The 107228-nt window shown below is 39.1% G+C and overlaps 4 protein-coding genes across 8 annotated transcripts in view; 1 reads left to right on the top strand and 3 right to left on the bottom strand.

Annotated features, from left to right (window-relative positions):
- Positions 15447 to 41346, bottom strand: SLC17A8 (solute carrier family 17 member 8). Its single transcript, XM_021410809.1, has 12 exons — positions 41023 to 41346; positions 33479 to 33731; positions 32464 to 32582; positions 28211 to 28325; positions 27660 to 27747; positions 25826 to 25912; positions 24879 to 25018; positions 23156 to 23305; positions 21290 to 21422; positions 19661 to 19771; positions 18118 to 18245; positions 15447 to 17564 (listed from the first exon to the last, which is right to left on the bottom strand). Exons 1-12 carry the CDS (start codon positions 41121 to 41123, stop codon positions 17226 to 17228), a joined length of 1764 nt encoding a protein of 587 aa, XP_021266484.1. The 5' UTR covers positions 41124 to 41346; the 3' UTR covers positions 15447 to 17225.
- Positions 46449 to 83927, bottom strand: SCYL2 (SCY1 like pseudokinase 2). 2 transcript variants are annotated; one of them, XM_021410576.1, is made up of 18 exons: positions 83705 to 83927; positions 78983 to 79187; positions 73277 to 73434; positions 68767 to 68911; positions 68015 to 68164; positions 67177 to 67398; positions 66269 to 66385; positions 63948 to 64073; positions 62345 to 62521; positions 59392 to 59514; positions 58052 to 58165; positions 57455 to 57587; positions 55735 to 55853; positions 54938 to 55038; positions 54339 to 54405; positions 54121 to 54210; positions 52930 to 53049; positions 46449 to 52322 (listed from the first exon to the last, which is right to left on the bottom strand). In XM_021410576.1, exons 2-18 carry the CDS (start codon positions 79157 to 79159, stop codon positions 51672 to 51674), a joined length of 2790 nt encoding a protein of 929 aa, XP_021266251.1. In that variant the 5' UTR covers positions 79160 to 79187; positions 83705 to 83927; the 3' UTR covers positions 46449 to 51671. The 2 variants fall into 2 exon arrangements, with proteins under 2 accessions (XP_021266251.1, XP_021266175.1); XM_021410500.1 differs by lacking the exon at positions 83705 to 83927 and adding an exon at positions 80980 to 81050.
- On the bottom strand, positions 86930 to 94603 carry ACTR6 (ARP6 actin related protein 6 homolog). Its single transcript, XM_021410686.1, has 11 exons — positions 94335 to 94603; positions 93639 to 93756; positions 93108 to 93176; positions 91292 to 91415; positions 90618 to 90753; positions 90478 to 90534; positions 89969 to 90067; positions 89702 to 89780; positions 88404 to 88575; positions 88039 to 88177; positions 86930 to 87219 (listed from the first exon to the last, which is right to left on the bottom strand). The coding sequence occupies exons 1-11, from the start codon at positions 94400 to 94402 to the stop codon at positions 87090 to 87092; spliced, it is 1191 nt and encodes a 396-aa protein (XP_021266361.1). The 5' UTR covers positions 94403 to 94603; the 3' UTR covers positions 86930 to 87089.
- Positions 98753 to 107228, top strand: part of UHRF1BP1L (UHRF1 binding protein 1 like) — a 54933-nt gene continuing 46457 nt past the window's right edge. The window contains exons 1-2 of one of the 4 annotated variants that reach the window (XM_021409906.1): positions 98755 to 98989; positions 105505 to 105651. Coding sequence is in view for 2 of the 4 variants with exons in the window: in XM_021409986.1 (XP_021265661.1) it covers positions 98946 to 98989 (44 nt within the window). In the remaining 2 variants the exon portion in view is untranslated. Of the gene's footprint in view, positions 98990 to 105504; positions 105652 to 107228 lie in introns of all 4 variants that reach the window. The other 3 variants (XR_002442689.1, XM_021409986.1, XM_021409826.1) reach the window with 3 other exon arrangements.

Below are 107228 nucleotides of genomic sequence, written 5' to 3'. Positions count from 1 at the left end.
GTGCACACAGGCTGTGCCTCCTACTCGAGGGGAGAGGCACTGGGCAAAAAACACAACCCTTTCTGGGAGAAAGGTGACAGCTGCCAGCCCTGAATTTATCAACAGTAATATTCCCTTCTTCTCTCCAAGTTAAAATAAATAAATTAGAAATTCTCAACCTTACCTCAGGGAAAATGGAACTCTCTGTCTTTCTTTTTAAAATGTAATTAATAAGTGGTCTTTCTCATGTTCTTCCTCTAGTAGATTCACCTGGCAGCCAAACACACATGGCAGCCAAACACACATGGCCTGACAGGTTTCTGATGGTATCAGTGCCATAAGGCTGACGTAGGAGACCCCTGTTTTCAGGGTTATACCCACAATTCCTTCTAGCAGACACTGGCTACATGATAAATAGATCAGCTGTCTTTGCTGATTCTCTGAAAGCCGTCACCACTGTAAATGATGAGATTTCCACTGTACAAGTTCATTCTCAGCAACATCTTCAGTGCTTGTAAAGAAGATAATTCTTCCAAGGTGGTCTCACTCAAAACATGCCAGCATCCCATCTGACAGTTTCCAGTAAATATCCACTCTGGTGGTGTCTAGGAAACACATTCAAAAAAACTCTTCAGTCATCCTGAGGCCTGGGGTTTTGTCCGTTACCAGGTGAAGCAATAGAAGCTGCATGAAGATATCCCACAAATACCATATTATGTCTCACACTGCATTATGTCTCATCTATTGACTAATTCTGAAGACCTTAAATCAGGTCTTCCAGCTTTTAGCCCCTTGCAGGATCAGTCCTAGGTATTCAGTGGCACAGTTCAATTGCTATTTAGAAGTCCCTAGAAACCGACCTTCAGAAAAGGCTCTTCCTTTAAAAGCATTTTTCTCTGCATGGATGCTGTTCTTCAGATAGAAAAGAGTTCACAAAAGAAGGAAGCAGAATTTAATAGTTGCATTCACCAATGCATTTTTTACATTAAAATGTTTTTCCTTTTCCTACAGTAATAAAAATACAAAGTGGCAAAGTTGTGCTTTGTCTACTAATCAGTACTTCTGAAACATTATTGGAAAAAAACAAGAAAGAATCCACATGATCAAAAGAGGTGTTGCCTGTAGCAATGACATGTGGCATTACTAGTTCAAGCCAGCTGTTCATATTTCATTGTGGCTGACATGCAAATGAAAATAGAATGGAAAGGATTTAGAGCAAATCAAATGCCTTCTATAGCGCTGTAAACTATCTACAAGGGAGAAAAGGGGGAGTGAAATGTTTCAAATCCAGTTCCCCACAGATGGAAAGTCTTTTCTTAAGAGCCTACCCAAACCATACCACTGCACAAGCCATTGCTTAAAGCCTGTAAAGTGTTTCTGACTTGGTAATAAATAATGGCCTAGCCACTGAATACAGAATCACCTTTTCTTGCATCCTTGCAGCACCCTATATTTATTGCTGCTGCACGGACACAAATTGCTTACAGCACTTTGGGTCACCGTCTGTCTCATTGGATTGGCCATTACATACTCTTGGGCACTCTCAGAAGTACCATTGTTCACCAGTCTAATGAAAAGAAAGCATTTCATTTCTTGAAGGATGGCCAAAATCACCACCAGCTTACACTACATTTTATCATAGAAAGATAATAAAGTAATCTTAATTGATAAGGGTGCTTCTGTACTGGGAAAAAAATAGGAAAACAACGGGGTGCAAAGTTTCAATGAGTTAACTCCAGTAACTTCACATCGTTCCCTTCCCTCTTGTGTTTCAGAGGCAGAAGATTAACTCCAGTGTTAAGATTAGTTTCCTTTATAGAACAAGTCTTTCACTGACCTGAGCCACTTAGTTGTAAGTTACTCTCTGATTATTTAATTTCTGGACACAGCAGAATTTGTTCAACAATCTTATGTTTTGCACTGCAGTAATCCAACATTTTGCCTTTATCACTCACATATTTAGAGTGGAAAGTCATGAAACATAACAGCAAGGGGGGAATTCCTCCCTGATGGCAAACAGTTAATAGTTAGCTAGTGTGCTCTGGCAGGAGCACATATGTTATTAACATGATACCATCTCGCAGCTGACCTGGTGCAAGGGAAATGCTGAGCACATGTGGAATAAGAAACATTGTCAGACAATAGGCTTCAGTATGTGATACTTGGACTACCTCCCTCTAGCTGACTTCAGAATTTAGAATGTATTTTGCTATAAATAAGTTTTATGGTTTATTTGACAACATCAGATTCTCTCATTGGTTTTAAATTTTAATTAAGGCACTGATGCTATATGCTTTCCCCCAGTTCTCCTCCTTCCTGCTAGGGGGTACAAGTTTAAAAGTTACTAGAGGAATCACATCTTTAAGTCGAAAGTGTTAGTACAGTATTAACTGATAAGAAGTTCTGCTACAGGCCTTGGGGTAAATATACACTTTATTTTTTCATTTTTTTCCTCTTGATATTTTGATGTTATACAGTAAGATAGTAATTGAGTTCAATTAGGGTTAGTCTTCATTTATGTAAATATTTGGAGAGAGAAAAATATTATGAAACGTTGATCTGTTCCAGTAAATGAATGCACTACCCTTTCATTAATAAGTAGTTCTTCTAAACTGAATGTCAAAGGTGATGAGTGAAGTATCATTAATAAGTAAATATTAGAATATTTTAGTGATTTTTTTTTTAAATTGCTGCCTGAAATGCACTACGGAAATTCCTTCTGCAAACATTTAAACTCCTGCTTTCTTTTAATGATGTATTTTGCATCAAGGGAAAGGAAAGATGTTTAGGACTAGTTCAGTGACTGACAAGAAACTGATTCTTTCAGGATAGGAGAGGACATTGCACATTACATGAATGGACTGTAGAAGCCATAGATCTTTGGAGGTGTAGGAGGAGCCTCCACCAATATAATTTGGCAAATCAGAGTCACTATTGGCCTTTTAAGTAGTTCATTGCTCTGTTCTGTACCTTTTCTTCTAAAAGAGGCACTACCATGCTCTGAAGCTCACAAATGATTACTCTCATTGCTTGCTGACAGGGAGAGCTGCAGAGCAGGTGCTGCACCCCAGATGATACCCAGAGCCCAGGGGCACAGCCCATCCTGTTCCAAGAGCTCCATGACCACTCAGGGTACAGGTGGCCATTACACACTCAGTAGCTGATGGAAAGCTCATTGTCTACATGTGTCTACACATTCAGGGGTAGGGGGAGCATCAGATTTGGCTATGAGGAGTCAAGTAGCGTTCAGTTTGGAAGAGGCTGTGTTCTTCATTCTGAAGGAAGATCTTTATGTGTCAGGGAGGAGCAGGGCTACTTCAATAGGAAAAGAAGTCAGGAGCCAAAGATAGCCCCACTGACAATGCACAGTACCATGGCACCTGAGCAGGGCCCAGGTGCTGTAGCAACAGACCCAAAGAAAACTATGTGGCAAATCAAGCCCGCTCCCCATCCAGAGGTCAGTCAAGACCAACAGGAGGATAAGGCAAGGCTAGATAGAGGCCTAGAGATACGCTACCTGCAGAATCAGCCTGAGGTTCACCCAGGAGGCAGAGCAGAGGCAGGACAAAAGATGATGCAGGCTACATTTCATACCTACATTTCATACCTAGCCTGGATAGAAAACATCAAATGCAACTTTAACTAAGCTCAGGCCAGGACTGAAGGCCCAGGCTTGAGCCTGACCACTGACAAGGTCCAGCTGAGGAAAGTCAGGGCCATCAAGACCACTTAGTGCCCTCAGGCTCCTGACATATAGTTGCCCTCAAAGCTGTTGTTGGTTTTGAGAACTGCTTGTTCCTTGTTCCTTACCAGAAGTAGGACATGTTGTGAACAGTTTTAGGTACTTGCAGCAGTTAAGAGGAACAGCAGCAGGACTAGACCCAGTGTTCAAATTCTACTGTGAAGACTAAGATGAAAAGTCCATTGTCACAAGTTCAGCTGAAGAATACTCATGACTCCACCCACTTAAAAAAAAGGGGGCTGAAAATTAGATAATTTTGGATTTTGTACATAGCTGCAATACTGTCAAACTCAGAGAAGTGAGAAAATATATCACATTAGATTACCCCCATCTGAATTCTAACAGAGGCATCCATGATTGTGTTTGTAGAACCCTTCCCACCCCAGCAGATTTTGTTAGGATGACTGATGAAACTGGAGCACAGCTAATAGGTGCACTCCAGCAAAGAGTGGCCACAACTTTCCCAGAACGATGGTCTCCTTATCCTCAGAGGTGCACGGAAGTGCAAACAAAGCATGAGGTAAAGTTATAGAGCCCTACTCTGCCGCAAATGAAGTGCTCATTAACCTGGGGAAACACTGGCTGTGCATGGTTATGTGGGGTGCGCTAAAGAGCAAGTGAGTAGCCAAGTGAGTATGTGTTGGGTGTTAAGAAGCACAGGGTTGAAATGGAGGAGAGTAAGAGAAAACATAGACAGCTGGGCAGAGGGATCCTAACTCCATGCACCAGGGCCCAGGTCACCGACCATCCCATCAGCAACCACCTGAAAACAGCAGGTACTGAGGAGAGAAAGAGATCTGGAGGGCAAATAAAGGTGTGGAAGTTGAAGAAGGGGATGTTAAACAGTAGATCTTGGGAGAACTGAGGGATTCCGTTTGTTTTCCTTTCTTTCTTTATCTTCAGTTTACATCTTCCCATTCTGAAAACAAATTACTTCCCTTTACAGAAGAAAGAAATTAAAGGCAATAATAATTTTATTAAATTTAAACAATGCAGATAAGGAAATGCAGATGTTACTTATCTCTTAGCATTATTAACTTGGGCCTACTGTGCAGAAGATCTTTGTTTATCAAAACCTTGATCTGACCATTCTTTTTGTTCAAAATTGGGTTATATCCCAAAATATGAATATTTGCATTGGCAGTTCCCTCATTTATTTCAGATCTCACTTGGCAAATACATTTCATGTTCCCAACTCACCCTGCAATAGAAACTGTATAACAAAAACAGGTTATCTAGAGAACAGTTATAGAATAGGTTAGATGCCTGAGATATTTGTCTAATTCTCTTTCTGCCTTTGGGCTGAATAAACCTTCAGAAGGAAGAGAATCTTACAAATTTGTGACTTTTAGGGTTTTCCTTGTTTCTATAAATAGATGCGTAGGGCTGAGACAATATGCATGAAAAAGTGGAAAAATCAGTTCAAAGCATGGGTACAGTTCCTCCCTCTGCACGGGCTCTTCAAAAGTACAGAGCAAATTGGCAGTTTCTATCCTTTTCCTCAATGTTTCCACAAAATTGCCTCAAGCTAGGCAAGGAATATGGTCTCCCTCCCTCCACTGACAAACCTTTCCCCAGAACTAGTCCTTTCCCCAAGAAATGGAGTTCATTCAGGGGATGAACTCTGTTCATACAGACAGCAGCCCTTCCTCAGCAGCTAACCCATGCTGGTCTAAGTCCTTAGGTGCCTGTGGGACTGGTCCCAGTGTTCCAATCAGCCTATTTTAGATATGTTTGCATTTCTTGGGCATATATACCAGTTACTACAATGGCAGATAGGAAAAGGTAAGTTTTACTGTTACAGACATAGTGTCTATTCTTTAGAATAAAGGCTGGAATTAAAGTAATGAATTAAATTTCAGTGAAGAGTTAAAACATGACAGAACAAATGATCAATAACTGAGGAGCTGCTGTTTTTGTCATCATGAGGACTACAGTTGGGTCTTAGCTGTGACAAACTTGCATGTGAAAGATTTTTGGCTGAAGAATGTGCGAGTCCATATGTGCAGGTGTTGCTATGTCTACTCAAAGGAAACAGAATCTGCAACCATGATTGTCAAATAAATTAATGTCACTAACATCTGAAGGACAAATAATGTGCCCTATTCTTTTCCCAGTACTTTCCCCTGTAGTAGCTGCTGATGATAGGACAGAAGCAGAAGCTCTTGAGAGCATCAAAGGTACCAAATGCTAGAGCAACAATATGCTGCTTAGATACAAATAAAGCTGTTCTAAAGATGCTGTTCTAAAATTGTTAAACTGAGAACTTCCCACATGTCATGCTTGCTCACATAAATACAAGAGTTTATGTGAGTTTCCTTCCTGTGGACATGGAAAATTATTCTGCACAGATACTCACAGATGACTATATTTCAGATTGGATGTTTTATTAATGGGCAGCCAATCAATATACATCCTGCAAAATAAAAGATTGATTAAAAAAAATCTATGTAGCAAGATCATTTTTTAATAACAGAATTATTTTTCTCTTAAATATGCAATATTGACGTTGAAATACACATAAACCCTGGAACTGCATACTCTCTTCTGCATATCCAACTCATTCCAGAGAGGGCCAAGGAAGGGTATACCTAGCTCTTATCATTTTCAATTGTGTCTAAGAAGATAACTCAGAATTAGAAAACACGAGGGAACTTCTGTTTTCCAAGTGAGAGAACTGCTATTCAAGTCGGTAATGAGCACCTTGAACTATGCAAGACCTCAATGTCACTGCTATAGCCCAATACCCTCTATATTGAAGAATTTTGATTGGAAAAGCATCAATTCTTAAATATTTTGGCAAAATATAGGAAAGAACAAGCTTGTTGATACAAATATGAGATTTACCAGATGTATGGCTGTCCTCTGATATTAAAGATTATACAAAAATAAATTTCCCAAGAAATATAATTAATAAATATTGGTGACTTTATTAAGTGGTAGCACACACAAACACACACACAAAAAATCACTGATGCTGAAAATCAGCTCAACGTACAACTCAAAGAAGTGTATTTCACATACCTGTTACTTTCTAAAGCTCTTTTAAAACTATCAGTGTGGATACTTATTTTATCAGTTTAATCATTGACTTGTTGCTTAACCTGTCTTTTCACTCAGGTCTTTAAAAGTCAACAGATAATAATATGAAATAAATAAAACCTTTGTCACTCATTCCTACATCGTTTTACGTAACTCTCCTAAATATGAGTTGCAACAGAAACCTTTGAACAGCGTGCCAGTAAAAGGGGCTGTATTGCAAAGAAGCTGATAAAGTCTTATTTGGAATACTGTCAATTTATTCCAGGAATTTAAGTGTGTGTAACCAGACACTTTAAGCTTCTTGAATGTTATAAGACTTTATTCTGTAAATGATACTGTTCCTTATTTCTTCAAGTGGAAAAACTTGATCTATAATGGCCAAAATAACTGTCTTCTTTTTTGAGGCTGCCAGCAAAAGTGGGCAGACATAATGATTTCTGTAACAGGAATGTCAGCCAGCAGGTGTCAAAGTGAAATGTGACCTCGGCTGCCTTTATGCCTGACCTTGGATTACTTCAAAGCAATAGCTGAGGTGTGAAAAAACGCATTTCCTGTGCTCATCCTTGATCCCTCCACTTAATATCACCACGTAACAATATTTTAGCAATCACCTTCCTAGTTTTGGAAGTGAATTAATTGAATTAAGACTTTAGGATGGCTCCAATTTTTTTTCCCTTTAGGAGATGGATACTCACTCAGTTCCTGCTGAAAAAAAAATTAGCTGCTCCCTATTGCAGCTACAGGAAAAAAACAGCAGAAATTACATGTATGCATGCAACTGCAGGGCTCTGGTCTCACTGGGATCACGGAGACATGGTGGGATGGTTCACACTACTGGAACATTGCCTTGGATGGATACAGGCTCTTCAGGAAGGGCAGATCAGGACAGTGAGGAGATGGAGTTGCCCTCTATGTGACAGCAGCAGGAATGAGGAAGCCCTGCCTTGGGATGGAAGGTGAGCCAGTGTGGAGCTTGTAAAGTAAGGATCAGAAGCAGACCAATGTGGGCAACGTTGTGGTGGCTGTCTCCTCTAGATTGATGAGGAAGAAGTACATGAGACCTTCTCTGGTCAGCTAGAAGAAGCCTCTTGTGTTCAGCCCCTGGTTCTCATGAGGGATTTTAATGACACTGATGGGTTCTGCTGTCACTGGAGGGACAATACAACCAGGTACAAGAAATCCAGATGGTTTCTGGAGTGCATAGATGGTAACTGATTACATCTGATAACAGGTGATTAAGGAGCCTGAGAGAACATGCTTTGCTGGGCTTGATTCTTTAAAACAAGGAAGAAATGTTTAAGAGCGTGAGGGTCGTGGACAGCTTAGCTGTAAAGACAATGAGATAGTGAAGTCTAAGATTCAAAGAGGTAGAAGTAAAGCAAAAAAAAAAAAAAAGGAACACAGCTCTGCACCCGGGGAGCAACTTTTGGCCTATGTAGGACTTGCTTGGAAGAATCTCATGCAAATATGGCCCTGGAGAGAAGAGTGATCTGGAAGAGCTGGTTGATAATCAGAAGTCACCTCCTCCATGCTCAAGAGAAGTCCATTGTGAAAGGCAGGAAACCTAGCAAAGGCAGCAGGAGACCTACCTGGATGAACAAGGAGCTCCTGGCTAAAATAAAAAATGAAAAAGAAGTGTACAAGAGGCGGAGGCAGTGTAAGGTGAACCATAAGGAAAACAGAGCATGCAAAGACTGCAGAGAAAGGGTTAATCAAGCTAAAGCCCACCTGACATTACATCTGGTAAGAGATGTGAAAGGCAGTAAGAAAGGCTTCTACAGGTGTATCAGGAACAAAAGGAAGATTAGCAAAAATTTGGACTCAGTAACAAAGTACTTAGAAAAGGACAGCGTGCTTGATGCCATCTTTGCCTCAGTCTTCACTGGTAAGACCAGTTCCTTGATCTGGATTTTCACATTAATCTCAGGGATCTAGGATTCCTGGAGGCAAGGAAGACCTACTTTGTATAGAGGAGAACCAGTTTAGGAAACATCTAAACAGAATGAACATACAGATGCCCATGAGTCCTGATGGGATTTACTCAGAGTGCTGAAGGAGCTCCCTGCTGATACTGTGAAGGCCACTCGCAATTGTTTTTGAAAGGTTAAGAACAAAGTAATGATCCTAATAATCTTCTATGGTGAGAAGTCTCTCTTGCTGAACAGGGGGAGAGCATCACTTTAGCAAGCCTTTCAGCACTGTATCCCCAAACATCCATAGAGAAATGGATAGAAAACTGAAGAAAAAAAGGCTTTGAGATCAGCAGCATGAAGCCCAGCTGTAAGGTATTCATTAGTGGTTCAATATCTGGAATTAACTTCATTAAGGACATGGATGATGGGAGAGTATACCCTCAGCAGCTTTGCAGAAGATATAAAACTGGGAGCAGTGGTTGATACACAGAGTGATCACATTGCCATTCAGAGGTTTTATGGTAGGTCAGAGAAATGGCCTGAAAGAAATATCATGAAGTTGACCGTAGGGAATTCCATGTCCTGCATGTGGGGAGGAATAACTCTGTGCACCAGTACATAATGGGGTCTAAGAAACAGTTTAGCAGAGAAGGCCTTGGGTGTCCTGGGGGACAAGTTGAACGTGAGCCAGCAGCATACCCTCACAAAGAAAGCCAGCACGTTAAAGGAGGTGAATCCTTCTGTTTGCTTGGCCCTGGAGAGATCCATGTGGAGTGCTGGGTCCAGTTCTGATATCCCCAGTGCAAGTAGGGCACAGACTTAGTGGAGCAAGTCCAGTGAAGAGCCATGAAGATGTTTAAGGTGTTGAAGCATGATATGTGATGAAAGGCTGAGAAAGCCAGGACTGTTCAGTTTGGAGAAGATAAGACTTGGAGGGGGATCTCATCAGTGCGTATGAATACCTGAAGGAGGGAAGTAAAGAAAATGGAGCTAGACTCCTCTCAATAATATTCAGTTACAGGCTGCTATGATTTAATGTAGCAAGAAGTTAAGCATCACACAGCTGTTTGCTCATCACTTCCCTCACCGCATTGGATGGGAGAGAGAACTGAGAAAAAAAAACAAAACAAAACAGTGTTTTCAACACTGTTTTTGCCCTACATCCAAAACATAGCACCATACCAACCACTATGAAGAAAATTAACTATCCCAGCCAAAACTAGGACACAGGAAAAGAGGTAACAGGTATTGACCGAAGTTCAGGGAAAAATATTTAAATTTAAAAAAAAAAAAAAAAAAAGAAATTGTTTCATTGTTAGACTGGTCAAAAACTGGAACAGGCTGCCCAGAGAAAGTATAGTCTTTGGAGACACCCAAAACTCAACCAGACATGGCCTCGGGCAGTCTGTTTTACCTGACCCTGCTTTAGCAGAGGGTTTGGACTAGGTGATGTCTAGAGCTCCCTTCCAGCCTTAATTGTTCTATGATGCAGTAAGAAATTAGGTGTTTTAAAGCAACCAAACCAATCAGTTTTCAGTAAACTTAAATAAGTCACTAGCTACAGAAATCAAGCTTCCTGAAGAAAAATAACATAACAACAAAAAAAAGAAAACGTTATTCACACACTGGGGGCCACAGCATGTGCTGAAACTCCTACTCTGCCCAAATTTGACAGCTTTGCTGGTCTTTAGTTATTTTGTAATTTTTTCAGGGATAGACTAATGAAAAATATCAAGGAGGGAAAACTATGCTCTCTAAAATGATTTGTATCAAACAATCCTGCTGAGGAAATCTGCATGTGTAGTGTGTTGGACTGGAAGGGTTTGCTGAGCTTCTGCTGCTGCAATAGTATGATGGCTCAAGGAAAAAACCTGTCATTCTTGAACATAAAATTTGCCTGCACCCTGTAAGAGCAAAGCCAGCTGCTGACAGAAGCCAGAGAACAACCTGTTAGCAAACTTCTCCCACTTGCCTTTTTGAACAGTCAAATTCTTTTGTAAAACTGTGGGGAAGTCTTTTTCAATAATCGGTTTGAGCCAACACCATTCCTTCACTGAAAGACATATAAGGGCCCAAGACCAAGTGCTAGATAATCCTCCCTCCTGAGTCACGCATGTGAGAGCCAGCATGCCAGTGGGCTGTAACCTGCCCTTACTCCTGTCCTCTTCATCCTGCAATTCGTTGGAACCCCACAATGTGAAGAAAGAGCATATCCACCAGGGCTGGCTGAGGTCATCCATCCCGGTGGGAATACAAACACATCGTTCCCCTCCACATGCAGATAGGCTAGATATGGCTCAAGAACACTGGGCTGGACTGGATGCACTGGAGAAAATGGGAGCTTAGCTCTGTATACAGCTAAGGAGAGAGAATGAACTAGCTGTGGATAGGTCAATATAACAGCACCGGGCGTGGGACAGCTTTAAACTGGTCACAATTATTAATGAAGCTAGGACAGAGATTGGCACTAGTACAAATATTCATGAAGTAAGCAGAAAAGGACTTGGAAATACCAGCTGTTTCTCATGCTTGTATAGTTCCTGTAATCACTTTAGCCAGCAAGGGTAGGGGACAGAGATCCCGACTGCAGCCTCCCTCCCAGTTTTGTCAGCAACTTTGCCCTCTAGCTCTGTCCAAGGGTGACGTTTCCCTTAATACAGATCAGACGTGCAGGGCAGGCTGGCGCAGCCTTGGCCTTTGGCCACCCACGGTAACACTTCAGTGGCACAGCTGCACTGCCACTGGGAGTGGGAACTTCAACACAAAATGTCCCTCTTTCCAGTAAAACAGAAAAAAATAGAAAGAAAAAGGAAAAATAAATAAAAATAAAATTTACTGAAAACCAGACTCTTGTTATTATTGACTGTGTGTTGTCCTAGGGTCTTGTGTACCATTCCATGAGCTGGCAAGGGTTAGGAGAAACCAGTCATGAAAACAAGAATATAGACAAGTAAAGACGGGGTCCAGTGCAACCACAGCTATTCTATGTGCTGTGCCCAAAGCCATGTAAACGCGTATCTTGTAGTCAGCACAGAGTAACAAGAACCAGAGAGCAAACAGTGCAGGACAGAGGATATTGCATTCCCTTACTGAGGGAAAACCTACCTTCTGGGGCTCTCCAATTGGCTTCTGCCTGCCCCATACTGCTGTGTTCCTCAGGAGGAACAATAGGCACATTCGTGCTGACTGTGCTTCTCCTGTTTTTCTCCTTAACATTAATGTTCTTCTCTTCTAAATTCTGGTTACCCTTTAGTACTATGATTTTCCCCTGCCCATCATGAATCAGGAAGGACCCATAAACTACTTCTGAGCTCTGCAAATTTCTACCAGTACAAACTACTGATCATTGCCAAGAAATAGATAGACTGAATGTCTCAGGACATACAGACTACTTTTTTTATTACATACACAGGGAGGCAGCAGGGAACAAGCAGATAGGATCAAAGTCCTCTCCCTAAAGCAAGAGAAAGCCTCACTGCCCTTATCTTACTCACAGTATCAGCAAGTTTCTCTGACTAATTCCTTTGCCATTCATTACTCCAATGCCCAGCAGACAGAAAACACCTGGCACAGTGCTAATGATGACTGCCAGTTCCTGAGTGGACAACTATTTTTATTGGCTGCCTTAAATATTTACTCTTTTTATGAAAGTTGTTCTTTTCCTGAAGTTGGTGCTCCAAAGATTAATAAGAAAACTCTGAGCTAAGGGCGATGTATTTTTCATGAGTTCCTTTTTTTGCCTAGCACTTATTTAACAAAACAGCCATGACCTGCTCAAAGAGACTCTACATTTTTTGTGCAGGTAGAACTACTGAGCCTAAAAGAAGGAGAAAGGTAGATGCCAATTTCCTACAGCACAATTCTGAGCTCTGGCCTTATTGAGCAGATAAATCCAGTTATAGATGGACAAACATAGTCTGTTGACTGCTGCAGATACGCTTAATGAGAGGTTAAAGGAGTCAAGCTTTTATTATGATAAAGGCTTAAAATATCCAAATGGTATGCTCTCAGGAAAAATGTGTTGGCTCTCATTTTATTTCCAAGATATTTCAGCATGAAAGAAAACAAATCTTAGTGCATTACTTACATAAATTCCTTTCCTTCCTCATATAATTCTGCATATAAAAGAGCTCTAAGAATACTAAGCATTATAAGTACTAAAACCCAAAAAGTTTGGGTTGAAAAATAAGAAAGGACATTTTTTCTGTCACATCTAAACATTGTTGTCAACTGGATGTTAAGATATAACTGCTATTGGTATGTGAGTAATTAAAAGTATTTTTACAAAGAAGCCTACCAGACTTTCTTCTGCATATTCGTATGGATCTACATAGCGTAAGTAGTGTTATCTATACGACATAGGCATTCAGATGGCATACAAATATGGAGTTTTGAATCTCTCCATTTATTCATTCCTGATTTCACGAGAGTTAAACTTTGAAGGAGATTTCTGAACTTTGGGACTGTGCAGGATATCAGGTCTTGACCCATCTTATAGGCTTCAAACTCAAAAATCTGCAAAACATCGAGCTCTGTTTCCAGGATTTGGATGCTGAATTCTGGTCCTTCTTCACTTCTCTGTCTGCACTGGCTCTCAGCTACAACTTGCATTCATTTTTTCTCTTTTTCCCTTTCTGCTTTTTCACCACACAAAATGCTTACTCCTCTCTCTTAAAATGCAAATAGTTAAATAGAACTTTCTAATTATGGTCTTTACAGGAAAATGGGAAGTAATTCTTTTTAAAAAAAAAAATATTCAAAAAACTCCTCAACATTATAATTAAACTCAAACATCTCTGTAACTATCTGACATCAGGAGTCAATTGGAAGTACCTGCACGACACATTTTGCGTAACCTTGAATTAATTTTTGCCGTGCTCCTTTCAAATTAATTATCTTACACACATGAGACTCCTCCTGGCACTCTGTTAACATCTGGATGCCCTTGTTATGCATTTTACCCAGAAGTTTGGATGCTTTTTTTGGACCAAGTGATTATTTCCCCGGATAAGTTTCTACTCAGGTGAGTTTTCATTGTTTCTGTCATTATTATTTCCCTTCTTACTACAGGGAAAAAATTCATTTAAGTTTTACAGAAATAAAAGAGGAGCATTAAGTACCATTAAACTTCTGCTAGTTGTACCTGGAAAAACACAGGTGCCAAGGAATTATAACTGCAGCTTTGCTAAGAAAGACCAGTGGTGGGTTTGAAAAGCTGCACTTAGGACTTGCTGTCCTACTTTTTCTTCTCAGATTTAAATTCTTATTCTGTGGCCTATCTTTACCATTTCACATTGATGAGAGATGGATCTTCCTTTAGCTTGATAGATAGCTTGATGGAGATCTCTTTTCCAAGATAAATCAAATTTTCCTTCCTTCTACAGCCAGAAAACATTTTTCAAATAAACACTGTGTGTATGAGTGCTATCTTATGTTGGGAAACATGAAGTTATTTTTGACATGGGGACAGAAAAATATGCAAATAATGCGGTAACTGAAGTTTAATCAATATAATATCTCTCCTTTGGGTCATTTGCATCCATTAGCATTAGAGCTATGACGTTTTAGGAGTCAGCTTGGGATGTGCCAGCAGTTTTCTTTACTCTTTAAATGTTTCATATTCTAACGTATTTTAAGAATACGCTTTCAGAAGAAACAACTTTGGTGATTGTGCTCTCTCAGATCTCACAAGAGAAGACTGTTGAAACAAGTTGCTGATAAAGAGATTCAGGAAGCCCGGAATTCTGAAGCCTGTTTAATCCCAACACCCTGGTTTCATTCTCGGATATACAGTAGTGTGGAAGCCACTGGGTAGATCAAACACTTGCTTAACTAACAAAGATTTCCAGGAAAGAAAAGTAACTTCCAAGTAGTTTTGCTGTTTACATTTTATGAAATACATCTGAGCAATTTAAAACAGTTGAAAAGGAAAGGGAGAAAGGCCCAGTATCCTAATGTGTTTGCCTAGAAAAGCAGTGTGGTCTGTAAATAACTTCAGCTTCTCAGACATTATGTTATACCCCTGGAAGCAGTTACACTTAGAAATGAATGAAAATACTTAAGTACGAAAGCTTGTCCACAAGTTTTTGAACCATTTATTTCAAGGCATTAAATAATGCTCAACTGTCCACTGAAGTCAGACTACCACTGAAGTACATCAATGTAGTCTGTTTGCAGATACGAAATGAGCTCCTCACTGTATTGTCACTTGTGACAGTTGTGATGCATAACAGTAAGAAATAGCAGCTGCATTAACCACAGGGGCAACAGAACTCTTACATTTGGCCATTTCTGAAATTTTCAGGATGCTAGTAATTTTTCTCATAATAAAACATTCACTCACTTTGTGTTCTTCTTAGTAAAACACTTCATCAGTACTTGAAAAATTATTGTGTGGTCTTCTCTTTACTATGGCTGGCTAATTCTCTTCCTCTTTCCTCTCTGCCAGGTTACTCTTAGATTCTTACATTAATTCCTTTCGTAATACTATTTTCCATATGAAGAGTTCCTGTAGTAATTATGTGCATTCCACATGATTGAAGAAGGAGTTGTTTGGTTTGGGCATATGCAAAGAAGTGGCCCTCTCTCTTTCATAAGATGTGGCAGATGTTGCAAAATAATCTAACATCATCACATTCAGCTGTTTTGATATTCTGGTGGGAACATTTGACCACTTCCTGCCACTTAAGTCCCCAGATGTTGACTATAACCTGTAAGAAGTCCAAGCTGAAGTTTAAGGTTTTGAGAAAATATTATATTCTGCCCTAACAGATTAAAGTTAAAAGGATTAGGGTTTTTTGTTTGTTTGTTTGTTTGTTTGTTTGTTTTGTTTTTTGGGGTTTTTTTTGGAGTGGTTTGTTAATAAACTGCATAGTGTCAAGGTAGGATTGCTCTGCACCATAGCAATACCTGTATCATTAAATAATCAGTTAATACCAGTTTAAAAATCCTAATTGAAACCAAATTAGATGCACCTTTGCCTCACTTTCATCCATGTATACTCTTGTAGATTGGATTTTCTAGGTAGAAAAGGAACCAGAGATATATAAAGAGAATTAGCTAATTTCCTGGTTTCCCTGTTTAGTTACACTTGTAGGGAAGATATATCATCCATGGATTCAACTGATTGTACAAATGTAATTCCACTCATGGTATTCAATTGTGCTTCAACAAAACAGTAAAACGAGTATTAGAGATGTTCTCATCTTGTGTGCATCACAGTGGCTGTATATGAGAACAATCATACTGAAATATCACAAAGCACATTGTAGACTAGAGAGGGTAGCTTTCATTTGAATTTAATGAGGCAGTAATAATAATGTAAGACAAATTAAATAATATCTTACTGAAATACTCCATTCTGAAATGAATATTAATGCCACAATGAATCTGAGTTGCAGCTGTTTGAATAATATGGCATGTTCCACTGGCTGATTCTAAAAATTGTGGAAAAAAAGCTAAAGCCACATTATGCATAACATATATACCTATAGAAAAAGAAAATTACTTTTAGACATAGATATTCTGCTGTCTCTCAGATGCTATAGTACTACATTTTTTGCAACAGTGAGACTGGGGCATTGATGAAGAAGAAGTTGTAGATCCAGAACTAAAGACTTTACTCATCTAAATAAGCTTATTCATCTAAATAAAGGCTGTTGGGGTTGAGTCCAGGAACTGTAACAGTATAATGCTAGAAAAATATATTTAAATTACTTCACAATAATGAATTGAGTGATAAACCTAATCCCAGCAGGATAATGATTTCCTTTTATAAGGATTTATAATATTGCACCTCTAGTGATGATTTATATTCAAAATTATTTAATGCCGGCACAAAATCTTTGAAGGGGGACAAATCTTATAAGTATCCATTTTATTGCCTCATCCAGACCCTGTGGATTATGCCTATAAAGCAGACTGATAATCAATTTAAGGGAAATGTTGAAGCAATACTGTGCCATCTCTGCTACATGTTACCTTCCTGTTGTTGAGTGACCATTAGTGGTTACAGCCTCAGGTCATAAATCTGTTTTTTCCCTCCACTTTTGCAGTTTTCAGTTTGACATGCGTTAAGCATCTCAAATGTTAACCTACAGGAATCCTCAAAAGGCAAAGCAGTGCCACTCATGACAGACTGTTGTGCCACTGGAGCCCCACCAAGCACATACATGACCGTGTATCCGCCATCTGATATGACCTTGTCCTTTGTCTGTTCAGAAGAGAAGAAAAGGCTGCTGCTTGTTCCTACAGTCATAGGCTTGCACCAGGCAGGAACTTTGCCAGGGCCGATCGTTTAACAGGTACAGGAGCTCTGTCCAAGGGAATCCAGTGGCAAAGTGAAGATTTAGTGTCACTTCTCCCAGTCCCGTTGTTGTTAGATCTCTTCCACAATATTAGAAGGCAAGTATTACCCCTCGTGTCTAGCCACAAGGACAGACATTACACAATTGAATAAGAAAATAAATATGGATACCAGATGATTTAGGGCAGCTAGACAGAAGGGAAGATTGGAATAGCTGCTATACAAACCTTACAATTTCAAGTATTTATGACAAATCTTGAAAATTCCCATTTTCGTAATGGTAAGAAGTCTGTTCTTCCATGTCTTGAGTTATTTGCTTTTGCTTTCTCCATTCTCTTCTCTGTATTTCACTGTTTTGACTGGTAGCACCATATGTTTTCTTTGGACTTACAAAAGTTTCATTGTTCATCTCAGTTTCTTCTGCCAGTTCATCCTGATCAATTATACTACATTTCTCTTCATTCAGGTTTTCAGGGTCAGCCCATTCCTGCTTCTCCCCAGAAGCAAAGATAGCATAGAATATTACTCCACTGTAGTGCACCAGGGCTGCGATCAGAAAGACATTTTGCCACTCTTCGCGGGTCTGAAAGAATGGTCCAGGTCTCATTAAGTTTGCAGTAAAAAGGAATATTAATGTCTGAATTATACTACGAATTAACACATATTGAACATCAACTCTGATTGTTATTTGATTCTTGATGTTACAGATAAAACAATTTATGAGATGTGAGTACTTTAAATTTCATATTGAGGGCTAATACAATAGAAAAAGGGACAATAAATATTCATTGAAAAGCAGATCTCTCCCTAACAATTGAGTTAATTGGTGACTGCTCAGGAGCCCTACTATGGCTGCATTGCATAGGTGTTTCCTAAGTAAATATTCACTAGTAGCATGGGGATATTGAAGAGATTCAGCCTGAGGTGGTATAAAATAATATCTTGATGCAGATAATTAGTTTATAATTGCTGGGAATCTAGCCCCTACACTATTGTAAAAGTGAATTTTTAAACAACAATAACAGAAAACAGCTGAAGATATTAATGATGAAATTGAGTTCCCAGGAAAATTGGAAATGTCTTAACTTTCACTGCATAAACCAATCCTTTCCCTAGAAAGCATGGAGAAATGTTACCTTATGTTTTGTCATTGCACCAACGATGAGTGGGCACACCATGCCCGACAGTGTCCCCACACCATTGGAGATCCCCATCAGGATGCTGGCATAACGTGGGGCTATGTCCAAGTGATTCACATTGAATCCTACAACATACCAGAGACAGCAGTCAACTTTGTGCTATCAGGCCAATACGACTTTCTCTAGCTGTTCTGGCTAAAGAAGCCTGAAACAGGTAGGAAACTCTAATCCACATATTAAAAAGCAAGGGTAATATTTTCTCAGTGATAAAGCTGGAAGATACTATGTAACTCTTTATTCTTTCATAAAACCTCTATTTTAATTCCCTAACTCTGGGGACCATGTTGTACAGAAAATATGACTCCTTTTGGCTTCACAGTGAATGGTTTAGAGTATCCATACTTCCCATCTTCTCATACTGGAACAATGCATTCAGGAAGAAAATTTAAGTAGGAAGGGAAAGTATCATGTTTGTCAAATGTATTTTTCTTTTTAAAAATATACACTTTTATTTTTGTAGTAGTGTTTTTCAAACATGTATTCTAATTCTTTAAATTATATTTAAACAATATAGTAAAAAAAAAAAAAAAACAACAAATGAAACAAAACAAGAAAACTCCCACTGTATATAAACCAGTAAGAAAATTAATTACTCTGACTGTAGCATATCTTCTTGGTAAATATTTCACTGATAAATAAAAAGAGATAGTAAAAATCAGCTCAGATAATTATGCTCTAGGTGATGAAAATTAGTTGTAAGTGCTATGGATGATCACAAGAAAGGATGATGAATTCCAAATCCATAGGATTAAATACAGTAAAAAAGCTGAGTGCTGGAAATAGTCTGCAATAAAAATTGATTGATAGAAACGGCCTGCCATGCAAACACCTCATAGCTGAGTAGCACAACTACTTCCCATCCACGTAACCCAGAAAAGATGGAAGACCAGCAGTTATTTCATTTTGTTCAATAGATCCATCTTCTTGGCAGTCTTCCAGGAGGTGGGCTTCCATCTTCAGAAGAAGACATGTTACTTTTAATAGCAGAGGTACTGGTGGAACTACAAAGTCAGAGACTGGTAAGCCTCATGAAACAGGCAGAAACAGCAATTCAGATGAATGGGGTGATTATAGGACACAACAGAGATGGAACTGGCCTAGGGAGCACAAACTGGCAGATAGGGTTGGCAGTGGGATTGCAACCAATATCCCTTGAGTTCATTTCAGAGTAATTCTCTCTCCCTCTTTTAAGGGATGCTCTTAATGGAAGGTGGCCACAACTGTAAATGGGCGTTAGACAGCACAAGGCTGGTATAAACTAGAAACAAAACAGAGCAGGTTCTTTCAAAGCTTCACATCCTATATGCAACACCTTTCATAGATACTGAAAGAAATAATTTCTGATATAGGAAATAGTAGGGAATACCCCATAAGTATCCATGCTAAAAGCAAACAATAATAAAATAACGTCAGGAACAACATTGAGGGTAACATCCCTTTTATCAATAATAATGAAATCAATAATAAGATTAATTTTTACCTGAAATCGCAAAGCCACTGAAACCTACAGCTAACACCAGAAAAGAAATAGCCACGCCTTTTGTATGGGAATAACCAACCACCAAAAGCAAGGTTGCCTCCATCCCAAAACCTGCAAATTAAACACATGGAAATAAATTACATTCTAAGTACTACTAGTCACAGAGGTACCAGTAAGACAAAACAGCAACTTAAAATGACTCAGAGTTCTGTCCTATCTCAAAGCTATTCTTGAACACACTGGGCAACTTTGTGGATTTGCAGGAACACCTGAATATTTATTGCTGGGAATATACTTGCAGGAATATTTTAATATTTTTTATTCAGAATATACTTTTTACTCCTGTGTAAATGAGCCAAGTGATAGGATAAATTGACTCATCAAGCAGTATAGAGAAACAGTGAGAAAATGATTCTGTACAAAACACTGTAAAACTCACAAAACAAACAAACAAAAAACGGTAAAGGAGAGAAATATTTTTTTGTCTTCAATTTCTTATGGCTGTGGTGAAATGACAAGTTCTTGGCAGATGGAACAAAAGACTATCTTTCATACAAGTGTGTCATCAACAGAAGAGGGCATGCCTGGGTATCACAGGCTTTGCCTTCAGTGGAAATTAAAATTTCCTAATATTTAACTTTACAATCCTTCTGTTTGTTTGTTTTTTTAATAATGCTGAAAGTACACCTGGAAAATACAAATAATCTGAGAATCCTTTGTGAAGTGCTCAGTAAAAATGAGTCTGTCTATCCCCCATGTTTCTTGCAGCTGATCCCTGCAGCCCGAATTTGTCAGTGGATTCTGCTGGAAGTAGCACATAGGAACACAGCCAGTTAATACAAGGCTGGGAAAGGGTCTCCGCAGCACCACAGGATGTGGCTAGCTTTGTCAAATCAAATGTTCAGGATGAGGCCTATTTTATCATATTCTCTTCTGATCCAGTCCATATTGCCCTTCTGATTATTAACAATGTGTCTTGCTTTGTCTCTTTTTAAAAGCAAGTTGTATGAGTAAGGATTTACAGCATAAGAATGTCTAACATCAGCTCTCCATTAAATATTCCAGATTAACCAGCTGCACATGCAAACTAGAGTAATTTTCTCTTGTTGCAATAAAACATTGGCCAAACTATGAATCATAGAATCATAGAATTGCTCAGGTTGGGAAAGACCTTCAAGATCATCAAGTCCAACAACAACCTAACCATACTACCCTAACAACTCACCACTAAATCATGTCCCCGAGCACCACATCCAAACAGTTTTTAAACACATTCAGGGATGGTGACTCAACCACCTCCCTGGGGAGCCTATTTCAGTGCTTCACAACCCTTTCTGTAAAGAAGTTTTTCCTGATATCCAACCTGAACTTCCCTGGTGCAACTTGAGGCCATTTGCCCTTGTCCTGTCACCTGTCACCAGCGAGAAGAGACCAACCCCGCTCTCACTGCAATCGCCTTTCAGGTATTTGAAGGGAGCAATAAGGTCTCCCCTCAGCCCCCTCTTCCCCAGACTAAACAGCCCCAGTTCCTTTAGTCACTCCTAGTAGGGCATATTCTCCAAGCCCTATGATATCTGCATCAGGTGCAGCACACAACTGAAGTAATATGTTTTTGGAATCCAGTAGTACCTCCACAATTCATGACCTTCCTTACAGTGGTAGTAGTTAAAATCTTCCTGCTCCGTAAGAAGTCAGCTATCTGCCCTCCAATGGGTACGATGATTGTCATGACCATGTGGGGAACTGCAGACAAAAGGCCAACCTGAAATTACAAAAGTAAGTGCTCACTGCTGATATCCTTCCTTGGGATTTAGGGGGAAAAGAACAAGAATCATATATATAGGACACATTTTTAGCACATATCCTTCTGTGGATTGTAGACTTTTTCCTCAACAGAACCTTCTGCAAGGACCTGGCTGACCTTAAGCTACTCTTGTCCCAGCTGTAGGGATTTCTAGGAGCTTGAGGGACTCCAGAGTGCTCCCATCCAGGCAGTGGTAGCTTTTCTCCCATATCTGAGTATCTGTACGCAAGCTATAATGGAGCACAAGCTATAATAAGAAGGAAAAAATGAGAACTCTATATAAAAATTCTGGAGTTGGTTCTCTAGAGGAATTTTCTGTCTCCATTGACCAGCACTGGAGTGCAAGACTACTCCAGTTTAGCTCATTAGAGTAGATGCCCAAAGTGGGGTGGTGTGAATATCTCCTCATGGTCCTGGAGAAGAAGGCATAGCATAAGAATCTCACCTTAGAAATACCATGCAACATCTCTGCTTTTTGGTGGTTGCTCTGAAGAATGGCATAGAGGACTGCAAGTATTTTCCATTGTAGATACCAGAAAGCACGTACTTATGTGTTCTACAATAAAGTGTTCTGCCTCAGCTTTCAACTGCTTTTATGTACTTTTATTATTCTGTTCTTAAGGAGCTCCTTTCCACATAGGAAGTCTGTTTCCTGACACTATAATAATGAAGGCAGCACATGCACATTGCATAGGCAATACATGAATATACAGTACAAAACCTGAAATTATTGTATAATCTCATAAATAATTAAGCATACATTTCAAGTCATGCATATACTTCTGCTCTTGTGGTACTAGGATCTATATATTCATGCTCATTTTATCACATTTTCTGGCAAAGAGCTCTTACTTTTTCTGTCAACTCTGGTACTTATCCCAAATACAAGAAAAGACTCTGTTTTGCACAATTTTAGAGGCCAGCACATCATCTTATAGAGGCTTTTATTTGAAGAAGTAATTTAGTAGGAAGTTTGAGTTTCACTTTCCTTACACTGACACTAAATCAGATTTACATTTGCTTTTAATTAGTGAACATTCTAACATTTATGAAAAGCAACTCAGAATAAACAAATCTACTTTGTCTTAATAACCCTGTTCTTCATACCTTTGCTACACTAGGCCATTCAGAGTGTCATTGCCCTGAATAAATAATTTATTGCTATAATGAAACAATACATTACTATATGAAAATTACTGTATAGTAAGTAGGTTTTTTAAGGGAAAGCTGGAAAAACTTTCTGGTACAGTCATTCCACAGTCCTCATTCACACTCTAAAGGGAGACTGTAGCTATACTGGCTTTAATGGAGTGGCAGGAAATATCAGTCCATGGAGAATTTGACCTCTGATTGTCAATGAAATGTACTGAAAAAGAAAGAAAAGGAAGAAAAACTTCGTTTTTCAAAAACATGGCAAATACTGCTAAGCTACCAGCACTAAAAAAAAATGTGATTTTCTATTTACTTACCTGCTGGTTTCTATGATGTGTTTCTTTGTATGAAAGCAACTCTCCCTTTCTTCCCTTTTGCTAACAATTTGATGCTAGCATGTTTTCATTTCTATCAAGTTTGTAAATGTATGTCAGCCCAGTTACCTGGAATAATCTACTGAAATGACTCCAGTGACATCTGGGAATCCTCTGTCTCCTAGAGTGGGGTCTGAAGGTCATTGCTTCATCTCAGACATTTACCTTACTTATTGCAAATCCAAAGACTTCTTCAAAGTAAGCAGGCTGGCTTATAAGGAGCAAATAGAAGGTCCAGCTTCTACAAAAGTTAGCCACAATGATCGCATAAACTGGCATTGAAGTGAAAAATCTTTTCCAGGGAGTACTAAATTTCTAGGAAAAACAAACAAACAAACATTTTTTTAGTAGGCAGAAGCATGAAGAGATAAGATAGTATCCTTCAGTATCAGGACTATCCAGTATACTGCACAAAATTTACACTTCATTTCACACTTCAAATTGCTTACAATGTAAGTGGATGAGAAGATATTGCCTGAATTAATGGCAAAAGAACAGAGGCAGAGAAACTTTCTTGGGATGGTTAAGATTTTTAGGATGACTACTGTACCGCTCAGCTTACTGAAATTACAAAATTCTGTTCTGAAAATCTGCTGTTGTGATAGTAAGATCAATAACAGAGTCAAGGATAACTAGAGAAAATATAATTCTGTTCCCCACTTTTTGTCATAATGAGGTTTGATATGGTCCTGCAAAGGGATCATGAAAAAAACAATCTCCAAACTAAGAATCACCTAGTAATGCACCAGCAGGCTACTGCTTGCTTCAATCTAATTCATTTCATTCAGTAAAAAAGCTTGTGGTAGGGGATTTAATTCATATAATTTGCTTTTGGCATTTCTGATTTCTATTTATGCTTCAATACTCCACACAACAGTTTGGAGCTCTAGTCACTTGAAATAAATATCAAATCAGAAGCCTAAATAGGTAACCATTGCAATATTCATTCATATTCTCCTTTCTTGAAAATAGTAGCTATGTTCCACAGGCAAGTGTGTGCCTGCAGTAATGTGTGAACACATGATGATGGTACTAGTGTTCTCTGCAGTCAAACCTCCATGTAGTAAGGGCAAAATCATGACCTGGAACAAGTGTGTGTATCTCCAAACAAGACCCGAATGACTTCAGCCAAACTTCAGGAGCATGCCCAAAATGAGAGACTGATATTTTATACTTTCTCTTACACTGTTATCCAAAACATGTAGAGGAAAGCGTTTGGAGAGTTGGTGTTTTTGTTGTTGTTGTTGTTGTTTTGTTCTGTTTTGTTTTCCAGAATGTTAAAGAGCAAAAGCGAAGAAGGAACACCCTATTGAGAAACATCTTTGTTTTTTGCCTATAGCAAAAATGAGTTACTTAAAGGAATGGATAAAGTTCAATAGGAAAATAAGTTTTGCTTGTAAGTTCCCAGGATCCTCTTGAGGAGAGAAGTCTTAAAACAGAGCACTGAGCTGCTGTGAGAGAGAGCAGGGCAGAAACCCCAGTCTGAGCTCTCAGAATTTCAGTCATCCTTGGCAGGAGCCCATAAGGCAGCTAGATAATTTAACGTCTGGAGCCAGATCCTTATTATGGTATTTCCATTAGTTTGGGGGATTTATTTTAGAACAAGTCTGATAATTACTCAAGAGCATATCAGAATGTGTTGTTTCCTGCTCTCCCCACTCCATTCCCATCCCTAGACTAGGGATGTTCTGTAAATCAAGAGCTGAAACAGCCCTACAGGTTTTGCCTATTGCTGAACTAGTCCTGTCCACATGCATGAGCCTGATCCTGCCCCTAAACATCAACAGAAATAGTTCTGCCATTCTTATGAAGCTAACTGTATCCATTTCACTATATGCTGATATTGTGCAAAGAGCTCACTAGTCACTGAAAAGCCTTTTTTACTTACGTTTGCACTAGCTAGGCTGGCTCCTTCTCCAATACTTGTTTCTATATATACTCTTTCTTCTCTGGTTATTGTTGGGTGTGCAGCAGGACTCTCATAGGCATGAAGCAGCCAGAACACGTACCAAACAATCCCAAACATTCCTAGAGAGGCAGGAAAAGCAAAACTCATTTTTAAAAGCCAACTAAGCCGTACTTCTATATCTAAAGGCGTTGAGGTTATTTCAACAGCCAATTAAACCAACTCTCCACAAAAAAAATACATCCAGGGAAGGGAGAAAAAATGATTCCCAGCTCTGTATATACTGCATGCCTGTTTGCAAAGTGTTTGAGCATTCTGTTGCTCATACGACACAGCATGTGTGGGGCAGAGAAAAGGCAGAAGCAAAGTTTTATGTGGGATGGAGAGAGGAAAATAACATTCTGATCTTAACATGTTCACATCTGCATACAAAGGCTTCACAATCAGAGAAGACACAGAAAATCCATCTCAACTGCATGGGACATATTTTTCAGGGCAGAAGGTTTCTGAAGAATTAGACTCCCCATCCACAGCATATGCTAACCCATAATGCTGTGTAGGGTGCTCTGGGACATGAATCTTTGAGTGCTTGTGCTGAAGAGCAACCTGCACAACTGCAGCCAACTCTGTCATGGGATGACCATGTGTCACTTCCATCAAGCACACTACAGAAAGCCAGAAAGTGTTTCTCATTGGTACTGTACACCATAGGCTCTATTCTGGTCATTGCAATTTTAAAATTTAATGCTACAACAGATTACAAAATGAAAGTTTTCAGAAGCTGCCATAAGTAGAGAATAATTTGGAAGACCCACTTGCAACCACTTCATTCCTCAAAACAGCTTTGATCCATACCCGTCACACGGGCTTAACAAAACTGCACGCAATACCAGCTGAGGAGAGGAGATTCTTTATGTTAAGCAACTCACCATAAATATAAAAGACCGATGACCATCCTATATACTGTACTAGCACACCTGCCAATGGCATGGCAACCACTGCACCTGCATAGGACCCTGAGGAGAAAAAGGATTAAGAAAAATGTCAGCAATTATAAATGATTCCAGCCTTCACTACAGCCAATCCAGGCAGGTGTGAAAAGGGGAATGCTGGAGGGATGCTTTTGGCTGGCTGGCACCATTTTTTTTGGTGAACATTTGTGATGGGATGGCAGCTGTGATGTTTTGACTGGGATGGAGAGACAGGCCCTTGCTGGAGTGGGATCATCTGGCTCATTCTGTAGCCAGAAGGATTGTGCCCTCTAGGTAAATGGGATTCACAAAGCTGACACTGATGGCATACCACCACACAGGCATAACCTGAAGAGGGGATTCTCTCCTGACCCTGTGGCATACGAAGTAAAACTCAGAGAAGCCAACAGCTTGAGTTTCAGAAGCCCTCTTGGTGTCCAGAAATCCCAATGGATGCCAATAAACGGAGAAGCTTGTGTCATGGCTCTAGCCCCACCACCTGACAAGCACTGTGAGTAGAGGCTCACACCAACCCTGAATCTGTTTAACCATGTTTAGTTTATGTCAGCAGCATGAACAAACACACAGAATAAATAGCCTAATGTTGACACAGGACAAAAAAAAAAAGGAAAAGAGTGGGCTGTGCCAAGGTTTTCAGACTGGGAAACACACATTACTGGTGAAAAATGTTTCTGAATGCAGAAAGAGCTGAGAATTTAAGTACTTGAAAAGAATTTTAGTACCTTTATATTTTCTATTGAATATTCTCTCTCACAGACATTTGTCTTCATCTGGCTTTACCCCACCAACAACACTTACTTTCTTTGTTTTCTCTTCCTCCATTCTCAGCTGCTCACTCTTCAAAGCGTGACTATTTCTTATTTGTCTTCAGTATTATTAAAGACCCACTCACCATTCCAATTTCCCTTTTACAAGTGGGAAAGGACAAGGCAAATAGAGATGTGTGTCTTAGACGGTGAGAAACGACAGACTGAAGTAATGAGTAGGATTTTTCCTTCACTCTCAACACAGCCCATCTGAATTTACAGCAGAATCTTTTCTGCTCCTTACTCTGCATATCTGGACATTTTAAGGTATGAGAGTGGAGGGAGTGCATTTGGGTTATGCCTTATCTTCCTCCCATTTAGCCTTCTGTCCAAATTCACCATGGAGTCAATAAGGAGATACAAGCATTCACAGCTTTCCCTGAAATTATCAGCTAGGCTAGCTACCAAATTAAGATGAAGAAATGAAAGGGCCAGAAAGAGGCAAGAGGCACAGTAGTCTTCTCTGGAAAGAAAATGTGGTAGTACAGAGTGACCTGCAGCATCTCTTTTCGAAAACTGCTACCCAGAGGATTGAATTAAAAGAAGAAAAACCCTTTATTTTTCTTGATTTGGCTGTGAACGAAAAGAGAACAAGGTGTAAAACTCCCTGCTCCCTATTTCATAGAAAGATTTAAGGCTTTTGCCAGAGCCTAGAAATGGAATGAACCAATTTTATTTCTCCCATCTTTCCACTGGATTCCTTTCCCCAGAGCCTTCCGAAATTTCCCACAGGCCACCTTCCAGAAGGCTGTCTGCCAGCAGGAGGAAAGACCCAGTGAGCAGAGAAAAGTACAAGTCTGACCAAGCCCTCAAGTCCTTCAAAATAATTAAGTGCATACTTAATTAGAAGAGTCAGTTTAACGCATACAGCAAATAGAACACCTAAAGACTGAGCAAATGAAGAAAAAGTAAACCATGAAATGAATAATACATATGTCTATACACATTAAAGCCTATCAACTTACCACAGAATGATGTCGTTGCCAACCTGCTTCTCTCCAGTGGAGGAGCCCACTTACTCCACATCCCATGGCAGGCTGGGTAGGTGACGCCCTGGCAGACATTTCACACATCATATGATTTGCTTTCACTGCATTCCTACTTTAAGCAGTTGCTGAAAGAGTCAACCTGTCTAGCTGCTTGTCACTAAGTAGGAAGAGTTAAAATAAGCCTGTGAGAGTTTTCCTTTGGGGATATGACGATGGCAAACTAACTTGGATAATCACTTAAACGGTAAGGTGTCCTGGGTTGAAAATGCTCCTGAGCACATGCAGTGGATGGCTTAAGTACGCTAAACTAGATCTGTCCGCAGTACCATAAATCTATTATTTTAATTTCCTTTTAAGATAAATTTAAAAATATGGATCAACAGAAGAAAAAAATCATCACTGTAAAAATACCAATGGAAAAAAAATGAGTGACATGTAGAATTGTAGATGGAACAGAAAGCCTGACCAAAATATTTATAACTTTTTAAAACCAGATTTTCCCAAATGAAAGTGGTGAATGTTCTTACCTCCACCAGACCCTGCAGAATTCTTACAAACATCACACAGCCATAATGTACTCTTGCTGCAGAAGGGATGAACATGTTCAGTGTAGATGTTAGAAAAATAGCTGCTCCAAACACCCTTTGAAAAAAAGTAACATAAAAGAGAATGCAATTATTATCTACTTTTCAGAAGCAACACTGTTCTCAGATACTATCTCAAAGACAACCTCTCCACTGCCCACCAAATCACCAACACAGATAATTGTAAAGTTGCCTTACTGGCAAAAGGGGTAAATACCCATAAAGTCACTGCGTTTTCTTTCCTGATTGAAACAGGAGTTTTATGCACACTTAAACAAAGGTTTTGTTTTTTTCCTCAATATCAGAGGACAAGACTTGGGTGTAGTTGCTGGTGGCTATACTGTTCACGTGAGTCCTGAACTGAGAGAAGCATTCCTATTCTGGGAAGTACTTGAATTCTTTTGCATCAGTAGGGTTTATCTTAAATCAGGTAAAGTCTCGTTTGAGTGCTTTACTGAGATGTGGGAGTGTGCTGATTATTTCCACTTCCTGCTGCTAAAACTCATAATAGCTCAGTTTGAGATCAACTCCTTCCCAGCATCAGTTCTCTAAATAATAGCTAAAAGTGTTCCTTGCAACTGTGGCATAGAAGGGATGCTTCTACAAGAGAGCTTTTGTGAAAGACAAGATATGAAGATTTTGTAACCCTACTTGGGAAGAGCACTTCCAGCAGCTGGGTATGAGTCAGTCAAGGCTCTACATGCACCTGAGGCCTTTGGGAAATCTTTTGCAGCCTCCCAGAAGTTACCATCCATAAGAGAAATGGGCAGCAGAAACCTGTGTGGTAGTTTTAGATCCAAACAACATCTCCAAAACTCCAGGACCCTCAGAGGCCTTGGGGAAACACTCAAAGCTGGGTCTGTCTCATTCCCCACAGTCTGTGCAAGCTCTTCCCAGTAGAGACGCAGGCTTTTCTCAGTTTAACTGAAGAGTGGTGCAAACTTAATGGATTGTATTAATAATAAACAATAATGATGATAGACATGATGACAGCTGGGCCACAGTGCGGTCATTTCAGTATGGGACGGTTGCAGGCTTGCATACATTTTCACACCTGGCTGACTGAAGTCTCAGGTTTCCTTTCTGTACCACAGACAGGGTTCAATATCTGCCACACTCTGAATATCAAGAGTTCATGACTCCAACATCTTTGGAAGATGATATGCAGGAGGATCCCCTCTCAAAACCTGTTACAGCACGTAAAACTATTAGAACTGCCAGAAGAGTACTCCACAAATGCTGAGAACTATTCAAATTGAGTGGATTACTGTTAATCCTCCAAAGTTTACTGATATCTTTGTGTTGTCTGCAATTCAGACAACACAACTCCACAACTCCATCTCTGGCTCCCTGCAGCCTGCCTTTGTGTGGGAGATTGTTCATTCTGCAGATAGAAAGCTGCACTGGCTGATAGCCCTAGGGACCACAGCACCTTAGGGAATGGGAGGTCAGGTCAGAACAGCCTTGCCTTATCCCAAGTCTCAGGGTCACACCCTGAGAGTCGTCCCTCCCTTGTGGCAGAGATCCTCGACTCCTGGCTACACTGATGCTAGCTGGCAGCATGCTGCTCTTTGAGGACCACAGTTCACGTTCCTTTTTCAAACTGCTCAAGTTCAGTGGTGTTGAACAAGATCTGAACTGGCTTATTATGCCTGTGGCATTTAAAAAATGACAAATGACACATTAAGCTTCATTCTGATGTAGGAACGGTATGAGACAGATATTTAAATTAAAATAATGACAGTAGAAACATTTTCTCCTTTTTGATTTTTCTGCCAAAGACATATGCACATCTTGCTATGTAAAGCTATTTATAATCTTCCACTGCAAAATAATTGTAAACTTTTAAAACCTTCTGTTGTCAGGTGCATTTTTTTTTCCTTCTGTTTGTGAAAACATTCATGGGAAATATACATCACGTCATATTTTTCATCTAAGTTTATTATCTATGGTGGTATTAACAGTAGCAATATAGTGCAAAGAATCTACAGTCAGAGATCAACATTGTTTTATCTCATCCTGTACACCGCTTGACAAAAGCAACAGCTCATGCCTGGACAGCTCATAACCTGAATGACAAGAAAGCGATCATCACATGAACACAAAAGCAAAGAAACTGAGCACGCTGACAGAGGAAACTGAGAAAGGAATGAATTTGTATAGAAAGTGAACTGAAAATCTGAAGCAGCATACAAAGACTATGATTGCATCTTGACATTTAGGAGGCTGCTTTCAAAGCCAAGTAAGCATTTAGCTGAGAAATAAGCGTTACTGAGAGCTCTGTTATGATCAGTGAAGAGAAGAGTTTTGCACCTTGCCTCTTCCTTGCCACTAGTAGAGATATTGGGTTTGTTATCGTAGTGCTACTGGCCATCTCAGGGAACTACAGTAAATTATGTAGAAAAGTAAGTTATAGAGCAAGTGGAAGAATAAGCCATGAGAAAGGGAACATGTTTTATTACCCAAATAGCTAGCTCTGGGGATTGAGTTTCCAATCTTTGCTACTTCACTTAATGCCAACTCTTAACACACCCAGGTTGTAAATGCATCATTTACACTGTGTTAGAAATAGCCACTCTTTTGTTGCTAAGAGGCCAAGTAGTGTTTCCACAAATAGCCAGCATCTTTCCAGCAGTTTCCCGCCTTCAGTCCCAAAGAAGCTGGTCTCCACCATGGCCAAGAATACACCAGTTCTTTTCAATTCATTGATTTATTCTTTCCTCCTCACCACCGTGATCTGAAGCCAGCTGTCACTAGGATCAAAACAGCCTTCTCCATCAATAGCCTCCTCAGCCCAGCAGGGTGCTGTTACCAAAAGCTGATACCATGGGGTCCTTTATGTTTCATGCCTCCTTGTCACCACCAAACAATCAAGAAATTTTGTTAGGACACATGTTTGCAGATAAGCAGCAAATTAAAAGGACATAGTCAATAAATGGTCCATGAACTTTTTGGTGGAATGCAGATCTACACGAATTTGGACATGGATAAAGCAACTTACGTGGTGTAAGGTGGTTTTAATGCAAAAGCATAACGCACTTAGTATTTTCCTCTGTTCTGAGATCTGTTTGAATGTCACATATTATAGACAACTATTTGCATTAATGCTGGGGGGGGGGGGGGTCTGTGTGTGTTCAAGGTTCCACAGTGCTGAGCAAGATTTAAACGGGTAACAAAAGAGTCTATACCTAAATCTGTAACATCAGTAATAGGGCAGAATGATACATCTCATTACTGAGCACCATTGTGAAACAGAAAACATTTCTTTTTCTAGGGGAGGTGGCTTCGCAGATTGGCCCCTGCTCTGCCTGTTTCCTGCCCTGTGGTCTTAGCAAGCAGATGTCACCTCTCTGAAAGGGAAATGCTGCTGAATCTACCCAAGCAGAAACGGATCGGGAGAACAAAGAATAAAGGACAAATGTGGACTTAGCCAGAACTGTGTCTCCTATTACTACAAACAGGAATTCTCCTTTAGATCAGCCTTTAGGGTGTTGTTGTTCCTCAAGAGGATTCTACTCCCAAACCCAGATATAATTAAATCTATTATGTAGTGTCATACTGTAGTATCAGAATGAGTCTGAAAGTATAATGGGGACAGACATATAGCTTTCTGTGCATATGCATGATACATACCTAAGGAGGTAGTCCACTGATAGTATACATTGAGCTATAGGGTAAACTTGGTTGATTTTACTGTTCGTAAAAAAAAATAATAATAATAAAGGTAAAAAAAAGCCAAATTAATAATACACTGAATTATTCAGCCAACAGTGTGCACATCTGTGTTTTGGGCCCTTTGGCAGCAAAATCTGGTAGCAAGACTGGGAAGAGTGGGAAAATTATTAAATCGAGCTAATTTGTTTGGTTTATCCAACAGAATGAAAGGTACCCTGCTCTGGCACTTCATGTGGAAGAGAAATGAAGAACTGAGGCTGCTAATAGAGTTGAATAAGAAGTGGAAACTGAACTCAGAATAATTTTTTGTTAGAGCGGAACTGGGGCTGAACTTCTGGAGCATTCTATGGGATGACTTCATTTATTTGGAAAAATTTAACTTGGTAAGTTAGCTAAAAAGCACTGAGGGAACTTCTGAAAGACAAATCCTACAAGTATTTGTTAGTAAAACACAGCATATAGTGTAAAACAGTCATTTGTAAGGCTGTAAAGCTTAACTCTTTTGCTTATTGTTTTCTAACCTGTTAGCAGCCAATTTATTTGCGATGAACCCTCCTGGAATTTGTGTCACAATGTAACCCCAGAAAAAAGAGCCATGTATGAGTCCCACTGTCTCTGGATCCCAGTTGAACTGGGCTTTCTGTAAAAGAAATGGAAAAACTGTTGTAAAATGAAGCATACTGATTATGAGTAAATGCTATTTGGAAGTCTCGCAGAAGTCAGTTCATCCTACAAATCAAGACAATCTCTTTGCACTGGTGTTACTGAGGTTGAATCTTCTCCCATTCACAACAAAATGCCGTCAAATTGCTAGGTGAGATTACTGCTTCTGCTCTGTCAGGGTGACTAAGAGAAAAGAGTTTCAACCAAAAGGCAGCTGGTGCTGGCCTTTCATCTTTGGCTCTTGCCACTGCTTCCCTTTGGCCTGCTTAGTCTTGAAGACTTTCTTTTCAGGCCTGCTTGGTGTTATAAGAAGGACCTGCTGCCTTTCAGTGGGCACATCCATTTACACAGCAAGATTGCTCAAGCTGGAGTTTGTCTCATCAAGGTAAAACTCTGACCATCCAGCATCTACCTTAAGTAGTAGCATGGGAGCAGAAAACATTTATGGAAGAAGGAGGAGACAGGGTATCATTTGAAGAGGTAATCTAAAATTAAAGCTAGGTTAATGCTAGCTGACTAGTGTATCTTTTATAAAAAAGTGACGCCAATTATAGCATTGGATTTAGATACAGAATACCACCCCCAGGCAGGTCCCAGATGGTTCCTAGCCAATAATGTCTAGAGCTAAGAGAAATACCACACAATACATGTCATCCTTGAATACCAAATAGTTTCAGTCTTCACAAACCTTCCTGATTAAATGCATTTCTCTGATGAGTCTGTTTTAACATACTCTGTTTAGAAGAAGGATAGTCGAAACCCAGAAAAAAACATAGGACACTGAAGAAAAGGTGACCCAAGGTGCCCTTCCTGCTCATCTTTCTGGGACATCAAAGTAGGGCTTGACTCAGGAGAAGGAGGATGGTTTCTCACCTGCAGCTCTGGTTTGCCATTAATATAAACAGTACTATTGTTCACCATTTCCACGATGGCAACACCCAGGTTGCACCGAATTCCAAAGGAAATGCAAAAGCCCAGGCCGCTCATGATGGCGATGATGTAGCGCTTGGGCAGTCCACAGCAGTAGCAGTCACATGCTTGTGGCTTGCGGGTGCTGGCCTGCACAGGCCTCCCCTCTTCTGTCAGCTCAATGTGATCCTCCTCGATGTTGGTGCCATCGATTTTCCTAAACAGAAGAAGCAAGAGAAAATATAAATGCCTTACTGTGAAATATAGATGGACAATTAGGTGCTGCAGTCAGCTGTTAAAGCACCTCTGCATGAGGGGTTTGCCTCTTGGTGCTGTGATGAGTTCATGCCGGGCAGGCACAGCCTGTATTTTTGTCATGAACAACTCCTGAAGTTCCTAAATCCCAGACATTTGGCTGGACAGCTTGTACAGAAGTGCTTGCAGGCTTTTCAAGAGCATGGTTATGAAAGGTCTGATGAGCTCTGCTGTGATAAATCCCGCTGGTTGTTAAGAATATATACACATGAAGAAATCCATCATAACTTCTAATTAGACCCACTGAACAGACTGGCAGCAGGTTTCAAGGAAAGGGCAAATACAGCATGAAGCATTTTTTCTCTGATTTAGATAGATGTTGGGGGAAATTTTTCCCCGAGGAGAAAGTGAATCCCTGGCACAGGCTGCCCAGAGAAGTTGTGGGTGCCCCATCCTTGGAGGAGTTCAAGCCCAGGTTGGATAGGGTCCTGGGCAGCCTGAGCTGGTAGTCTTATATAGTGCTTGGCAACCCTGCCTGTGGTAGGGTGGTTGGAACTAGTTGATCTTTCAAGTTCCTTCCAACCCAAGCCATTCTATGATTCTAAGAGCCAGGCCCAGGCTCTCTCTGCCCAGAGGGATTTGATGACAAGTAACCCCTCTGCTCTGAAACATCGCTCACCACAAGGAGTTAGCTCATTCCAAAGATCAACTCCTGTTGCTGAGCATTTTATCCTTTTCTTTAAAATAGTTAATATTCAATGAGATCTGAAAATTAAGCAACTTTCTGCTCACTTCCCCTCAGCAGCAGAGGCTGAAGGGGCTACACCTGGGAGCAAATTTTGTGTGAGCACTGCAGTGCAATGGGAGGGAATACAGAGGGAAGGTCCAGAGACATGGACTTTTCTGTTTACTTGGGAACAGGAACAAATGGTACCCATGCATGTCAGCCTGCTCTCCCTAGAGCCCTGTACCACCAGCAGTGAAAGGGTGGGCCAATGGAGGGCAAACAGCTGCTGCCATCAGCCCAAGCTGCACTCTGGGACAGCATCTTACAATGCAAATGGTCTCATCAGTACAACAGTTGACCATTGCTATTTCCTGCACTTATTGAAATATTTTCCCATGGTAAGGCAATTCAAAATTGATTTGGTCTCCCAGTTTGATTGGAGATACTGACACCTTGTGCTATAGGAACGGGGAATGTCTCTGGTAGGAAAGATGAGATCAGAAGGAACTGAAGACACACCGAAACACTTCCTTTCATAACATCAATTTCTTACGCTTTTGTTTTAAATGCAATATACAGGCTTTCCAATGTGCTGAAACACTTAAGCACACGGTTAGCTCTGAATGCATGACTGCCCTCTGAACACCACCTCAAGATTAGGGTTAAGTGTTCACTAAAGGAAGGCCTCAGTCAGCAGTTGTGTTAGGAAGCCTGTTAGTTTTGGCACTGTTGTGAATCAGTGCGTGCAGGATCCAGCTTCTGTTGTGTCCGCCATGGAGGTGCACTCACCTCTAGTAAAATATGAGCATATACTTAATATAAAATAAGACCAGCTTGGTGTAAAAGATGATGAAATGATTTAATTCACTCTTTTCTAATTAAAAAAAACTTATTTTCTGCTTTCACACATCCGGTCTGAAATGTATCTGAAATCTAATGCACTTCAGTCTTCCATATAATAATCGGCTATTAAGAAATGTTTCCAGAGCATATATGGATGGGCTAAACCTGGCAATCTACACAGTGGCTGGTTGGTTCTTTCAAGAGAAGAGATTTTTGTTTAATCATAGCTTTCTCCAATTGCTGAATGTCTAATGTACTGCCCATAACCTAATGGATGGTATTCCGTACTAAAGGTTTTGCAAATACAGATAGTATCTGTGGCTTTGTGGGCTGCTTCCTATGGATTTAAATAGGAAATTTCACTTTAAATTGCTAGCATTCCTAGCTTCAGATCTACATGCTATGCCATGCGTGCTTCACTTGCTATATTACTCCTTTTCACATCATATAATAAAACTGTTAATCCAGCTTTACTCTCAGCAACAAGAAAAAAAGCTCGTTAGAATACATCAGTTCCCATTTCCAAGAAATACTGGAATTGAGATGGTTATTTGATTTAAGCCCTTGCTCAAAGCAATGCTAACTGTGAAGTTAAGTTGGTTTGGTTTAGGCTGGAGTGAGGGCTTTGCATTAAAGCAAGGTAACACAAGAAACATGATATGACTGTGGTGTTTTTGAAGGTGATTGAGATCTTGCAATCCATTGGCAAGGAGACAGCATTGTTGGTGAAATGAGAGTACAGACAGAAACGTAGCCAGGCACATTAAAAGGAAGACCCTATGTATTCCTTGCTCTGTGTGCTCATGTCAGTAGGTGTAAACTGTATAAAATATCAAAAATGAAGAAGGCAGGAAAAGACAAATAATTATTTCTAAAGATATTGTTAACTCAAAAGATCTATTAACAAACAAAAAAGTAATGTTATTGTCTTACTCCAGCATAATCTAAGATGCTGAATGAATTAAAGCATAATTCCTCATTTTTTGGTACTTTTATCACTCTATTTTTACCAGAGAGATTACACTTTAATTGGTGCATCATTTTTGGGCAGCTGGCAAAGATCAGACACATCATCCAAAGCCAAAACATCTGTTCCTTTCTGGATGCTTTCAGCAGGCTGTCAATTCACATAGGTGTGAAAACATCCTTTGACTCCAAATTCACTGTTGGGAGTGTTGACGCAGACGGATGAACACTGTGGTCCAACATCGCTTCTGCAACTACTCGTTAATAAAAGCAGATTGAAAACTGATTCAGATTATCACAGAATATTTGGTATCTTGAGAGCTTAACATTAACACTTCTACTATAGCAGATTTGTCTCAGAGAAAACAGTTTTGCAATAGCAATCCAAAAATGAAGCTGGAGCCAAGTGTAAGCAGTGCAAGCATTCACAGAGTCTGTTTGACCTTGCATTTTGGCCTTATGTCACTGAACACTGTGGGCATAGAATGAAGGTATGACAAACCCATAAAGGATGAGAAATATATCTTCCAATTGATCTTTTGTCAGTGCCACTAAAAATTTTCCTTGTTGTACACTAATAATTTAGAAGAAAGCTGCTTTAGAACCAATCTTCTCTTTAATTATTTGAATAATGCTGGAGAGCACTTTGCTGCATGGGAATATGTTTATTTGGTATTCATATCCTTCTCCTGTTTTCAACAAACACGCAACTCTCAGCACATAAGAATATAGAATCATAGAATCATAGAATTGCTCAGGTTGGAAATGATCTTCAAGATCCTCATGTCCAACCGCAACCTAACCATATTGCCCTAACTCTAACGTCTTGGCTATTCGAAGGTATCTACATCTATATTCCATACCCAAATATTATAACTACTGCATGTAAAATATCTGCATCTGACATTCCTCCTCTTCTTTTTTGACTGGCTTTAACTCTGGCTTACGCAAAGTTTTGGAAGAATGGAAGAAGTTTTTAAAACTAGATCAGTCATAAATAAAATTCACAGTATACATACATGTTCACAAATACGAGATTTAGAATAGGAATTAATTGTTCTTCTAATTATATAATTAAGTGGGATAGAACTATGGAGATTGCTCTGAAAGTAATGCCTCCTATTTATTTCTGTGGAAACTATAACAGATACAAAGAACATAATAACACATACTTTGATAGAGCAAATTCTCAGCTATAAAACACTGTTTTTCAACATAGTCACCATCATTAGCAACACACTTTCATCATCCATGAACAAAAGCCTGAATGCTGTACTTGTGAAAATCTGCACCAACGAAGGTACCTTCACAGCTGCTATCATGACGTCGTTGCTAGGAAAACATTGCCCATGCAGTCCAACTTTTACTGTGCCCAGATCCACTGTTTGATCTCCATAAGCATTCAGCAAATGTCAATGAATATCAACTAGTGCAATGTTTTCCGCACTGAAGAATTCGCTTACACACCTTTGCTTCATCCACTCTTCCACATCAGATCCCATTCTGTCAGACTGTCCCTCTACTGCCATCTATTTCGTGGCAACAAAACATAAAGGAATATTGGTGGGAAGGTTCAGCCTCTACTGCCATACCACCAACATTCACCTCTGACATCGTGGGCCAATAGAACAAAACAGGAGGCATTACTTTTGGAGCAGCCCTCATCTATTAGTTCATTTAATTTGATTAAGACCACATGGATTCTACAATAACAGGAAAACATTAATGCTTGCCAGGTATTAAAATGCTTTCTCAAATTAATTCTACCAGACTACAGATTTTCGTAGCCAGCAGCAGCCGTAGGTACTCAAACTTCACACTCACATTTACATCAGCAATCACGGCACACAATAATTATTGATGATCCTGATGTAATTTCAGAAACCTACACACTGCCTATTGAAAAATATTATTTATCCAAAGGCAGATACAATCGTCTGAGATCTCATCTACTCTCTGCAGATTTGTCTGTGTGATAACTGTCTATAGCAAATCCTGCAATTGTTGCAGTAGTACCATGTTCCAGGCAAAGGATCCCCACCCTGCACAAGGGTAGATCAACCAGCTTCAAGCTGCAGTTTGTAGCGGGCTGGGATGTCTAATTCATTAAGGGCGCTCTGCAGGAGCTACACCTAGCAGGGCCCAGACTACAGACAGCAGCTGTGTCACACAGCCCATATTACTTCTCACATCAACAATGCTGTTATTGGCTGGTGAACCTGCTCCTTCCTGCTCTGTGGTAAGCCCACTGCTGCCATTGACTGACTAAGGACTCCTGAAATCCTCAAGAAAGAAAGTGCCCGAGATTTTACTTGAATTCACATCTTTTTCTTTGCATACACTGAGCACACAGACGGCCAAAAGCGTTTGTACCTGTCAAGAACCTCTGCAGAAAAAGTTTTCTCTTCTGGGAAACTTAAAGGGTTTTCAGAGGTCCAGCTCTGACATTACTCACCAAGGCCTGGAATCCTCTAAATCAATTTTATTTGCTGCCCTGCTGTATTTAACTAATTAAGAACAAGTCCCGTTTTGCTTCTGGTGAATTTATTCTAGCTGGTGGTACTCTAATATCAAATGGATATTTCTCTGAGATGTTGCAAATGAAACTGCCCAGAGATGGACACCTCCTGGGTCTCTCCTGTTCCAACCCCCTTTGCCTCCCCACCAGCACATCAGCTACTCCGAGGTAACTTCCTGGGGACAGAGTCCTGTTTTGCAGCACCCACAAAATATTTTGAGGTTGCTACCCACTCGTGAGGAGGCAGTGTGTCGCTTTGAGTCACGTGCTTTAGCACCAGAACCTATCTCTGGGCAATTGCTATGGGCACAGGACCTGACAGCTGGTCTTGCCAGACACCAGTTGCTGGATCTGCTCTCTTGTTTGATGAAATGTAGGAGGAGGATTTGGCTCATCATATATACCAAAGCTAAAAGTACTTTTTCTAGCCGTTTGGTTGGTTACTACAGCCATTAACATCCTCAGAGACCTGACCTATGCTAATACAACTAACCATCTATAAATGTGAGAAGCAAAGTCAAATTCTTTGATGGTTTATAACATATTAGAGTCTATTAGCAAAGCTGAGGTCACAGCTGGTAAATACACACGTGCCACCACTCAGTAAATAACTGTATGCTCTTATTTCTAGGCTAAGTTGTGTAGAATTAACTTCAAGTTAAAAACATGCATGTTTCCTTGCAGAAAGCTTTGGATGCGACTGCACATTTCCTAAGAGGCTGCTAAACTTGCAGCAGTTCTTGCTTGGATCTGACTGCAGACACAGTAAGAAAACTTCCGTCATCTGGAGTATTCCCTCCGTTAACTAGTACATCTAGGAAAGACACAGACATACCAGTGTTTGACACAGAAAATAAGGAAGTTTGGCAAACTTTCTTGTACATCAGCTGAGATCTGGTCTGCTCTGATTCAGCAATAATGCTGATCAAGTTAGGTATCAGTGCTATCAGCAGGGCATCCCTGATGCACTGCTACAAGAGGAGAGTGATCCAGATCATCTGAAGCCTGCGTGCCACGGGCACATGGCAAACACTCCGTACTGGAACAGAACGTACTCACTAGATACAAACCCTGAAGGTATTGGGGCAAGTTAGCAAAGGAATGCCATAGCACTGAGAATGTGTGACTGAATGAACAACTCCTGGGACCTGTGCTGAAGGAGATACTCTGTTCAGGTGGTATAGGAACAGTGCAACTGGCAATGTAATAGTGAATATTAGTAACTTCCACAAAAGTATACGTGAGTGTTTTCCCATACATACACAATGTAGTACAATACATGTGAATTATTTACACTTTCTTGCATGTTCGGATGTGCCAAGAACTGTAGCTTGACTCAAAATAACTTTCCCAAGAGAAAGTAAGAGGATACACACAAAAGGAAATCAAAACACTAATAAGATGTAGGATTCAAATAGTGCCCTGACCTTTGCAAAGATGAAAAACACGTAACGTGAAGCCAGCAACACCACTGAGCTCCCTGGCTCTCAGCTACCCATTGCACAGCTCAATGCTGCCAGCAGCCACTCCAATGGAAATAAGCTTCCATTTAAACCAACAGTCTTGTTGATCAAACTAGTCATTTGTTACACTGTACATTCATTCATCCAAAACCAAACATCTTGGTTTACTGTCTCGTAAACTGACAGATTAAGTTAAAAATCTTTAATCCTCCTTTTGCAAACAAACAGCAGCTTCTCCTGTCAATAAGCACACACATGCACGCACACGCACAGCTGAACTTGGTATTTTTTTTGGAGAAAAAAAGATTCTCCATTAATTCTGTAATTTAGGAACACTAAATCTGATTTCAAGAGTGACATCATTTGGGACGGTTAATTCCCATTAAATCATCAGTTTTTCTCATACAAGTCAAAACAGAATAATTCACATTTAATCACATCAAAGTTTTCTTAATTAAAACCCTTTTTCATGCACTTTGTAACATCAGAACATTATTTTGTAAATTATTTCCACCCTTTTTTTCTTGATATAAACATTCTCTTATCTGTAGTCACATGCGGTTCCACACCGCTCCTCTGGCACAGCTTGCTTTGCACAGCAGGGCATCGCTCACTGTGGGGACACAGTAATTTTGCAACTGTAAATTGTTTAATATTTAGATATTTTTCAATACTTCATTTCTCTTTAAACAATGTAACCAATGGATCTCGCTAGGAATTTGCTATCAGATTTTACCTTCGCAGATTCCCCAGTGAGTCGCTAACGGTGTTCTTCACTTCTTCCTTTCCTGGGTTAAAAAATCTTTCCTTCAGCGAATCGAACCCTTTGAAAGGCATTTTGTCCTTTTTCCTCAGGAAATCCCTGACGTTAACAAGCGCTCACTTCTGCTGTCATATTTCCCACTGCCAGACTCAGGAGCCTGCGCCGGTCCCCTTGGTGACCCCTAAAATAACAACCAGTTGCTTAAGAAAGGAACACGGAATAAAAATTTCAGAGCAGATCTTCCCAAGCCAGCAGGCCAGTTCGAGAGAGCCGAGGCATGGAACCCCTGGCAGTGTTCAGCGGCTCCACCGTGCATCTGTGCACCTCGCGCTGCCTGGTCCTCCCCGCCTGCCTCCCTCCCTCCCTCCCTCCTTCCACACCGAGAGCTGTGAGAGGTGGTGCTATAGTAACAGGCACAATACCTGTCCTCAGGCCATGCCAGATCAGTAGCAGGACCTCATCTACGGCAAAGGCAAGAAGTTTATTAAACATTTATGAGCCCTTTCTGCAGGAAGGGGAAGGCAGGCTGCAGGTCCCATTCTCTATTTACCCCCACCCAGATGGGCCCCTGCCCCCTCCACCTTCTGAAGGGCCCACGGCCTCCATCCCAGCCCTGGCATTAATTACAGATGCCCAGGCCCTTGGGCCAACAGGTGCAGAGATGCACTGCCATGGTGCTGTTTGACTCGTAAGAATCATTAAGGTTGGAAAAGTCTGCTGAGATCATCTGGTCCAAACAAGGAGTGAAAGAGTGGCTGTGAATTAAACAGTGCATTTTCAAAACACAGTGTGGCCGAAAAAGGTGAACCATTTCAACTCAGCATGAATTTGTGATGACAGCATGCCTTTCCTTGCGAGGAGAAGAAGCATTTCATGCAAACTCCTGTGGAAATGCTGCCTCATCAAGCCTCTGTGTTGGCTGGAGTCAAACAAAGCATCAGGGAGAGGAGAGGCGAGGAGAGAAGAGTTTAGGAGCTGGGAAGGCTTTACTTGGCTGGAATCTCTTTTGCTGCAGAACTGGTTACTGTTTCTTTCTGCCTCTTGAATAATTGAGGTCCTGTACAGCAGCCTTGGAAACCTCTAGCTTCAGCACAGGTAACCTGCACATTGAGTCTAGAAGACAGCCCTCCCACAGCGAACAAAGGGGCTGTGAGGCTGCAAGGTCATCTCCCAGCACTGCCACCCATGCACCTCTGACAGAGCAGCCAGGCTGTTGCTTTGGAAAGGAATGCGGGCCCAGTACAATCACCCGTTCTCAGCAAAGCTGGGCCTCCAGTTTTCCAAGGGGACCCAGAAAACAAGGTATGAATTTTTGTATAGATATACACATGTAGAAGCATATAATGAAATTATCTTGCATTTCAGTAAATATATATTTGCCTTGAAAGAGAGCTTGCTCATTGTGATAAGTGGCATTCAGTCCATCTCTCCCAGCAGCTGTAGAGTAGAAGCTTTTAATTTGCCCCTGTGTCTGGTCTTCTGGTCCTGCTTCAGTGAAAGGGAGCACACACCAGAAAGGAGATGTGCTCTAAATTTAATGCTTTTTTCACCTATCCACACACACATCGGTTGCATTCAGTGTGAAGTCTGTCTTTTATGCAGCTTCCCCAGAGCTGTGTATCAAGTGGCTGGCTATGTTCCCCTCACAGCCACCATATCTCTCATCAGTGATCTCTCCCCATCCTTGGAAGCACTCAAGGCCAGGTCGGATGGGGCCCTGTGGAGCTTGATCTGGTGGGTGGCAGCCTTGCCCATGACAGGGGCATGGAACTGGGTGGGCTTTAAGATCCGTTTCAACCCAAACCATTCTCTGATTCTGCATTGCCCACCTCACCTCTAGCACAACTGTCCATTTCCCACAGTGGTTGTCACCTCTCCCTGCCCTTTACAGTTTTCAATTTTTCTGCTGCCTGCAGTTCTGCTGTGCCACAGTAGTGGCCCGTTTGCAATTTCCTAACCTTTTCCCCAAGGCTTAAGGCAACGGTGTTGCTAACTTACTTCTCTGCAGGGAGGCTGCTTGACAGGAGCAGCGCTGCTTCTTGCTTCCTCCTCTCCAGTTTCACAGGGTCACAAAACACCCTGACTCCAAGCAGCTGCTCTGATGCAGGTCCAAGGAGCTCTGCAGGGCCCTGCTTCTGATGGACACGTTCCATGGAGCATCACACAGCTCCCAGCAAGGATGCGCTGGATGAGGCAATTGCAACCTCTGTGCAACCAATCCCTCTATGTATTTCAGAGTGCCACCTGAGGACATCACTTGTCTTCCTCAACAATGGAACATGGTAGCCCTGCTGGTTCCAGCTGTCATTAGTCCTCCTCCTTTTTCTCCGGGCTCTCCTGAGCCAATTCTCATCTGTACGTGTGTAAGTAAATGTACACCTGGAGACCAGCTACTTTGAGCTGTTTCTTTTGTTGAAAAGCCTAGAAAAATCATCTTAATACTGCTCCTGCTTTTGATTGCTCAAAATAATAGTTAGGGTAAAATCTGCCACATTTAAGGGGAGAATTTTGCTACTGCTTTCAGTGTGGGCTGGATAGCATAGAGTTTGCACGCACAGGTGTCACTGAAACGGCACGCCTGAGTTAACTGTGGTCCCTGACATAACCTTGCAGGCAGATATTTCTACTAATGCTTGTAAACCAGAAAAAACGCTAAGGAGACCCTAGGAAAGTCAGTTTAACTTTTTGGTGTCTGCAGAACTAGCATACAACTCTTTCACTTCGGGTCAACCTTACCCAGTGGCTGCTGGGGTCCTCCAGTGGAACTGCACACAGGTGTGCAAGGCATCCTACAGGCTGGCCAGTCCTGGGCACACCAGGAAAACACTGTTAATTTGTAATCTGTTTCTTCTCTGTTTCAAACCATATGATCACATCCCCAGTGCTTGCAAGCCGCTTATTGGATCACTCTTGTTATTCCTTTGGAGGAACATCATTTCAGTAAACCTGGTTAAATCTAAAGCTAAGCGAGTTTGACAATGCTCTTCTCACAGACAAGACCTTTGTTAAAAGTTGTCTCAGAGGTTTGTTGGTATCTTATCAAGTGTGTGCTACCCTGCTGCCTCTTGCTTGAAATAATGCAGCAACTTAAGATCCTGGAAATCTACACCCCACTAAGAAGAGTTGAAATTGGCTCAAAAATTATAGGAAACATAGAATAACAGGCAGGATTATCATGAGTGATGTGTACTGCTAGGACACAAAGCTAAGAACCACATTAGGTGCTCCAAGAAATCATAAGATCATAGATTAGGAAGCATGAGAGTCCTTATCTAAATGGGTATATTTTGCTTTCCTCTATTCTAATGTTTCGGACAGAATTAAAGTCATTCAAAGTTAAAATTATCAATTCACCTCAGGAGGCAGAGCATTAAGTAACGCAAATAAAACTCTCACAGCGAGAGGCAGGAGTTGTAACGTTGCACTTCTCCAGAGCACGGGGCTCCGAGCTCTAGGAACAAAAATACTCCGATGACTCCTGCTGATGGTCAGCTCCTTCAGTGGAGGGCACCACAGGGGCCTGAAACCAGTTGCTTCCTAAGAAAAAATGTCAACTGTAAATTTTATATCAGTCTCTTTCAGCCATTATATTTCCAGCAGAAATCATAACTATAGGTACAGTAAATAAAACCAAGAAAAAGAACACATGTGAATATCTGGAGATACTCAAAGCCTGCCTGGACGCTCTCCTGTGCAACCTCCTGTAGGGACCTGCTGTAGCAGTAGGGTTGAATGTGATGACCTCCAGAGGTCCCTTCCAGACCCTGTGATTCTGTGAAGAAATACAGACTCAGGATGTTAACAGCAAATCAATACTGAAAAAAATACATAGCTTTCTTTATTGGAAACTGCTAACAGAATGGTAATTTCTTGCACCTTATACAGCGGGTATATTTCTATAACATTTGCAATGTATTTGAAAGTTGCTTGGGTTACAGTGACACCTTATGGTAGTTTTATTGTATTTTACAGGTCGTTTTGATAGTTAAGATCTCTTAAAACCTTTAAAGCCTATAGCTGCCAGTGAGGAATTGCTGTGATATTTTTGGAAAGCTTTTTCCTTTAAGTTACTCAGATGCATGTTTAAAGTATACTGTAAACTACTTAAAAATCACTGAATAACTAATATTTATTTAGCTGCTCATGAGTTTGTGCACAGGTAGGAAAATGCTTTCTCACACTAGGAGCCAGCTTCCAATCTACCGAGCAACTGCAGTGGACTCCAGATAGTGACGTGAGTGCAGGGAGCTTCAGAGATCCAGGAGAAAAGTACATTTATATCTAGCAGCAGCAGAAGAATATCAAATGAACTGCTTCTTTTTGCATAACTCCCCACAAATAGCTCATTTCTTACACCTTGCATTCTCCACAGCTGCAAACCTGATAGGGTAACACAGCTCTATAAACAGACATAAAAAGGATTAACCTAAAGCTTTGGTGCACCATATACTCAAAAGGAGACTAAGTAAAGGGATGAAGTGGAGACACACTCAGGTGCCAGCATCAAAGCGTCCCAGGCAACGAAAAATAAAGAGCAAAGATCTTCAACTTTTCCTGTTTGACATGGGACATTATCTGCATTCATGAAAGAATTTATGAAATTGTGATTTCTAAGCCAGTGCAAACCAACCCAGAAAATCTGGATTACAGCACTTTTCTGCTCAAGAAACAGATGACAGTTATGGATCCTACCAATGCCTAGAAACAGAGGGGATGCAGAGAACGTTAGGACAGTAAAGGACACTAAAGTCAGAGATCATGACTGTGACTTTCATTGTGAGGTGCCATCAAGTTTATCTTCACTGAAACTTCACTCTCTCCTCTCCTACAACCACTGACTGAAAGCTGGCATACAAGAAGGATGATGTCTTCCCTGCTTTACTTTCCTCTGTTACCAACCCCAGCCAAGGATGATCCTTCTAAGCAGATGAGATCTCTGACATCTTGTACTTGATCAATTTTATGTTATTGAAAAAGTTGAATGCTACCTTCCTTCAAAGTGTTGGCAAACTCAAGAGCCTGATAATGCAGCATATCCTGAAACCCAGGTTCAAAGCAAGTGATGGTTTTTGAGAAATGAAAAGTGAAAGTGAAAATTTAGATCACTATAGGCCATCAGAACACCAACTTCAATCATGGGCTTAGTGTGCTTTCAGAAAAAGTGTTAATGTCAGTGACATCCAGTCTGTCAGTTTTTTCCCCACAACTTTCATTCTTTCCATGAGGGAAATATATGATCAAATTTCACAGCAACCACTTGTGGACAGTAACCACTTTAAGAAATAAACTCAAAATTATGTTGCATAAACTATAATTCAAACAAAATGTGAAGTGATAAAGTTCTCCACAGAAGTTAGTATTTTATGGAAATTTAAAATAAAATTATCTTCCAACACAAATATATGAAAAGTTCATTTATTTCCATAGGCAACCTCATTCACAGTACAAAGTGATAAGAATTTCTCAAAACGGTCACTGTACCTTTTACATATTTTAAGTAACTGATCTAAAAGTTGATACAAGAATAGATTTGTTTTTGAAGAGCTGTCCATTAAATTGGAGATACACCAATGCCATGCTATGACAGTTCTAATAATGAATCACAGCTGACACTACAGTAACACTACTTTATAAATGAGGATTTTCATGTTTTACAATCAAAACGTAAAATTGCCACTAGTACAGAGACTGTACGATTAGACAAATAAACAAATATTAAATATTTTGCACAAGGCCTGAGTTCACTATAACATATTTTGATTTACAACTTCATCTCAGAAATCTGTACAGCAGTTAGAATTGTTTCAAAGAACTCAAAGACGATACAACTTCACAGGCTTGTATGTTCAGTCGATAGAGGTGTGAGGCCTGGAAGGCAAGAGGATTTGGTGTATGAATCCATGGTTTTACTGCCCTGCATGATTTCTTTGTAAAGCAGTCAAAACCTACTGGAAAGATAGATACAAAGCAGGACCTCACATGAAAATCAGCTAAATCAACTGAAATTCTCCAGACAGGCTTCCTCACAGCTATTTCAGAATAAAAGTTCATAATTGAGTATATAAAATGCAGCATATCTCTTCACAAAGAACATAAAAGGGTTACAGGTACAAGATATTTCTGTATTCCCCTTCCTTCCATTTCTTTAATTAGAAGTGGCACAAATTAGTGATATTTCCCTCCTCGATAAAAAAAAAATAATCAAAGAACAAAAATCACTGTAAAGTCCAAAAATTTCATCTGTAATGAGAGACACAGTCTTCATAAACTTGCCTTATAAAAACTGTTCTTTTCCGCTAAAATTATGTAGATATGGGCAGACTAACCATATGAATTTACAATACATAACAAAGCAGCATATAATTCTTTGCCCATATGGAAGCATTGTAGAATTTGATTTAAATCTAAGTTCTCATTTAATATTTGCACTCCTGGTGTATTTGAACTGAAAAATCGATACTCTTTTAGTCTAAATACACGCTTACCTATCTGTAGACATAGACACAAAAGAGGTTACAATACTAAAGCTACCACATTTTCCTTACTCTAAGGTGCTACTGGGATATTTATGGAAATATATGTGAAATAGATGTTGCTACAAAACAAAACTTAACAGAAAATTTTTAAATCAGAAGCCTTAGGCGCGCAATATTTCAAGCATTCGAAAACTCAGCCTTTTACTTGGAGTACTCAGCACCTGGGCAGACCTGTAAGGCCTCAACTTTCCCAAGCAATTTCTAATTCACATCACCATTGAGAGAGGAAGACATACAGTATTCAATAAAACAAACTAGGAAACACCCTACCTCTGTTCTCAGTAAAAGTTCTGACTTTATCTCCCATATAGTCGGCGGATTCATTAACTTTCAAAAGACTGGTACTGCCCTTTACATGAGAAGGTTTCACAGGCCGTACTATGCCTTATCCACAAGATGTGTGGGAACAAGAAACAGAAAATCTGCTCCTTCTCCATCCTTGAAATGACACTTGTGCCATTTCATTTCCATTTCTCTCCTCTTGAAAGAAGCAGGCGTATGGGCTACTAAGCAAGCAACTAGTTTCAAGGTTCCTCTCAATCGGTCCCAGTAGAGTAGGTTTCTCAGGCCTCTTTAATACCATCCTTCCATCTACAGAATTAATTTTCTAAGACTGGATTTTCAGAGAATAATTCAGAGGCTTTCATACTTCAAGATTTTTGAACCAACAGTTCTAATATGGAAAAGCTGCTGTCTTGGTACAAGAGCATTCATTTAACATACACCAGAGCAGCCAAAGGACAACTGATGCTTATACTTAAGATATGCAGCAATTTCCACTTCTGTTCTTTGCATTTCGCCTTTCGTTGTAAACATTTCATAGACAAATCAATTAAAAAACATAAAATTCCTCCCTTCTCCTCTTTGCTAGTCTTTTACAAATGAATGGAAAGTAAGCAGAAGGGCTAGGCAAGCAAAACAGGTGTGCAGGGCACAGGTCGTAGGGTGATGATTCAACCAGCTAGCTTCCACATTTTTTCCTTTAAATTAGCTTGAATACAAAGGGTAGAAATTTTGTGTAACTTACAGTATTGTTCAGATAACAAAGCCATATTTCATATCAGGTTACTTTTTTCAATAAAAAATTTGCAATTTCTTAATCAGATACCAATTTCAAACCTGTGTTATCCATTTTGTTTTGCATTAGGGCTACAGTCTTCTCCACTTCAGGCCAGTCTAGATGTAACACTGTTTTCCACCCGAGTCCAGAAATAGGCGGCCTCTGGAATGCCCACATTTTGCAATATTGTTCCTTCCTCCTACTCTTTTTCACTGACTGAACTGGATCTGAAGTACAACCATTGCTTTCAAACACTGGTGTTCACTCTGGCCATAATATAAGTCTTTCATCCTCTTGCAGGGCCTCAGAATGATGATGTGCAAGTGAATAGATCAACTGGATAATGCTTTCTAAAGAAAGGCTATTTATTGCAGCTGGAGCCAAATAGCACACGGCCTTGGTGACTTACCTCTTGCAACTCCTCTTCCCTTTAAGTTAAGCAGAAACAATTGAGATGTTCAGACATACAGTTTTCTGACACACAAAATAGGAAGTATGTGCAAAAAAGAGGGATGTGATCCTCTGATTTTAACTGAAATTACTTCTCCGATTTTATTTTTTAATAATTGGAAAGAAATGCTACAATTTTCATGAGCTCCCTGCTTTCTTTGTTTCTATTCTTCTACTCTGGTCATTCTGAAAACTGAGGCAAACAGAGAAATGAAAACTATGTGCGGAAATGTGAAATAGAAAACATTCTGTATTACTTGAGCCACATGAAAATATTATTCCAACACCTCAGCATAGCACGAAAGAAACTCTTAGTTTTATCTTGTAGGTTATTTTTTGTTCTTACAAAATATGTTATATTCTTCAACAGTAGATGCCAAAAGTATATGCCTCAAACCCAAGAGCGCAGGAATCTTATACATAAAATTTCATCACAATGTAATTAAAATTTTTCAGTCAACTTTCTCTCCATGAATTAAATCTAAATGAAGTTCTGAACGCTCCTCAGGCCAGGAGGATCAGCGACTGAAAAGCCAAATCAGGACACTGATACTTAAGACTGCCTTTACCATAGATATATTAATTGAATACATTGTAGAGTGCCAAGAGATGCTATTTTGACTATAACCTTATTTTCCAAATAATTTAGAGGAATACAGATTCAAGTAATTTTTCAAAGTCTTGCCTCAAGTTATCCTAACAAAATGTAGCTTTCAAAAAGTTGATGTAAAAGAAGACATTAGTGTGATTGAGAGTATAGAGTACTAGTAACTTTAAATGAATTTAATTTAACAGTTCTGGTATTGTACTTAGGTTTACACAGATACCTTAACATAACCTATGATGTTTACCATGAATATTAACAGCACATAAGCATCACAATGTGTTAGGCATTGTTTTCTAAACCATCATTTCACTGGTCCCAGGTATTTTAAAATAATAGGGCTAAGGCAGCAGCTACAATACATGAACAATTAATGCTATTACTGCTTAGAACTGTGGAAGTATAACAAAATACAAGTCACATTTACAGCATAAGGCCCTTTGGTTTCTTAAGCAGCAAATGAAAGAACAATTTCTTCAGTGAAAGGCTTTGAAAAATAAAGCATGTAGGCTTTCCATAAAAAAGGTAACTAGTTCTTTCCTTCTTAAAATAGCCAGCTAGTCTCCAAAATAATACATATGAAAGTTCCTGAAATTTCTAGGAAAGAAGAAGTTAAAACCCAACAGTAGTATCTGACAAAGCAGAGATTCTATCATGGGCAAGCTGAACATCTACCTTCTGCAAACTAGAAGAAACTACTGCTTCTTTTTCTGGAGAGCTTTATTAAATTTGGAGTAATACAATAAAAGCATCTGAAATATCTGTGTATTTACCATATATTCTAGAGCTTACAAATCTGTATTGGAGAACTTACTTCATATTCATTTACCCTTCATAAGGAGTTGAGTTAAAACAAAACTAAAATGAAATAGTTTATTCTAGTCAAGGCAATTTATAGCAGTCTGCCTTTTCACAAAACCATGTGAAACTTCTAGACAGGCAACCCTTTCCCATCAGAGCCCAAACCAAGTAATTCAAGACATTTCCGTTACCAAACCAACTGCAAGAAATTGGGGCAGTCAACAACTGACTTTTACAGACTTTTTTCCTGGGAAGTGCTGTAACTACTCATATTCTTTTCAAACCCCACCCCCCTCCCCCCCCACCAGTCAAAAGCAGTATCAAGCAAACCAAAACTGTTCTGAAATGAACAGTAAATGTGACTGAGTCACAACGTGTATTTTTAAATCCTGCTTAAGTGGTATGTGGCTTTTGCCATGGGGCTGGTAACAAGGATCTGATATTATAAAACAGGTTGTCAACTGCAGCAGAATTTTCCCTCTGTCCAAAATTTTGCACAAAATTTTAAAACCACTTAATCTTGTAGTTCACCACCACATTAATTCTAATTACCTTGTAAGTGAAGGAAAGGCAAAATATTTTTTCATAGTGTCTTATACAGTTATCAGGTAGAGATATTCCTATGTAACATGGCTACCAAAACATTCTGCATCAGCATAAGTATTCACTTCCTGCAAACTGCCATGGGACATAACAGTTTGTAACAAATTCAGGTGACTTAAATCATTAACAATAGTTGAACTCAGGAGGCACCAAAAAGACTGATCCACAAGATAGGACAGCACTAAGTCGCATTTCTTAGTGTTATTATCCCCTAAACATTTCTGTGTAAGAAATGCAGGTTTGTTTAAACCCAAGAGTTGTGAATATACTTCTGAATAATTTTGAAACTTTTAGCTCCTTCTTTTTCAACTGAATTTATGCATCCTGCCTTCAGTGCTTTGAAGTTGAGTAAAAAGATGGGAAATCTTTAGCGCATAAGATGACTTTGCACTTACACAATTCCACCGCAGTTCCAGGTGAATGCAAAAATCAGTCTTTTTTCCAGTGCAAATATCTTTACACTGTTGGGTGAAGTTCCCCCAAACCATGCTGTTATTATTATAAAAAGATGTTAATCAGCTTACCCACAATTCAAATCATATCAATCTCTGAAAGAAGAAAAGACGTATTACCCAAAAAGATCTTTTAAGTCATTACTAGCTGAGCTGCTGTTTGTCATTGTGTTTGCTGGTTGTGCAAAGTTCTGAGGAGCAAAGAAAGGATTACCCTGTATACCAAAGCCAGTCTGTCCTATCATGTTCATCTGAGGTCCCATGACTGAACTGCTCACACCTGGGGACCCTTGTGGGGGCACAAACTGATTAACCCACTGGTTTGATTTCTGTTGAGCCAACTGCTTCATACTAACTTTGGGTTTTTGCGGACCAAAAAGATTATCTAAAGCAGACATATCTGGGGGTCTGTTTTGTTGTGTCAGTGGAGAGATCGCAGATGCAGCACTCATAGGACTGTAATTTGGCATACTGGCAGTTGGTACGATGTTCATCTTGGTTGCTCCTGTTGTGCTTGGACCACTGAAGAAATTCTGAACAGTGGGGCCACTTCCCATACTGAATCCAGCAGTCTGAAAACCCATATTAGTATTTAGTCCATTTGTCATATTTCTCTTTGTGCTGTCAACAGGTGATGAAAATCCCATTCCAACACCCATAGAAGAGACAGAAGTGAAGCTGTTTGAAGATGCCACTTTAGCTTTGTTGATAGAATGGCTAGTCAAAGATGACATATTATCTATTAAGGTATCTGTCAAGTCTTTTGTCTGCAAAATACATAAAACTTGGTTAAATGTTTTTCCTGTACATACATGCTAGCAACAGTTTTTAATCACTGCTCCCTCAGAAATGACATTTGTTTTTTCAGAAATTCTAATTTATTGCATGTAATTGGGTCTGAAATGTAAACTAATTCAACCCATGTATAATTACTTTCGCTCTTTGCTACTCTGAACTAACTGTTTTGCAGCTTCAGCTTGACAACTATGACTACACAGCAAATACTGTTTGGTGTATACTCAGTATACCATTAGCTTGCATGCCCCATTCTCAACTCCAAGCCCTCTACATTATTTATATAAACTGTTTACAGCAAAATCTTTTTCTATGTGCTGTTCTCATATCTAGAACAATGGCCATCCAGTAAAAATGATGCCTTTGGAAACTACTGCATTTTAAAAAGTGGGAAATACCACTAATGATACAAATACAGGGCAAATTGCAATTTAGTTTTTCCACAACTCTACCATTGTACTACAGATAAAAACAATGAGATGACTCATAGCAGAAAAAAATACTAAATGCATACAGCAGGTGAAAATAAAAAGCATCACAGCTCCACTAGAAACAGTATAATACTCTGCTATATCTCACCTGCTTCACTGGAGGTGTTACTGAAGTTGCCAGCGGCTTAAGAGGTTGTTGGCTTTTCAGTTTCTGTGCCTGTTCTTGTTCTTTAGCTAACTTTTGCTTCTCTTCAAGTGTAAGTGATGCCTTTAAAAGAGAAAGTACTAAGTTGAACAGTATAACTACTTACTACTTTTTTTTTTTTTAATAAATAGAATTATCATTTCAGAGCAATAAACACTACTTATACAGAACAAAAAGTGGATAAGCACGCATTGATAAAAAGTATTTAAAGCAAATAAAAACAATATTGAAAGCAGCATGATGAGAAGTTCTGGGCAGATCTCAAAGTAGTATTACAAGAATATCATTTTAGCTTTGACTTCTTAATATTGGGTATAAGAAAAAGTCTCTTCAGTTTTTGTTTTCATATGGTTACCCACTGGCACTTGATACAGAATTTCAACTGACAGAGTTGTTCATTTTAAGATTGCTTAGATATTTCAGGATTTTTACTCTACTTTCTTTAACAAATAATAAAATCATAAAATTATTGTCCCTTAGACTAAAAGTAGGAAGAGAATTCAGATGACAGAAATGATTTAGAAACAGAAATGATAAACTGCATATAATCTGGGGGAGCCACTTGTTAATAGCTATGGCTAACAGCCATGAAAATAATTTTATCATTGAATACTACCTATAATCATAGGCTGTGTGACGCCATGCTTTTTCTTCATTTCTTGTACTGATCCTCATATTGACTGTTTTAACTTAACTTTTAATTTTTACACTAGATATTAGCGTCGGCCTCTATGTGAAATTCTGTTTTTGATCTTAACCTCCATTTGTGATTTTATAATACAGCTGCCTGACCACTTTGATTTGGCAAACTAAATCCACTGCTGAAGCTTCAGTTTCATTTGTATCTGTAATTAAGGAGGAAGAAAATGACCAAAAATGATTTATCCTAATCACTGCCCTCTTTCTGAAGAGCAATTTTCAAGAAAAGGCTTTCACAGAAATTCAAAGATGCTGTGTGAACATTTTTCAGTGGATCTTCACATGTGATTGGGTTACATAGTACTGTACTATACAGAAACAAATTTAGTAAAGCTTTCAATACAGTAAATATGTATACATATTCTTTTCATGTAGTCAAACCAAACTTCTATTAGACAGAAAAATGTAAGAATTCCAGAACAAAGAAAAGCATACCTTTTTCTGTACTGATGACAACTCATTTTCTTTACTATCAGGCCCACTGGTCAGAAGGTCAGTTCCAGTATTATTGAATACCTTGTCAATCTGTTTAAGGTCAAAGAATCAAAATTAAGTTATTTGAATAACTGTAATTTTAGGTAATGTAAATACTACGTTATTTTTAAATGTCAAATTTATATGTTTAAGTAATACAATAAAATATTGACACTTACCTGATTATTTGTACTACTAGATCTTGCCTCTTCAGACACACTCATTTGATTAGCTATATCCAAAGATCTATATAGTGCAGAGTACACATATTACAAAAAGAAAACTTTACAGTTACATCCACTACATTAATTTAGCAGCGCAGATTTAAAAATAAACAAAATACTATGAGAGCACTGTTATATTCAGAATGCATATTGTTTGTGTTCTCAACAACTACACAACAGCAACTACTCTTGGTGTACAGATGCAAGGTATAACCGTACCGGTGAAACTCAGTATGGACTTCTATATTTAATGAATTCCTTAATTAATAAAACAATAAACTGTGACTGAACAGTGTAAAGGAAAGGATTTTACACTATAAACAACTGACATCAAAATAACACTATCACTCCATGACTAATAAATAGGTGTTGACGACTGCACTTATTTGAGGTAATTCTCAACCACTGAACTAAGAATTACCAACATTTTTATTGCTATGGCTAAAAAGTTTTCTCACATTTTCGTAAAAAAAAAAAAACAACAACAACAAAAACCACCCTGAAGTTTATCTCTGCCCACTTGGTCCATCTCTAACACACCGGCAAACACTTACTTCTGTTGCTCTTGCATGACATGAAGTTGTTCAAGTTTTGTTTTATGCTCTGCCTCCAATTTATTAAGCATATCTCTTATAACACAAATAAAAGAATTGAACTGTAAAAGAAATGTACAAGTTCGGATTTTGCAGGGACAGAATTCAGACATATAACCTAAAAGGTAGTCTCTCATGAAACTTACAATATACAATGTGAGATAAACTACAGGCTTTTAAATAATTTATAATCTGGCTTCACTATCTTGTTTTAGATGCTTGGCTACAACAGAATGTATATTGAAACAGTGAAAATAATGTATCACCAAAAAAAGAATAACATCACAACAGAAGTGAGACAACTCAGACAAAAAAAACCACTCAGATGAATATTACCAGATTCATTGTCCAAAAAAAAAAATAATCCTATTAGGTATCTTATTTCCTAATTATTTCATACCAACACTACTACATTCTTACATTATCTACAACATTTACAAGCAAAACTAAGGGAAGAAATACTAAGGTTGTATTTTAGCTTTTAATTTGAATTGTAATTATGCTAATCATTTACTTCTTTTGCAGGCTGTTTGGAAGGTGACAGTATTCACTTTGAAATTTTATACTTGATTAGTTAAATTGACTGCAAAACAACAACCTTTAAACATGCAAACAGTAATATTGGAAGCGGTTTTATTTCATTTTAGTTTTACAGTAGAGAGACCTATAGCAATGTATGAGTTTTTCAGTGACAACAGTTTAAATCTATTCTCTGACAATTTATCAAATAAAAGCATGCAAAATATTTACGTTCCTACCTGATTGAGATTAAGATTGTTCTCAATACTAAGAGGAATTAGATGGGGCAATACTCTTCCTGCAAGCTGTTCTTTGGTAATTCCCAACTTCTTATGAGTAAATGTACATTTGTAAATACCTGACACACAACATCAAAATAGAAAAAACTGTTAAATTTTGCAAATAATGTAAAAAAAAAATTCCAAGTGGTACTCTCTACATGTATAAACCATCTAAATATATACTGGTTCTTTCTCTAAGTTACAAGAAACTGATAAATTGCAACCAAGAAACTAACCTGCATTAACTAAGCCTGTGTTCTCACCTGGCACTTTAAGCTACTACGAGTAATTGTCATGCTACTGTAACTAATACTCTGCATTTTACAAAGACTCCTACCTAAAGGTTTGAGGATGTGTTATACATAGAATCAGAATCATGGGACATATTTTCTCTACTCTAAAAATCACTAAGAATAGTGACCTGCACAAGGGATGCAGCATCAAGCATACCAGTTCTATAGCGTTTCTGGCAGGAGAATTCCTCTGTGTTTAAACAGTTCCGTCTAGTGGCAAACATTGAACACAATGGCACAGTAGAGGAAGCTTTCCTCACTTTCTATGCTTAGTATTAGAACAGAGCAGTCAGATGGCCAAAGAAGGTATCACACACAAGATGGAAAGCATGATTCCAAAAAAAGGGGAACTTTAGTATATTAAATTGCTTTCAGCCCATCATTTCCATCAACTGTACCCAACTAGAATTCAGGAATAATACAACTAAGGTAAAAGATACACTGCCTCTCATTCTCAGACAGCAAATGCAAGAGTTGGAAATTAAGGGAGAGAGAGTAGCTCTAAATTATTACAGATAAATGCTCTCTTGATAACTTTGAGCAAATTAAAATAGCTCTCCCAACATTTTGTCACTCTGATGTCGCAGCTTAATGAGAGTTGCTGTCCATACAGTTCAACTATTACAAATGGTCATCTGTTTACCTCTTTGCTGCCACTAAGCAAAATGGTCACTATACTCCATACTTGGCCACTCAGTCACACCTCTTTCTTGATTGTTGATCAGCTGATCTCCCTTAATACTCAAGCTGTTAAAATTGTGCATCCTAAATTGGCCAAGCACCAGAGCGGTACTAGGAAAGCTCAGCTCAGCACTGGAGGCCTCCCACTCCAGAAGTAATGAGCCATCAGGTTTTGTTAGCTGTTTTGTGAAACCCCACCCAGACTACACTCCATTTTAGTGCCAAGGCAGCAATGTTTGTTTAGAAGTCCAATAAAATGAGTCTAACAAAACCTGCAGTGAAAAGCAATAGATTTGTACAGCAATGATTTATATCAACTGACATGCAAGAGAGGGTAATAACAACACCTTAAAAAACCTCCAGCAAGGTGCTCAGCATTTAAAAGAGGACAGACTGCATGCTTGTCTGAGGAAAGGAGCCTCTGATGCACTGCGGGCCATATAATCCATGAAACTGTCACAGCCCAAGGACAGTAGAGTACTCTGAAGTGCACTGGGCCGTGAAGACTACAAATATATGTACCAGAGATCAGAAGTACCAATGATACACAAAGTAATTGAACAGGGACATACTTACGAAGCAGAAACAATTCATTTTTAGTAATCATATTAGCAATATGCTATGGAAATATTATCAGTGATTGAACAGACTGAGATTTACAACGTGAAAGAATAAGACAGAGGAAAGTTTAAAGTATTAATTACCTAAAATTCCCATTAGCACTGCAGGTTCCTTGGATGGAATTTGTTGTAGAAAAGGTAGAATATCATCAAGCACGAACCACTTATCTAAGTACTCCAAAATCTTTCCTAAGCAGACTAGTGAGTTTACCCGGACCTGGGAAGTATAGTAAGAATTAAACAAAATCTTAACTATGTTTTTGTCTTATAAGCTACAAAATTCATAAGTAGAGGAGTGTTTGTGAAACTACAACCATCACGTCGGAAAGTTCAATACCGTTTAAAACAAACTTTTTTTGTCATGAAAGGAAAATATACAGTTATAGAGTGCTCACAAAATCTTGGCTTTTCTGCAGGGGAAGCATTACTAGCATATAGAACTCAGAAACATACTTTAGAAATCAGTACATTATTAACTTACTGTTGTTAACAATACTTTAAAAATTCTTAAGTTTAGAAATAAATTGTGTTTTGAATTTGGAAAAAGAAAAAAAATCTAAAAAACATCCTGGCACGCTGTTGGTCTTTCCTTTGAAAACACCACAGCCAAAAAAACAAAGTAATGAAAGGTAACAACATTTTCTGAGGACCAAGAAAGAGATAAGATTTTAGGATACTTACAGCAAGAGAAGAAGTTTGCAAACATGCAGTTTTAATTCTTGGAATTAATGAATTTTTCATTGATGGGTAATCTATTAAATTGGCGAACGTGGGAATTATGTTTAGGCAAAGCTCCTATAAAAAAAATTCCACATAAGTTAAAGAATAAACATGAGTTTTTATAATAAAATTAGTACTAATATTACTCAACATCAAAATTAGCTTGAAATGTCTCCCTAAGCTTTCAACTTAAGGAAATGCTCAACTAGACAGACTCATTTAAAAATATCTAAAATGATAAAACATAATGCTATGAAGACAGAATTTGGAAATTGTATTTGAAAGTGTATTCATACATTTGTAATAAAATACTTGGATAACAAGAATATCTTGCATTTTGACAAAGCACCTTTCTGTATATATATATATATATAAAATATTTATTACATCAAAATGCAATATCTTTCTACAAAAGTCAAGCAAATTTGAGTAAGCACTATTAGTAATACTATGCACCAGTAAAACAACACATTGAAAGATAAAAGAGCATATTTAGCATATTTAACCAACAGAGAAAAAAAATTACTCAATTTCAGCCCAATCTAAAGAAATGAGTGATATTAATTATAGATTGCAAGTAAATATCTGAGTAAGCAAATTGCTACTGCAGAGAGATCTCAAGTCACATCTGTTTATCCAAATTCTTCTTTAATTGATATTTTGCTTATCTCCCTCCTCCCACTCCTGAATGTCTTTGGCTAAATGGGCGTTAATTCCAATGGAAGTTAATTCCACTCCCAGTGCAAGCTAATTCCAGTGGAAAATTTGCAAAAAACAAAATACACACACAAAAACCAGCCAAGTTAGAAATATATAAAAAGCATCAAGTGAAAAATTAAAATAAGGATATATAAAAGTGCCACCAGAAATTGTACTAGCATGATTTTATAGCAAATCGTGTCTTCTAAGGTAACTATCAATACATATGTTCTTACCAGTGGAATCCCAGAACAAGCCACCTATCACTAAGTGCTAAGTTAGTGCATCTACATTTTCTGCAGCACAGGTAATACATGATAAAGGTACATTCAACTGTTTCCTGTGGTACCTAGCAAGAATTTAGGACACGAGCGTTGGAGCAACAGCCAAGTGGTTACTCTGGAAAATCAGGAAACTAAAGTTTATTTTAATAAGCCAAACTGTTCTTAAGTAAAACACTCTTTCAACATTCAAAAATATTACACAGCTATATTCGTTGGGGCTTTTTTCTCCTTCAAGTAAACAGACAAAAAGTTAGTATACGTGAAAGAAAGAGGAAAAAACTGTTCAGCAATATTAAATAAAGGCTGCAATTACTATACCTGGATCTGAATTGAAGGTGCTTCCAGGGCTCTATAAACCATTGGTAGAACACTATTCTTTATATCATCTGGTGGAGTTTTGGTTAGAAGCAAGTCCATCTTTTGCAGGAAGATCAGTAAAATCTATTAAAAGAAGGACCGTTAAGAAGTCAAAAGGTTAAGTTGTAAGTATAGCTCTCTGGAGTTAAAAGTGCATTGCACTGTAACGTTAGAACTTCAGAAGTTTTCTGGTAACTCAGTAAATGTGATCACTTACCATGTTGCTTGCCTGAAGGCATGGAAAACAAAAAACACTTTGACATATTATTGTATTTTAAAAGCAGTAAATACAGATCAAACAAAATATATGTCTTCTAGACTAGTACTTCTGAAATACGAAATCATAACAGCTGAGGAGGCATTCATATTTCTATTTATAACATGTTTTTTTAAATTAAAACTAACCATATAATTCTTTATATACATCACTATTGAAAAAGATAGGCCCCCCTCCAAAAAAAAAAAAAACTATGGATCAAATGTCTTCAAAGCATTTGATCACAACTCCACTTAGGAAAGCTGCGTTCCATCTGAATTTAAAATCAAAACTGGGACCTGATGAAATTAATATTACAGCTACTATACAGACATAAAATAGCTTTACTATATTTCACTTTGGAAATTTCTATCGTAAAAAGAAAAAATCCCAAGCACCAAAAACAAACAAACAAACAAAAACCTAAAAAACATCACAAACTCACAGCACGTTTAGCTAAAAAGTAACACTCAAATGGCACATTTGCAAAGTGAGATTAATCTTGGTTAGGCTAGCCATCTAAAAGCTAGCTGGTAATGTGAATTACTTATCCAAGTTAATTCTCCAGCACAGAGAACTTTGCAACTAACATCGAAGGGAACCATTCGAGTTAAGTAAGACAACATTTTACAGGGACTGACTCTCCATCAATACCCAACTCTTCTTTTAGAAAACAGGTTGGAGTAGGTGGAAAAATTGTGATAAATGGTGTCACACTCATTATAGAAAGCCAAGTATTTCACAGAAGGAAGTGATTTTAATGTTCAAATCTTAAAATACGTAGCAATCAGCCTTGGTGTTGGTCAGATAAATAGAAGCATCAGAATGTAGAAGTGTAAGTGTATCAAACTAAAATACAAGTTTTCTGCTTTCATTTTCTTTCTGCTACAGGATTAATTTGTAGCACTCCAGGTACCCCACAGCAACTTCAAGACTGTCACATGAACCGGCAATTTAACTAATAATTCCATTTTAAGATTATAAATTCCCTCATACAAAATTATTTTAAAGACTGGATAATAATTTCTTCCTTCTGAAATACAGTAGCCTCCCAAGACACATTTTCTTCGTAACTCAGGTGTCTCACAGAAGCCAAGCAACATGCCATATACACATCCAAAACATCTTGAGAGAGCCTGTGGAAGAAACATTGACATTCTCTCCAAGAGTTACAAACACACAGGAACTGTAGGTTCGCCCCTTGCACAAAGACATGATGTTGCCAATCAGACCTGAAATTGTGTCCTCTAGCACTCCTTAATTTTCCCCTGAATTCCTAGTATATAAACTTTTAAAACAAGACTAGTGAGACAAGCCTTTCCATACTGAAAATTCCACAGAAATAAAAGTGGAACAAGTCATTTAGTACTTAGTGCACATCAAAAACGTTAACATAAGAATTGAATATATAGTATCTAGAAAGCTACAGAAATGCTGCAAGTCTTTATTTCATTTTCCCCTTATTTTCTAAGAAATAAAACAGCTCTAAATATAATATATGTTTTAAATATATATGAGTTTTAAATACAAAACCCATTATGCTTCAGATAAAAACTTGAAATAAAGTTTTTGCAGGAAGGATTGTCTCACAAATCTGATATTAAAGGTAGAAAAACTGAGTATTATCTTTTACGATGAAACAGCAGAAATGAGATGTTTATGGGCTGTGAACTACATGCTTAACTTTTTCAAGACAAAAAGTAAGATAACATAAACTCACAATGTACCAAAGGAAAAGAACATTAAGTACTTCCAATTTTATGAGCTATTTTGAGGTAACACAGTTGTCCTCTTTCCCTCCTCCCCAGTATAAAGGGAGTTCTCAGCCCTGATTCTCTGATACTCAGAGCTACAGCATCTACTTGCACATTCCTACATTTACCTTGGCCCTTAAGTGCTTTGCAGAGAAAGAGCCGCAGAAGGAATTAAAATGAGGTGAGCTAGAAGGAATGCAAGATGCCTATCTCAGTGACAGAATTTTCAAACATCATCACACACAGTGTTGACAAGAAGGATGCAAATCTTGTGCTCCTTTGCTACTTCTATGCAAGCAAACAGCGACATAAAACATATTTTACTTAATCTATCATAGTAATATTTGTCAAATAAAATGAAATTTTTCAAACTTGTGTTACTATTTGTATTATATACTATTGTGTTACACTATTTTATTACCATAAGCAAGCAGCACTTTAAAAAGAGTGTCAAAGTTATGATTTTCCCACCCCAAGATCCCAGTGTTACCAATCTGGACACAAGAAAAAAGTCATAGTCTCAGTTACTGGTAGAATATATGTAAATATTGTACCGTACAACCCTGCTTAGATCAGCCATAATATTGACAAAAAGATTAAAAAAAATACATTCAACAACCAACTGAAGATGAGAGTTGAGTAAAAACTGTTTTCTTTTTGCTAATACAAATCTCATCTATAAGTGCAAATATAACCTCAGAAGACCCAAGTAAATAGCAGGAATAAAGAATTGATGAACTTCCTAGAAAAATCTGTTTTGTATGAATCAAGGGTGACTGCTTGGACAACTACAGAGAAAGCTGGACAAGCTGTGTGAAGTTGGAAAAGGGAACTAGAAGAAACAGTCATTTTTCAGGGAAGAAATACTGAAGAGAAAAACTGAATCTGAACAACTTTAACATACCTGGATTGGTTCTTGTTGCTTAAAAACAGGACCAAGATCTGGCAGAATGAGCCTGATGTATTCTTCTTTGGTGCATTCCTCAGCAATTAGTAGAACATTGGGCAAGACAAAGGGTACCATATCAGGATTCACAAACTCGGAGGTCAAGCAAGGCAAAATTCGCTGAATTATAACACGCTAAGAGAGAAAAACAAGCATACATCACGTTACACCATGCTGCTAATGTGCCAGCTCAACAGCTTTTACATCAATCTGATATTAACCAAAAATACCAAAAAAGATGAAAGTTTCAATTTTGAACTTACTTTCACCATATAGTTAAGCTAATTTACACTGTTCTACTTTTCTTATTTGTCTCTGCTTGCACTCAAGACATAATTGGAGACTACAACAACTGTGAAGGCCAGTAAAAACCTACTGACTGTACAGAAAATTGGACTTTAAGTCACTTATATGAATAATGAAATCCTCATTCTACATATTTCCCTTAGAAAAAAACTAAGAAGTTTTATCACCCAAAACCTCAGTCTTTCACTACCTCAGAACCCAGTGAACAAACTCATAAACTAATATATCTCCTTGTAAACTCCAAGTACATTCCCTAAGTGGGATTCAGCTGACAAAATATAGATAATTACACTGTGGACGCCTAATGTAGAGATACACAAGCTTAAATGCTTTAAAAATCATTAAAAATCAAAGGCACAGTCTAACTCCACAATAATATTTTTAAAACAGAAAAAAGTGAATGCCCTAAAGGCAATTTGTGGCTATCTGAAGTTAGGTGAAATACATCCCACCTACACCAAATTCAAAGTGTCAAGAATTTCTGATCAAAGGAAATAGTTACTCAATTAAAAAGATGAGAATGTTAAATCTGAATTTTGCACTGTGTAGTTCAAAATTGAATTCAATTCAAAAGAAAGAAGTTTAATGTGATGGTCGAAAAGCTCAGCCATTCTACTATGTATTAATCTAATACACCATCTACACCACTTATGCATTATGTCTTACATAAATTTGAGAATACCACAAGAAGAAGAGTCAGTCTAGACACAGTGTCTAGCACTACACAGGAGAAATGTGGAATGACAGGCATTAGCTACTCAGGTTTCTGGTTGCTGCTAGCATAAGAAAGCATTTAGTCTTTTGAAGGAAGGATACTTTGCATCCTTCAACATTAAAGTACTACCTTGCTATAAAGAAGTTGAAGCAATCCTGTAAACAAATTGGGAGAAAATATGGCAAGATGACTTCAAAGAACTAATGATAGCGTCTGGAAATAAAGGGAAAGCCTTGTAAATACAGAGCAGATAATTCCCTTTCAAAGTAGGATGAACTACATAGAGGATATCCAATCAGTGATTACATACATATACTAATAGCACAATTTACCATTTCATGTTTCCAGATTTATCAACAGCTGAGGAGAATCTACACAAATTGTCTTCCAATCTCCCTTTCTTTCCTACTACTTTATTCTGACAGTCTCGTGGCAGTCTACTATGGTACAAAGCTACCTGAAGTCCAGAATTCTGAGATTAAGAATGTTAATAGATGTGTATGTATTTTTAAACTATTTTAAGAAATCATACTTACGTACCTTAGGCAGCTTTGGCAGAACCTTTGGTAGTCCTTTAAAAAACTGTGATTTCTGAAGGTTATCCCTTTGAAATAATGTATCAAAATACTGAAGCGTCATTGCTCCTACATCATCAAAGAATGGTATCTAAAAATAAGATCAACATTATTAGAAAGCTTGCTTACAGACACATAATCATATGTTTACCTTCTCAATGTACTATAGTAAGCCTTTACAATATAGTGTCAGCAACCAACAATTAGAAAAGTAAATATTTACATACTAAGTAGTATAATATCAGTATAATATTTGCAGACAAAGGTTGATAATTAGGACAATTTTCCTAGCACTTTAAAGAAATATCTAAATTAACTCACTGTGTAAAAAATAATGTTTTATTTACAAAAAGAAAAAAAGAGAGAAGAAAAGTAAGAACATGAACTAAAAGTTCTCTTGGAATAAGTATGCTATTTAATATTACAAAGGATTACCTAAAGGCCATCTAGGTCTAAGTACCATCCCTGGAATACTATAATGTTTCAACAAGAATTTATATACAACAGATGTCTGATTATATAAATTTATCTTCAGTGTTCATACCCGCTTGTAAAAAGCTAGAGTGGATAGGATATACACGATCTCCCATGTTTGCATTACTTCAGTTGCACCTCTGGCTGTCAGAAAAAAGGGCACAGGCCTTCTCAAGCTTTGTGTAACAAAGTAGTTTTGTGTACATACGCAGATCAGGCTTATGAACATGGCATCAACAAAGAGGAGTGGATTATCCTGTTGCCTCAGTAAATCATTAATACTGACATAGCTCCTTCATCATTAACGAAAAACTGACAGAAATGCAGCATGAGGACAGGACTGTTTTTATCTAAAATCCATCCCTGAATATTCAGCTTTCAGCTGGGAGCTGAATGAAAAGAATAGAAGAGCATCCATCTCAAACCTACAGAAACTGTAATGCATTTGAAAACTTGCATGAGTAAGAGTCCTCTTTTCTGCTAGTTCTCAGCTAGGGAAGGATATATCAAACTTTATGGTCTTGCAATGGTTCGAGAGAGAGCTCAGTCTCTCAGACCATTTAGACATCTGTTTTCAGTTGAAAAATTTGTGAAAAATGAAAGTACATAAAAACATACACAGAAGCTGTGCTGTCAAACAGAAAGAGAAGTTGATAGGAGTAGGGCAACAAAGAAGAAAAAAAAAACCTATCAGCACCTACTTCAAGCTAGTCTGCAGTGTAAGACTTAAATTCTGTATTCCAAATCACATACCAAGAGAAGTATTAACTACAAGATTGTGGAGCTCTACACACGTTAACTTAACCTCATTAAAAATAGCAAGGTAAATTTGCCCATGCAAAGCTCCACATCAGCTCGCATCATGCTGGCCTTAACTAACTGCTTAACTAACTTTTTTACAACATATATTTAATATCTCTATCCTACAATTCAGCCTCCGGTGCAGATGTGATTAAAGACACTTATAACCTTTATAAAATCATGGTGCTTAATACAATTTACAATTCGTTTTGTTTCAGTCTTTCAGAAAAAGTGAATTGATAACTTAAGCAATGTTTGCCAGTTTCTTCACTTCTTCCAACACTTGTTGACAGAACCATCACTTGTATTCACTATTTCTTCCAACTCAAAGACATTAATTATTCTCTGCATATAATCTTTTTATATGACAGGAAAGGAAGAAAATTGCTTAGCTAAGCAAGTCTATAGGTAGGAACCTGAAATACTATCAGGTATGACAAAATAGGGTAGAGGGCATAAGGATCGTGCTTTTAAGTTCTACCTTCAAATAGTGGAGAAAGAGTTTGCCATATATTATCCTTGTTGCAATTTATTTCTATGTTATTATAGCAAGTAAGCTCAAAATATGTTTTAAGTTCTCCTTCTGCACATTCAAGAACACACCAAAAAAATCATAAGCCAAAAGTTAATCCTTACATTTGGTGTCCTTTGTCACTTCATGGTTTTAAAATCCTTCCAATATGGTTTTAAAGACTGAATAGAATAAAATGTAGCACTGAAAATACTTACAGCTGTACTGGACAGTAACAAAATAGTGTTGCATTGAATGATTACTCTAAGTTCTATTTCAGCACACACTTCTTTCATATTATTAAACGTTAGTGTAAGGACAACACTTGCCACCAGCTAATATCATTACTGCCAAAACAGTTAAAAAAAAGTCTAACATTTCAACCAAGAAGATTAACAGGAAAAAAAAAAACCAACAACTTCAAAAGAGCTCTATTAGTTCTATAAATTAAACATCATTTTCCCTTTTTCCTATAGCTACCGTATTTTCCATGAACTGACCTTAGTCATTTGATCTGCATCTGGTCTGACTGCTGGAGCTACATTTAAGAGTAGCTTTACATGTTCACGCACCTCCTCTGGTATATTCTGGAGAGTACTGGAGCTTAAACGGCTCAGCTGCATAAGCAATTTAAGCACATGTATCATGAAATCAGAAAATCCTGTATACAACTATTTCCAATATACATTAGCACTATACTTTGTTTCTCATACTGGTTTCTTTAACCACACCTTTGATATCACTCCCTTCTCCCCTTTCACAACTCACTTGCTCCTGATCCCTCACAGTTTTCCTTCTGCTTCCCAATAGCCCATGTGTGTCCAGTCACATTCTCCTGTTCCCAGCTTCCAATTGTGTTCAGGTTATCAGATAACACAAAAATCAGTATTTTTAAAGAAGTATATGTTATTATGTGAGATCTTGCTTAGATACACTAAAATACAGTACATATGGTTAAGGCAATGGGCACCCAAAGAAGCTGCAACAAAAGAAACTTGCATGTGAACATCCATTACATCAGCTGTTCCAATTACTTCACCTGTGAGTTCACAAAGAATGTGAAATTGCTGATAAATGAATGGCTGCCCATTGATCAAATCACTCTAAACTCAGCAATCTCCACTAGCCCTACGCTGGTCATTCATTGCCTTGTGTTTGGCACTATTTGTCCTAACAGGTAGAGCATTTATCCCACAAAACCAGCATTCAACAAGATTACAAACAAACTAGCTAAAAAACAAATTCTGTAGCTGACAAAGATAGTACACAAATTTCTCTACACATATTTTCATTTTCCGTATTTTGCTAGGATTATTTTTTTACTTGTGTCTAAAATATTTAAATTTGCTTTAACTTTGACTTTCCAAATATGAAAAAAATGTATAATATTCATAGACAGAACAGATACCTGATCAAGTTGTCTACTAAAACTTTTATAAATATCCTGTTTGTTGACCTCAAAAATTGGTTTCCCTTTATTAAACACCGCATACATAACAGCTCCTAGAGAGTACATATCACTTGCTGTCTCACAGCTCACAGAGAGAATGTACTCTGGTGCCAGATATTCAGGATTTGGAAGACACAAAGATGGCAAGTTTGGATCCCACTCCTTGCAAGGGAACTTGGGCTATAAGAGAAGAACAAAAAAAGCAAACTTATTATGGATTTAAAAAAAAACTACTTAAATAAGAAGTTTGAGCAGCAGCAAAAAATAAAGTTTTAATCCCTTCAAATTACAAAGCAGAAATTGAGTAAAGCATATCTGTTAAAAATCAATGGCCGTAACTTAGAGTGATTAGTTCATGCAGTGATATCTGAACATTAGAATTAAGAAGAAACATATGCAAACATAAAGGCACTGCTGTAAGGAGAGAAACATGAACTATGATAGGAATTGGTTTGAGGAGGTAGCAACCAGGCACTGAATGGCTGTAAGAGAATAATGCGCAGCTATGCATGTCATCAAACATGCAGGTGAGCAGAGTGTCACAGGCACTTTCAGCCTTTGTCTGAAACTACCACTAGCCTATTCTGAGCCTACTGAGCCAAGTCCTGCTTTTTTTCTCTGATGATCAAAGGCAGAACTTCAGTGCAGACCTGTACCACACGTTCAAACTTTCTGCCAACAAAATACAGACGTGAACATTACAAAAATGTACTGAAATGCAATCTCAAGAAACTGGTTTCAGGCAAAGATCTGAATATGAGACATACTAATAAATAAAAATATGAAGATCTAGTACCTCTTGTTCAGATGGATTTGTTGACTGGATACAAAAATCAAAGCCTGTAATTTTCCATGCTCCACTTTTATTCAAAATTATATTTTCAGGAGTAATATTTCCATGGACCATTTTCACACTGCTATGCAAAAAGGACAAGCCTTCAGAAACCTGTTAATAAAAGATTAGTATTTTGGGTTAAATATTTCTCTAGGTATGTTGTACAACAACTACAAAAATTTCTGTCACATCTACAGTCTTATTTGCTGTGGTCATGGTTATACTAATACGTTAACTAAGAAGTGATTTTTCATCACTGATTTTGGACTATGTTTTAATAATTATGTATGAAGGAAATTAAATACAGATGTGAGTATGCAACAGGTGAGATTACTAACACTGATCAGCTACCAAAGCATAAGAACAAAAATATTTGTTGACGTTCAACAAAATTTCCACCAAATAAAACCTAGAAGCTATTGTTCCTCCACAGAAGATAAACAAAAAGCATGCACAGGAGAGACAGCTGTAGAAAAGACATTTATTTAGAATATAAAAATTAACTTTTTTTTTTATTTTCCATATCAGAATAACCAAAAGTAGTAGCAACTTACAGAGCCTCTGGTATTCACCTTCTCTTATACTTACAGTGTTCAGGTCACTATCATCTTTCTCTTCACAATTATTTGATTTACTATACACAGACACGGTATTTATAAAACAACGATTAATAATAAAAGCACATGAAAATAATAAAAACAAAAATGCCACACCTGAAGCAGGCCATATTTAGTCTCCACATCATAAAGTTTGTATTCTTTAATGTCAGATGGTACGGGAGAAGGGAGGTTGTCCCAGCTGCCAAGAACATTAGCTAAACTTGCACACACTGGTTCTGTACAAAATGCCAAGCAATCTCTATAGAGAAGACAGATTAAAAAAAAATGTTTCTTGTAAATAATGCAATACAACACGTCTTGGCTATGAGCAACCATGTTATACATCAACAGAGACTCAGCGTTAACCTAAAAACACATGTTATTACAGACTTTTAATCACTATATAAGAGATTTTATATATGGAAATATATATATGAATTGAAAAAAATATTATAATAGAGAAATCAGCTTCATTTATCATATTCTCTAACATCAACACATATCACTCATGATGCACACAGTACTTCATAAGAAGTTTTAAGAAAACTATACTTTTCCTGCCCTAATCCAAGAAAAACAAATATTTCTTACTACCATTAAACCAGGCTGCTAGCTGTATCTAAAACTGATACGCCCCTAGACTGAAGCAATGCTTAATGTAGTCAGACAGTAATCAGAGACACACAAATATGCTCGTTGTGTGAACTGTTTATCTAATTAATTTATCTACCGCTTTATTAGAATCACAGAATCATAGAATTAGCTGGGTTGGAAAAGATCTACAAGATCAACCAGTCCGACCATCCACCTATCACCAATAACTCCACTAAACCATGTCTCTCAACACAACATCTAAACACTTCTTGAACACCTCCAGGGACGGTGACTCAACCACCTCCCTGGGCAGCCCATTCCAGCGCCTGACCACTCTTTCAGAAAAGTAGTATTTCCTGATGTCCAGCCTAAATCTCTCCTGGTGCAACTTGAGGCCATTCCCCCCATCCTGTCACTAGTTGTAAGAGAGAAGAGGCCGACCCCCAGCTCACTACAACCTCCCTTCAGGTAGTTATAGAGAGCGATAAGGTCAATTCCTGAATGATAGGTCTTTCTAATGGATCTGTGTTAGCACTGTTTAGAAAGCACAGATAAAGCACAAAGAGCAGACTGGTTATAACACTGTGCTCCAGAAAGTCAAATTCTGAAGTCCTGAAAACAGCATACGTCACAGTTTCACAAATTTCATGTGAAAAAAGACCAACTTGTTCTATATATTCCCCTTCCTCACTCTGTTCTGAACAATAAGGGAGGCTACAGTCTTTTTTTTTTTTTTTTTTTGAGAAAGCACTGCGTGGATGGTAGCACATACATCTGGTCTAAGAATGAATATTTTTCATGCAAACACACTGTGGTCATACGTTGCATCAGCATGAATACAGAAAACCAATACTGAGTAACACTGGTAAAGATATTTTTGTGAGTTATAAAGTTACTGGCAAGAAGGCAGAAGCCTAACCTTCTGTTTATTATAACCCTTAAAATAATCACAGAAGACACAACATCTCAGCATGAATTTATCACAAAATTTTTATGTATCTCAGTACATTAACACACTTGCTCTTTGAGGTAAAAGAAGGTTGATGAAACATGCAACACTCTCATTACTCATCCAGACTAAGAGTGACTTTAGTTTTTTGCTGATGTCTTCCTGAAGGCAAAAAGAAAATCAAAATTCACTGATTCATAAGCCTCAGCTAACCTGACCAAACTGTAATTGCTTTGCCACCTTCGCACCATTCTGTAGAAATCATCGCTTCCACTTTCCTGTTAACACAACTAGTGCTACAAAACCTCATTTTCTGATTAATCACCAGGAAGAATGAAAGCACAGAAAGACAAAGATCTTCATTTTTAATCTGATTTCAGCTTTACTGTGGAGCTTCTCCATTTAGTTATGGTTAAGGCATTGATGACAGAAAATACTTACAAAACAGTTATTCAGTATTTTCACAACATAAACACTCTAATTGCTGTTGCTTTGAGGGAAAAGAAAGATAGCTTTTTTTTTTTTTTTTTTTTTTTTTTACTTCAGGAGTTAATAAAATAAGGTACCACGTCAGAATACCGGAAGGATGGAGTAAATCTAATTAAAGCAATTTAATATTGTACGAACTGTTATCTGCCATACAGTGCATCCTCTTTAACAGTTCCCTGAATAATATCAAAATGACATTCAGAGTAACATAATAAAAAGAAAACAAGTTACAAAGAAAAGTAATGGCCAAACATGCATATGCTTTGGGAAAAAAACTACAACAGATGGAGTGTCTATGAAATTAAATATCTGGAACTCTTCTGTCTTTGTGAATAGTTTTACAATTCAGCCTTTTCACGCTTTTCTGTTACTGGAAGCCAAAACAAGCTGTTAGTAAATATGTGTTACATTAAACATTTAGCATACATATAAATATACATTGCATACATTATATAAGTGCATGTAAAATTTACATACAATATTTATTATCAACATAACTATGTTGAATATCAATTATATGAAATAGAAACATTATATTAGCAGTAGCTACCTACATACTGGGATCAAAATACTATGGCCTGGAAACATCTACCTGGTGCAAATAGACCAAAAGCATTCTTTTACACCACACCACAAAAGGAAAATAGAGTGTGACCTGCAGGCAGTTTGCCACAGCTGTATGTTACTTTGGATACACCAAATCCAGACCAGCCCAGAAGGAGCCTGCTACAGATGTCCTCAAAAAATAAACACACTGCAAATACCTTCTTCAATTCTAAAAAAAATATCAGTCTTCCAGGACACTTGCACAGAGATACATACACAGTCTAAGCAAATTTTGAACCCCACAAAACTCTTACACCAGTCTGTGGCACAGCAAACATCTGGGCAGGTTTGGTCACAGTGATGTTCCTACCAAGAGCGTACTGGGTACGAACAGTATTCGGATCAAAGCAGAGTGTTACTAAAAACTCACCAGCAAGAACTCTGACTGAATTGCAAGATTAATTTTACTCAAAAGGCTTAAACTGTTCGCAGAAAGAATACCAAAGCCTTCTTATCTCTCCGTGGTATAAATCTTACCCTCTTCTTTTTAAGTGTAGAATTTAGGAAAAAATAGAGATGAAGTTTCCGGGTGAACTGAAACACCATGCCAATTTTAAGTGAAAAGCTTGAGGTACATTCTGGTATATATGACTCACCTGCATAAACAATGACTGAGACAACCCTAGGCCATTTAATGACTGGTAGTTTATTTACTACTGTACAATATTGACAGTTGTCTTCAATTTGTAATCCACCATAGACTTATACAAGGAGCAAACTAAACCAAATGTCTTTAGTACAGAAGGAAAGATATATATGAATATACAGTTGTCATTTGATCCATGAAATCTTTCTCAAAGTAGGCACTGCAGAGATAAAGAAATATTCCCATGGCTTTCTCAGCAACTAGAAACCAGTGTCTTTGGAAACGTGCAGGTTAACAGACAGAATAACAAGCGAATGAGTTTGAAAGGTAATGTATATTAATCTCTATTAGACTCCACTTATAAGAAACTTCCTTGGAAGAAGTTGAAAAGCCTCATGATCTTTCTCAGTAAGATCAGCTTTTTATTTTAACATGAAATCTTCATTTTATTTATCAGATTTTAATGTGTTGTTATCACTACAGTTGAATAATACAGGTATAAAACTAACCCATTATTGTACCTAGTGACCAACCTTACATAGATCAAACAAACACTACAAAAATACAAATTTGTCTCCCTCATTTGGTATTTGAGGATCTTTTATACGCATATGAAGCAAGAAAGATACAATTTATCGAGTGCCCAATCTCATAAATGGAAAAAAATAAATGAACAACCTTTTAAAAGAAAACAAATTTGAAAGGCCCTTTTAAAGTGAAATTAAATGAACTACTAAATATCCTTGCTCTAAGGGTCATGTGTAGTCTTCCACCTGCAGCTGGACTTAGATCATGTAGTAGATTATCAATTAGATTCACATCAAGGATGCATCCTATGACTTGGTGAATAAGGATTTGAGGGTGGGAAGAATAACATTCCCACATAAGTGTTGAGGGATCAGGGTGGCCATGACTCGAGCGACTGTACGAGCAAGGAAGTACTGCAGAGTGTGTGTATGGAGTAGTTCTGGGTGGACGGTCGGCAGGGCCTAGGGGTCCTTGGGTGGGGCGGAGTCCAAGGACAGAAGTTTCAGGAGGTTAACTGTTGGGCACAGGGGGGTGGTTGCTGTTTGGCTTTGTTTGTTCAACAAGTTGTAAACACCAATCAGAGAATGGGGCTGGGTTAGCCCCACCAATGGCAGTTTGCCAGGTGTAACTCAGTTTCTATATATGTTGTGAAGTACTCCATTAAAGTTGAAGCTTGCGTACTCATATTGAGATTGTCATGCTTCCCACAACGTGTAGCGTTCGGCTCTAAATCCCTGGAAAATCCGCGGCACATAAGTAAATATATTACACTTGAATCTCATCAGATGTAAGTGCTGAATGTTCCAGACATTTTATATTGAATAAGCAAACAATAATTAAGAAAGTCTGTTCTCACCTTTACTACAGCTTACCTAGATTCTTCCAATGGATGTTGAACAGTAAGCAGTCGAGGGTGTCGAAGCCTCGTTAGCTGTTGAACACCTCGTTTTAAAGAATCAATAATCTGATCCTTTTCAAATTTTTGATACTTGTCTATTAGTTTCTTATCAAACACGAAAACAGCCACTTCCTAGAAATAACCAATGAAATTCACTCAGTACATAACAAATCCAAAAAATAAAACCTACATAAGATTAGGTAAGTGCATACTTTTTAAAAAATCAACAGCACAATTCCAGCAATGCAAGAAGCATTTCAATATATATCTGCAGCTACATATTGTTCTTACTCCGTCCCAGCCATTTTCACTGTGATTGTATAGAATTTCTGGAATGTTTTTTAAGAATTACTGTGCTCCACACCTTACAAACTATTGCATAAACTACAATCACTTGCTACAGAATTATGGAACAGCAGATTAACAGGCCAGAAATCAGCTTGATTTTTAGGTAGACAAAAGCATTTATATTAACTATGAATAAATAAAATATTCTGAGGATACTCACTCATTTGGCATTAAGGGGTGTTTTATTAAACTACACTCTTTCTCAAAGTTCTGCTCCAAACAAGTATGTTCCATATTAAAGTATACTTTCATAAGAGAGAATTTGTTGTGATGGAAAAATATCTGAGAGCTCAATTAACCTAATCATTCCCATGATAACACATTAAGCACAAGAAAAAATTCCTGTGTAAAATGAGTCCCAGAAATGTAGTAAATGTTAAAATAGAGGAAATAGATTTTCCAATGAACCTCTGCAAATGGAGTGGGAGAAAACTAAGAAAATTATATGAAACTTCAAAATTACAGAGGTGAATATGAAATTAAAAAAAAAGAAAGGAAAACCAGCAACTGGACAGGCTCATCATGGAAGCCATTAAAGACAAATCAACTGGAAAAAAAGTACACTTGCATCCATACTTGACTAGTCAAACACCTTATAAACCAAAGAGAACACAAAAATCCAGCTCCCATCTCAGCCAGTATAACTGCAAAAAAAAAAAAAAAAAAAAAAAAGGAAAGAAAAGAAAAGAGAGAGAAAAAAGTAAAATATTTCCCAAATCTTAAGAAAGCAGGTAGTGAAGAGTCAAAACTAAAAGGGAAGCCCTACTCTATTCTCATTTAAAAAAAAAATAGCATGAAGTATTGTTGATTCCTATCAACAAAGGCCATGATCTAGGGAAACAAATATAAATACTGCACCAATGCTTGCCGATTCTCAGTAACCTGTGCCTCATTGTTTCCATTCTATCCTCCTGATGTCCTCTATTCCCAACAAGCAAAAGGCAACCAAGCCACCAAGTCATATCATGCTTTCTCTTTTGCCACTGAGAGGAAGGCAAGCCACACAAAGGTTGCAGAAACACACGAGTACATGTGTTGCTAAAGATGCAAATACAACTATAAAGTATTTCTAAATAAGAACTCTAAAAGCTGTGGAAACGTAACGATGTAACCATCAATTCATCCTCCCCATTTCACTGCACGTTGAGAAAAGATGTTAACAATGCAAAAAGCATCCAAGCACTGTTGTGGTGAACATCAGAGAAACTCAATCACTATTTTCAAGGAGATTTAGAATAGTGTACAGTAGTAACAGCAGAGACTAAGCACAGGACAATGTGGAAGGAAGAAAAACCCACAAAATGCTGAATGACAGTGATTTGCCATCTATTATATGATTCAAATGAGGTAGTGCTCTTGTGCAAAAGATTAAATGAGATCCTGTTGTTAAATACTAAGCTGTAAACAAAAACAAAGGAAATTTTAAGATAGAGTGCTTGATTTTAGAAACTTTGCTTGCTTTATCTCTTATATTTCTTCTCTATTTTACCTAAATGCACTCAGACATTTTTTTAATGAATAATCAACATGAAAACACACTATGTTTTATCACAGACTCCCACTGTGCAGAGCAAAACAGTCTCTGAATTAAAATACTGGAAAGCATTCCAGCATCACTCTGGTCTTTTGCCAGAAGAGATTTTCCTCCAGCTTTTTTTTTATCATAGAAGTTAGACAATGTTTCTGCAACTCTACTTTCCCATTAGTCTGTTTCAGTCACAAAGTATACAACATTACCATTTCAGGTTTGAAATGAATTTGCCTTCAAAGTTTAAATAATAGAAAGCTTAAATTACAAAAGTACTATAGCTGAAATCCAGAAAGTTGATTTACCTATAATATATCCAGTACTATGACAATAAAAACTAAACATGACTACAATAGTCCTGAAGTGGAAGCCATTATCTCTTTAATTCTTCTATTTCTTACAATCAAGCCAGAATGAACATTCCGAAGTAACCTTACCCTATGTATTTCCTTCTGATTGCTCTAATTGGAAAAAAGGACAAATGCCATATTATGCCAGAAGAATATCAGCACATTCAGACTATGGAAGCGAATCCACAATGGGCAGAAATACATACTATAAAATAAGCAATGTGTTACTTCATGTAACATGTTGTATAACTAAAAAGTAAAATGAGAAAGTCTCAAAATTATTTCAAATGAACAGTAAATAACACCCAACACATGCACACAAGTAAGTAATTTCCTTGCAGTGTCATGTTGTTATTTAGTCACCTATAAATAAGCAAGAAAAGACAAAATAGATTTTTTTTTTTTAAAAAAGGAATACTACCATACATATCTGCTGTCACCAGAGATTAAATTTTGGTATTTTTGTGTATGTCACAGAATTAAAATAAGAATCAAATTAATTCACATTTGAAATTTTAACTTCAGCTGACCAACTTCTCTATGACAGCTGTCTTCCATTTGTTCTGGGAAACAAACGTTTCAGATCAGCACTGCTGATGCAATACTAAAACTCCAATTCAGCTATTTTATATGGCTACAATGACTTAAATTACTACTTGTGTTGTAAAATAACAAGAAGGGCAATTAAGCCTTACATCCTCCTTATTTGATCACTATACACATTTACCATGAACAAACAAACATGCTGAGTGCTTGTAGTTCCAAGTTACATACACACATTTGCAACACAGGAATTGCAGGCAGCACTTGACAGAAGTGACAGCAACCACTTGGAGTACGACAGCCAGCCACTTCCATACTGCCCAACCAACCTTCAAAAGGCCCACGCAGAAGGAATACAAAATAATTCCAAAGAACAGACACAGGAGAGGACAGAGTGTTTTGTTCTGATGGATTGCTCTATTTTGCAACATTAAACGGAATGTTGACATGATGTTACCTAACTGGCAATATCAATTATGAATGGTATTGCCAGCTAAAATTCTCTGCAATACAACTGCTGCTGGATTTTTAATGACTGATGATGGCATACAAATGCACAGGTGTTAGTCAAGGTTTACAGAGTGAAGGCAGGTTCCAATATGGTAACATCTGAACTAATGCCCTTTAACATCAACAGTCAGAACACCTATTCAAAAGCACGAAAAACCAAACAACCAACAACCTATTTACTGGAATGGATTTCCATATACTGTCAAGTGGGCAGAGTGAAAGAAATTACAACACTCCATCCCCTCAAAGCTATGCCCACTACAGGTCACTTGCTTATGGAACACGGAGATTGTATAAAACCTATCAAAACTACAATACTTTCAATATTATTACTGCATTGTATGATCGAATAAGACCAAAAAACAACACAAAATAAACAAAAAATCAGCACATTTGAAAAATTCAGTAAACACTGTATGTGTAAAGTCCTGTCATGGCTAGACAGATGCATGAGAAACATGGCACAACATATGCTCAACATTATGCAGATTCTGACACAGATCACACAATCTCCACACAGTATTTATTCTGCATACTGTATTTCCTCTCCACTAGCTACCATCTGACAGGCTACATACATGCTTACCAAAGTTACTCTGTGTCCATCTCTTTCTGCGCATCCACAGCAAGCTGATTCATTCTGTGACTTCCTATCACTTCAGCATTGAGTTTAACCGTAGGCTGTATCTCCTACTTACTCAAAGAAAAATCTATTTTCTCTCCAGGTTTTAAAAAGATATTTTACATTTCTCCCAATCAATAAAATCATGTTCTGTAATACCACCTCTTAAACTCTGTTTCTCATAGATTAATAGAATTGATTGAGCTGGAAGTGACCTTAAAGATCATCTAGTTCCAACCCTCCTTCCCCTTGCAGGGCTGCCACGCACCAGATCAGGCTGCCCAGAGCCCTATCCAACCTGGCCTTGAAAGCTTCCAGGGATGGGGCATTCACAATTTCTCTGGGCAGCCTGTGCCTCACCACCCTCTGAGTGAAAAAACTCCCCAGTATCTAATCTCAATATCCTCTCTTTTATTTTAAAGCCATTCCCCCTAGTCCCATCACTATCAGGTTTCATAAAAGTTGGTCTCCCTCCTTTTTATAAGTTCATTTTAAGTATTGGAAGACCAAAGTGAGGTCTTCCTGGAGTCTTCTCCAAGCTGAACAAGCTCAGACCCCCCAAACTTTCTTCAAAAGAGAGGTGCTCCAGCCCTCTGACATCTTCGTGGCCCTCCTCTGGACCTGCTCCAGTAGCTCCACACCCTTCCTTTGCTGGGGGCCCCAGGCCTGGACATAGCACTCCAGATGGGGCCTCACAAGGGCAGAGTAGAGAGGGACAATCACCTCCCTTGCCCAGCTGGCCACCTCTCTTTCGATGCAGCCGAGGATACTATTGGCCTTCTGGGCTGAAAGCATGCATTGCTGGCTCATGTCCAGCTTTCTGTCCACCAGAACCCCAAGTCCTTCTTCACAGGGCTGCTTTCAAGGAGTTCTTCTCCTAGTCTGTAGTTGTGTCTGGGACTGCCCTGATCCAAGTGCAACACCTTGCACTTGGCCATACTGAACTTCATTAGGTTCATGCAGGCCCACAGATCTCTCTGGAAGGCATCCTTTCCTTCTGTTGTATCAGCTACACCACTCAGCTTGGCATCTCATCCCCAAACTTGCTGAGGGTGCAATCAATCCCACCACTTCTGTCATTAATAAAGACAAACCTTGTTCCAAAGTCGCAGTCCCACTTTTATTTATACATGCAGCTTCAACTGAAGCAAAAGTACATATACTAGTGCTCTAAACCTTAACACTTTAAGAAGACAGAGTTACATCTCAGGCAACAATACTGGTCTGAAAGTTGCACAACCAAGGCAGAATTCGCTTCCTCCACACCCTCCTTCACTATGCAATGCCTTTCTGCCACTGTATCTCATTTCTTAGTAACATTTTGAACCCTTCAATTTGTGCATCACAGCTGAACAAAAAAAAATCAGCCTGTTTTCCTGAGATCAAATAATGGCACAGTCCACGATCTTTTAACGCTATAAAAAGCCAGTATTATTGTGCCCCAAAACTGCAAGGTAGACTAAACAGGAGAAATGAACCGTGTTAGAACAAACAAACAAGCCTCTTCCTTCTTGTCAGATCAGTTAACTCAAATCAGTTCTTGCTCTTGGTCTTAAGCTGTATGCTATGAATACAGAACCACTTCTTTCTCCAGCAGCAATGCTCACTTAAGTAGTTGATAACATTATATTTAAACAATTTTGGGGTCTTCAATTCATTTTTAAACCCTTAGCATTTGTCCGCACAGCTGGATTTTGCTTTTGAATATCACTTACCAGGTGCTACCTACCAGTCTGTTATTTAACACTTACAAACATAGGTCGTTACTTGACAACCCACCTGCTTTGTCGATTTTTTAGTTCCATTAAATATCTTCCAGGCAAGACCGTTACCACCACTGGCAATATGTCGGCCAACATCAAATTCCCTGGTAACGGGATTTCCCATGACTGCACTGGTGACATCAGCTGTTACCTTTGTAACAGTACTCTTCAACTTATTCAGCATGGACTCCATTGTGTCAACTGTACACCAATGCACTATCCTAAAAAGACAAGAAAAAAGATTCATAGTCTCTTAGAAATTCTGTTAACAAAGACAAATGTTGAAAACAATATTAAGGTCATCTAACCAAAGATCCATTACGATACAGGAGCAACCATAAAAAAAGAACAGTGAAATGTAATTTCCAAGATACATTCATACTGAAAACACATATTTGCGCGCACATGCCTGGCAGTGTATGTCATAGAATCATAGATTGGCTTGGGTTGGAAGGGACCTCAAAGATAATCAAGCTCCAAGCCCCCTGCCACAGGCAGGGCCACCAACCTCCACATCTGATACTAGACCAGGCTGCCCAGGGCCCCATCCAACCTGGCCTTGAACACCTCCAGGGATGGGGCATCCACAATCTCTCTAGGCAGCCTGTTCCAGCACCTCACCACTCTCCTTGTAAAGAACTTATGTGTCCTAGCATGTCCATGCTACTCCTCCCTAGAAACTGCTAAATCTGTTGATCACTCTTCATGAGATCTATCAAAGCAACTGATGACTGAAAAACTCAACCATTTATTGGAAAAAAGATGATTGAATCAATTAGAGAATCTATAAACTGCTCCCATGAAAGGAAAGGTTCACAACTTGTATATTATTATCAATCGGCAGAGCCACAGGTGAATGAAACCGGGCTCCATTAATTCAGTGCTCATGGAATTAGACATTTTCTGAGGGAAAAGACTGCCCAGACACCAAGGCCAGCAACAGAATGATTTCTATTATGCAGAGGACAATTAAAAAAATGATAATACTGTTCTTTTCTACATCATGCCTAACAAAATACAAGCTCAAAATGTAGTCCTTTATCCATTAGAACTGCTGACATTATTAGTCTGACCTGAGTATTCATGAGCTGATCAGTTGCTGTGGAAGCAGGAAACAAGAAATTGACTTTTTATGCTTTTTTTAAAACAAAATTGTACATCTAATTGTACATGTTATTAGCATAACCTTGCAAATTTGGGAGCTAAAAGACTGTGGCTGCTTACAGTTCAGTTCACTTTTCCCTCCCTCTACTGTGTACTTACACAGTTTCCTAAGTTGACAGAATTTGTTCAAAAAAATCTGACTTCTCTTTTCTGTCAGAGAAAAGTTTGAAGGATATGCCACATTTATACAATTGTCTCTCTGATAATGGATATATAAGAAAGAATGGAGACAAGAAAGAAATGGTGAAAGAGAGACAGGCATTCATCTTCTTTATCGGTATATGCAAAGATAAAGAGAGAATGCAAAGAGAAATGATTTCCTGGAATTGGTATTATACGGCATATTTTAAAGAAACATTGAAGAATATTTCCTCATTTCTCCTTTCAAATAAGGTATGAAGAATTACTAATGCCTTCAACTTGCAGAATAAACCTAAGATAACACACTAGCAAATACGCTGAAATATAGCCTTACTTGTTACATATTCAATTCATTGGGTTATAATTTAAGCAAAACTACCTTGAAAAATAGAGAATGTCACTGCTAATTGAATAGAAGAGACAAGAGTCAGTCACAATAAAGATGTTTTCCAAGTCATGGTAACGAGGATGAAATAAGCAGAAGGCAGTAACAAGCAGTCCAGGGAGCACTGGGACGAACCGGCCCCAATGTCCACCTGATCTATTAGAACAAATTAAAGCTTTTCTCACTGCTCAGGTACTATAGGGCATTGTTCTGGTCCAGATTTTCTGGAGTCTAATCAGATACGCATTTATACTACAGCTTTTTCCACATTCAGGCCATTGATGGAGCTTGTTTACTCTCCATGGTTGCTTAGTCTCACAAACCTGTAGCAATTTATCTTTGGCATCTGCGTATTTCAGTCAAACTTGACTGAAATCAGCTGCACTATTCAAACATGCAAACTCTCTTCCCCCTTTCCTAAAAGAGAAAATAAACACACTAAGCAAGTTTTCCTTAAAAAAAAAAAAAAAAGTAACTGAAGAATTCATTCCAGTGTAGATGTATGGAGCAGTACTAACCTAGTTCTAAGCAAATCCTAGATCCTAGCCCAGTGCTGGAAGCACCACAGTTATGTTACTTGATACTGATCACTGTTGCAGTTACATCCCATTTTCAGTATGACTCCACAGTGAAATGTAGAAACACACTCCTGTTGTGACTCAACAGCCATTTCTCCAACAGCCACGTCAGATGAGTAACACAACTTTGAACTTCCAGAGAGAGTACCAAAATTAAAAAGTCAAGAAAATGTACTATATAAAAAAGATGTATTATTATAAAAAAGAAAGGCATCAGCTGCACAGATCTCAATCTCACACTCAGCTTTAAAACTGGAAGTAGTAGTTATGGCTTCAACAGGACCACTCAGGCGCAGAACCAGAAATGATGCACATGCAGGATGAAGTGGGTCTTAATTATGGGGACCAGAAGCTTTAGATAGTGAGGCACTGAGTTTGAGTAGTCTAAGAAAAATGAGATAAGAATAATTATGTACTTGCTTGGTATGTGCTGTTTTATTGAGAACAGCCGGAAATAAACTATGGAAACACGGAATTCTTTCATTAAATTACTATTTTTACATGACATTTTATTACAATAAATCAATTTTATCAATTATGCTATGGACAAATGCATGCAATTCTTAACTGCGCAGCTCAAGACCAAACAGTTATTAGACACTGTCCAATATTCCTTTATACATGAACTTTTTATTAACCTGATGAATAGGTAGAAACATGGATCACAGAGTATTCTGAACACAGTGGTAGGGATCCCTAGAATTTATTCTGCAGCTATATCATGGGACAAATTCTCTATATCAAAGGACTATAAAATCAATCTTAATGAGTTTAAAATAACCACAAATCTCATTTACTTGTTGTTAAATTGTTGTTAAATTTTGTGCTATTTGTATTTTATTTCATTCACTGCCTACCCACAAGTCTTCTGCAGTATCAATGCAACACATTCTTCTGTTGCAATTCTCAAAACTGGAGAGAAATTTCACAAAATTAATTGCAAAGATAGGAAGAAGCAAACATGCACATGCATGCTCACATTCTTTTGTATAAACCTGAAAGATAGCTTCTCTAGCCAGACAGCAGAAAAATGGTGTAGCATTCATTAATTCAGAACTGCCCTGTACTGCAGGTGACAGACTAACTATAGTGAGAAGACCAGAAAAGCCAGTAGGTGAGAATGCTAACAACATCCAGGTGTCTGAAGGGTCAGGATTTAAAAAGCAATCCTAACAGGCCCTGTCCAACCTGTTCCACTTCAGCTTGGCAGTACACAGATTACTGATTAGTTCAGCTAAGGGAAAGGAGTACTGAGAAACGTACTCCTCAATAAACAGTTTTGGTTTTAAGTCCATCAAAAACTGTTTATACATTTGTAGAAATCCTTATGTCAACATTTGGACTGTGTTCTAAAAGAAGCCTGTTTCTTTGGCTCTGTAAAAATGATTGTTATTATTGATTTCAGTAAAAACTCACATTTACATCAACAAAAAGAATGTACTTTGAAAACCCATGCAAAAAAAAAAAAAAAATAAACATTCTGTTTGGGGTAATAACTATAATACTACGTATCATGATGTTATTAGCCCTAACTGAAACATGCAATTTTAGCTCTCAATTGCAGGAAACTGTTCAATTATTCAGTTATTCTAAGACTTAACTACTTTTTATAGAAAAATTAACAGCCCCAGGGCAATAAAGGAAGTCTGTTACCCAGAATGACAATTTCATCACAAATTAAAAAACAACAATTGAGAAAAGTACAAGATCTTATGAGTAACGGCACTCAGACGAGCAACACAAGACATGTAATAATGTTTAAAAACTTTGGTTTCTTTCTGCTTGAACACAAAGGGTTACCGATAACAAGTCTATGACAGCAAGAGCCTGATATCTATACCAAGTCTATGGAATCTGGAACCAATCCTAAAAGGAAATATGGCATTTGCTTAGGGTGTCGTTTTCATGAAGTCCCCTCACAACTGCGGGTGGTCTTTGTGCTGATATACACGAGCAGAAATACATCAGCACAGTGACAACCTTGCCACTACGCAAGGGGAGTAAGCAACAGCCCACAACAGCATTAAGAAATGGAACAAAACAGTGAAAACGTTGAAATAAAATCCAAAATAAATCCTCGGAATAAATCACCTTCATGGCTATTTTTTTTTTCCCCAAGCATTTTGGTACTGAAACCTTAACAAAAAAAACTGACAGAAGGCGGCTGTGCCGGTCCCTTGTTAACAGGAGAACCCTGACCTGAACGCCGCACAACCGCCGCCCGCCTCGCGCGGGCTGGCCCTCGGCATCAGGATGTCACTGTTATTTACAGCCAGAGCGGACCCGTACCGCTCGGCCGAGCGGCCCCGCAGCACAACCCCTCCCCGCAGCTGCCCCGGGGCGGGTGGCGCTGCACTCCGCCCCACGGCCCGCTCGGGCCCCAGCGGCGCTCCCGGGACGCGCACCCGCAGCCCCCGCGCAGCGGCACTAGGCCCCGGGCAGCCCCGCGGGGCCGGACCGCGCCTCTCACCTGAGCCCGGGGCGAGCCGCTGGCGCGGGGCCCGGCCGCCCGTCGCCTTGTGGGCCCGGAGGACCGGCTGTCACCTAGCTCCGGCCCTGACTCAGTCAGTCCCGTCCCTCTACCGGCTACTCCATAGCGACAGCCACGGCGCCGGGAGAGGGGCGGCCTGCGCGCGGCTCACTTCCGCCCCGCAGGGGCAGGGCCGAGGCGGCGGCGGAGGGAGGCGGCGGGGGGCGGGAAGTGATGCGCGCGGCCGCTTCCGTTATGGCCGCTCGGTCAGCTCCGCACCTCGGGAGGCGGGGCGGGGTGTGAGGGGCTGCTCGTGCCCGGCTGAGGTGCGGTGCTGCGGCCGCGAGGAGCAGCGGGGGTCGCCCAGAGTGGGTGTGGTAATCTCAGCAATTGGGAGATCTCCAGAAGCCGCTTGGACGTGGCCCTGCTGGAGTCGGGGTCGGAGCTGATGGCCTTGCCTTGTGGTTCCGGAGAGATAGCAGTTACACTGGGGGAGAAACATGCCAGCCACTTTGGTATGGGTTGTTGGTTAGGCTGGTGTTCCGGTGTGGCGTTGAGAGCAGAGCACGAGTGGGATCACCACCACCAAAAACTTCCTCGCTTGTGTTTAGAATCTGTTGCTTTTCTTCTGTTGACTCTACCCTGGTGGGTGTGAGTCAGTTCACAGAAGGGGCCGATTTGTGAAGTGATATTTTTCTCTATTTTTGTAAAATTAGGTATGGTTGCTAGAGAGTTTATATATTGAGAAAGAGAACTGATGTTGCACAGTAAAAATATCTTTAAAATGTGAAAGCAATGCTTTATATATCTGTCTGTAAAACTTTCATACAAACATTTTGCAAATGGTGGCGGTCCTTTTCAAAGCAACTCAGCTGTGGAATCATAGAATTGTAGAATATCCCAAGTTGGAAGGGATCATCAAGTCCAAGTCCTGGCCCCGCACAGCACTGCCTGAAATCAAACCATATGTCTGAGACCATTGTCCAGACACTTCTTGAACCCTGGCAGCTTGAGGCTGTGATCATTGCTCTGGGCAGCCTGCTCCATTCCCACCGCCCTCTGGTGAAGAACCTGTCCCTAACCCCCACCTGACACTCCCCTGATGCAGCTCTGTGCTATTCCCTCCTTTGTTATCTAGAACAGTCTGACACAGTAGCATAAGCTTAGGAATAATATTGTTACTGTTCATACGCTGTCCTTATTTTAACTCTTTTTCTTAGACTTTCCAGATGTAATCTCAATGTTTGACACTTGTCAGCATTCCATAAATACTACTAATATTACTATTTGCATATAAAATGCAAATGGATGTCAGAAGCCTTTCTGCGCTCTTTTAATTGGATAGTCATCCAATTAAAAAGAAAGATATAAGGAAAAAAATCAAAATTTTAGATCCTGTTCATCTGCTCTGTCATCCTTTTGGCACAAAGAGTTTGTGATGGTGATGAGATTTGAGAATTGCTCTCTGAAAGTAGATTTTTTAAAACAAACGAACGAACTAACAAAGAAACCCAACTTCCATATTTGGAGCCAATATGCTTGCCCTATCACAGGGGAATAATTAGTATTCTAGAAGCAGGATAGACCCAAATACATTAATGAAGCTTTAATATTCTGATTTAGCATCAGTTTGGAAAGTGACAGAAAGATAGATGTATCCTAATCATATTTGGTTTTTTTTCGTAAGCAGAATGAAATGCGAAACGCTTTCAAATCCCTTAGCATTAGAAGCAGCTAGTAAAATAGAGTGTAGAGGCCAATAAATGATCATCCATTTTTACCTCCAAAAATCATGGTTAATGAACCAACTTACCTGCTATCCGTAAGAGGTGAGGATTTATCTTTTTAAAAACTGCACTAACAAAGAAAAAGTAGTGGCAACATTGATGTACCATCTTAAGAACCAAATGATATTTGTAATAAGGCTTTTTTACTGAAAGCCTTATTTTCTAAATTACATAATAGAATAAAACTTTCCCCTTCACTCTTTGCATTGCTTAGATCCCTAAATCATTGCAGCTGTAACACGAGATTACTCTAAGGAATACTAGTATGTTTAGTTGATGATGTTCTGTTCTACCCTGCTGCTTTTATAGTCTAAGGTATTTACTCTGGGCACTTAGGGAAGCCAAAATCTGATTGTGCCGCAGTGATTTTCAGAATGCATGGACCATTATCTGCAAGTAAATTGAAAGACAAAATGTGATTGTTTTCTCAGGACTGTATAGAATTTACGTAGACTAGTAAACACCACTTCAGAAGTAAACAGGTTTTAAGATTAAATACATCTGTATTATCTAATTCTTTTGCTATCCACTTTTTGGGGGGTACATACTACTAATATGAGTATGTTCTTACTGATTCTAAAATGTTGGGGAAGAGAGAGTTCTTTTTAGGGCCGTCTTTCTTAGCGTTCCTATTTTGATCCCTTTATTTCCCAATACAAAAATTTCATGCTGTGCTGTTAGTTTGTCTTTGAACATTTAAAACATTTTCAAGTGAATAGAAACAAAGGTTAGTGTTTTACATAAGATCATATATCGGAGGGTTTTTTTTTTTTTAATGGTATCAGTAATAGATGATGTCTGGAAACAGCAAGCTCTGCTATGACCACTGCAGTTAATTGATGCTGTATTTCTAGAAGACTTTGGAGTCTTCAGTGAAGGAAAAAACAGAGTGTTTTAGCAAAGGAAAAGACCTGATGATATTTTTCCCAGACAGAGGGGTTACACGTAGCTTGAACAAATACGAATAACCAGGCCACAGCTGCAGACTTGGTTCACCTCAGACATGAGCCTAGCAGAGCTTCCAGAAAGATGAGGAGGTAACTTATTTGCTCTTCTAAAAAACAAACAAAAAAACCACAACCCACTAACCCTCAACTTCTTTCTAAGAAGGAAATGTTCCAATTACTCTTTTTCTCAAAGTCTATGCATATTATCCATAGCAGAGGTCATATTTCAATCATATTCCCCTCATGACTATTCACTAACGTAACCATAACCAAGACTCACATATTCACTTTCAGAATGGGCAAAGTTGAAATGACCTTTTAAGAATTGTTTAATGTCCATGCAGTTGCATAACAGTAATATTCATTATTGAAAAAAAAAATCTTATTTTCTTACCCTGTGTGCTATACCAGTACTAGCATTCACTATTTTAATTGTCTCACACTCTTAAGGCTTTTTGGACTAAGAATATAATGAAGCTATCAGTAAAAGATTAGGCTTGTAAAACTTTATTTTTATTCTGAAAATGAACTTCTCCCAATCCAGTTAAGTACAGGAAAGCTAAAACACAATCCTAACTGACAGAACAAGCCACAGCTGAGAGGTCCACTCTGAGTAAAACAACAGAATAACAATATAACCAACTATGTTACTTATATATCAAATTTCTCTTCACAGATATTGTGTCCATGTTCTTCATAATCTTCTCTGGTTACTACCATGTCTTCAAAATCGTCATTTTCAGAAATGAGCTTCCCGCCTTCCCAAGAATAAGTAATAGGGCTAAAAAATGAACAAAACCATTGTCAATCTTTTGCAAGCTCATTTAAAATACAGTTCTCGGAAATCATCACTGCATACTTTTATTTAACCACATCTATCAAAAAAAAATCAGAAAAGACTGCTCTAAGATGCTTTTTTCGATTGCTAAATGAAACCATCCAGCTCTAGTCAAGTTTTGAGACAAAGTTTGAAACTCTGTCAGGGCTAACTGACTTCCCATTTTATAAAAATGAACTAACTTTTGGGAGGCAGGTGTGAAGGGGGTAGGAAATAGAGATGTCTTTGTATTTTCTTTGCATAGGTAACAATTCTTTAATATTCAAAAGTATTCTCTAATAATACTTGTAAAGATTTTTTTTTGTATGATCGACGACTACTTGTTTTGCCTCAACTGTATATTCGCTCTCTGCAAAGATGTTATTCCTTCAAATCCCTGAAGTGCCTGCATTAAAATTGACACGTCAGCATTCATGTACTAATAATTCTTTTAAGTAAAAGACTAAACTCTAATCATGCATACTTATGTATCCATGTCTCTTGTTGAGACTACAGTATTACTGATCTATTTATAATACTGATCCTGGAAACAACTACTTATGTGCTTAAAGTTTATTAGGCAATAAACTAGACAAGCAGATGGTCTCTAATACATTCAATTTCTCTGAAAACACAAATTAAAACAATCTTTCTTGAACCACTTTGGATCACTTAAATGGACTAATATAAACATTATGCATCTTTTTACCAGCAAAAGAAATCCTGCTTTATAGTTTGTTCTGCTAGAAAGGCAAAGCTTGTTCAGTACAGTTTAGGACTTACTTTTCAGGGAGAACAACAGAAACATCATAGTCAGTTGGAGTAAGACATCGAACTTCAGAATAGACTCGATCTCTGAAGCCCGGAAAAAGCGTGTTTCCCCCAGTCAGAACTATGTTCTTGAAGAAGTGAGGCTGCATTTCTTTAAAATAAATAGAATCTGTAGTTAGAGACTACGGATGTATTCAGAAATTAGTTTTCTTCCCCAGTTTTGTTATGAGTTGGAAATGAGTTAAGAAATACATGCAGAAGTTAAGTTCACAACAGCCTAGCTGACGTATTGAGAGCGTTAGCTTCTTATAGCTCTTTGGATGCTAAAACAAACTTAAAAAAGAATAACAACTTTCAAAATACTTTTTAAATTATACCTTCAGGTAAATTCTGAATAGAATCAACAATGGCTTCAGGAATTCCCATCTCTTGAATACCAATATCTGAAGGGTGGAAGAGTATTTCTGGAACTGCGAATCTTTCATTTGTTAGACGAAGTATTTGTTCACCAGTTTTGTATTTTCCACTTAGCACCATCTCTTCCCTTGGCTAAATTAAAGACACGAATAGTAAACACTGCTTAAGAAGAGAAATTATATTCTGGAGTATTCAGCTAATCTTTTTTATGTACTATAGTGGTAAGCTACATATTCCACATTAAGTCATATTACCTATAAATCTTTTAATAATAACAATACATACTTGGTATTGAATTTAACAACTTACCAGCTGCAGATTTGCCCAATGCAAAATAAAGGAAGTATGCACACGAGTGACAGTTTAAATACTGGGACTGCTTTTGAAACTGAGACTATGGCCAACTAAAAAAAACAGTATAACACTTAAGTTGTTGTCACTAGTATGAAGATTTTTCAGGCTGTTTTATTGCACAGCTTTGAGCTTTCTACTTACTAGCACACTTAGATGAAATTCACATAGATTTACTGACACTTAACAAAGAGAAAATATCTTTCAGCTTCACAAAATACATGATAATTAAGAATAGGTTTTATGACAGCACAAGCATAGAAATCTGCAAGTGTTAACTAACAGGACACAAAGTGCTATGCTAGAGAAGAAGTATTTCATTTTCACATCAGCTTCCTAAGGAAATGAGTGACAAGCTGTCTGCTTTCCTTCCCATCTGAGAGGCAAATTAGAGGAGAACCCTCAGGTAACTGCTTAGAATCCATTTTTTTCTAAAAAAAAAAAAAATGTACAGATCTCAGAAGGTAGGCAAGACCTACCTCCAGCAGAAAGAATGTAAGCTAAATAGACTCTCGGGCTTAAGTAGTTACAAAGTGTATGGAATCTTCACGAGAAACAGCAGCGTAATTGTATCACAAAATCTTCAAGCATAGATGACAATGCATCTTGTCATTTTTCTACCAGAATAAGGAAAGAAGAGATGGAGCCTTTGCCATCGTTCAGTTTTCAAACCACGCACAATGTTCGTACAAGCATCTGAGCTACTTCAAAGCTTTGACACTGCAAATTAATACGTCTCAGGATACTTCTATCGGGCATTTTAAAAATGCTACTTACTAATGCATAGAACAGAAAGAAGTTACAACGCAGCATTAGAGAAAAGAAAGTCTTTTTAACCAACAGGAAAAGACTTGTGCAGGGGAAAACAGTCCAAAAAAAAAAAACTTAAAAACTCTAACATCAATACCTTACAAAATCCTTTTTTGATTGTGCTGAAGTCTGGCAAAACATAATCTACCATTACAGTATTCTCCTCTCCTTTTAATCTGAAAAATAATGTAAAATAAAACACAATAAAGAACAAGTTTTCTAAATCCCCAGAATTTTATTACTGATAATATTTCCTTTGACTTAACTTGAATATTTTCTAATTAACACTATAGTTTTTATTTCTTTGTACAAATAGACTATTCCAAAGTACCAAGTTTTACATGTAATAGCACTGCATACGTACTTGGCAATCTCCATGTCCTTGTAGAAGTCTTGAGACACATAACACACATCTTCTTTTACTTGATTAATTACATGTGTTTCATCCATAACATGTAACTGCCTGTGCAAAACAAACAAACCACCATTTCAAATAGAGAAGTTTGAGAATAATTACAATTCTTAGCGTCACTTGTCTAGTTTTATGTTGGAGATGGGTTACCCTAGTTTTCAAACTGCAGGAATCTAGCGCTGTATACTTGACAATTGTCTCAGTAGATTATCAGTCAGCTGTCTTAGAAAATTTTAAGAACTTGTATCATTGTGAACATGCAGGTCGCTTCAGCAACTTCAAAAGCCCTGGCACTGAGATGAATTAGGCTGTTAAGTTTTTGAAGTGATAACTTTAAGCTCAGGACAGCAGCTAGCAGATTATAACAGACAACAGTCCCCTTTAAACAATGTTTAATCTAAAATTCAAAGAAGTAATATCTTTGTAAACTGGCTCATTTTATATCAAGTCTCATGCTTTACCTGTACGAGATTATCTCCTTCAGATGGTTGGTTAACAGTTTTCCTCCAACATTAATCCTACGGAGAAGTAACACAAGGATTTTTGTTGACATCAGATATAGCAAACAATTCTTCAAAAAAAAAAAAGTAATATAGTTTACCTGATAATTGCTTCCTTCTTCTTTTTGCTTCTACAATAAGGTACAATATGCGTAAAAGAATATCCACTATCCACAATGATACAACATAGCTCAGATGGATTATCCCGGAAATACCTGTGCGCACTAAGAGCTCCAGCTGAAATACAGAAAACTTACTCAATATTTACATGAATATACACTTTTAGAATTGACATTGATATCAAAGTGCTTCAAATTTTAAGTGCCTTCGCCAGACTTCCAAGAACTCAATACAGAACACTACAACCAACATATGATCTAATTTTGACAGCACTAAGATCAAGTATTGTATATTCTCCCCTGCCTCACTGCTTTTTCCTTTATGATGGATTCAAGTGCTTGCTCTATTTCCCCTCCTAAGGTCCAAACAGACTAAACGCAACATGATTGTTCAAGTCTATCTAAAAGGATATCCTGTGTCTAATAATGCATTTCCTGACAACAACGCTGCATTTTATTTGCTAATACAAAACAACGATGATCTTAAAAAAGTCTGGGAGAATGTCTAATCCAGTTTGAATACATCTAGTGTCACATTACTCAAGAGTCAGGAAAGAAATGAAGTAATTTGTGCACATGCGTGTATACATTTCTATTTATTTTCAAGTTTAAACTTTCTAATGTATAAATGTGAATTAAAAATCAGATCTACTCACCATTTACTCTAAGAACTGCTTGAAATTGATATTCTTCAAATAGGATTTCATTCATTGATTCTTGTATTGAACTGAAGTTAAAATAAGGTTCAGTGATAATAATATTGGTATCTACAAAATCCACCTATGAAAAATACACACAAATTGCCATTACTTTCAGGAAGAGCTCACTGTTGCCCTCCAGTATTTAAAGGGAACTTATGAACAGGAGGAAGACAGACTTTCTACATAATCTGACAGTGACAGGACAAGGCGGAACGGTTTTAAACTAAAAGAAGGGAGATTTAGATTATATGTTAGGAAGCAATTCTTTACTCAGAGGGCAGTGAGGCACTGGAACACGTTGCCCAGAGAAGTTACGGATGCTGCAACCCTGGAATTGTTCAGTGCCAGGTTGGATGGGGCCCTGGGCAGCCTGATCTGGTGAGTGGTAGCCCTGCCCAAGGCACGGAGTTGGAACCAGATGATCTTTAAAGGTCCCTTCTGACCTAAGCAATTCTGTGATTCTATACTACATTTTGCAGCAATTGAGAACTATGTAAATTTAGATACACAATTGTCCTTTGCCATATCTGTTAGCTGAAGCTAGGCTTATTAAGTTCTACTTCATTTTCTTTTTAAGGAATTTATGAGCAGTGACAGATCTTAACACATTAATGGGTTAAATAATAATAATAGAAGGGAGCTAAATAATAATAAAAGGGAGCACCTTTATTATGTACTCTGCTCCCATTACCATCCTTAACATTATAATGCAACATTTAAAGAGATACCATAAAGAACACTACAATACTCATATAAGATACTATCAACTAAAGAAAAGTATCCCTTCAACAGCTCAGCATTTCATCAAGATGAAATCCCACACCAAATAGCACACTCTAACCGGATCAGCAAAAGATCCTGGACTTTCCACATTTACTGATTCCTTGAATTTAACAGCAAAAACTTTACGAAGTTTTTTTTCACCATACCTAGATATGTCCCCAAACATATTACAAGCCTTATCTCTCTAAAGCCTTTACTCACAAAAACGGATTTTAAAAAAACAAAAATTCTTCTTGAAACCGTGTCTGAATGGAATTCTAGTTCCAAAATTTAAATGAAAGCTAAATATCATGTATCGTGTATTTTTAAGTACAGAGACTAAGCATTTTGGGACATTATTTTCATTCTGAGTACAATTCTGCCTCCTAAGTGTCACTCAAAAAATCCCCCCAAAACCATCCAGCATGAATAACAATACAGCATTTTTTTTTACAATAAAAAAAACCAGAAGAGAAGCCTTTCTACATTTCTTGGGCTAAATCTAGTTGGTGTGACAAATAACAAGAATTCCATTTCAGATCTTTATATTTTATTCATTCAGCTGGCCGAAAATTGTTAGCCAAAGATACAGTTAATTCATGTAATTTGGCTCACTGACCTAGTTCATCACTCTCCTTTACATCAACAGTTCCTTAATCTCTAAACCACACTGTATCTACCTATAATAATTTTTTTTTTTTACAGACTTGAACTCTAACTTAGATTGACATGCATTTAATATTAACATATCTAGATTGTACTCAGTGTGGATACACACAAAACTGAAATTGTCAAATGTTTTTCAAACTCCTACACCAAAGCTCGAAGTCCTAATTTTCCTCATTAAAAAAAAATTTAAAATATCCCTGTGATTTCTAATAGAAGTCATTTTCAAGAAGAAAATTAAGCTCACCATTTTTATTTAATAGTTGTTGTATTCACACTAAATCTATCAGTGAGAATGCAACCTACATAAATTGATAATTAAGCAAACAAAGGAGGCTCTTACTTGATACATTTCTTTTCCAAAAAGATAATCCCAAACCTGTCTCTGGACATCCCAATTTACCAAATAACCCTGTAGAAATTTGAAAAAAAAAAAAGATTAGAAAATACATTTACATCTAATAAAACTATTAGAAAAAAATATTTAGAAAATACAAACTTACTTTATTTTTAAAAAAACTATTACTAGAGATCTAAAAATCTCAAAACCCTGACAGGCTAGCAGCATAAAGAGATTTGAGAGAAAAAAAATTCTAAATTTTTACAATTCTATGCCAAGGAATAGATGTTACATAAAAAAAATAAGAACGTTACTATCATCTTCCATTGATATGTTAACTACTACATTACAAAAAGAAGGTAGTTTTCTACACGCATTATTCTCTTTGACAGAAGAATTGTTATATTCTACATTGCTGAGCTTAGTTGTCTATGAAACCACATTATATGCTGCAGCTGGGGCCTATTGTATGAAATACGTTCCTTAAAGCACCTGCTTCCAATCAGCTGCCACGCTAGATTGGAGTTAACTTACCTTCTGAAAAGGGAGAATATAGAAGAGGCCGGAGGGGTCTTTGATTTCATCTAGTTGATTTGCCGTGAAGGTTTTCAAGCGTGCAGTCTTGGATCTGAACTGGCAGTTGGGAATGACGCTGGAAGAAAAGGGAACATTTCCTACACGCCACAGCGTAAGACATGAGTCGTCTTTCCACATTACTTTCACAGTAGCATGCTTTCAATGATATACTTGCAGCCACGCCTTGTTTTTAAGCAATTTATTGATACAGGCTGCCAAGAAAATCTTGCAATTACGCAGAGGGCCGTGAGGCGCTGGCACAGGCTGCCCATAGCAACTGTGGGCGCCCCGTCCCTGAAAGCGTTCAGGGCCAGATTGGAGGGGGCCCCGGGCAGCCTGAGCTGGTGGGTAGCAGCCCTGCCCACGGCGGGAGATCGGAACGGGGTGAGCTGTAAGGTCCGCTCCGACCTCAGCCACTCTAACTCGTAAACCCGCGGCTCACAGCTCCCGCGCCGCCAAGGGAAAGCGGAAGGGGCGTGGCCGGCACGCGCCGCAGGGGCGGGGCGCACAGCGGCCGCAGGGGCGGGGCCGGGAGCTCGGCGGCGGCAGCGGGAGGTGGGGGGACCGGAGAGGCTGACTCCCGCGCGGCCGAGGAGATCGCCGGGGAGCGATCGGGGCCGAAGGGACGGCGCCCGCCCCGCCGCGCAACCTCACCTGACGTGCGCGTGGCTGTAGCCGATCTTGGCGTTGTAGGCGCCGTTATCCAGCACCAGCGTCGCCATGCTCCCCACGGCGCCACGGCCGCCGCCGTCCCAGTATTGATCCGCCACCGCCGTGGATCGCTATGGTTACCATAGAGCGGAGGAGCAGCGCGCGCGCGCGCGTGCGTTGCCTGACGGGACGCAGGAGTGTCGCGGGGACCGCCTCCGGCCGAGCACCCGCCTCTGGCGCCGGACGCTCGCCGCTCACGTGATGCCGGCGACGCTCGAGGAACCGCCGAGCCCGGCGATTGGTCGGGAGCCGGCCGGAAGCGCTCCCCGCGGGAGGTGACGCGCGTCAGCCCGCCCAGCCGTCCCCGACAGCCCCAGTGCGCCTGCGTCAGCACCACCCTCAACCCCACCTTCCCCTGGCCCTGCGGTGCACCACAGCGGCCCCCGGCGGCAGCGGTGGGCAGGGCACTTCGCTGGGTACTAGCTCCAGCCCTATCAGAATAGTCATGTTATCATTTACTGACCTGTATTAACTTCAGGGTTAGGGGTTTTTTTGTTTCGTTTTCTTTGTTGGTAAATCCTTGGATCAGGACTCAGATCAAGAGATTCATGGAAATTCACACCTAGATCTGCCTGTGCAGCCTCCCCTTCTTTCCTTCTCTGGTGACAGTTATTCCCCCCTGTACAGGGCTTAATGCAAATGCATCAAGAGCAAAGACTAGATGAAGAAATCTTTCATAGCTGTGTATTTAAGGGCAAAGTAGTTGGAAAGAGTAAACCACTCTTTGCTGCTTATGTTAAGGCCACAGCTAGTGACATTCTCACAAGTGTCATTCTTCATAAGCAGTTGCCTTCCAAAGAAGGACTCCTGCCTTCAGTAGAGGATATTGTATCAAGCATCATCTCCACATAGCAATGCCCCATAATGAAGGAGCCTTCTAACATTCATCTGCTTGAAAACATGGGATTGTGAGATGGAGAATCAATCCAAAGTCTAATAAATACAGTCAGGGGATGTTCTGCTATTGCTTCTGTCAGGGTCTAGAAGACCAGATAGTCTGCTCCGAGCAAGTGATAAGCTGGGCTTCTTACCACACATCCTTTCAATTCCTTGGGGTGGCGAACTGATCTGCACCTTTCCCTCTAAGGAGGGTGGTCCCCCCCCCCCAAAAAAAAAGTGAGGGAGGAAGAGAGTTTGTGACTCAGATCAACCATGCTGGGTAAGGATATTTGAACTTCCTCATTCTGATCATTCTGTCCTCTGCCAGACCTAGGTAAACAGAACATTTGAAAGCAAACAAACAAACACCCAGCAAGCATCTTGCTTCCCTTCCCCCCTGCCCCACTCTCACATTTTTTCCCCCATATTTTCTTCCTTGGTGGGAAACTGTCATGTTCTCAAAGTTCTCCAGGAATTCTGAGACAATGGTGGTTTTGTTTTTTTTTTTTTCCTAGTTGAAAAACACTGAAGCATAAATAAAAGTGTTACTTTATTTCCACTTCATAAATCTCTGCAAGTAATATAATGAGATCAGTATTACACAACCGACTGATTTTTTTTTTTAAATACTTGGAAAAAAAAAATCTATTGAAAGTATTCCTCTTCTGACATCTTCATCTGTTACTGCTTCTCATCTCTGATGCGAAGGTCCTCAGATTTTTTGGTTCATTGCATGTAAATTATTAACATATGTACAAGAAGCAAAGAAATTAGTGTCTGATGTCTTTTCTCTGCAGTTCTAAACTACATTCTAGAGCCAGCCATCCTTCTTTAAGAAGTCACATCTGAAAAACCCGGCAGCTTTACCATTCTTTTTGCTATTTATCATTAATACTTACTATTTAGAGTTCCTGATTAGCCACCAGTGAAATTCTTCAAGATATCTTTCCCAAATGAAGGAGCTCCAGAGAAGAAGGTTACTGAGGGAACAAAGCTATCACAGATTATTTAATAAACTGTCTTGGAAGTTTTGCCACAGCATGGAAACTTATTAAATGATCATAACCTGTAGGCTTTATAACAACCACGGAAGTCACCTGGAGAAGAACATGATTTTAAAGTCTGAGAGTTTGAGTAACTGCTAAGACATTCTGGTTAAGGAAAATGCTGAACTTGAGCCAGCAATGTGCTCTCACAGCCCAGAAAGTCAACTATTTCCTGGGCTGCACTGAAAGGAGCATGACCAGCAGGGGAGAGAGGTGATCCTGCCCCTCTGCTCTGAACTGAGGAGGCCTCATGTGGAGCATCCAGATATAGAGTCTTCAGCATAGGAGAGACACAGACCTGTTGGAGCATATCTAGAGGAGGGCTACAGAAGTGACCCAACAGATGGAAGACCTCCTTGTGAGAGGGGGCTAAGAGAGCTGGGGCTAGAGGCTCGGTAATTCTTCATCTTGCTGCCAAGGCTGAATTTATTGCTAGTGGTGGTGTTAGTTTGCTTGGTATGTGATTTTGAAGTGCCCTAGGGGATCCTGGATAAAAACAGATTGCTTTTTGTAGCTAAAGATAAGCATTACTTTGAAAGAGAGATGTAACACAATGGAAAGCACAACAACAGCAGAGCAGCAAGATCCCAGACTACAGCAAGCAAGGATTCACTCAAACACAACAACCACAGACACAGAAACAAAGGAAAAAGAAGCTGCTTACCTTCAGAAGGCCACAAATAGAAAAGGATCACCAGCAAGATACCCTTACCTCTGCTGCCAACCCTTAAATGAGGTCTGGGAAGGGGTGGATCCTGGCTTCACCCCTTCCAGTTACTCAGGTGCATTGCATGCACCTGAACTCCCCTGGGTTGGCCCTGCCTTCCTACCGGGTGCTCAATCACTGCTTCAAGCCGTGACTTAGCATTTCCACTACATGAGGCATAAAAAGAATAAATGTCTTACTGGATTTATCAAAGTGAATGTATTGTGAAAGAGAGGGAATAGTGGAGTTTATCTGGAAAATTGAAAGCAACTTCAAACACTGTTTCTGTGAGTGAGCTTTCAGACCACTTGCAGCTCTGGTGCTTGGGAAGCACATGAAATGCAGGTAGTGATGGCAGCTATTAATGCATGCATGCAAATCAGCATTTTTTCTGGATTAATCATTACTACATATCAAAACATTTTTTAATGTTTTTGCACATTACATCTTTTAGCTGCACTTTGTAGCAGCTTTTCAAAAAAAAAAAACAACCCAGTGCCAGTCCCTGAGGGTGCAGAGAGTGGGCTGGGTGCACTAGGTGAGGGGCAGGTCACGTGGCCTGCAGGAGACATGCTTCACGGGGCAGCAAAGGGACAGAGCTGCAGCTGAGGACACAGAGAAATGCCTTCTCAGTCTGACATATCGTTGCCAGTGGAAGAGAGTGAAGAAACCCAGAGAGTGGTACCCAGAGAGTAGTGGTGAATGGAGTTAAATCCATCCGGTGACTGACCAGGAATGGCGTTCTCCAGGGGTCAGTACTGGGGCTAGGCCTGTTTAATGTTCCTCATGCGTCCTCAGTAAATCTTCAGATAAAGTTAGAAGGAAGTATTAATTTGCTTGAGAGTAGGAGAGGCCTTCAGAGGGATCTGGATAGGTTGGATCAATGGGCTGAGGCCAATTGCGTGAGGTTCAACAAGACCATGTGTGGGGTCCTGCACTTTGGTCACAACAATCCTAGGCAATGCTACTTGCTTAGGGAAGGGTGGCTGGAAAGCTGTGCAGAGGAAAAGCCAGCTGAACATGAACCAGCAGTGTGCCCAGGCGGCTGAGAAGTCCGGTGGCATCGTGGATTATATCAGCAATAGTGCAGCCAGCAGGAGCAGGGAGGTAATTGTCTCTCTGTACTTGGCTCTGCTGAGGCCGCACGTCAAATACTCTGTTCAGTTCTGGGTGCCTCACTACAAGAAAGACGTGGAGGCCCTGGAGCATGTCCAGAGAAGGGCAATGAAGCCACGAAGGGTCTGGAGCACAAGTGTTATGTGGAGTAGCTATGGGAATGGGGATTGTTAAGCATGGAGAAGAGGAGGCTCAGTGGTCTTGTCGCTCTCTAGTGACCTGAAAGAAGGCTGTGGTGAGGTGGAGTTGGCCTCTTTTCCCTGTTAACAGTGATAGAATGAAAAGGAATGGCCCCAAGTTGTGCCAGAGAGGGTTCAGGTTGGATATTTGGAAAATCTCAGAAAGAACGGTGCTGCACTGGCACAGGCTGCCCAGGGAGGTGGTTGAGTCACCATCCCTGGAGGTGTTTGAAAAACATGTAGATGTGGCACTGAGGGATGTAGTTATTGGGCACGGCTGGGATGGGCTGACGGTTGGACTGGGTGATCTTTGGAGCGTCTTCCAACCTTAATGACTCTATGAATGGGCGGCAGCACGGGCTGCGGGGAGCAGAGGCTGTGGGCACCGGGGGGCGGTGGTAACGGAGCGGGGTCCGCCCCTCCCGGCGCGGGGCGGTGGCTCCGTACCGCCCCCCGTCACTAGGCGATGGTGCAGCCAAGATGGCGGTAGGCACCGAGTGAGCGTGAGTGGAAGCAGCGTCTCCTCCGCTCCCCGCGGTCTCCCCGGCTCGGGCTGGGGGAGGCGGAGGGATGAGGCGCGTCCCCGCTCCGGGCTGGTTGTGGTGAGAGGTGCGTGCCGGCGGGCGCCATGGCGGGGATCATCAAGAAGCAGATCCTGAAGCATCTCTCCAGGTCAGCTCGGCGACGGGGTGGGCTGAGGTGCGCGGGGGAGCAGCGGCGGCGGCTCCCGGCTGGGAAGGGGCCCCGGAGGTTCGGTGCGGGGCGGAGGGGCCGTGCGGGGGGGCTGTCCCGCCGTGACACGCGTGGAAACGGCAGCTGCCCCCCGCCCGGAGGCGGCCCGGGCCGCCTGGCGCAAAGGGGAGTCCCCGGGTGAGCCGCCGCCGCGCAGGCAGTGCCGCACGCAGTGCCGCACGCAGCCCGGGAGGGCACACGGAGTGGGGCGGCCGTACCCGCAGAGCGGGCCACCACAGCCGAGCTTGTGCCGGGTGAGGCCGGATGGCAGCAGGAGTCCGTGCCGCTGCACGAAGCGGGGGGAGCGCTCGTGCGTCTGCTGGGGAGCGTGGTATCGCACGGCCCTCCTGCTCGAGGGGAAAAATGGTGATGCTGTGACACTTTATGGCTCTGCATGAAAGTTGGGGAAACTCTGCAAAATACACCGAGTACACAATTTTAGAACCACATTATGAAATTTCTTCCATTTTGTAAAGAGAGACAAAAGCCTTTTAGGTACCTCATCTGTTGTGATACTGCAGCGTTGTTATTCTTCAGGATTTACGTTAATTTATAAACTGTTACCTGAAAAGTTGGTCCCATGCTGGTTTGCTTATGTTTTTCAAAATGTTTCATTCTAATTCAGAGCAGTATTTCTGATGTGTATTTTTCATCAATGCTAGTAGAGATCCAAAGCAAATACAGCAGTTGTCATTTGACAAATCTGTTGATGGTACACAGAGAAAGCAAAACTCTCATTCTAAATCCTTTGCTATCTATCTCTTCAAGGTGTTGCATCAAGCAGTTGTAATATAATGTAACTCCTCCACCCTATTCTTGAGTTTTTGTAGCTGGGAATGCTGATGAGGAAGTCTTTTTCACAAGACAATAATTGAGCACTGTGAGACTGGAAATGCAGTACTAAGATGTCATCTGCCTGGAGTGAGCTTTCTCGTCAGGAGTGTGCATGGAATCAGTGCACTTAATTGGCTGACATAGTTCACTTCCTGTAGTGCTGATAGCACACGGATGGAGAGCGAAGCAAGCTGCGAAGTGAGTTGGTCTCGGTGCCAAAATGTGCCTCATAACCAGGCATGAGTAACTCGAGCTGCTTCTTGTCTGGTTTGTGAAATAAGCAGCTTTCAAATCAGCAGAATTACTTTATTTTTTTTTAATGTTGATAAATCTGTGTGTTTTTGTGTGGGATGTGATGATGTTGATTGAACGAGACTACTGTAATTGATTGCTGTGAGTTCTGGCATTTTTAAAAAGCTTATGGGATATATCTAACGATCTGAGGTTTGCAGTTTGAAACTGAGGCTCCTGAGCCACACTGCACGATATTAAAGTAGTAAAACCCAGACCTTATTATTAACGCCCTTATTATGGGTGTTCTTAATCATGTGATCAGATAATATCTTTCTTCTTGCAGAACTGGTGCTTCAGTGATTGCACAAGGTACACAAGAGAACAAATTCAGGTGGCTTTTTAAATTTTGTGGATATGTTTTTCCAACAAAAGTGACAATCTTGTTCTTTATTTTGGGTTTTCCTTATAATATTAATTTTGTAAGAATGTGCTTCGTGCATTGTTTTATTTCAGTCTGAAGCAAAAGATGTCAGGAAGTTCTTGTAACACAGAGACTGACAAAGGACACTTTCACTTCAGATTCTGTTGCTGTTTGGTTCCTGCTCTGCAGTTCTCATAGTTCCTCAAAACTGATGCCCTTTTGCCACTTTCAGCGAGGCAGGTGTTAGTGTCTGGATTGACATGTACTGGTAAAAGTTCACATATAATAAAGGAAAAGTGGAAAAGAATTATCCAGTTATCTTGATATCTTGATTTACTTTCATCTTTGTTTCCTTTCTTTTTATTCCATTTTTAGTGATTCAATTCCTCTTTGGTAGAACAAAGCCAAGTATAATTTTTACTTGAAAGAACAAATGGAAGACATGAACTTGTACCTCCAGTTACTGTTCTGTACTTAAACTTTTTTTTCACAAATCTCAGAATGGTTGGAGTTGGAAGTGACCTCTGGATAGCATATAACCCAGCCGTTCCCCACAGAGCATAGATTAAGCAATATTTACAGTGGAGATTGCTGTGGTATCTGCCACCACGTGTTAGTGCTCTTCAGCTTTCTTATATCTGTCTGGATACTGTTTATGCAAAGTTAAAAGCATATTTTGTGTCATTCAGTTGTGTAGTTTCCGCTTAGCAGTTTACAGTTCTTTTAGATGGACAGGTGGACACAGGGGTTGTGAAGCAGCTGTACCCTGCAGAGGGATCTGGATAGACTGAATTGATGGGCAGAGGCCACTCGCATGAAGTTCAACAAGACCAAGTGCTGGGTCCTGCTCTTCAGCCAAACAACCCCAGGCAATGCTATGGGCTTGGGGCAGAGTGTCTGGAAAGCTGCACCATGAAAAAGGATCTGGAGGTGCTGATTGACAGCCAGCTGAACATGAGCCAGCAGTGTGCCCAGGTGGCTGAGAAGGCCTGTGGCGTCATGGATTATATCAGCAATAGTGCAGCCAGCGGGAGCAGGGATGTGATCATTCCGCTGTACTCTGCTCTGATGAGGCTGCACCTCGAGTGCTGTGTTCAGTTCTGGGCCTCTCACTACAAGAAAGATGTGGAGGCCCTGGAGTGTGTCTAGAAAGGACAGTGGAGCTGTGAAGGGTCTGGGGCACAAGCCTAAAGGGGAGCAGCTGAGGGAATTGGGATTGTTCAGTCTGAATCAGAGGGGGCTCAGGGGAGACCTTATCGCTCTCTATAGTGACCTGAAAGGAGGCTGTGGTGAGCTGGGGGTCGGCCTCTTCTCCCAGGTAACAGCGAGAGGATGAGAGGGAATGGCCTCAAGTTGTGCCAGAGAGGGTTCAGGTTGGATATTAGGAAGAATTTCATCTCAGAAGAATGGTGATGTGCTGGCACAGGCTGCCCAGGAAGGTGGTTGAGTCACCATCCCTGGAGGTGTTCAAGAACCGTGTGGATGTGGCACTGAGGGACACACTGGCCACGGTGGTGATGGGCTGATGGTTAGACTAGATGATCTTAGTGGTCTTTTCCAACCTTAGTGATTCTTCTAGTGAGGGAAAGTTCTTACATAGATAATGAGTCTTTAAAATCTGAAAACAAGAAGGGAGATCCAAACTGCACAATGGAGTAGTTTTGATATCTAAACAGCTTTTTTTGCTTTGTAGAAGATTTCTCTTAATACCATATTACAGCTTAGAAATAATGAAGGTTCACAGAGCTTTGTTTGTAACAAATCTGTATCTTATGTCAAGGTCTAGTGATGAGTTTTCAGTTTTCTCACAGTCTTTTAAAAACTTTGGAAGTATAAGCTGTTCTCTGCCTTCAGCATGCATTACTCTTCTCCAAGGCTGTGGAAGATGATGAGGAGAAAGGAGGAGGGGAACCATGTACATTTTCCTTTTATTCTTCAGATTATGTGGTGCTTGATGTAGGATGTGAAACTAAACACTGTTTACTAAGCTGAAGAGATGAGTTTGTCATTTGGAAGCTAGAAATCTTAAGTTTTTGACTGCTCCTTATTGTGTTAGGTTGCTTTTTTTTTTTTTTTTTTTTTGTGTGTGTGTGTGTGTGTGTGTGTGTGTGTGAACATGGATGGTGGAGTGCCTTTGTTTCCTAACACACCTGCCCTAAAATTAAGCAAGTATATCTGAATAATGGCATTATCCTTTACAAAAGTAGGAGTGAGACATAGTGGCTAGGGGTTTGCTGTGTATTGTTGGGATCAGTTACTTGTGTTGTCAGGCTGTCTTCCACAGTGAACTGAAACACATGTTGAATCTTAACTATGTTCTGTTACATGTTTTCATGGGTGAGAGACATGTCTGCTTGATGAGGGATGTTCTCATTCCAAGAGATTGGAGGCTATTCTTTTTGGAACCTACCAGTGTAGCAGTTACTTATTTGGCCAGAGTGGATTATTTACCTTTTTGTAAATAATTACCTACAGTTGTTTGGAAAACCTTTACACTTCCAACTTATTCTAGCAGCATAAGAAGTGTGTATTTTATGCTCATTTTCACACTTCTGAGTATTCCACTTCTATGTCCGTGTAGTTTTGTGGAAAGTTATCCATTATTTTTTTTTTAGCCAGCTGAAGAACATGAAAGCATGCATTTTTCCTAGAATAAGCATCAATCAGGTTCTCTCTCTGCTTTTACTGAAGTATTGACAAGGTGTGTTCTACATGACTGACTTTATTGGCTTAGGTAGTATGTGGAAAAACTTCATAACGCAATGTAAATGGAACAATCTACATTGTTCGGAATAAGCCTATATTTAATCTCAACGGTTATGGAAAGCAGTAGCGTGGTGTTTATTTTAAGCAGAAGCTGCACCTAATGAAAGAATCAAGTCTCAAAAAGAATACAGTGGGGAGTAAAGCAGAACTGCTTGGTATGGCAGAAGAAAACAAGGAGAAAGTTACAAAATTTGTTCTGTATTTCCTTAATTCCTAATTCCTTCCAATTTTCAGTTTGGTTTACCTTATTCTTCCAAATGCATTTTAAATTTGGATGCTGATTCTGCAGACATTTTATTTGTTCTCTTAAAGTTCTGCTGAAGTTTTGTTTGTCAGACAACTCTTCTGTATGCATATTAAAAATTAATGCATCTACAGAACCACCATGAATTAATCAGTAGCATTTTGGTTGTACAGTATGTGATCTTTTTCTTTGAAGCCATTTTCACATTAGGTTTACTGGGAAATAAGTTTTGAGAATTAAGTAATGTTGAAGATTACTGTATGTAAAGGCAGATGATACACTAGTGCGAAGTGTTCTTAGGAAGAAGGCTATTTAAATAGTGCCTCCGAGGAATAAAGTTGTTTTATGATTATGCAGTGAGGAGGAATAAAAAAAAACCCAAAACATCAACATATTTGTATTTTCTGAAATCTGGTATTTCTCCTGCTGAAGCCTTGGGGTTTTTTTATATCAAGGAGACATAAAACTATATACTTAAGCATCTTTCACTCAGAAATTTATTGTTAAAGTGTACTTCATTTTAATTGCAGTTTTCTTGTACAAGCAGATTGGACAGAGGATATCAAATTGCTGATAAAACACTAACAGTATTATAAAGGCTTACACGAAATGATTTGTGTCACAGGTTTTGCTGTGAGAATAGTTGGTAACAACTAGTTACGTGACAGATACATCGTTTTTGGCAGGTTGCAGGGAAACCCAGGTTTCTCCATCAGCAGCTCCTACAGTTCTTTATATACCTTTGCAAGCTGATGCTAACCAAAGTTCAGACCTCTTTCATTCCATCATCTTTTCATTAGAAGAAACAGGAGAGGAATGTAAGAAGAGGAACTCGTGCTCAGCCTTTGGCTTTCAGTACTCCCAGACTTTGCAGTGTGGATCCAGGAGCCTTGCTCTTACAGGTGTGAGGCAGGCTCGCAGCACAGGTTTTGTGGCAGCTCTGTCATTCCTCTTACCGCACAGTTTAATACCAGAGCTTTTCTCAGACTAGTTGGCTTCTGTCCTCTGACTCCCAAGGAGGCAACCTTGGGACACAGCTACCCAGGAATCTGGAAGCTGTGTGGCTCTAACTTCTGGAACAACTTTCGTGCTGTCCCATTGCTTGGGGATCTGGAGACCATAGAAAAATTCTCATTCTAGCATCTGTAGTTCAGTTTTGTGATAAATCTCTTGAATGTCATTCAGATATCCTAATAAATAGCCTATGCAGAGCAGTGTCCAAATGCTAGGATTATATTGTATCCACATATATTATATTGTATCCAGTGGTATTTAGGCTGAGGCATCTTTTCAAAGGGAGGATAGTTAACAATGAATTTTTTTTTAATTGCCATATTAAGTTACAATTTATATATATTTTTTTTAATTTTTGACAAGCTTGATATACTAAAACTCATACCCTGTGAAATCAGAATGATGGAAATGTGCCAGTCTTCATACCACGGCAACAAATACAGTCAAATAGAGAAAGTCCTATTCCGTTACCTCTGTAGAGTCATGTTTCTGAAGTGCGACCTTTAAATACGTGTATTTGAGACACTGAATGGAACAAATGATGTGGATTGAGAAATCTCAGGTTAGGCAAAAATGAGCAGTACTCTCCCACTTCAGAATATACTAAAAGTCCAGGATAGCTGCCTTCTCACGTTGCAAATACACTGAGTATCTCAGAAACCACTTGGCTGTATGGATCTTTCCTGCATGATTGAAGTTTTCTACATAAGCCATTCATTTAAATACAGCTGCAATATTGTAGTATGAGGCAGCAAGGGATATTCTTGTGGGAATCTAGCACTTTACGCAGCTCTATCCTTTTCAGTTGTTTAATGTCATAATGTGTAACAAACTGTTGTGACTGCAGTTCTCTTCAGCGACAAATCTCTTACATTATTGTATCACTCCTTTTTCCCTTTGAACTTGATCCCTTGTGTGTCCCCTGTGTCCCGTTCCCTGCAGCGATCCCTGCTGGCTCTGGTGGAGATGGGTTTGCTGTGAATATCCTTACTTCCAAAATGAGCACCAGAAGCTTCTCAGAAACTGTGGCAACTGACCACTTGCTTTCATCAGGAATAGGGGCCTTTTGTCTGAATACCTTGCCCTCAGGTAACTTCCCCTCTCCCACCTTTGTATATTAAATGTAAGAGGTGGTATGTATTTATACAAATTTGGCACTAAAATGAGCTCTATAAAATGTTAATTCAATTTTCTCTCTTTTATTTGTTTTTGAAACTTACTGTTTGCAGAAAGTAGTTGCTTGCTGTGCAGTTACGTTTAAAACAAAAGAAGTCCTATATTAATTTTGCAAAATTGGTTTGTGAAGTATACCTGCAATCCCTTTATAAACGTATGTTTGTATGTAATTTCTAAATGTAATCTTTCAAGTGTTTCCCCATATCTTCAGGCTACTTGACATTTGCTATTTATCATTTTTACTTTAATGTTTGTTTTGTTTGTATCGATAGATGCTTGGAGGTTCAGTCAGCTTTTTACATGATTTATATAAGAGAATAGCTGTGGGATTTTTTTTTTTTATTTTATTTTGAATATTTTGATAATGTCTTTGCAAAAAAATCCTTGTTTTGTTGTAACATCTGATCACTTTGCATTAAGGTATCTGTTACTGTTACATAAATCAATGGTACAGTTTCCAAAAGGCAGATGGCCTCATGCTTTTATGCCACACTGTTGTTTCATGGTTTTAATTTGTAAAATTATTTGTGTCAAGTGGCTTTTTAAAAATTATTTTTTAATTTTTACATTAGCTGCAGAATGTTGTATTTTGACTGGAATGTAACTTACCAATATCAACAAATTCTGAAAATGTGACACATTACTTTTGCTGCCCGCAGTATGGAAATTGCATGTACTTTCCCAGATGTCTTAGAATGTTAAGGATGTTTTTTTTTCCTGTAGTCAACATTCATGTTAAAGTCTGCCATGTGGAAGATTGTCATATCTGTAACAAGTTTTGTGGACTTGTTATTATCAACCACTTGTATGCATGATAAGTGATACATGTGGAGTGGAGTAGCTAATACTGGTCTGTGTGAAGTCGAATGAAATAAATTAAACAATATTTTACTTGCAGGATCATTATCATTCATGGAGTGTAAGTTCCTCATCTGTGCTTGGCTATGTCTGAACAGATTTGGTGCATGGCTCATCATTAGATAGTAGCTATTGATGACAGCTGCTGCTTCAGTTCTATCTGTACCCAAAGAGCAATGCATGCCTTTGGAGGGAGGTTTATGTACTGTCAACTCAAGAGAGTAGGTGGGAATGTTGGTACTGGAGAAAGTATGGAATAAGACTTAAAGTGAATGGATGAGTATATTAAGTTGTCTTTAGGAATTAAGCTTGAGTACGAGTCCACAATGAAGCCCGTCTGTGGTAGTGATGAAATAGAAACAATTATTTGAAAGATATCAGAAAAGCAGATGTAATACTGAGGCACCCACCCCTGAGGATGGGAGAGATAAGGGGGATGGTGTGAGATGTTATGGAAAGGTGGGTTGGGTGTTGAGACAGGATCCTAATTGGTGATTTGCCTGGTGAGCAGGTAGGGAGAAGATCTGTCTTTACACTATGCTAAATTGAAAGGCCTGTTAAGAATTAGGTGTTTCAGGTTAGCTATAGTAGCCTGAAATGCCCCACCTGAAGTTGTAGGATTATAGGTAGCC

Source organism: Numida meleagris, chromosome 1 (genome assembly GCF_002078875.1).
Source record: "Numida meleagris isolate 19003 breed g44 Domestic line chromosome 1, NumMel1.0, whole genome shotgun sequence".
Lineage (NCBI taxonomy): Eukaryota > Metazoa > Chordata > Aves > Galliformes > Numididae > Numida > Numida meleagris.
Note: the sequence above shows the minus strand (reverse complement) of the source record. Positions and strands in the feature narration are given on the sequence as shown.

Coding starts and splice junctions, on each gene's coding strand:
- ACTR6 (XM_021410686.1), bottom strand. CDS start 94,402: ATGGCGACGCTGGTGCTGGATAACGGCGCCTACAACGCCAAGATCGGC. Junction 88,576..89,701: donor TCAAAAAAGGATTTTGTAAG/GTATTGATGTTA, acceptor TCTTTAATTTAG/CCAAGGGAAGAGATGGTGCT. Junction 87,220..88,038: donor TCTGTTGTTCTCCCTGAAAA/GTAAGTCCTAAA, acceptor TTCATTTTTTAG/CCCTATTACTTATTCTTGGG.
- SCYL2 (XM_021410500.1), bottom strand. CDS start 81,002: ATGCCAAAGATAAATTGCTACAG. Junction 79,188..80,979: donor CCAAAGATAAATTGCTACAG/GTTTGTGAGACT, acceptor TTGTCTTTTTAG/GATAGTGCATTGGTGTACAG. Junction 68,165..68,766: donor CTAAATATGGCCTGCTTCAG/GTGTGGCATTTT, acceptor TTTTATTAACAG/GTTTCTGAAGGCTTGTCCTT.
- SLC17A8 (XM_021410809.1), bottom strand. CDS start 41,123: ATGCCTTTCAAAGGGTTCGATTCGCTGAAGGAAAGATTTTTTAACCCA. Junction 28,326..32,463: donor AATAAATTGGCTGCTAACAG/GTTAGAAAACAA, acceptor TTTTTTTCAAAG/GGTGTTTGGAGCAGCTATTT. Junction 19,772..21,289: donor GAAGGTCATGAATTGTGGAG/GTACTACTGGAT, acceptor TTTAATTTGCAG/GTTTTGGGATGGAGGCAACC.